The sequence below is a fragment of the Ornithodoros turicata genome, chromosome 4 (genome assembly GCF_037126465.1).
Source record: "Ornithodoros turicata isolate Travis chromosome 4, ASM3712646v1, whole genome shotgun sequence".
Classification (NCBI taxonomy): Eukaryota; Metazoa; Arthropoda; class Arachnida; order Ixodida; family Argasidae; genus Ornithodoros; species Ornithodoros turicata.
The window spans coordinates 21,476,197-21,620,375 of record NC_088204.1 but is presented as its reverse complement, the minus strand read 5'-3'; the positions used below and the strand labels follow the sequence as shown (position 1 = coordinate 21,620,375).

Genomic DNA, 144,179 nt, shown 5'->3' with positions numbered 1-144,179 from the left:
TTCATTCTAAGAGTGTAGAGAAGGAGAGGGAACGCCAAAGCGTCTCCTGCGGTCTTGCGGCTGTTCCTTATCTTCCGTCAACCCCGTGTGTCAACCGGGCGGATGAACACGAAATTGACATCCGGATAGCTGATCCAAAGAGCGCATTGGTGCACTGCTCCGCGCAAGAAATATGTAAACCGAAACCGATTAACTACTCGAAAAAATCACTAAGTGTCGATGCGGGTTTGTTTTTTTTTTCTTGCAATGTTTTTCGCTGAAGATCCCGATGCGTAAAACAGAGGATCCGTAAGCGTGCGAAGTAAAAGGTAAAAGTTAAGATGTTTATATAATTAGTAAGCGTATGCAAATGAGCCGCTCACTACTCAGTTCCTGGCCGATGACCCAAGGATCTCTACCAAAAAGAAATTTCTCCGATAGCGCCACCTGTTCACGAATTATTCAGCCGGGGGATCTTCGTGAAACACTCTGTATAGCTTCCATTGGTGATCGGACACTCAGCGACGTACAAAGATTTCGGTCATCCAATGGCGTATCCCCCGATTCGGAGAGCGAAAAAGGAAACTCCGGTTCTTCCTGTACAAGATTCCCATCAGTCATGGACCTCAGGAATTCCTCCTTCCACGATTTACACTGTTGAGCTTACGATGGTCTGTGTGTACGTGACGAATCTTTCCATCAGCATCTCGCATCTGGAAGGTCACTCTGCCTTCCTTTCCAATGCTCCTGGTTTTCCAACTACCTTTTTTTTTCTGTAGGTCCAGCATCCACACGCACGCGTTCTTTTCAAACGCTCGGTCCCGTGCTCGTTTACCGTGACATGGCTTTTCGCGTTCCCGGGCGCCGGCGTCCATTGACAAGGAATTTGAAAGGGACCAGAGGGCCTGACAAGATACCCTTGAACCGCTCGCACGGTGTGTGTGCTCGCTGTGTTCCTGAGAGAGAAATTACGTCCTGTAGATGCATGCGGCATTACTCATTATTTTAACCGGAGCTCTCTGGTGGTTTCTCTCGGCGTTTTTGTAGCGCGCTTGGTCTGCGCCGGGTGATACGGAGGCAGCTGAACATGATGGATTCTCAGTTCCGCAAGGAACATTGTAAACTGTTGACTGGTAAAGGGAGCCTATTATCCGACACCAGAACTTCTGGAAAGCCATGTTGCACGAAAATGTGGTCTTTCATTGCATCTATGGTATTTGTCGCTGTTGTGCCATGGGCAACGCTGGCGACGGAAATTACGAGTCGCGGGCATCAATCCGGCCCTCCGCGAGGGCTTACTCCCTGTTTCTAGCAACCGTCGGATCTTGGCTCGGGCGGGCCCCTTGGTTCCATCCCCGGCTGCCCACCCCCTCTCGCTGCACTCTTAAAAAAGAACTTCACCGCAACGCTCCTAGTCAACCATATCACCTCGAATGATATCGTTATCTGCCCTGATTTGTTGAAGACGGGAGGCGTACGCCTTTTTTGTGACACTTATGCTGTTCATAATTGTCACAAAAAAGGCGTACGCCCCCCGTTTTCAACAAATCAAGGAAGATAACGATATCATTCGAGATTATGGTTGGCTAGGAGAGTGCTATGCGGTGAAGTTCGTTTTTAAGAGTGTGGCCCTGGTCATAGGCAAAACCTCTGGCGACTTACTGAAGGCGTCTATTATTATTAGATAATGTTTCCCATGCAGCTGTGAAAAGTACACTCTTAGAAATGAACTTCACCGCATAGCACGCTCCTAGCCAACCATGACCTCGAATGATATCGTTATCTGTCCTGATTTGGTGAAAGCGGGAGGTGTACGCCTTTTTTGTGACAATTATGAACAGCATAAGTGTCACAAAAAAGGCGTACGCCTCCCGTTTTCAACAAATCATACCAGATAACGATATCATTCCAGGTGATTGTTGGCTAGTGGCGTGCTATGCGGTGAAGTTCATTTTTAAGAGTGTATGCATTCAGTCGGAACCACGGTTTCTCAGGGGGCTCCCACTGATGAAGCGGATCCGGAGGCTCCAGGGCTGCGATAACTGCACATTGATAAGAACGTCTCACTGTATAGCTTCAATATCTTTGTCCAGGCATACAGAGAAATGCAGCAGCAATAACCAAGCCCCCTTTTAACCTTGTTCGAAGACTGCCCATCGAACGTGAAGCATAAGAATGCAGTCATGTCTCGCTTATCCGGAGGCCTAGAGCATTAAACAACATTCCATGTCAAATTATCTCTAGAGCAGAAATTATGGTACAACAGGAATTATGCGAGCATACTGTATAAACGAAACAGGAACACACCGTAGCGTCACGCGGAGAAAGCTCAACAATGTATGTTTTCGTGCAATTACGACACAGTGGTGCAAGACGTACCTTTCGTCTTTTCCAAAGCTGCTCAGCGGGCTTTTCGTGGCTTTCGTTTCTTTTAACGCTTCCTCCGTGCCGCCTCGTGCACCCTGTTTAGCGTATCTCGCATGACTTCGTTCCGTAACTTTTTCCTCACCTGTGATACGTTACACACAAAACTGGAAGTTATGGCTCAATTCAGGTACACAAATTTGCTTCCAGCAGTATGAACACTTACCATAGTTGAGCGGTTCGATTATAGCCAGCGGTTCCTTCCTTCCAAATGACACAAGTAACCCGGGCAGGACGTGTAAAATCAATAAATAAAAAAAATAAAAAAGTAAAATCGAAAAGCCATATTTATTTTTATACCTATTTCAAAATGCTACTCAAAGTTAAAAAGTTTGACTAGAGATGCATAATGTAAAAAACCCCGAGACTAGGGAACACGAAGGGACAGACACAAACACGAAGTCTCAAACACAGCTGAAAATTTTACTTCACAAAACAGAAATCTTCACAGAACAGACTGCTCGTTCCCCCGAAATGACCTTCTATTTTGTTCTCAACTGGTGTTCCTTTCCCTTCTGTTTGTATATATTTCTGTTTTGTGAAGTAAAATTTTCAGCTGTGTTTGAGACTTCGTGTTTGTGTCTGTCCCTTCGTGTTCCCTAGTCTCGGGGTTTTTTACATTATGCATCATCTTCACCAGCTCGCTTGCTTCCTAGCCATTTTTTCATTGACTAGAGAGTTTTAATTTACGAGGGAAGCTCTTGAACCTTGCAAATTTCTGAAGTGGATTAAAGTTGTCGGTCATCTGGCGACTAACTATTGCCACGCCAAAGATGAGCGCCTGACCCCCAGGTATGACGTAGGGCAATCATCTTAAACTTCTCCAGCGTTCTCCACGCACCAACCAAGAAAAACAACCTGACGAACAGTACCGTAGCCAACGACAGCAACGGTCGTCTGCTAGTCCCGAACGCGCCGGGCAGGCGGTCCACACCGAAATCAATGCCCGTAGCCCAAGTTTTTTGGATAAACATTTGCTCGAACACACGGGGATAGTAATTCATTCGTGAGTAGAGCACACGCCCGTCACAATCCGCGGAGGAAGCTGTTGCACGCTGTACGCTGTACACTCTAAGAAAAAAAGGAGTACTTTTACTCCTCTTGGGGAGTAATTGCATTGCCACAAAAAATAGTCCCTTTCGGGAGTAAATGAATGTCTCAGAGTGAAGACCGCATTTCACGCGCTATTGTAAGAGTCCCAGGTACATAATTGGTGCGCATGCATCAAAATACTTTGAAGCAAACCGTCAACCGTGATATATCGAGTGATATAAAATCTTGCGCCATACTAAGGCACAATTTGCGCAGTAAGATGCACTAACTGTTTCTTACTCTGTGTGGCTGGAAAATTGCTACGTTGTCTGAGTTACACAGCCTTATGTCGTTCAAATTGACCAAGGGCACATATTTACGTAGACTGTCGCATTCAGGAGACCATTCGCGAAGCTTAGTGACAATTTGCAGTCCTGGGGAGTAAATGTCGGGACTAAATGTTGGGTTAGGGGACTAAAATGGGGAGTAATTGCAGACTAGGGGAGTAGAAGCTGCAATTATTCCACGTTTTACTCATTTTTTTCTTAGAGTGTACCATAAGCGAAGGTGATGATGAGTCTTTCCTCATTGCGGATCGCGGTCTGCTTAGCAGCCTTTTGGGCCATGTAGGGAGCGCCAACGTGGCAGGTAAACGAGAAGAAGAGGACAATGAACATAAACAGTTAATATGCCCGGTACTCCATACGACCCCCTTGTCGAAACCTACCGCGCCCCTTCTCGGCTTCCACCCAACCACCGAGTAGATCATCCTGGAAACGAAACGCCTTCTACTAACTTGGGAGAAAGCCACACAATTAAGAGATAACCAGAGCCAGTAACCCTATATCACCCAACTCGAATAACCTTTCCGGGACTGTGCGACAAACTGGTGGCGCCGCGATGCGGCCTCCGGAGTCCTAGGTCTGCACGAGAGGCTCGTCATCACAAAGTCCAACCGGCTGAAGGGGCATATGTGGAACCTTGCGAAGAACTCCTATAATCCATATACAGTAGGCCGTACGCTGTGGAAGACCATGGCGGTACCAGCAGCTACACATGCAAATGATGCCATCATATACAACCCTCAAACTCTAAAGATACTGGACAGACACCAGTACGAATTGGGGCGATGGCTGCTGGGGGGCAATTGCGCGACGGCTAACTTGGCAGTGACTGGTGAAATGGGATGGTCCACGTACCTGGAACGGGACGCCCGAGCGAAACTAACCTACCTCGGACGGCTTGTACACCTCCCAGACCAATGTTATGCAAGGAGGATCTATCGTTATATAAGGTATCGAGGCTTAAAAACTAACTGGGTCCGAAGAGTTTCAACCCTGGACAGAACATACAGCGAAGGGACCACACGACACGTGGCAAAGTCGGAAAGGGAGTGGGCCCGAACAGTCCGAAAAGAGATAGCAGCTAAGGAGGAACACCGCTGGAAGGAGGCAATGTCAAAAAAGAGGAGCCTAGAGACGTACGCGGCCTACACGCAAACACCAGCACCTGTAGCAGAGTATAGAGGAGACAGAGACAGCGCCCTTCTATTTCAGGCCAGAACAGGGTGTCTCCTCACTCAAAAAAGAACCCATGAGCTCTTTGAAGACGGAGACCCCTATTGCTTGCTCTGCGGGAAGGAAGATGAAGATCTGGACCACATCCTGTTTAGATGCGAAGCGCTTAGGGACCTCACCTCCCGAGAGGAACTTGTAAAGCACGAGGAGAATAGGAAGGTGGTCCTGGGCTTCGAGGACTCCCCACCAGAAGGCGCACGCAGACGGACCGGAACCGAGCGGCCGTGCGAACGGCGGGCTCTCCCACCCAGCGAAAGCACCAAGCGCCACCTACGAGAATGGGAGCGAAGAACACAGGCAGCGAAGGACAACCTGCCTGCAGTGGTGTAGTCGGTATAGTTATGGTGTAGTGTAGTTGACTTTACGGCGACAGCCAAGTTACTCCTGAGGCGCTTGATACAAGCGCCCACCCTGTCTTAAAAGGGTTTAGGTACTGGAACTAACTAACTAACTAACTAAGGTACCTTGCGTGATAGCCACCGGGTAGCCAGCTTTGTTTACATGTGAAGTGCGGGTATCTTTTTTTGCCACAGCATCGCTAACTGTGCCAGCACCTAAAAGAACTCTTCATTAGGGACCAGATGCTTAATTTCTCGTGATTTCTACGCTTCCAATACCACCACGTCACTAGACTCGCAGCGAATAGCGTTTGCGACGCGCGTTCGGCCATTGCACGAGGTGTGCACAACATGAGCGAATATATATTCTATTTCTTTTGTTCCAGTTTCAATGAAACTGAATGAGGACCTGCAAAATGATCAATGATTTACAGTTGCCACTTTCGTGACGGTGAAACGCCGCTGGATACTGTATCACCGTCAAATGCACCGACCAAACGGCAACCTATTTCGAGATAATGATTGAGGTGTTTCATCGCCAGTGCCCAGAGCCGATATTGCTCTCGGTATGACGAGTCTCACAGTGAGAACAGAAGTTCTACGTTGTCCAAAAGGTTTAGTATTTACTCACCGACCATTTCACAGCTGTCGTCCCGCAAGCTTACGGCGGTAGCCGAGGTAAAAACTCATATACTTTCTTCTTTGAGGATCTCTTTAGAGTTATTGTATCTGAAGATACTGGAAAAACTGCAGTACAAGTTCAGGCAATAAGTTGTGACCCCACGTGTTTATTTGTATGGATAAAACGGACGCACGATGTAAATTTCAGTGACGAAGCTATGTGTGCAAAGACGACGAAAGGAATACAAGACTCAGTCAAAAACATGATATTACAAATGGCTGGAGTCAGAGGAATACACGTATATAACCTTCGCTAGCAAGCCATTTTGTGAGGAGTCAAATAACCATCCTCTCGACGTATCACTTATACAGGTGTTTTGACCGGGCAGACGCGACTCACGCGAGTGGCTGTTCTCCTTCCGTACTGTTAGATGCATTATAAATACGGTGGTTACTTCTGTGCAGTTTGTCTCCATTCTCTTCGTTCGCGCCCCAGAAAGGTTCCACATTATTTGCACTTCGAAAATTAGCCCTTCTAGTTACGGAGGTTGCCACGCAAGCTACGGTTCCACTTGAGAATGCATAGAACGGGCGGCGTGGTATCACGTCGGATACGTCCAAGACCGCCACTGGCGGCGCTGTCGCGACGGAGCAGCGCGCCCCCTGTAGGTGTCGCCCAGATTCCGAAACCGGAACCCATAACTAAAAGGACAAGACATGAAGCCCATGGCTAAGCCGCTAAGCTGGCTAAGCTAAGCCGGCAGCCAAGTCAAGCATATCGGAATCAACATGAATCCTCTGAGGGAATCCGAGAACCAGCGATATCTTTTTCCTTTTCTAGACATTTCTCTTTTGTCTAGTGTCCTGCCCTGTTTCAAAAGGGATGAAGCGACCCTGAACCTGAACATGAACCCTCTTGGAAGCACATTGATTCGTCTTCTTATGAACTTCGTATCGAGTATCCGAGTGTCGAGATCGTGGGTCCAGCTGAATAATATCGGGCGGGCGGGCTATACAAAAGGGGACAACGAAACAATGGAAAAGTTCGACTATCATCCACTACTGTTCGTGGGGCAGGCAGCATGGGAGATGTCTTGTTCGTTTATACTTCGTTGTTGTAGAGCGCTATGTTGCTGTCGACCACTGCGACAGCAAACGTAGCGGCACGTGATGACTGACTATGACTAGAGCGCAGCAGACCCCTGGATAATGCAGCATAAGTGCGAGTAAGCTGGTGGATAAACTCCATAGTTGAAGAAACCTGAGCTTGTGCACTAGAAAGAACGACAAACACACACGGGGAGCTCCGCGTCTGTATCTGTCTGTCTGTCTGTCTGTTCTCCTTAGTGGCCGAAGTTCAGGCTGCTTCAAAAATGGAAGACCCTTGGAAGTTTGACCCAATGTCTCGATCTGGACATGTCTTTTCGTCATGTTGGCGCCGGGAAGCGACTATGGCCATGAGCGGTGTAAAGATGTCAACAGATGGTGAGAGGACAGAGGAAGGAGGAGTGGGGGACAGGTGGGTTAGTATGCGTCCTGAGCCGACTTCAGGGGGAACTGTGCCGGCGTTCGTCTGGAAAGACTGGAAAACCCAGGGAAAGCCTCAGACAGCAGAGCCTATCTGAGACCTTGGCTACCACCAATGAGCGAGATGCCAAATCTCGACATGTGACACGATTGCAGGGTGAACATAATTAAGGACGATTGTAATTCCTTCCAGATAAATGGCATACACACAGGCAAGCTGGTGGACAAGACCCATGATTGCGAAGCCTGAGCTGGGGCACAACAGCAGAAGGATGTAATGTGACACACTATATCCCGTTGTTGTGCTCGGAGAGCTCGGGCTTCATCCCAATAGATAATTCCTTCCCCTCCCTTTGTTTCTCTCTTCTCTCGAAGCATGCACTGCTGAAGTTTAGGCCTTCGTGGCACGGTAACGCCCATGGAAAGCAAATTCGGAATTGGGATGATGCAATGTTTGCGATTATTCTCTCACACGCAGATGAACGCTCTGAGAGTACGATACAACAGGAAGCCTTGGAACTCCTGAGATCTCTCTTTGGCCCACAGTTTCCACAGGCTGCTTCAAATTCATCATTGGAAGATCTGGCTGGTGTCCTGGGCTACCGATTCCGCGTGTTTCCAATAGCGAAGGTGCTCATACGTCCAGTACCATCGTATCAGGCCAACGCCATGCTGCTGGTGAGGGCTCATGTGCATTACCAATAGGGCCCGGAATATTAGGCAATTGCCTAAAAATGTGCCCTAAATGTGACATTTTCAGGGTTGCTTTGCCTTATTGACTCTATTGAATTGTAGCCTTTTTGAACATTTTTAGATGCCACAATGGCCCTTTTTTTACAACTACAAGGGAGTGTGCACCTTTCAGGCTCGTGCACCTTGCACCTTTTGTTCCTTTTTTTTCCGTTTGATTTCCTTCAGTAGTTTGGTTTGCCAGAAGCGGTTCATGTATATTTGATCCAAATATTTGGCCTCTCTTGGCCTTTCGGGAGTTCTGAGGGTGGAAAACTAAAAGTAGTACTTAGTATTGCGTGGTTCTAGGCCGCCTTAGCATTAGTACACAAGTAGTCAAAGCACGTATGGTACCGTTGCCTTTTTTCCTGGATAGAGCATTCTCAGGGTTCTTCGTTTTCGGGTTACACACGATTTTTGCGATAATTTCCCCCCAAACAAATTTTCAAGAATTGGGGTAAAACCCAACCGGAAATCCTTGTGGTCCTTCAACTTGTCGTTCTAGGTGACCCGTCGGGAAAAGGGAATCATAATATCAGCAAAGGGAGTTATTTGTGACAACCTGTTTGTCCTTTTTTTATGTTCCCTTCCTGCAGGAGTCACGGACGAGCTTTTGTGGACCTCGAGCGAGTGTTTGAATACCACGGTCATTCACTGCCACAATTCCGAGCGGAAACGTAAAGATTCTTGTCTCGCGTCCCAGTGTCACAGCAGTGGCTTGTTTCACATGCCTTTCGTTTCACCCAAAAATTCCCCGGTGACATATGAAACAGAGATCATAGCGCACGATTTCTCCCAGAATTCTTGTGTGTACATAGCACCCGATTTTTCCCTCCCAAATTTGAAAAACCATAAAACCAAAAATGAAGAACCCTAACCATTCTGAAACACCAACAAGAATGTTCCAGATTGACAGGCCTATTTTGTATTTTATTGCCTATATTGGTGTTTTTGAGGGCCAAATTGCTTGCCTGTTTCCAGCGTTTTGGGTGCCTAAATTTCCGGACCAACAGAACTAATCAAATTGTAACGATAAAGTTCAGGTTTTGTAATTGAAGAATACTACTATACCAGTTCGCAGTCCCAAAAATGTTATGTGGGAGCAGTGGGTCACTCCCCAATTTCTGTGTCGTCGGGATCATTTGTGAGGTCGGAGCGATCGGGCAGTTTCAGTGGTAGACTTTCCTTCCAGCACGGTGTTAACCCCAGGGCTGACACAGTGCTACTCGCCTTTTGATGGGGCCTGTTATTCGCATACTGTAAAATTTTCCAGTGTCGTTAGTATGTGCAAACAATTATTTTTAGCGGGACAGTGCAGCACAGCTTTGGTTCCAGATGGTGTTCACGTTGGCTAAATCCTTTAAATTCTGATTCAGTTCGACTCTCTTGTTCTCAAGATACCTTGTTTGTTGTTCCCTTTAAACATCACACCACTTTCAGTTATCCCTCCCGGACAGGACATTCCCATCTCGAATTTACCGGGCCATAGACAGTACCACAGGATTCACCATTGCTAGCTCCAAAATCATCAGTGACATGCAAGACTTACTTGCACTCTTTGGCATGCCACCCAATCTTGCTGAAAATATCCTTCGCATTGACAGGGGCTTGGCTGAGGTAAGCAGCGATACCTGATCAGAAAGCATTCAGCAAATCCATAGATGTGAATCATTTCACCATGTTTGCATTGTACTACAGTGCACTGCAATAAACTTTATGTGCAACACCTACTGGTGTGTTTCACAAAAATCCCGGAGCTGAATAGTTCAGAAACGACTAACACTATCAAGGAACTTTAAAGCCTGCTTACTTGTGTACGCTCATTCTCAATAAAAATCCGTTACTAACTCTAAATAAATAACTGAACAAATATCCTAATTTTTCAATTTTACTTAGCGTGCTTTCCATGCTTGTGCCATGGCGATCAAGGCCTTCGTGGAAAAATGTTTGAAGAAACCATGTCGACACCTAGTTATTCTTTCGCGTTATTAACAGTTTTAGGTTGGCTTGTTTCCTGTGTAGCAGTGGTGCAGCAACACGCTCTTTGGCATGACAGTCCGGCTCTAAATTGTGAGTAAGTCCTCCTGGTTTACACACGGGGTTGATGGAAGATAAGGAACAGTACGAATGTATTCCTCCTCTACCTGAGTGGTACATAGCGCTCGCGGTGCATTCATCATGACTACGATAAAGGTACCTAGTCTCCGGTGTCTCGGCTACCCAACGACAGCTGCACTGTGTACCCGGGTCGGGTAGAGGAAGAGTAGGTGAAGAAATACGGTGTCTCTTCCAGGTGTTCCTTATCTTCTCCGGTTACTTCCGTGTGCAAACCAGTCTGATGAACTGGGATGAACACTCAATTCAGATCCGGATAGTTGAGCGAAGGAGCACATTTATGCACCTCTCCACGCAAGGAATGTCTAATCCAAAAACCAACCAATTACTAAAAAAAATCAAGTGTGTATGCAGGTTGTTTAATAATTTTTACTGAAGGTCCTGATTGCTGCACCAGGGATACCGAAGCTTTTTCTTCAATATTAATTAATGAGCATATGCAAACGAGGCACTCACTGGTCAGCTCCTGGTAGATAGTCTTGAAGACAGTCGATAGTCTTGGTAGATAGTCGATAGTTTACCAAAGGTTATTCGATGGTGTCAGCTGTTCCAGCTGGGGTATTTTAGTGAAACATCTGGTATACAACTACAGATCTATACCTAGAGCCTGAAGTTTTCGGGTTTCACCCGATTCTCCCCTGAATTTTCACCTCGGATTGAAGTTTCCTCTTTAGTGTGAAACCCAATTTTTACCCGGCAAATTGCCTTCACTGAGATGTCTAGGAATGCACACTAACCTGTTTGTCAGCAAATGCAGTTACATCACCGTTTATACCGAACCAATACAGTTAGTTTGAGTAACTGAGTCAGATTTCTCCCCGAACTTAGCATGCTGGAAGCTTCTCCACCCGAATTAGCATGAATTTAGAGCAGATTTTTATTTACCCGATTTTGCCCCCGGAATTTTGAAATAAATATTTCCTGAAACTTCACGCTCTATATATATACTACAATAAAGTTGTTGTTCAGGCATGGCCTCAAATAATTGTTTCAAAACAGCTGGAATATCCTGCTGATCACTCATTCACTCAATGTGTCAAGTGCACGCTAACACTTGTAGTTCCTTTTGCAGATAATCTCCGATGCCGAGCACGATGCCCTAGACAAAACAGCCTTGACTAAAAGAGGGGTAAAAGTGACTCTGGTGCCTGCTGCATCTCGTTGGGACTGGCATTCGTACCTGGTGCACTTTCAGCCAAACTACAATCCAAAGATGCTCGTCAAAATCGACAGTGTTGCATTCTACACGCAGTTGACTTCTATAACCCCGGCATTCAAATTATACGAGTAAGTGGCGTTTCTGGGTGCACATATCATACGAGAATAGGCAGCAAAAACTATCTAGCAGTTCAGGGTCGTCTTGTAGTAATGTAATCAGTAATTATAATCCGACCCCGTAGCCTTGGTGATTCTGTGAAAGAATCCGAAGCTCCTAGGAATTGGAGCTGATTCTTGAATGAGCAAAGTAGTGAGATGCAAACGTGCTGGTGGTTATGTGAAGCGGACATTTCCTTGATGAACGAGGGAAGGAGGACATGAAGTGGAGAGGCTCCATGTCCGCTTTGTTGTCTTCTTTCCCCGTTCTTTCCTCCGTGAGGTCCTTCTCCCTCTGTTTTCCTGAAACTGAAGGAAATGTTGCGTGCTTCAAATTTGTTTCTTGCTAAAACATTTGTTCAGGTTCTCGCTATATGAAATTTTATTTCAATATTCTAATAATGCAAGAGTGGTTGTGGAACGATGTTTTATGTGAGTGTTATTGACTAATGTGAGCCATATACAATGCCTGTCAACACGTACAGAACACATAGAGCCTGAAATTTTAGGGTTCAGCCCGATTCTTCCCCAAATTTGCACCCCGAACTGAAGGTTGCCCCTTTAGGGTGAAACCCGATTTTTCCCCGGCAAGTTGTCCTCATTGAGGTGTCTGTGGGAATGCATACTAGCTTGTTTCGCAGCAAACGCAGTTACATCACTGTCTGTACCGAACCAGTTCAGTTAGTCTGAATGACTGAGCCCAATTTCTTACCGAATTTAGCGTGCTGGAAGTTTTTCCACACGGATTTGCATGAATTTAGAGCAAGTGTTTATTCACCCGATTTTTACTCCCCCTTCCCGAATTTAGAAAAACATTATTAGGAAAACGTTATTCGTTCCTTCATTAGAAAAACATGTTTCCCGAAAACTTCGGGCTCTACTTGTAATCGTTGACAGTGATTTCCATAATTGAAACTGCCTTAGCGATGGGCAGGAGACAGAACATAACACAAAGTGCTCAACAGCTTGCTCAGGCACCTTCATTATGGAGGTCGTCCATTAGCTAGACTGTATCCACGCCATTTTATCGTTGAAAGTGATATAATTTGTGAATGACATCCGTTTTTTCTTCTTATATAAACCTTTTACTCCCCGAATTTATAAAAAAAATTTTCCCCCAAACTTCAGGCTCTTGGAATACACAATGTCAGTTTCTTGCTTACGGGTGGTACACACCCATATTCCACGTAATTTCCTTGTTTAAAGGACCCACCACAGTGCACACCAGTACTGTGAGGAATGTGGCTGCCTGTTAGACATATTCTTATCACATGTCCCGTACATAAACATTTCACAGCACCATTTCACTATCTTTGACATTGCGTGCCATATCATCCAGCCGTGCTTGGTAATAATTTCCTTCTACCATTTGTAATGTCTATCTTTTCTATCACTACTTGAAGGATGTGTAACCTTGCAATGACCTGCACATGCCATCAATCCATCTTTTATCCATAGATTGTTGTCTGTCTTACTTTTAAGTTGATCATGTTAGTCTTTTATTAGCCATAGTAGTTCATGCACAACGAAAGAGGAACTTGTTAAGCAGACCTGTCAAAATTATAATTTCAGAACTAATTGAATTATGAATACAAAATTGTAAGTGTAACTTAGGTACAATAACAGTTAACTTTGAAATGTAATTGAATTACACAGAGTTAACTTTATTCTTCTTCCCTGAGGAACTTCATGACGTGCTCCTCGTTGACATGCCTAGTAGCACAATTTGTTGCCGGAATGTTGTGGTAATGTTTTACTCAAACGTTGCAGAAACGTGGCTGATGTCCTCTTCAAAATCTGTTGCAGCAACATTGCTGGAAAACATTTCTGCAACATTGTGACAGCACTAAAACCTTGTTTCAACAACACAAACACGATATTGGGGTGACATTTCCGTCATGTTTCCACAATATTGTGACACCGTTATAGCACTATTCTTCAATGCACACACCATATTGAGGCAACATTTGGGTTTTTGCATTTGGCACATGTTTTCGCTACATTATGACAGTGTTACAACTATATTTCTTTAACACAACATTTAGGCGACAGTTATGTAGCATTCCTACAACATTGTAAAGCGTTACAATAATGTTTGTCGAACACGCCCCAGAGCACCGAATGGTATGGCAACATTTCATCAATGTCATACTGCGACGTCGCCCAAACGTCGCTAACTTCGTTTGCAGCATTCATTTGTAACACTCTAGCAATGTGTACACAACATAGCGGCACCGTATGTACGCATTTTTCAATGCATGACAGCATAAGTACTGGGCCCCTCTGCTGCCTGACTGGGGGTGGGGAGACCCATATTGTCATCAGTCAGGAGAGCTACCTATGGAGGTAGACTCTTCTGGGGAAACCGCTTGGGTACCCCACTGCATAAAGCACATACTGAAATACAAACTGTTGGGGTATTTTCATTAAGTGTAGTGGGGTGTAAACCATTCGTAACGTTGACAATGATGCATACTTGCAATTAACCCATGTATCTGTAACGGGTCAAGTATATCCAACAACAATCCTGACACTCCTTCCTGTCAAGTACCATGTTTTTAAACGGGTACTTCGGAACGATCGGTGAAAAAATTGCTGCACATCGTAGTTGGTGCATAACATCTACAGTATACCTGCCATCAACTTTGTTTCTTTCTCCTGTGATGAATTATGCCTCAAAATAAGCGAGCAATCAAACCGAAACAGGTATGTGGGGAGGAACCTCAAACACTTTCTCTTCCGAAGGCCAACGCGCTACGTCACCCTGCATGAAGCGGACAAGTAGTATAGCGCGCCGGTCGTAGCTATTGCGTTAACGTTCCTGGAACAATCCATTCAATCGGAACGTTATGTTACAATGAACTAAGGTTATGGATCAGATCACTCAGACACAGATGGAAAGAAACAACGGTCATCTGCTTCTCTGAGAGTGAAAAAACAGCGCAGGAATGGTATGACTAATGCACAGTGACGTCGGCCGAGCAGAGAAAGGAAGAATTAGTACTTCCATCGACGTTCGGCGGGACCCAGACTTTTTCAAATTTCGAAAGTCGTCGTTATGATTTCACCTTTGTTTTCAAGTGAGATATTTCAGAACTGTGCTCAGTTCGTATAAATGATCGTGGGAATACCGCAAGCTTGAAGTCCATTTGGTTCCGAAGTCCCCCTTTAAGTCAGGCTTGTGCTACATAGGATATTAACTGAGAGGAATGCATGAGACCCCGCTCAAAAAACATGAACACATTACGAATCTGTTGCCAGAAATGTCGTATTTCTTTTCCAAGAAACATTGCTATAATGCTCTCTAATTGTTTTAGAAATGCAACACGAATGTGTCCTCCACATTGTATTTTGTCGGAGAAATATGGGTTTAACACTGTCTCTACGTTGCAAAAACATAAGACAAATGTTGCTATCATATTGCATTTGCATTGAACTAACGTGGCTGTAATGCCGTCTCAGTGTTGCAGAAATACAACGCAAATATTGCCTCCACACTGTATTTGTGTTGCAAAAATATGGCTGTAACACTGTCTCTACGTTGCAGCAATATAACACAAATGTTGCCTCAGTATTGCATTTGTATTGGAGAAATATGGCTGTAATCCTGTCTCAATGTTGCAGCAGCATGACACAGATGTTGCTCAATACTATTGTATTTGTATTGAAAAAATATGGCTGTAATCCAGTCTCAATGTTGCAGCAACGTAACACAAATATTGCTTTAATACAGTAAAACCCGCGTATAACGATATTAACGGTAATCGCAAATTTGATCGTTAACGAGGTACATCGTTAAACAAGGGTTGACCTAAATAGCGCGTCCTCGAAAAGTCGCGCGCCACACTGCATGTAGCAGCAGAAAACGAAAGATGCTAAAGAAGACGCGACATGACACTGGCTTGGGAAAACAGCGACCAGAACTCGTGGAGGGAGCCAGTGAACATATCAGGACGACCGCTGGCAATATTACACGTCACCATTCCCTAAGTCGGCTTCACCTAATGCCTGCTAGCTTTAGGGGAAGCTCGCTTTAGAACACTGTCGCGTGACTCGTGGGTGGAAAGCACGTGCTTTACCTTTTGAATCATCTCGCGATTTTAAGCAGCATTGGCCAAATATGGTGACATAAAAGCGTTACTACCGACCTCTTTCACTGACAGTATTGGAAAATGAATTTTCACTTTGGTTTAATTCTTTTGATACGAATTTCGGATTACATATACTAATTTTTCCCGCTACCCCGTGAAATTCGTATCATCGAGATTCTACTGTATGTTTATCGAGGTTGCGCGCACAGGACAGCATCTGACATCGTTATAGTAAACCCTCGTTATATCGAAGTCGACGGGACCGCAAAAAAAATCGTTATAAGCGGTATTTCGATAAAAGTTGAGACACTTCAAAAACAGTAAATCCAGACCCAGGAAAACGTGAAAATGCAATGTCATCGCGACAATATTTTATTGACGTGCAAAAAACGCAGTCACTTGGGTCTGGTGCGTAGCCCCACCGCCGGCGAGGAGATGTTCGAGTTCCCGCAGGCACGTTGCGCAGCACAGTTCCCGCAGCACAGTTCATTGTCACCGCATTCTACCACATGATTCTACCTTGTTGTGAATCAGACGCAAAATATTCCTTGTTCCGCCGCCGTAGGTATTTCACAGGGTTCTTCTGACTCGTCGTCCGAAGTTCCATCGTCGACCTCCCGACGACTGACGATAATATCCACAATTTAGGCGTCCGTCACAGGACTGACAACAGGAACGTTTGCGTCCGCCCGTGCGAAGGTGTCAAAATCATCTTCCACTTCATGTCCCACAAGATCGTGCGCTCTTCTGTACAGGCTTTCAGATTCCTCATCATCTTGAAATTCAACTACTTCAACTGGCTGAGCCGCAACACGTGCACGACAAAGACCTGCATGCGCGAAGCAATTCGCTATTCGCCAACGACAGATCAGACGAATTGCACGAAGCAGATCGATGCTGTAGCCCTTGTTGCAGTCATATGCTAGCAGCATGCGCTGGAGAAGGCTTTTCCGGTTCAGCCTCCTTGTCATGATGCCCTGGTGCATAGGCTGCAACACGGATGTGGTGTTGGATGGCAGGAACTCCACAGTGATGGCCTTAAGATTTTCGATCTTGCCGTGGCTCGGGCAGTTGTCCACCACAAACAGTACCTTGCGTTGGTTTGCATGAAATTTGCTGTCCAGAAGCCGCACGTAATCCTCGAAGATAGCCGCTGTCATCCAAGCACTTTTGTTACTTCTATTCGCAGTCCTTTGGCAGAGTTGCGCCACGAAAGCAGCGCGGCTTTTCAGCCTTTCCCAGTATCATAACAGCAGTTTGTCGTCCCCGGTAGCATTGGCTCCGAACAGGACCGTAACGCGTTCCTTGCTTGGCGCCTGACGAAGAGCCGTCCGCAGTTGTGTACGTCCGCTTGGGAAGGAGTTTGTAAAAGAATGCAGCTTCGTCAAGATTGTAGAGATCCCTGTGGGGGTACACTTCCAGAAGTTCCGCAAGCCGATTTCGCTGCTACGTATCTACGGTATTTTGGTTCACTGCACCACTTTCACCATTTATCGGTGTGCTCCGCACAGCATGCCGCTTTTTGAAGAGCTCGAGCCAGCCATTGCTGCATTTGAAACCTTTGTGGTGAGTGCGGGTCCGCGCAGTAGGAGGTTCGCAGCCCTGGCGTTCTTCAACCACTCAAGTAGTGCGGCTTCCACCTCGGGATACTTGGAACCTCGGTCACACTTTCTGTTGCTTGAGAAATTCTTCTCGAAGCCATCGAAGACGTCCTGCTTATTCTTCATGATCGTCGACAACGTGGACGCCGGTATGTTGAACTCCTTGGCGATGACAGATTTCGGCTTGTCACCTCTTTCCACAGCGCGGATAAGCGCTACCTTTTGCTCGAGGGTTAAACACTTCCGCGGAGCCATCGTGCATAAAAGACCAACACATGCACCACGCAAGCCACGCAAAAACCATCCATGGGAGAACTGTGAATCATCTCACGTGCTAGGGCCACATGACCTTGTTCAAACTGTCGAGACAACTGAAACTAAACTTAAAATGGTGAGACTTCATATTATTACACACCCATGCGGTACGCAAAAGCGTATCTTTACTCTCCGAACGTGCCCCTGATCGCACACAATATTGCATACCCGTGCTGTGGTCACAGTAATCTTTTCATTACTGAATGGTTAAATATCATAAACACTGTGAAAATAAATCAAGATTTAAAGAGAAGTTGAGTCTCAGATCTCATCGTAATTGCACGTGATTACAAGTTAAGTGGAAAAGTAATTAAGTCACAATTACAAATACATAATATCGAAAGTAATCCTTGAAGTAACTAAATACTGAAAGTGTAATTACTCACAGTAATTGGGTTGCTTGCATTGAATTAGTTTAGAGGTCTGGAAATAAGCATGCATTTTTCATACATGTCCAAGGCTCCAAATGGTGACACAACTCCCTTTACATTACGGGCAGGAAAAAAAGTGGCAACATTTTGGGGTAGGCTGATGTTGACTTTACATTCAGGCACGAAACTCAACTCTACCTGGCTCTGCGGCTGATTTTGTGGCTTGCTCCGGCACTGGCAAATAAAAACTACGAGCCAGCTGCACTGCAGATTTTCTACAATGCATACGTGAGAGACTACGCCGCCCAGCCAGAACGGTTGCACGACTGTGTCTACATCGTCGATCAGGCTATGCCGTACGTCATGACCACCCTCTATGGTAGGATCATGGATGAGCGTCACATGATGCACACTAGCATTCCAATAAATGTGAGTAACAGGCTGGACTGTGAAAGTTTGCATCCTAGATATGTAAATGGGCTCACGTTTTGATGCACAACCACGTTAGTGTCTTTTGCATAACCCATAGGTTCTCAAACTGGGTCCTGCCACGATGTCCGCCGAGCAGAGTGTGAAACCAAAAGTTTTATGAGTTTGGTTCCAATGCAGTACCGAGGCAACGCATGTGTCAGTTAGAACCACGACCTACAAGAATATGACTAGAGCCTGAAGTTTTCGGGAAATATTTTTTTTCTAAATTCGGGGGGGTAAAAATTGGGTAAATAAACATGTACACTAAATTCATGCGAATTCGGGCGAAAAAACTTCCATTACGCTAAAATCTGGGAGAAATAGGGCTCAGTTATTCACACTAACTGTAGCGGTTTGGTACAAACGGTGATGTAACTGAATTTTTGTGCCATACAAGTAAGTTGGTGCATTCCTACAGACATCCCAGAGAGGGCAATTTGCCTGGTAAAAATCGGGTTTCACCCTAAAGAGGCAACCTTCAATTCGGGGTGCAAATTCGGGGAAGAATCGGGTAAAACCCTAAAACTTCAGGCTCTAAATATAACGGCCATGTTATAGGCACCCCTTCCCAGCCCTGCATTTGGAAGCTAGCGGTGGCGCTACTCATCATTCCTCAACTTCTATAAAACTTTGCACTTCAGCTTACCTTAGTATTTCTGCACAAACGATGGATGTCCCACGGGAGTTGTTTTATTGTAAAATTGACTGCCGTCATTCCACGAATTTTCATAGGAGTTGTTGCTGTCATCTGCTACGATAGCCGTACATCCACTTCTGCGCGTTCAAAATTCAAGTTTCATTGTCCAGTCGTGATGTAGACCTCGCGGGCCGATGAGCAGCGCGCCTAGCGGATCGTGCGCACCGGCTCCTCATAGGGGTTGCCGATTATGTCATGGTGGTGTAATTATGTCGGTTCATTGTGTAAAATTTGTACGATGCGGCGGTAGACTGTAAAACATAAAAAAACCACTTGGAGTAGCAATAGGTGCAATAACAACAATGGTAAACCTTATTTTTATTTTCACTGTTGGTTTAGTGGGTGGACATAACAGAGCACTTGTAACAGAAAGAATGCAGACCTGGCTTGACACGAACAGGGCCTTCATGGTTTAGGTAATAGAGCCTGAAGTTTTCGGGAAATATTTTTTTCTAAATTCCGAGGATAAAAATCTGGTAAATTAACCTGCGCTCTAAATTCATGCGAATTCAGGTGGAAAACGTCCCAGTGTTGTAAATTGGGAGAGAAATCTGGCTCAATTATGCTAACTAACTGTACAGGTTTGGAACAAACAGTGATGTAACTGGATTTGCTGCAAACAAGTTAGTGTGTATTCCTACTGATGTCTCATAAACAAAATACAGAAGCCGACACTGAAGATTTTTGTTTAAGTTTAATTTGTACAAGCTTTCGCGTGGAGGTCCACGCTTCCTCAGGTACAAAGTGAAGTGGTGACACACATAAGTATATATAGTATAGACATATACACTGCTGTACAAAGAAAGGGAAGAGGAAAGGAGATATGGTGCCACATGTCTGTGTACAATGAATAGCTGGGCAGACGGATAGGTGACCTCTAACCGTTTAAGAACAGTAAAAGGTGTTGTTGTGAACAAAAAGGCTCGCCAACCCAGTTTCGCGGAAGGGGGGTCAGGAGTATGGGAAACGAGTGGCCCAGAATGGACAAAAGGGAAGGTTACGGATTCCGTAACCTTCCCTTTTGTCCATTCTGGGCCACTCGTTTCCCATACTCCTGACCCCCCTTCCGCGAAACTGGGTTGGCGAGCCTTTTTGTTCACAACAACACCTTTTACTGTTCTTAAACGGTTAGAGGTCACCTATCCGTCTGCCCAGCTATTCATTGTACACAGCCATGTGGCACCATATCTCCTTTCCTCTTCCCTTTCTTTGTACAGCAGTGTATATGTCTATACTATATATACTTATGTGTGTCACCACTTCACTTTGTACCTGAGGAAGCGTGGACCTCCACGCGAAAGCTTGTACAAATTAAACTTAAACAAAAATCTTCAGTGTCGGCTTCTGTATTTTGTTTATGTGATCTACAGGACTTGACTCCCCTCTTCGTATACGCATCTGTTACTGATGTCTCAGTGAAGGCAATCTGCCGGGTAACAATTGGGCTTCACCCTAAAGAGGCAACCTTCAATTCAGGGAAGAATCGAGTTAAACCCTAAAACTTCAGACTCTAGGAATGAAGTAATACGCAAAGTAAGATGTATTAATAAACCAAATTAGACAGTACCCCTACTGACACACACATCAGTACTTTACACACACACACACGACACAGACAACGTACGTCACCTAGAGTGTCGAGTGAGCTTCTTTGTGGAGGCAGCATGTACCGGTAGGCAGTATTCGAGTCCAGAAAACACTTCTTCCATGGTCATTTGCGTTGCTGGGACTGCGACTTGATGAACCCCTTCAGCAGTGTGGGATTCGAGCTAACCAGTTCAGAACTGCAATTTGGGCCATTTGGTGAACAGCTGAATCCTTGATTAGAAGCGTTAAAACCTTGTAAACAGGGACGAACACACAGATGACACCACAGTGCGCAACTTTCAACAGTTTATTGACAGAGAAACAGCTGTACATGAGAAATTGATGTTCTGAGGCTGGAACACATAGAAAGGACAAATGCATACAAAGCCTCAAGTGCCTAAGAAATTAATGATGAAAGGTGGAAGGCACTGCAAAGGTTAGCCAGCTGTAGGACACGAACCCACATCTTCTGGATTACCAGTCCAATCAAACAGCTGTAGCTAAGTGGACAGGTAACTTAACTCCTTTCTGGCCAATGAAATTGAAGCTGTGCTCATGCACTACTCCCCATTTTCCCCAATTAGGAAAGCTTCCTAGATTTCCCTTTCCGTCTGCCACCAGTATCTTGCCTTTATCTCAGTTTTGTTGAAAGTGCACTGGCACTTGCAGTCACGAGCCTGTAAGGCCAAGTTCCTAGAAGTGTTTTTTACCAAATTCTTGTGCTCCATAACATGTGTGTTTACTTGTCTGACCTATGGAGGTCCTTCCACAGGAAAGCAGGATATCATAAACGACTCCCGATGTGCAGTTAACAGCCATCATCATGTTTGATATTGCACCCACTTTCACCCCACTTTCTCCCCACTTTCTCCCCACTTTCCATTTCTGTTAATCTTGAGTGGCAGTGTGTGGCATGATTACGGGCATACCATAAGGTAGTGCGGAAACCCATGTACGTAGGGCATAGGTACTACATGGCTATGACTCAGCTCCTCTTTTGTTAGCGGTTCAGATTTTTGAGGAGCCTACAAAAAGTATTTGTAAACATGTCGTTGCTGTGTCTGGCACACTCAAACCTATTCAAGTGAGCATAAAAGCTATTGCTAATCTCGTGGAAGAAAGACCTGGTTATGACCGAATTAAAAACAGCGGACGCTATCCCAATTTTTAGTCTTTGAAGCATTTGAAGGTCGATGATAGCCAGGACGAGGTCGCTCAACATAGAAGCAATCCTCTAACCAATGCATAAGCTGTTAGGCTACACAAGTACATACCCTTTCACAATGGTCCACTCCACATAATTGTCTGTGGCCTTGTGTGACTTTCCAGTTTCCAAGTTTCAGCTTCTGAAGAAATTAAACGTACGCCCTAGGTGTGCCTAGGTAATTCCTAAGTACGCCCCTAGGTGTCCCACCGATGAAGTATGTCTGCTTGGTATGGCCCATGCTGTGGCTAGCAAGCTTCCTGAACAGGAAAAGCAACGCTTTATGTCAAGTGCTTCAGAGGTGCTCTAACGTCGACCTCAACCCCTTCCTCAAGACATACATGTTTGACCTGCAATTCATTATATAAAGGCAAAGAATTACAGGCTGTTACAAGCAGGTAACATAGGTGGTTTGTGTGTGTTGGCCGAAGGTTCGTCCAATCAGGGAGCCCTGGCTGTTTTGGAGAAAATTTCAAAGCAGTAAAAGGAAGGCCTGCTATAACGGCGAAGAGCGAAGTAAAGAAAATGTGTGAAGGTTGGGGTTCGAGTGGACTGCCTTGAGCCATCTCGAAAAATAATTGTCTCTACTTGAGCAGCTTCTTTACCATGAAGACTCACAAAAGTGGCCTTCCTTTTAGACCAATTATATCTGAGAGGGGAACTTGGCAAAGTACGTACTTGCAAAACTGGTTGTCTACGCTACCAATTGAGGGCACCTTTCTGGTGGGAAATTCGTTAGAGATTGTTGAATTTCTTCAGAAGCTGGAATCGGGTGTCTAGGAAGTTACATCTCTTCACATCGTCAACCTGTACTACAGTCTACCTTTTGACAGGATGTGTGAGGCTGTCTCTAAGGCTGTAGACAATTATGGACCGGTGCGCTTCCAGGACTCTACTGGATGTGGAGTGGGCCAATTTACGTGGGTGGCCAGAGAGCACACGAAGCCCACGTACGTGGACCATTATAAAAACGTATTCGTGCAGACTAACAGCGTGTGCATTGGTTCAAGGATTGCCGCTATGTTGAGCGACCTCGTCCTGGCTGTCATCGACCATGGTGTACAGAAGTCTGTTAAAGAGCAACGATTGGTCGTCGGAAGACCCTTTCATTACTTTATCTGATTTATCTGATTTATCTGACGATTATCTAATCGTTTCAACAGCAGATGTCATATTTAGTTCAGATCAGTTATACTTCGTTTGTTTAAGCAGGAAGTCCCGGAGCTCTGCGGTTCACTGTAGAACAAATCGGCGATGATAAGCGCCAGTTTCTTGACCTTGTGGTAATCTGCAAAGGCCACCACCTTTGGCTGGAGGTATTACCCAGGTCTTGCTTCCACGAGATTATCGATACCAATTTATGCTGAGTTGAATAGGTTGGTGTGTGCCGGATACAACGACGACATTATGACAAATATTCACCGTAGGCTCCTAAAAAACAGGAAGAGCAAGCAAAACAGGAAAAGGAGCCGATTGAGTCATACGCACATAGTGATCATTGCCAACGTACATGGGTTTTCGCACTACTTTACGATTCTGAAGTACGCCCGTAATCATAATGTAAGGGTTGTTTATGGAGGCAATGCAAAGCTAAGCTCTCTGCCACTCAATGGAGAATAGAGGAGAATGTGGGTGCAATTGTCAACGTAAACATGCGGCTGTTAATTGTGCATCGGGAGTCATCTACGATATCCCATTTTTCTGTGGAAGGACATATATTGGCCAGACAAAGGGATGCGTAACACACATGTTATGGGGTACAAGGATTCAGTAAAAAAAAGTTCTGGCAATTTGGCCTTGCACGTTCGGGACTACAGGTGCCAGTGCACTTTATCAAAACTGAGATAAGGGCAAGATATCAGCAGGGCCATTCCACGCCAAGTGATCCAGAGGTGCTCGAACCCCCCTAGAAATTTTTGTGAGGCTAGAATTTGATGACTAGAATGTGAATTTTTTTAGTGGTTCCTTATGACTCCAAAAGCAACAGTCCATTGGTCTTCTCTAACAAAATGGAAATTTATGGTGTGCAGAGCCCCTCAGAGATGCAGTGCTTGGCAAAAACCTATGTCTTGTTTATGCAGGTATAACTGCCCACGTAAGGCACGGAACATGTTAAAAAGCGTCTTATTTGATAGGGGAGAGTTCATTTTACTGTATGTAAGCAGTTTTCACCATCGTACTCGATGGGCTCAACGCTTGTGGCGTCAACGAAATTTGCAAAGTTTGCAAGTATTGGAATTTTTTTGCAATATAAAATTCTGGAATTTCTTCTTCAAAATTTTTTGTCGTATAGCCCCCATGCTGTTCTTTCAACACAAAAAAGTTCAACCCCGCCGGTGCACTAAGCCGCAGTAAAAAATCGGGAAGTTGTAAAAATTCGACAAAATGCACTGAAAATTTGGTGTGAGGAGGTCGGGATAGAAGCGTGATGAAGGTGTCCTTCGAATCACTGTCTTCCTAACAAGACGTAGCAAAAAAATCTCAGGTACTTTTTGTTAAAGTCAAATAATTTTTTTATTGAAGGTAACTTTGCATGTATGCGCACTGCGGCATATCGTACCGAATGAACAACTGAGCGAGTGATTCACAAAACACTAGACTGAAAGAAAACACTAGGCAGTCACATTATTGAAGAGCAAATAATGGTTGCAAACACGTGTTTGCCTCCTTCGAGACCCGATGGTTGTGCAGTGAGCGCTCATCATGCTGGCCATCTTGCGCTCTAACAAAACTGCCAGCTCGTGGTTGTGCCAAGTGAGAGATAAGTAAAGAATGGTAAAGGAAGAGGATAGGGGTCCATTCAGGCTTCATGGTACCATATGGTTGATATTTGGCCGTGTGGCGTCCAGCATCCATCAGTCGAGTGTCTGACATGACATGACAGCGTTGACATGACTAGAGTAATTACGACATGAACGGTGATCAAGTACTGCCTGTATCAAACACAAGCGGAGAATGCTTTCGCCAGTAAGTTCCTTAGACATGCCATTGTTCCTTTCATTTTTGTTTTGTATGTGTGTGTTTACTCATTCCAGTATTGGGAAGACAACCTTTTCGCTGTCCACTCCTCTTGCACGTATATAAAACTTACTTAGTAGCTGTGACTTACAATCTTTTCGCTTCGTGCGCCGACAGTTGAGATGTACGTATAAGAGAAAAAAATTTGTCAGTCACGGGTTTTGTCACTTTTGATATCGGATACGCTATTTCCGGGCATTTTTGTTGTGTACAAAGCTATGATACTGGGTTATTCCGGTCAGGCATAAAATTTCTTTGATAGTCATCTTTCATACGGGGATGGTTATTTCAGAGAAACATGGGCGAGCGTACGAGTACAGGCACATTTATACTGGTTGCCATGTGAGGTCTAGTGTGTAAGCCTGACTTTAAAAATGACTTCAGGGAGATCTGTTGCTTTTCTCCTTGTTCCTTGGACTCAGATCACTGTCATGAAACAACGGTTAACGGGTTAAGTTAGTGGTTTTTTGTGAGTTGCGAAAGTCAAGATCTAAGCAGGAACAAGTTGAAGTCCCAGATCTCCCTGAAGTCATTTTTAAGGTCTTGCTTATACATTACAGGGCTTCACATGGCAAGCAGTATTAATGTGAATGTCCTCGTACGCTCACCCTGTTTCTTTGAAATAACCATTCCTTGTATGCAAGATGACTATGAAAGAAACATTAGACCTGACCTGAATAATGCAGTACGTACATGTATCATAGCCCTGTACACAACAGAAATGTCCTGAAGTGGCTTATCCGGTATTGAAAGTGATAGCATCCTTGACTGGCAAAATTTTCTCTTATACGTACATCTCAACTGTTGGCGCACAAAGCGAAAAGATTGTACATCACAGCGCTACTAAGTAAGTTTTATATGCGTGCAAGAGGAGTGGACGGCTAAAGGGATCTGTTTCCAATACTGAAATGAGTTAACATGCACATGCAAAAAAATGAAAGGAACCATACCAGGAACTTACTGGTTAAAGCATTCTCCTCTTGTGTTCGGTGCAGGCAGTACTTGATCACTGTTCATGTCGTGATTACTCTACCCATGTCAACGACTCGACTGACGGATGCCGGGTGCCATACGGCCGAAAATCAACCATATGGTACCATAAAACCTGAATGGACCCTTATCTCCATGTCTTTACTCATCTCTTACTTACCACCACCGCGAGCTGACTACAAGTTTCGTTAGAGCGCAAGATGGCCTAAACGCTCACTGCACAACCGTCAGGTCTCGAAGGAGGCAAACAAGTGTTTGCAATCATTATTTGCTTTTCAATAATGTGGCTGCCTAGTGTTTTCTTTCCGTCTAGTGTTTTGTGAGTGACCCGCTCAGTTGTACATTCGGTACGCTGCGCCGCAGAGTGCATACATGTTTGCGAAGTTACCTTCAATTAAAAAATTATTTGAGTTCATCAAAAAGTACCTCTGAGATTTTTTTTGCTACGTCTTGCTTGGTAGGCGGTGCATCGAATGACACCTTTGCCACGCTTCTATCCTGACCTCCTCGCACCGAATTTTTCGGTCAAAAATGGCATTTTGTCGACTTCCCGATTTTTTACTGCGGCGTACAGTGCACTGGCGAGTTTGGATTTTTTTATGTTGAAAGTGCAACACCAGGGCAATACGACAAAAAATTCTGAAAGAGAAATTCTAAAATTTTATATTGCAAAAAAATTGGTAAACTTGCTCAAGTTTTGCAAATTTCGTGCACGCTACAAGCGTCGAGCCCGTCGAGTGCAATGGGCGAACTCTCCCCTATCAAATCGGACGCTCTTTAACATGCTCCGTGCCTTACGTGGGCCGTAATGCTTGCTTAAAACGACATAGGTTTTTGCCAAGCACTGCATCTCTGAGGGGCTCTGCACGCCATAAATTTCAATTTCGTTAGAAAAGACCAATGCTCCGTTGCTTTCGGAGTCATAAGGAACCACCAAAAAAATTCACATAAAATTCTAGGGGGTGTCGTGTGGCACCTCTGGACCACTGGGCATGGAATGGCCCTGCAGCAGTCTGAAACGGGGAGCACTGTGTGAGCACAGTCTGTTTCAATAGCCAGAAAGGGAAGAAAATTTACTCTCTACTTAACTACAGCTTATTTCTTTGTCAATAAACTGTTGAAAGTAGCACTCACTGGTGCGTCATCCATGTGTTTGTCCCTGTGTTTGTCCCCATTTTTAAGTTGTAGCGTTTTTAATCATGAATTCAGCTATCTAGCCATTTTACTGAGCGGTAACATTCAATTCCGCAGGTGCGAGATGTGTTACGTACACTTGTGCGGCACAACCTTACAGTGGCACTGGATCTTGTGTACTCATTCAGCACAATCACCACGGGAAGGTCACGAGTGCTGTCCTATCGTAAGGTGAATGCTGTTATTCTTCTTCTTAGTTATCGGTAAGTTAATTGCGTACTTATCACTTGCAGCTATCTGGAATGAATCTCATCATTTTCTATCCCCACGACAAGATGAATCAGTTCCTGCCCGCCATCCATTCAGGGGCTGTAAGTTGGAATCTGTTGCCACAAAAAACTTCCATCTGTATTTCCATACAAGTCATAATGGTACAGCTTTGAAATTAAAACTGAGGCACTTAGCCTTGAAAACTTATTTTTTATCTCTGTGTATCCTTACGTCATGTTGTAGAAATTTTTGCTGTGAAACATATCATATGACGCTCATCAATCATGTGGTCTCTTGTCCTCAACCAGTTATCACGAAAACTAGCTGCATGTGCGTGCTCCTGAGCATGAAAATTCCTACGTGAGAGTCTTGTTGTCTTGTATTTTCTTGTTGCTTTATTCAAGCATTGCCTTCGTTGGTACAATTTGTGAACTTGTACCAAATTGTGTCAATCACTCAATTACATGATGTCCTTTACCGCCCTTAATAAAAAATGAACTGCATCACACTTTCATTTAGGCATCTAAACGTCCTGACTGACCTCATACCATTTGTTACATCTCCTTACCATAATATAGTTATAGAGCATAGGCCCCTGAAATTATTTCATTATTTAAAGTATTTATTTGAATTATTTTCAGTATTGTCAGTGTTTATTTTTAATGCCCATGAACAGCAAAAGAATTATAAATTCTTCTACAAATAATTTACTCTAGTCATTCAATCATCAGCATTCTTCGGTGAGAAGGGAGCAACGTGAATGTCAAATGATGCTCATGGCAAATACATGCTCAGCTGCAATGGCCTGAAATACATCCAAATTAGCAGTATGATACAAGCAAACAAATCTTCAAGACACGCATTAAGAAAACATGAGACAGGATTTTGCCCTTGTTTTCAGGTTTGCAGCATATTATGTTTGCATATGGACTATGAATAATGTGATTCTCTGCTACAGGACTTTGGGTCTGGAACTGATTTGCTGAAACCTATAGTGTCCTTCATGGAAACTGGAAACAAATATTACTGGGACCTTATCAATGGCTTCAAGGATAAGTCCTACCATTACTTTCTGTAAGCATTTTCTGTGAGCAAAAGGAACGTTTACAGGCATGCAAATTACTTTCAGGTACACAAGGTCTATGTTTGATACTTACAGTTCTTACATTTACGATACCAATGCTTTATGTAAGTGACCTTTGTTGGTACACTAAGACCGTGTCAGTTTGAATTCCTGTTTATCTGAAACATTCTGTGTCCATCTGAATCTCTCATTAGTCAGTCAAAAATACTCCCTAAATTTTTGTTAATTTACATGCAGTGTTAATTTGTTCAGTCCAGATCTAATAATTATACTGTGTGTATAGGGCATTTCACTTAAGCTGAACCCCACTGCATCGCACTGGAACAAGACCGTCTGCATAATGTTACCAGCCTTCCAGGATATTCAGCGCATTTTCATTTCCTAATTAATTAATGAAAATTTATTCTTTGACTGTTTAATTATTAGGATTAGATAAAAGTGTTCAGTGAAGTTGTGAACGTTGACATGAAGTGACGAATGCCAGTGGCCACACTGTTACCTGTTATGCGTTCTAAAAAATGTATGCAGACTTCCAAACATACCACGTCACCTTTCTGCGTCGCACGAAGGGTCACAAGTTGGCACGTGCTCTCATATCTAAGTTGAGAAAATGTGCAGCCCTTCTGCTGCTTCTGATTTGCATGTGCAGTGAATACTGGACAGTGACTTAAATGCTTTACCTGTTCAATTTCAGACCTTCCATACAGTATAATGCACGGCACTACTATATGGGACCTGGAACAAAAGTTAGTCTATTGGTTCAGACTTTTTGCATTAATTTGTAACAACCTGTTAACTTACAGCATATTTAGGAAGATGAAGGTTATCTACTGTATTCTACGGGGCATAGTGAAGGCCTACGATTTGTTAGGTACGCAAAGTAGCAAGTGCCTCAGTGTGGCCATCATCATAAGTCATTTTCAGGTGTTTTTATTAACCAACGAGGTGTTTACGAAAACTGGGGAGCCGGATTAATGTACCTGAAGACCACTGAAACAGAGAAGTGCCTACGGAAACGCTTCAGAGCTCAGAAAGTGGGTGAATGACAAAAACCATAGCCTGTTGGGTTACTTGGTATACATAGCTTTAGGATGGTAAAGGGCAGGGAAGACTGGACACAAGTGAAGAACGCACTCAACCTGATATGTTTAGGGTTGCCACCTGGCCGATATTTTAGCGGCATAGCCGGTTATTCGCTCACTCTGCCAGTTGCCAGTAGAACAGTGATACCGGGAGCCTTTGGCCGGTATTTGTGGCTTGTGACCTTTCATATGGGCTTTTTCCGGGTTTTCCCTTCAACATTCCATTGAACACAACATTGAATAAATCTGGAACTTAGACCCAACTCCGCAGTCACGAGTCATCTTCTTAGTTATTCATTACAGTCTTGTGTTCCGAGGGGACAAGGGCAGTGCCTGTGCAAAGCTGTTGGTGGTTGTGTTGAGCCAGTTAGAACATAGGCCGTATACAACTACAGTGAACCCTCGTTAATATGACCCCTGATAATCTGACATACGCGCTTTACGACCATGCTCCTGTGGAACAATGCAGTGAAACCTCTGCAAATCCCCCCCGTTAATATAACAATTCCGCATTATGACCAAAATTTTCGGGAACGACCATGGTCATAATAACGAGGGTTCACTGTACCATGAGGTCTCCGCCTGCAAAGAAGGGTTTGTCTGCGTGGATGTGTTTATCAAAGTTAGCGGCAGTCCAATCGGGTTGCGCCAATACAATCAAGGGTTGCATTCATGCCTGTTCATAGCAATTTTCAACATCAGTTATCCCCCCACCTTTTTTCCCCCACTTTCTGTTTCCTGCAAGCCTTTCCTCTTCCCATCTATTCCACCTCCTCTCCCTCAGCCAGTATTTTTCACTGTGAAAGGTGGCAACCCTAGATATGTTCCTTGTTTCTGTCCGGTCATCATTGCTCTGTACCATCCTGCATTACGTATCCCGAAATTTACAAGGGGTCCCAGAGGTGATGCTCTTACACACCCTTTTTGTGCATGTGTCTCACAAAGGAAGACCTTGGAGTCATCGAAAACTTTGCAGACGGCATCGCCGTGTTAGCAGCACTACGGGCAAGTGCAACCTATCTGTTTCTTATCTGTTTGTGCGCATCGTATCAGCATCTCTGTCACTACCATTTGTTTAGTACTGCCCCCCCCCCCCCTCCCTCCATGCCATTTTAGATGCATTCAATTTGTTAGGGATATGTGATGGCAACTCCACGACCCACTAGATTATAACGACCATGTCATTATCGGAAACCCCTATGAGGAGCCAGTCTGCACGATCCACAAGGAGCGCTACTCATCGGTCCGCGAGATCTACATCGTGATTGGACAGTGGAAATTCGAATTTTGAACACGGAGAAGCGGACGTAGGACTACCGTAGCACCGTAGTGAGCTTAGCAGACGACAGCAACAGCTCATATGAAAACATGTAGAATGATGATGATAATCAACTTTATAAAGAAGCATCGCCTGTGGTACACCCTCCGCTTGTACAAAATGCTAAGGTAAGCTGAGGTATTGCAGAAATTGAGGAAGCAATAACTGGACTGATGAGTAGCGCCACTGCTAGCTTCCCAATGCAGCGCTGGGAAAGGGTGCCTATGACATGGTCGTTACAATCTAGTAGGTCAGGTCTAATCGAGCAGGCGAGCAACTCTGTATCCTACAGTAATCGTCCACTTTTACCTTGATAATTGGTGTTTTATCCAGTTAAACTCGTCAATGTGTTTGGCACATCATAGCCGCTGTAGTTTTCATGCCCCTGAACCCCAAATCTTCATCATTTCATGTGCATTACATCAGCATCAATGAATCTGTTTCATAATATTTTATTGTTCCACCAAGCCCTATTGCTGGGTGATGACCCTGTTGTGCATTTTAGAAATGTGCACCACTTTTCTAAACGACGTCGGTTATTTTAAGGATCTGTAGGAACAGCTTCTACTTATTGCAACACCATTTCGCTCGCGTATAGTACTTTTTTTAACGTGTCATTCATTTAGTTCACTGTTCACCTTAAGGCATCTTGGCCAGAACCACTACCTTACTCAGAGCTGCTCTGCAAAACACTGACACATCATCGTCATTGTTGTTCTCTTATTGTGTTAATGTGCACGCACATCCTTTTCAGTATTTTAAAAAAATTGCCTACCTGAAAGCTGTTCCCAAGCAGGATTATAGGCTTTTTGTAGCGCCGACATTGTCATCAGATGAGCTTTTCTTCTACTCCGTTGCTGAGGTAAGTAGTATTTTAGACGAAGAACCAGAGCTATCCTGGACCGGGGATGCACAGTTTGAGCCATGTAGGGTAGAACTAATTCTAGAAACTCTTGACGAACTCTACAACACACCTGCTCAGAGGGACTACCCAGATCTCCCTTCTAACCGAATTCAGTGGCAAGGACCTCACACCAGACCGAAACGAGGTTCTTGAACACCGAAGAGATCCAGACAAGGTTAAATAAACTTGATCACTCATAAGCTCCTCGACTCAGACTCCTCATAAACTCCTCCTCGACAGCCTTAAAGGGGCACTAAAACAAAACAAGTTTACTTCAAATTACATTATTTTGGTTCAAAACTTTGATTTCTTTATGGTTCTACAATCGAAATTCTATCTCTTTTTCTTGCTTCAGCACTAAGCAGTGAACATTGTTTCAGCTCATGCATCACTGTTTTCAGTGCAGTGCAGTGCAGTGCAATGTGCAGTATGTTCAGTGCTGTCTTCCGCGTCATGGAGCAGTCCCGGTGAAAAACATAGTGGACATTGCGAAGCCAATGGGCGTCTCTGTCCGAAGGACGTATAAGATGAATGTTGTCGGTGGAACTCGCGAGAACTGTTGTGGGCTACAATATGTAGAGGACGATGGTCTTCCTCTACATGAGCCCCGACCGGCGATGATGGTATGCCACGGAGAGGCGATGACGGTGGCCTATCTCCATGGCCGCGCCGGTGGAACTGAGGCAGGTGCTTCAGGCGCGTGGCCATCTTCGTCATTGTCCACGGCCCGCTACAGGGCTCCCCCCTCAGACGCGGAGCGGCGATAAGAAAGATGGAAGAATCACGTCTATACCGGAGGGAGAGAGCGAGAGCGGCCGTGGATGACGTGCACTACAGGACGAATTCGTGGGACGGCACAATACCCGTTGCGTGAAGCTCTCGATGAGCGAGGCAGATGAAGGGCGAATCGTTGGGCGTGAGAGTCGTGGCCTGGGGTGCCGCAACCGGCACGGGAGCGTGAGCTCATAGGGTCCCAGGAAATGATGCTGCGTACCCGTGAGGATTGCCGTGAAGACTGCCGAGACGCTGGCTAATGCAGGCCGTGGCGTTGGCGGCCGCGACTGCCGAAACCAGCAGGCGAGCACTTTGCTCTGTTGTCGCGGCCGGCTGCGAATGTGCGTCGAGAGGCGGAAGGGAAGTGGCGGGTAGTGAGTGTGCCGGGGTCCGTGCACAGCGCAGGGCGGTCCCCGGGATCCGTCAAGCGATGGTTGGTTAGAGGATCGCATGACCGGTTGGAGCGTTGCATGGTCGTCCGAATCGGTACCGTGGAGGGGGGCAGTACGTGAGCATCGGCGCGTCAGTCGACAGGAGAAGGGCAGTCGTGATGCTGTCGTCGTGAGCCGGATGGTGAAATGCTGCACGGCTGCAGAGGTGGGCGGGCCGTGCTGGACGGTGAGGCCGCAGACGGAAAGGCGCCGGGTACGTTAATGGCGAGGTTTGCTGGCGGTGGGTCCATGTATAGAGCGCTGTGGTAGTGCTCGTCGAAGGCGTCGTCAGGAATTTGGGATAGTAAAGAGCCGAATTGCTCCGAACATGGTGTTCGTTGTTCGGGTCACCAAATGTAGAGGACGATGGTCTTCCTCTACATGAGCCCCGACCGGCGATGATGGTATGCCACGGAGAGGCGATGACGGTGGCCTATCTCCATGGCCGCGCCGGTGGAACTGAGGCAGGTGCTTCAGGCGCGTGGCCATCTTCGTCATTGTCCACGGCCCGCTACAGGGCTCTCCCCTCAGACGCGGAGCGGCGATAAGAAAGATGGAAGAATCACGTCTATACCGGAGGGAGAGAGCGAGAGCGGCCGTGGATGACGTGCACTACAGGACGAATTCGTGGGACGGCACAATACCCGTTGCGTGAAGCCCTCGATGAGCGAGGCAGATGAAGGGCGAATCGTTGGGCGTGAGAGTCGTGGCCTGGGGTGCCGCAACCGGCACGGGAGCGTGAGCTCATAGGGTCCCAGGAAATGATGCTGCGTACCCGTGAGGATTGCCGTGAAGACTGCCGAGACGCTGGCTAATGCAGGCCGTGGCGTTGGCGGCCGCGACTGCCGAAACCAGCAGGCGAGCACTTTGCTCTGTTGTCGCGGCCGGCTGCGAATGTGCGTCGAGAGGCGGAAGGGAAGTGGCGGGTAGTGAGTGTGCCGGGGTCCGTGCACAGCGCAGGGCGGTCCCCGGGATCCGTCAAGCGATGGTTGGTTAGAGGATCGCATGACCAGTGACCGGTTGGAGCGTTGCATGGTCGTCCGAATCGGTACCGTGGAGGGGGGCAGTACGTGAGCATCGGCGCGTCAGTCGACAGGAGAAGGGCAGTCGTGATGCTGTCGTCGTGAGCCGGATGGTGAAATGCTGCACGGCTGCAGAGGTGGGCGGGCCGTGCTGGACGGTGAGGCCGCAGACGGAAAGGCGCCGGGTACGTTAATGGCGAGGTTTGCTGGCGGTGGGTCCATGTATAGAGCGCTGTGGTAGTGCTCGTCGAAGGCGTCGTCAGGAATTTGGGATAGTAAAGAGCCGAATTGCTCCGAACATGGTGTTCGTTGTTCGGGTCACCAAATGTAGAGGACGATGGTCTTCCTCTACATGAGCCCCGACCGGCGATGATGGTATGCCACGGAGAGGCGATGACGGTGGCCTATCTCCATGGCCGCGCCGGTGGAACTGAGGCAGGTGCTTCAGGCGCGTGGCCATCTTCGTCATTGTCCACGGCCCGCTACAAATTCAATCAATCTGCATTGAAAAATGCAGCAGTGCGTATCATGCTGAGCATATACGGAACACTACAATTGGACCCGTTCCAGATCCACAGGCCCACGATAGATACGCAAACGCTTCTGCTGCTGCTGTTGTGAAACCATGCAAGACAGAGAGCTGCACTGCAGCAACTTCGTTGTTTTTACGCATTTGGTTTGTAGTGGCATGCAATGCTAATGAACTGGATGACATTTTGGGACCAGTTTTGAGTCGACGATTCACAAGATTGAAACTCTTCATAATGTAGATAAGTTCAAGTATCTACAAAGCTATCTGACCGGCAAGGCCGCTGCGGCTATAAGCGGACTTCCTCTGACGAACGAGAATTATGATGCCGCAATTGAGATCCTTAACCAACGCTTGAACCAGCGACAGCAGATTGTCGACCAGCATCTGAATCATTTACTCAATCTACCGACGGTTGCCGATGCAGGCGATTATGTCAGTCTTAGAGAGCTATCTGTAGAAGCTTTGGAGATACCCGAATTTTCCGCAAACCTAATGCACGACCCCGACAGTAAACTGATCACAGCGCTACACGAGAAAGGGATGCCAGTGGCCGACCTTGTCATGTTTGACGTACGCAGCAGCGACGACATCCAGATCCTGGTTGGTTGAGACCTGTACTGGAGTATTGTGACTGGCGAATCGCAACGAATTGATGACAACCTCTTCGCGGTCAACAGTCTTCGGCTGGACTCTTCAGGGACCGTCAGAGATATCAGGCAACCTTTGCGCCAGCGTAGGCATATTCAGACTGACTGTGTACAACAATGAAAACGATGTTTCTTCGCAGCTCCGAAGCTTCTGGGCGCTTGAACACATTGGTTTATCTACAAATGAGTGCTACGAAGAGAATAACGGAGTCCTGGAGCAATTCAACGCAACCATCGAAATTAAAGACAAATGGTATGAAGTCGGTCTTCCATGGCCTGAGAAAAAGGCGGAATTACCTTCGAACCTACAAGTGGCAAGCACAAGACTCCGATCACTGACAAATCGTCTAATGAAAGATCAGCTGGCTATGGAAGAATACGACGACGCCATTCGTCTCTACCGACAAAACGGTCATGCTGACGTAGCCCCACTGGAGGAAGCAGCGGAGAATACACACTACTACATGCCACACTGAGCCGTGATTAAGCGAGATAGAGATACAATGAAAATAAGAGTTGTATTCGATGCATCATCTAGTGCCTCTGGCGAGCCTTCCCTTAATAATGTCGTTCACGTGGGACCAAACTCTAACCCAGAGATTCTACACCTTTTGATAAAGTTCCGTAGCGAAGCTGTGGCTCTGGTCGCCGACATTGAAAAGGCTTTCTTGCAAATCAGCTTAGCTGAACGGGATCGTGACGCGTTGCGGTTTTTGTGGTACGTGACAACACCAAAGATAGGACAACCTCTTCCCGCGACCGAAGTTCTAAGGATGACTCGGGTGCCATTCGGGGCGGTTTGTAGCTCATTTTTTCTCGACGCAACCATTCGCTATCACTTCCGGAGGATGTCCGATAAGTTACCGGACACCTGCAAGCTCCTGTACGAGAGTACGTCCTGTACGTCGACGATCTGGCAACCAGTGTCAGCACAGTTCAAGAGGCGAAACGTCTTCGGAAAGAATCAGTTGACATTCTTGAAGACTGCGGCATGCGACTTCGGAAATGAAGAACACATGATGAACTGTTACGTGGAATGTTTCGGGACCTATATAATGGGACGACTCTAACGGACCGAGATGAAGGTACTGGGTGTTATTTGGGACACTGACTCAGACGCTCTAAGGATATCTTTGAAATCTGTGCTGGAATTCTTACACACCGCGCATGATACCAAACGAACAGTACTTCAGGCCACAGCGCGGGTCTTCGATCCACTCGGATTTCTAGCACCGTCTGTTATCACAGCGAAGGTCATGTTCCAGCGACTTTGGCAGAAGGGAATACGTTGGGACGAAGTTCTCCCACCTGACATACTTGAAGACTGGCACACTTGGTGTCGCGAGCTTCCCAAAGCCAACGATTTGTGCATTCCCAGAGGAATAAGTGCACGGGGCCAGTCCGACAACAAACGCTGTTAAGGAAGACGACAGGATTGCAGGGACACGGGAGCTCGTGAGCTTCCGCCCTCGATCTTCTCTTCCGCCATTACTATCATTAAATGGTTTGCCACCGATCCTTACGGACGTCTCCTGCTTCCTTAAACACTGGTGCCGAAACCCGGGACTCGCTGGGTCAACTTACGACTAGGAAGCATTGAGGAGGCTATAAGGACGCACCGACTCTCATCGCTGGTAAGGAAATGGAGGATCTTGATCGCATAAGGAAATTTCGAAGTCAGGCCAGGTCGTCGATAACCCGAACGGTGAACGATCTGAAGACTCTTTTGACTACGACCCCTCTTCCCAGAGAGCAACTGAAGCAAACCTTGACGGTTCTGGAAACGAAGTGGGCTACCTTGAAAGAAAAGGACCGGGAGGTTCAGGGTCTCATACCGGAGGAATTGATAGAGAGCGAGTGTAATTCCTGCGATCAATACCTCGAGTCAGTCACTGCGATCAAGTTCCAAGTGTGTTCCGCACTAGACTCCACGACCGCATCCCGATCTTTGGCTCCCGCAAGTGACGGCGTTAATGCTACGGGACCTCGACGATCCTCCTCAGGAGATCGGAGTCACTCTACCGGAGTCACTCTACCGAAGCTGCGGATCGACACCTTTAGCGGCGACCTATCTAAATGGCAGGGGTTCTGGGACCAGTTCCGTGCGAGTATTCATGAAAACGAACGTCTCACTGATGTCAACAAGCTGAAGTACCTGGTTTCTCTCGTTTCTGGGCCAGCAGCCCGTGCCATTGAAGGTCTCTCAATTAGCGATGAGAACTACACGACTGCCGTGGACATACTTCAGAAGCGATTTGGGAAGGACGACCTTCTTGTGACCGAAAACATGGGGCGCCTTTTCGAGCTCAGGACTGTTCGGTCCAGCACCGACGTAAAGGGGTTGCGTGAGCTCCACGAGACTGTTACAGTGCGCATCAGGAACCTGGAGAGCCTAAATGTTACGACAGCACAATACGCAATTCCGCTTCGGCAGGTCATCTTGAAGAAGATTCCTAGAGACCTCGAAATGGACTTCTACCGAACCAAGGACAAAGGCAAGGACACCAACGGCGACTCTTTATCATCCCTACTAGATTTCCTGGAGAATGAGATTGAATGTCGGGAACGAGCCCGAAGGGAGGCAGATGACGTTCCCAAGCGTAGGGAGCCGACCCCAGCCTCTGCATCTTCGCTGACAGCAACCGCGTCGTCTGTCTCAGATCCAGCATCTGCAGTGGCTGCCCCAAGCACTCCTACGTGTGTGCTTTGCAAGTCCGGTCAGCATCGATTGGAGGGATGCACTGCTGGTTTGAGCCCTGAGGAAGTACGACTGATCCTGCGCCGGGAGGGCAGGTGTTTCCTTTGCGGACGACGGTCGCACATATCGAAGGATTGCAGGGTAAGGCGGGTCTTGCAGTGTGATCGCTGCCATAGACGTCATCTTACTCAGCTGTGCCCCGGAGTCAACTCGTCCAGCACTGAGCAGTCCCCGCAGTCGTCTCAGTCTACAGCACAAGAGCCGTCGACGGTGCATGCGTCTACGGGAACTGTTGTGACATCTCTTTCGTCATCCTCTGCCGTTTTGCCAGGCGCGGCGGTCCTTCTGCAAACAGCCAAGGTGTGGATTGAAGGAACTGATGGCCGGAGAAGTCTCGCACGCATACTTCTGGATGGCGGCAGCCAACGCAGTTTTATTCGACAGGATGTGTCGACGAAGCTCGGATGTACACTGCTTCGATCCGAAGATTTGCATGTTGGGGCCCTTGGAAACACTGCGTCAAGCTGCACGAAGTATCGATGCGTGCGGGTTCTCTTGCGCAGCCAATTTTCGGCGTCATGTATGGCAATCGAGGCGGTTGAATACCCCGACATCTGCTCCGATGGATTGCCTGTTCTCGATTCGCATTCAGCGCAACACGTCAAGAATATGGGTCTACAGCTTGCTGACGAGCCCTCATCTCCCACCGATATTTCATTATTGATTGGAGCGGACTTTTATTGGGGAGTTGTGACTGGAGCAACCGCCCGTTTATCCGATTACCTGGTGGCTGTTGAAACTCTGTTTGGGTGGACGATTCAAGGCTCAGGCAGGAATGCCAGCGGTGGTCACTGTCACATCCCGTCGGTTCATGTTCTCCATGTTGAGGTGCACCAGGAAGATACCAACGTCATCGACCAGCAACTCTCCGCCTTTTGGGAGTTAGAGCATTTGGGCATAACTGATCGCCACCAGTCCGACTCCGACGGTGACACTGTCCTGCGCAAGTTCCGGTCCACAGCGCAGTTGTTAAACGGTCGTTACACCGTGCGCTTGCCTTGGAAGTCGGAAGCGCCTGAAGCATTGGGTGACAACAAGAAGCTGGCGGTCCAGAGGCTGGATAGTACCATCAAAAGATTACGGAGAGACCAAACGTTGCTGGAAGAATATGATTCCACCATACGTCAGTATTTGCGTCTTCAACACGCTGAACGGGTCCTACAACCAGAGTTGGTGGCCGGGCCTCTGTATTATATGCCGCACCACGCAGTCATCCGAAGGGACCGCGAGACAACAAAGGTTCGAATTGTGTTTGACGCCTCGTCGAAGGCTCACGGTTCTCTCTCTCTCAACGAAGCTCTTCACGCCGGCCCTAACCTTAACCCTGACGTTCTGCAATTGCTGTTGCGGTTTCGATCTTATCATGTGGCTCTCACAGCGGATATAGAGAAGGCGTTTTTACAGATCGTGCTGGACAGTGCTGACCGAGATTGTTTGCGTTTTCTGTGGTATGCCACGACGCCACGAGCAGGCGAACCGTTGCCCCCAGTAGAAATCTGGCGCATGACACGAGTGCCTTTTGGAGCCAAGTCCAGTCCCTTTCTTCTCGCTGCCACTATACGTCACCACCTGAGAGCAGCAGAAGAGACATACCCACGCACGGCGTCCTTACTTTCCAGCCATTTCTATGTGGACGACCTCGTTGTTGGTATGCCATCGCCGGAAGAGGCACTTACTGTTTACCACGAGTCGCGGCAAATCTTCCGCGACGCGGGCATGAAACTGGTTAAGTGGACGAGCAATGATGCTCATCTCCGGGCTACCTTTGACGCCGATGGGACAGGAAGTTCGACCACGTCGCCACTAAGGAAGGTCCTAAGAATCGTTTGGGATATCGAGACAGATGAAATTCGGTATCCGTTGAAGTCAATATCGGAGTTCCTGGAGCAACGGTCGAATACCAAACGGTATGTACTGCAAGCAGTGGCTCGCATTTATGATCCCTTGGGCTATGTGGCGCCTTTCGTGTTGACAGCCAAGATTTTGCTACAACGGATTTGGCTCTCCAAGATGAGTTGGGACGAAGAACTACCAGAAGACCTGATGGGAGTGTGGTCGTCTTGGTGCCAGCAGGTGCCTTTATTGTCTCGCGTCTCGTTACCACGGCGGCTCGGCGGGAAGATGTCGGAGGGCAGCATCGCGCTGCATATGTTTTGCGACGCGAGTCCGCGAGCATACGGTGCGGCCGCATACCTGGTGACGCTCGACAGGGACGGTCATTACAGTGCGGATCTTCTTTTGGCAAAGTCTCGGGTGGCCCCGGTCAAAACTGTCTCCTTACCGAGACTCGAGTTAATGGGTGCCGTCATCGCGACCAGGCTTATGAGATTCTTACAGACGACGTTATCTCTGTCCACCGTACCCACGGTGTTATGGACGGACTCTGAGATAGCACTCTACTGGATTTACGGATCGACGAACGACTGGAAACCTTTTGTACAGAACCGGGTGTCGGAGATACGGGCTGGTACGGAGCCTAGTCAGTGGCGTCACTGCCCCGGCAAAGAAAATCCCGCGGATCTTCTCACGAGAGGCACTTCATGCCTCCAATTGCTGAACAACAGTGCATGGTGGCAGGGGCCCTCGTGGCTTATGGATCAAGAGTCTTGGCCTCCAGCGTGGCGTACTCCGGATGAACCCTGCGTCGAGGTACGAAACGAAACAAAGGCCCAGACGGCGTGCTGCGTACCCATCTTGGCTACTACTACCCTAATGGATGTTGCCAAATACAGTTCGCTCCACCGGCTGCTGAGAGTTACCGCTTGGGTGTCAAGATTTCTGCACAACTGTAGGCATACCACAGCCGAAAGGAGGGGACCTTTGACGGCCGCCGAGGTAGTTGCAGCGGAAACGTACTGGGTCACAGCGGCACAGCGTCAAAATTTCGGTTCTCATCCCGCGGTGCACAAGTCCTTACAAAATGTGTCTGTCTTCCATGATGACGATGGTGTTCTCCGTTTGACGGGCCGCCTTCAGTACAGCGATTTTGAAGAAACTCAGAGGCATCCCATCGTCATTCCCGCTGACCACCCGTTCACCGCTCTTTTAGTTTTCCGGGCTCATGTCAGGCTTCTGCATGCTGGAGTTCAGGAGACACTCGCCGCGCTTCGGGAAGAGTACTGGGTTCTCCGTGGTCGTCAGGCTGTGAAGAGGATCCTAAATGGATGTTGCACTTGCCGACGAGCAAAGGTTCAGGCGTGCACAGAAGTTACCGCTCCGCTACCACGAGACCGCTTGTCACAGTCCGCACCATTTGAAGTGACAGGCACCGATTTTGCGGGTCCACTGTACTACAAGTGTTCAAAAGGCGGCGGAAGAAAGTGCTACATCCTGATTTTTACCTGTGCCGTCACTAGGGCTGTTCACCTAGAGCTGACGAAGTCTATGACTACCGAGGATTTCCTACTGGCTCTTAGAAGGTTTGTATCAAGACGGGGCGTACCCGCCACTATATATTCAGACAATTTTCGGACATTCAAGCGAGCCAGTCGCGAACTCACCCCTGCCTGGTTGTCACAAAACGCTCAGGTAAACGTATTCCTGACTGCACGACGGATCACCTGGAAATTCATAGTGGAGCGAGGAGCATGGTGGGGTGGGTTTTGGGAACGCCTGATTCGCAGTACCAAAACCTGCCTGCGTACAGTCCTGGGTCGAAGCGCCCTCCGCTACGAAGAACTCTCTACCGTTCTCACAGAGGTGGAGGCGGTGATGAACTCTCGGCCTCTGACGTATCTGTCCGAAGATCCAGACGACCTTTCTGCCGTCACGCCGTCACACTTTCTGATTGGGCAAAGGCTCACTGCGCTTCCGTGTCGCGAACCCGAAGCAGGAACAACATCTACAGCGCAACAGTTGAGACGCCGGTGGATGTATAGGGAAGAATTGACTCGTCAATGCTGGAAGAAGTGGGTTAAAACGTACATCCTCCTCCTGAGATCGGCCAACGTCTGCAAGCCCGTACCATCACACAGCGTCGCCGTCGGGGACCTAGTACTCATTGCTGCAGAGTCAAGGCCGCGAACATCGTGGCCTCTAGGACGTGTGAGTCACGTAACACAGAGCCCAGATGGAAGGGTTAGATCCTGTAGAATCAACTTGCCAGGAGGGAAAACTGTAAGCCGGCCAGTACAACTTCTCTACAAATTGGAAGCTGATTGACTTGTACTTCCGCGCCGGGGAGTGTTAAGGAAGACGACAGGATTGCAGGGACACGGGAGCTCGTGAGCTTCCGCCCTCGATCTTCTCTTCCGCCATTACTATCATTAAATGGTTTGCCACCGATCCTTACGGACGTCTCCTGCTTCCTTAAACAAACGCTTCATGTATTCTGCGACGGTAGCCCGCAAGCTTACGGAGCCGTCATCTACGTCAGAACAATACAGGAAAGCAGCCTGTGCACAGTTCGTTTAGTCGTGGCAAAGTCTATAGTTGCCCTTTTGAAGACGGTTTCGCTCCCACGCCTGGAACTGCTGGGGGCATTACTGGGAGCACGACTTTGTACTACATTACCAAGAGCTTTGGTACCAACCTGTCGATTACATTGTGGACGGATTCAATGATTGTCATCAGCTGGATCAAGGGTGACATGCATCGGTACAAGCCCTTTGTTGCCAACAGGACCACAGAGATACAGAACCGCACGAACCCATCGGACTGGCGACAGTGCCCTGGTAAAGACAATCCGGCTGATCTCCTGACACGGGGAATTTCGATCGACTCTCTCCAAAATCGAGCCAATTGGTGGGAAGGGCTGCCGTGGCTGCATGAGGTCAAGGCTTACTGGCCACGACACATGGAATTGATAGGATTCGAAGACGGGGAAGTTAAAGAAATTGTCGTGCTGTCAGCTCCATCAGTGTCAACCTGTCCCGTTCTGGAACTGGCAAACTTCTCTTCCCTGAACAAGGTTATCTGGACTACGGCATGGATTTATAGATTTTTCTCCAACTCGAGTCAAGTGGAAAACAAAATAACGGGCGCTCTCACAGCATCGGAAATTGAGCGAGCAGAAAACTACTGGATACAACTACAAGCGGAATCGTTTCCCGATGAACTTCGAGCAATTTCTTCATCACAACCACTCAAACCAACTTCAAAGCTGAGAGATTTTCACTTCTTTTTGGATGAAGCCTGGGCTTCTGCGTGTTAAAGGATGGCTGCAACGCAGTGAAGAAAATGAAGAAGTAACGCACCCGGTTATTCTACCCAAACATCACACTTATACAGGACTGTTAATTACACGAACTCATCAGCGCTTGCTACACTCAGGAGTTCGTGACACTTTGGTTGACCTAAGGGAGTCATACTGGATCCTCCAAGGCCGACAAGCAGTGAAGAGGGCGTTGCACAACTGTCAGTGGTGCAAACGACATTGTGCACAACCAGTAGTCCAAGCGACAGCTCCACTCCCACCGGAGAGAATAACCAGATCTCATCCATTCGAGGTAATTGGAATTGATTTCACTGGACCACTTTTATACAAAACGCCTGACAAGAGACAAGAGGTCTCAAAAGTGTTACATTGCGTTATTTACGTGCGTGGTGACACGACAAACCAATTTCTCCTGGCTTTCCGAAGATTTGTATCCAGAAGAGGGGTATGCAAAGTTGTCTACTCCGACAACGTGCTTACCTTTAAACGGGCTTCCAAAGATCTAACAAGTCTCTGGAAAGCATTACGCGGACCTGACACTCTCGACTATTTTTCTCAGAGGGGCATCCAGTGGAAATTCATCGTCGAACGAGCTGCGTGGTGGGGCGGCTTCTGGGAGCAAATGGTCCGTTCAGTCAAAACCATTCTCCATAGACTGTTAGGAAAGACTCTCTTGATACACGATGAACTGACTACGGTGTTAACCGAAATCGAAGCCGTCCTAAATTCATGTCCCCTCACTTTTCTTTACGCTGCGCCAGAAGGTGCTAACTCCATCGCATTTCCTCGTGGGAAAAAGATTGACCGCGTTACCAGGGAAGGTCGCTACATCATCTACCTCAGACAGGGACACCTTGACTAGTCGTTATCGTCAGTGGGAGCAACTTCTAGATTCTTTCTGGAGCCGATGACGAAAGGACTATGTGTTACAGTTACGCCCCAATCACACCATGAGACGTGAGACTCCGGTGACTCTAGACATTGGTGACCTAGTGCTACTTGTTGAGGACAAGTTACCTAGGCATAGATGGCATATCTGCCGTGTACATTCTTTGATAACGGGCAGCGACGGTGTAGTGAAGAGCGTGTGTAGTAAGACTACCTGACCGGACGTTCTTACGGCGACCTGTACAGCTCCTTTGTCCCTTAGAGATTATTTAAACTTGTGAGCATAGCACTCACCGCGGGGGAGGATGTTGTGAAACCATGCAAGACCGAGAGCTGCACTGGAGCAACTTCGTTGTTTTTACGTATTTGGTTTGTAGTGGCATGCAAGCCGTGTGGCTCGTGTAGAAAACGAAGATGATGTTAGCATGTTGTTCTTTTTTGGAATAAACAGGACACGTTAGTCCTCATTGGACGCCGCCAGTCTTTGCCTCCGGGGATCCCATTCGTTACCGCCAAAGACTGCTCTGTTGTTTTTTGTTTTTTCTTTTCATTCTGCATTTTTCTTCTAAATGGTAGCACTGTGTGAACTAATTTTACCTGCATTATACTAACCGAGAGACTGACTTTCATTTGAGAGCAAGGTGTTTTTTCGTTTTAGGGCCCCTTTAAGGGAGTACATACCCACCCCACACAGATGGTATACCGACACGCAAAAAAATCTAGCACACTTCTTGGTCAACGCCAAAATCGGCAAAAACAACACCCAGTACGATGGAACGTGCCCATGCAATCTCCTGCACTGCAAACATGGAGGCACGCTCCAATGTACTGCATTGAATGAAAAAAACTTTTCAGCGCAATACGTTGGAGAAACCAACCAACAAATGAACAAGTGCCTCACCAGCTACCGAACTGACACCTCCAGCGAAGTCCTCAAAGCAGGTGCCAAGCACTTAGTGTCCCTGGTCACAATTTCGACAACATTAAAATATACGCAATAGAAACTAGCAGCCAGGTTCAAACCCACTCGCAACAGACGTGACAGGGAGTCTTATCTCATACAAATGTTCAATACTATTCACCCGCTTAATATTAACAAGTCACGAGGCAACCTAGAAACGCTTCACAAATAAAACACCTCCAGACCTTTCCTTCAGTATTCCCTTTCTCCCTTATTTCTCTCCCTTTCATCATCTATCAATGCTGTTAAGATTTGCATGGCCACTACTGTCTTTATTGCATGTCACACACGCACACACACACTTGCATGTTTCGCAAACTTCCTAACGTAACCACTAACCTCCTTATCTGTTGGAATGTTTGTCCGCTTGTTGTTATAATTCATCTCGTTCGTAGTCTTCATTGTGAATTATGTATTTCTATCTGGTGTAAAGATGCATTCATTCACATAATCCCCTTCCACGCCCCAACCAACAATGTTCCTTATGGATGCAGTTTGTTCACCTCTGGCGTAAAATACTGGGTGCATTTTTACTATCCAGAGAGCTGTTGACCCACAATACCTATGAACTCTTAACGCATCATCCACGACCCTTTAAGTACCTTGCTAATGGTGAGGACGTTGCCCAGAACAACAGTTGTTTGAAATACTATAGGATCAGTAATTCGGATGGCAAATGAACAGCATCCCAGTATTCTTTATCCTTTTCTTTTTTTTTTTTTTTTTTTGTAGTGTCCCGGTAATCTTTATGGAGGGAATTGCCTCAGGATGAGAGCTGCCGATATTTCGGACAGAGACAGTTCCTTTTTTGCCCAGAATAAGAACAGTTGAAATATTGGCAGCTCTGTCCTGAGGAAACTCCCTTCATACCGGTTTCCTGGATTTCTACCTGCCCAGTAATGTTTAGTTTTGAACTTGGACTCTGGTTACCACCTTTTCCATCAGCCAACACCGGGGAAGGGGACTGCAAATGCAACGCAGTGGGTTTTGTGGACATAGACATTTGAATCAATACAATAACCAAACGTTGCGTTAGTTATCTTGGACTACAAATAACTGGACACCAGGCGGAAAACCGGTAGAAGTCTATGGCAGCCCGGTCACGCTGAAAGGTGAGACAAGCAGGAAGTCCCCTGATTGGCCGGCTGGGACGAATGGGATTGCGAAGGACCGTATCAAATTCTTGAGTCTTGAAAGCTGAGCACTGGGCACAGAGGCTTCTAATAATAGACTCTCTACAGTACATTCATGTGGATCAATGTAGCTTTGATTGCTCATTTTAGCTATCAGTCAGTCTTTGGTCAGGCTTTTTACTACGACTTTGCCAATTCCCGAACATTTTATGTCCGTGTTACACATTCACCCGGACACTGAATGCAAGCCTTTCATTTCCGTCATTTCCGGTATTTTCCTGATAAGAGTGTGATTTAATGCTGTTTTGAGGGACAAATGCATCGATTAGATCTGGTTCACTGATATGGGGTATCCTACCTATCATTTAATGTGTGATAGGTTTCTGCTATTTTGTGCTGTTCCACACTGAGAGAAAAAGTTTTCAAGACACTCTGTCCCAGCTGAAATGTCATTTGCATTTGTCTCAGTTCTTTTTAAAAGCATCTCTTTCACTTTGAAATAGGCATGCTGCTGTTGTAGTGCAATGGTTATCTCTCTATGGTGCCAAAAATAATGCTGAACTTTTCAAACATCCCAAAAGCTGGATGAGCTACATTGCTGGGAGTGTCTAGCGTTAAAAGATGTTTATGTGACTTTCACTTACGTTGTGTAATAACATTGCCATTTTTCAGATGTTCTGCGAGAGATTCATTGCAGGTTCACGACCCAGATACGAGTACGACATCTTTGCCTTGAGCAGCCTAAGGTAACTGACGTTGATTGCTGACGTGGTGGTATGCCAATGCCAAGTTGCCAACCAATCTGCTACTCAGCTGACATTAATGATGAGCTGGGCATTAAAGATGCAAATACGGTAACACTAAATGGGGCACTAGACAGGTATACAAGGTGTATCTTCTTTTGTTGCACCGTGCTGCATTGCTGACTGTAAATGTTTTCCAAAAACTGTGGGTGCAAAATAGGGGGGTGCATAATGTCTCCATACCGACAAAATGTTCACTGCCCAGTCGTGCTCCACCCCGCAATTATTTGTGCACAATAGCAACACATTTTTATGTCTCACCCTGTCAACAGTCAAAATGCGGGACGCCTGTTACATAAATTTATTGCAGTGTCAGGAAGGGAGGTAAATTTGAAAATACTTTCCGCTGAAAGCCCTTAGGATAGTACCGTACCAGAATTCTGCAGTGATCTACTTTAAGTGCACACTGTTTTTGGCACTGCACCTCTTCTCAAAGTCACTGCGATGTTCCCACAACCGGAACAGATTGCGTGCCGCACCTTGGTTCTCGGCAGCACCCGTCATTGGCTGGGAGTCTGAAACGTTACCGGTCTTCGAGGCCTGGAATGCAGCATTGCTATGCGTAGAAACTTCATGACATAGCTCAGTTTCGAGGAGGAAGGGGAGAGTCGTGCAGATTATGCTGTTTGAATAGCATTGTCTCTGGGTAAATATGCTCAGTAGAACTAAAGAAATGACTTTTAGATGTTGTGACTTATGTTCATGAAGCATGATAATCAGAGAATGTTTGGTGAGGTATTTAGTGCCTCTTTAACATAGAATACATTTTTTCAGTGAACAAACTCTACTGAGCCGATGAGACTTTCGCTTGACCCTCACATGACCCAGCTTCATTTTCGTCAAAATTTAGCACTTGTGATATTTGCACCGGGCGAATGAGACCAGGGTTATTCAGTTTAGATTAGCCTTACTGCAATAACACAAACACGTTGCTTTGTACATGGTCACACTCGCAGCAACTGTGCAGGGCGCATGCATGCAACATCCATGCATACAACTCGGAGGAGGAGTAAGGAGTGCGAACTCACTTGACCCCAATGCCACACATCTTGCTCTTTGGTATTGTCTCTGCCAAAGAGTCAAAAGCACGGCCCAAGTTCAAGTGGTACTCAACCCACAACCAAGGAAGTGTGCTGGGCTTCCACAGGAGTAGTACTACACCAGTACAGTGCCTTCATCAAAGAAAGCTCATACCAGGCTCTGCCAAGTCATGCTGATCATTCACAGTTGTGACGAATATTGCCAAACTTAATTTTACAACCAATCGAAAATAATTTTGACATTGATGCACTGTTGTTGCTGAGTGCTGTTTGTTTGCAACATGTACTTTTCCTTGTTTTTGCTAAAACTTCGAGGAGCATTCACCTTTTTCATACATGAACCTTACTGTCTTTATGTGAGCTGCGTTCTCTGCATGACATTGTAGGGTGCATAATCTGCCAACTCTGCCTCTCGGTTTCCTTCTCGCTACAGTTCATGGCAGTCTTCCAACATGGCATGGAAAGCAAATATGCCACTCTTGCTAGGAGACACCACCCGTGATGACATCACCTGTTCTCTGAGAACCCGAAACAGTGTAGTTTTACAGGTTCTTTTGAAACTTCCTGGACGCGTGTAATGTTGACTAACGGCATTGATAGTGGGCCGATTTATAATATGGAAATAAAATTAATATTGTAGGATCAACGACAGAGTAAGTTGTAGGTGGCAGCTTGAGCGCTTTGATTCTGGCGAACAACTTCCGCTCGGCTGATACGCGTCGTTTCCCTTCATTCTGTGCTTAAAGCCAGCACAGAAGTCATTCATTCTTCATTTTTCTTCTTTCTTTTTTTTTTTTTTTTCTGGTAAACAAACTGCACACATCAAAACCTTTCATGCTACTCAGTAAATTGGCACACAGACACTTTCAACTGAAAAATTTTTTGGATGGCCCTCTGTACTCCTTTAAAGGCACGGTTGCATCCGGAAACCCATATATGAAACAGATATCACTGTTTGGCATCGACCAGCAATCTACTTGGCACCAAATTTTTTCGTCCGAAAAGTGTTTGATTTTTTAAATAAGAGTTTAAAAGGTCGGAGCTGCTTCCGCAGCTGCGGAGGATCCAGTGGCAAAAACATCAGTGTGACCTCCCTCCCTCTCTCCCTCCTTCCCTCTCTCCCTCCTTCCCTAATGGGAGGAATGAGGGGGCTGCACTCAGGGTAGAAAATCTTTGTTTCAGCGAGTTTCATCTGCCACGGCATCCGTTTTCTCAATGCCATGTTCCTATTGGTGTAAAACCTTGATTGGTAGGAATGTCTTTCATACCTAAAACACCTTTACTCTCAACATCCGGAGTCAGTTCTTGTCATGTATTCCATCGAATAGCAGTCAAACTACTCCGCTATTTCACATGGAATCTTTGATACGGCGTTCAGTGGTCAACAAGGAATGGGTCAAGAAGTTTCAGAATAGACTGGAACGGATGTGACCATCACTTGAACAAGTTCCTAACAGTACATAGTATCATATTTTTAGTCAGTGGTGGTGCTTTAATGAGATTGCAGCAATATTCTTTGTGTGCCCAGCTATTGCATTCTTTGCATACTGTTGCTGTTTTAGCATTTTGTAAACTGGTAGCAAACACTAACAATGTTTGGAGTTCTCACAATGCTATCCCTGCATGTGTGCTAAACATGTGCATATTTTTGCAGAGTAAATTACACCTTCAACAACGTGCCAGCGTTTGATGATACCTTCAATTGTGGGAGGAGACCTCGCTGCATGGTACTTCCTTCAGAGTGGCCTCAGGATAAGCTGGACATGGCAGCGGAAGTGCTTTAGAATTTATTTTAAGTGGCAGATGGCGATTGAAATTTTTGCACAACATAAGCAATTGCATAATCAACTAACTTCTCTTACTTTGTACAGAGACCAATAAAATTTTAGAAGTGTTCCCGAAAGCAATTTTTTGTAGACGTCTTTTCTGGAAGAGATGGTGGCCGTACTGACATACTGCCATACCATACTGGCTGTATTGCCATGAGTCACTGCATTTATAAAATCGTTTATTATGTTTATTTTTTAACAAATTGTTTATAACATAGGTGACTGGTACGCCAGCAAATACACAGAATGCACGAAGAACGTACACAAGCACGTTGACCAGAGCATCAGGAATAGGGGCAATGGGTTCAGGGGAGATTCCATTCTGTTGCACTGTGTAGACAGAGGGAATTTGCAAATGTTAATGCCTTCAATGGAAGTGCAAGATTGAATGGGCTGGAACGATATACATCAGGGAAGTGTTGGATGAGAGGAATAGCTTATGAAAAAGCAAAAGTGTGGGAACTGTCCCTCAGTTCAACAAATCTAGGTCATCTAGGTAAACGTAGGTCGTGTTTGTGTCTATGATAGGAATAATGTCTAACTACTCAGAGAAAGAAGCTACAGAGGTGCACAGCCTTCTGTAGCGCACTCTACTTCACAACTAGTGCACACATTGTATTTGGTATTGACCTATTCCAGGCATTCTCATTCTCCCTGGGAGACTATAGATTGAGCTGTGGCAGTGGTGAACATGGTGATGGAGGTCATCAGGGGTAGTGCCACAAAAAGGGGTGAAGAAATGAGGATGCCAGTGCAAAGGATCAGTTTCATTTGGAAGAAGGATGCTGATATGGAAATACTTGTGTGCAAGGATATGTCAGAACGCTATGGGATATGGTAGCACAGTAGTGTTCAGATTTTCACTCAGGCTTGTGCAAGGTACAAAGATGTTACTGAGCACCGGGCAAAAAAACTAACCGAGTACCAAATGTCCAGCCTCGAAAAGTATAAGATTAATTACTAAATTAAATACTCTTGGTATTAACTACTCTTAAAAGTACTCGTTACTTTCAAGGTACCTTGACGTCCGTGTCTTCCCATTTCGCCTAATGCTTTTTAGCGGATTATCTCTTCATCCCTTAGCAGGTTCATCGACTTCGAACTGCATTTTGCCTAATGTATGCTGCAGACAGTCCCACTTCGCCTACTGGTCAGTGTCACGTGAGGAAAGAAGGAGGTTCCCATGTCATATGCTGCCAACCATCACTTTCGCATCTTCACAAAAGTTTACAGCCTTGTTGGTTTTATTCAAGCATATATATCTTATGAAGCAAAATACAGTTGAATCTCGATGATACCATCACGGATGATACGAATTCTTTTCCTGTCCCGGCCGGAATGCCTATTCTTCCCATGTATTCGAGTTCGGATGATACGAACGCGTTATCTTGCCTTTACGGATGATACGAACAAGCCGAGGATGCGACAGAGGTCGTTCCCCCGTGACGCGAGAGCGCGCGAGTCACGCTGCTCCTTCTTTCGAAAAATGAGGGCGATCCTCACCACGAATTCCCTTACATCATGTTGCGCAATGCAAGCAATGATTTTCCCTTTGGTGTTGGTGGAGGAGATAAGATCAAAGGGATTGCACTTCCCGAAACCTTATCACCTTATCTCTGTTTTGACCTTTTTAGCCCCCTCCCAACAATAAACCGCGAACAGCGACAAGAACACGTGGAGGGAACATATCAGGACAACTTCTGGCAACATTACGCGTCACCATTCCGCAAGTCGGCTTCACCTAACACCTGCGTGCTTTAGGAGAAGCTCGCTTTAGAACACTGTCGCGCGACTCGCGGGTGGATGGAAAGCACGTGCTGGGTCTTTTGAATCATCTCGCGAATTTGGCCACCATTGGCCAAAAACGGAGACACAAGAACGTTACGACCGACCTCTTTTACTGACAGTAACGGAAAATGAACAGTCACTGTCTATTTTCTTGCCTCAATTTTTATTTAATTCGTTTGATACGAATTTCGGATGATACGAATTTTTTCCGCTACCCCGTGAGATTCGTATCATCGAAATCCATAATTCTACTGTATAGCGATCTGCACTCCGGTACCGAAATAAAGTATCGATTACTGTAACGGCGTTAGGTACAACACTGTGGCGTACCCTTCTTTTCTTTCAACTTAGCAAAAATCTGACGTACCTCCCCCTTTTTCTTTTCTTTTTTTCATTCAGAGTCAAATTCTCTGAGCCGCACGAAAGACCTGTGTCAGCGCTAGTGATTTTGCACAGTAGTAGCTGATCCATTTCGGTGTCCAGTCTGTGGCGGACCTATCCCTTTTTAACGTTAAACATTCATTCGTCCGTCCATCCATATCCAGCCACTGATAAATCAAACAACATCTTTATTGCAAACTCATAAATCAACGAAAACGTTTGCTCGATAACAACCTATTCATTTTATTATTCGTGGTATGGTATCGCGCGCGGATTCAGGACATTTGCTCACTGGACATTTGTTTACTATGCGAACACTCAAGGCGGACAATGCTCACCAAGTTTTAAATGTGCCTGTTCTTTTTTCTTTTTTTGTTTTTAAGTTAGGTGTCGTGTTTGGTGGCACAGTATAACAGAGTGGTAGTTTGTCACAGGGGAACATACCTTGCTGTGGTTTGACGAGGAGGAGGGGTGGTTGACTGGTGAGACCCGGGAAACGTCAAATTTCTGCGTCATGTTTTCAACCTCGCGCATTACTGTAGCTCCTTAATAGTAAAATAATTCCTAAATGTGCACAAGCATAAAAGCAGTGTAGGACTCAAGTGGTAGTGCGCTACGTCGAAAGGCGGAGCAAGAGTGTTTATCAGCGGGATATGCTTATTGAAAAGAGAAAAGGATGAAAGGTTAGTTAGCCGACTTGCTATTCTTTAAAAAAAAAACAACAACAACAACCAGACACAAAAGGGGGCCTCAGAGGCTGGCCGAGAGGCTGTAGGCAGGAAGAAAGTTCGTTTATCGAAGGCATTTATTGGTCGTTCATTGACTTCCAACAGCATATTGAATAGTTGCGAAGCAAACTGATTTAACTAGTGGAAATTTCGCGTGCATGACAAGTACAAAAGCGAATAAAGATAATGTGTATCAGTGTTGCTTTTACAAAATGCTGTGAGAGTAATATCGGGCTCAGCGCTAAGTAAACTAGTCCAGCCACAGACTTCCACCCTGAGTTCGCGACTGCACTTCGCGAATGCACTGGGAGCGCATATAATCCCTATGGTCGTGCTGTGAAAATTTGGAGCCAAAATTATTGGAGCCTTTATCTTTTTTTTTCTTTTTTTTTATGGTATGCTTCAACAGCTACTGCAAGGGGTGGAAATTCCATAGGTAGGTAAACGTCGGAATGGCCTTTTTGTACTCCATATGTCTCACGTTGTGGTACATTCCGTATGAAAATGCACGCATATTTTGCCATATTCCAGGTGCGAGAGCTTTCTTTTTATTTTTTTATTCCGTGTTAGCGCCGCGAAGCAACTGTGGCTATGAGCGGCGTACAGACGTGGACAGATGGAGAGAGGACAGCAGGTAGGAGTGGAGGACAGAGGGGTTAGTATGCGTCCTGGGCCGACTTCATGGGGAACTGTGCCAACATTCGTCTGGAAAGTCTTCGGAAACCCAGGGAAAACCTCAGACAACACAGCTGGTGACAGATTCGAACCCGTGTCACCTCCCAGTCTCGGCGTGGAAACCGATCATCCTAACCGGTATGCCACGGGAGCTGGTCGCGAGAGCTTTCTTTTTCTTCTTTTTAATTCAGCCTTTGGTGGTTTCAGGAAGGTTTTGTTTCGTCCATCGCAAGAATCTAGGTCAGAATAGAATACGTTCATGTTTCGGTGGAATGTGGTGTTTGGCTGCTCCATTCTGGCTGCTCAACTGCGCGAAATACTGTCCGCAAATGTCCGAGGTCTTTTCTTCTTTTATACTGTTGAATGCAGCAATAAACAGCACAGGGAAGACACGAAATTGACGCCTGTGTTGTGTATTGCTGCATTCAACAATATGTCAAGATACCAACTACCCCAACTTCGTACACTTGTCTTTTCTTCCAGCGGCTTCACACTTCTTCTACAAAACTTCCGTCTTCCGTGTATCCTTGAATGTCGTCTCCGTACGCCTTGTGTTTTTATTTGTTTATTTTATATACTTTATTATGCATGGCTATGCCGAAGACCTCAACCGACTGACCCCGAAGAGAGCACGTAACTACTTCCCGACTAATTATCTACAATATATCAACTTTGTAATTTTCAGGAAAATGTTTTCTTTTATTGGGTGTTAGCGCCGCGAAGCAACTGTGGCTATGAGCGGTCCACAGGCGTGGATAGATGGGCAGCAGGGAGGTGTGGGGTACAGGGGCTTAGTATGCGTCCTGGGTCGACTTCAGGGGAAACTGTGCAGACATTCGTGTGGAAAGTCTTCGGAAAACCCAGGGAAAACCTCAGACAGCACAGCTGGCGGTAGGATTCGAACCCACCACCTCCCAGTCTTCAGCACAGCCTTGGCTACAATCAACGTGCGGACGCCTTAGCCCACTCGGCCATGCCGCTGGTTTTTCAGGAAAATGGGATACAGCAGGTTAGAAGCAGGTCAATATTTAAAGCTACCATATTTAAAAGGAAACGCTGACTACACGTCGGAGGGCCGACAGAATGTCAGCCTGGTCGTATATAAGTATAACCTACCTGCAAAAACAGCATCTGTACTGCTGAGCTTCACCAGAGCTTCACCGCAGAGCACGTTCCTATAGGTGGGGTGCGATAGGGTGCGCCGGTTCTCCAGAAAGAGGGAAAAGAAGCACGGGTAGAGCTATGGTGGGACGTCACGTGCACACCACTTATAGCCAACTAGCATCCCGAATGGGAACTTTCTCCCCCCCCCCCCCCCCCCGGCTTCCGTTTTCAGCAAATCGGGGGAAAGACGGCACCACTGGGGATGATGGTTGGCTAGGAGCGTGCTATGTGGCGAAGTGCATTTGTGAGAGTGGATACTTCGGGACAGGTCACCACCGCCCAGAAATTGTAAGCCGTCTCTGATTGGCTTAGGTGGGTGCATAACGCTTCCGAGTAACAATGTAGTGCGCTTCATAGTGCTTCAAACTGTAGTCTAGCAGCGTTTCCCAAACTTAACGCTGTGTCGGATCCCCCCAAACCACTGAGAATCCATTCGAGGGCCCCCATTAAGTACGATTCATGTTGACATAAATAAGGGACTTGAAGGTAGTAAAGGAAAGACAAATAAACAAACAGGGCACCGCCATGCAGGAAATGAGAAGGTATAGTAGTATAAGTATTTCTGCCTTCTTTAGTATCACAGTGTCACACAGGAAAAACCTAGCACGAAATTACAGTTCAACATCGCGTTCAGTGCGAAGGGTGATGCTGCATACTGGAGGATATACAAGTGTCTTAACATCGGGTTTCATTGAAGAAACACGCATCGTAAGTCCGGTACAATGTTAATGTCGCGCGTCCCCCTCTTGACGTGACCAGCTCTCGCCAAAACGGTCTTCGGACTGTCTTCGATTGTTGCGGACCCCCCACGAACACCCTCGAGGACCCCAGGGGGTCCGCGGACCACACTTTGGGAATCAAATCTAGAGCACTGCCTGATCTCGGGTCGGATAGAGCCTTCTTCCGACGGGCCTGAACCGGGCTCTGGTTTGACACTGTATGTCCGGGCCTGTACATTGACGGGCCTGCGCTACACCACTGGGGACTCGGATGGGGCCCGGGGCAGGTATGAAGACACAAGGCCAGGCTCGAGCCAAACAGCGTCCCCGTGTTGTGCTCTAGCTCGTATACCGATCGTGTTCCGAAAACATCCGTCGGGTACCATATGTACTTAGAGCTCATTTTCATTTTCATGCTTTTAAAGCCAAGACGTAAAATGTTCACGCTAACAGAACATGTGAATCGGCTTCCCCGTCTATCCGGCGTCGGCCACCTTGGATTTCCCTACACCTTACCTGTTATTATTATTATTATTATTATTATTATTATTATATGCATATATACTTTTTTTTGCAACCCTCCCCCCTCCTGAAATTTGTAGTCTTTTAAAGCCTTTTTTTTTTCGTTCTTTTCTCTTTCTTTTCTCTTTTTTTTCTTTTTTTTTTCACGGAAATCCGCGTGCGACCAGGCAACACATATGTAATGAACTCAATCCTCTTCTGCAGGGCCTCCTGTGTCGCAGCGCTATAGCGGTAGTGTAAAGCTCGCAAGATACAGTCGAGCGACTTGTAAAGTTGGCAGCACCTCTCGAACGCTTCTATCGCGGCAAAGCACGCTTTACGGGAATCTCCCTTCTCAAAGTGCAGCTCGTGCAACATGTATGACCCTCATATAATTTCGGTTGTTTTGTAGACTGTATCAATGACTCAGGCACAGACACCGAATTTTGGCCACCTATTGTGCGTGTTTCCCGTTTTTGTATTGCCTAACCTTACTAACGTTCGCCCCTATAATGTCTGTTTACGACGACACGCGCGCACAAGTTTCTCTTCCTTTTTCGACTGCAGCTTGTTTACGGCACGAGCGGCCGCCAGAGGGAGCGAACGCTCTAAACAGTCAATCGTCGTAGCAGACGACAGCTCCCCGCAGGGCTTCAGTTTACTACACACCATTTACGGTTCACCGTTGTTGTTAAGTTAGTCCGCACTAATTAAAACGGTGCCGGCTTTCTGAATTACTCCGCAGCTTATCCTGAGTAAGTCCCTTCAACCCCGTATGGGACTGGCGTCTCCGTGTTTACAAGCGGCGTGTCGTCTGCTTCCAGAAACGGCGCTGCATCAAAACCAGACACAGGTTGGTTACCCTGGACGCCATCTGTCATTCGGTGAGTCGGCTATCATTTCCTACTGTTTGTTCCTTGTTTCACGTGTCTTAGGCTAATGTGGACTTTGGCTTTTATTTTTTGTCTCTGTCGCATCGCAAAATTCTCGCAGCGCGACACGATAGAATGAATTGCGTGTTGTTCCTGAACATGCGTGTATTCGCGAACTTCGTGGACACTACTATCGTCCTCATCCCGTGTGATTAAACCGTGAAAACTTGCAGCATCCGTGTAGCGACATGAGTAAATGTCGTCCTCGTCGGCACAATTATTCCGTGATATGACTATTCTCCAGATAGGTAATAAAGCCGGATGCAGCTAATAATTGATACAGAAAACGAATATACACGTAGATATATTACATAAGCCCATAACAAAACATGATTCTAACCGGCCGGCAAAAAAAAAAATGTCTTTAAAAATACGTGTGACCCTAACCATTATAACACGTACCTGTCTACGTTCTTTTCTTTCGAGTAATATATTTTGCTCAATTTTTTGCTCCCTTCTTAAGTTCCTATTATCTTTTACCTGCCTTTTTTATACCTGACATGCCCCGCACGGACAGAAAAAAAGGACAAGGGTACACGTAAAAGAGCAAGAATTAAAAAAAGGAAAAGAAAATCAGACGTCACAGCCACACTGCACCCCTACTGGATAAAGCACCAACCGTTGGAGCAACGTTATTGGAGGACTTCATCGAACTCATGTTTTCGTCTCCTTTAGAAAGCAGGATACTGGCTATATTATTTACTCCGTTTTATTTTGATGCAGAAATCCTTCTGGGTGGGCGATGTGTTTGGCACGTGCCGTGGCACTCGGTCGGTGGAAGCAACAGTCTCGCTTTCACACGGAGTCAGTTAGTATCAGGAAGTGTGCAATGATTTTTTTTCTTTTCTTTCTTTTTTCTTTTTGTGAGGAGGAGAGTGTTTGAGCTTGTTAGAGGAGGGAAATGTGCTTAGTATGTCCTGTGGCACGTGTCAGTCGTAGCTTGTGGGAAAAGAGAGTTGTGTCAGGTTGCACGGGGTGTAGTTTTTCTTTTTTCTTTTTTGTCTTTTATGACGGATGGAATTTTGTAACACATGCAAGGTGTAGATGCATTTGTATGGGTGCTTCGTATTGTCGTTTTTGATTACTTAAAGCTGACAATGTCGTGTCGAGGGTCAGCGAGAAGAGACGGAAATATTGCCATTTCGTATCTGTAAGTGCGCATATCCGTATGTGTATGTGCAATGCACACTTAGCATGCTTATTTTGTGTGCGAAATATCTGCTGGTTACTTGAAGACTGAAGAGCTAACTGTATTTTATAATATATTTATTTGCAACACTCTTGAACCTAATCGACGTCGCAGGTGTTTTCGTGTCGTCGCATCACCGACATTCGTGGATACGGAAAAGATGTCACGTACAAAACGAAAACAAAATATGTTCGGTATCACAATTGGAAATCCTTACACGCCACATATGAAACAAATAATTCCTATTCAAATCATCAATCATGTAGATCACCCTTAGAGGTGATTCCCGTACCGACCTTCGACTACTGCAGCGCCACGTGGCAGCTACTAACGCCCACCCTCTGGGGTGGAAAAAAAAAGTGTTTTCTATCGCTGTTGCTTCACCTTACGACTTGCTGGCTCAAAAAGAAGAGGTACTGACTGCGAAACGGTAAGAGAGACGGGGAGAAAGGGGAGTCAGGGTGGGGGGAAGGGGGGCTCTGACGCAATAGCGATCAATTGGAGGCACGTGTGGTGAAAAGCTCTTGCCGGCGCACCCGATTTATGTGATCTCCCCGTCAGAAAGGAAAGCTTCGCGATGGAAAATGTATGGAATGAGAAAGTTAAAAACGCCTTGCTACTAAAGATGGCTTCGTAAGGTTCACTCGGTAAGAGATGATTTTATGAGAGTGCTCCGGAGAATATCGGTATGAACTCGTGAGCACGTGGCTTCCGTGCCGTTAAGCATTCGAGGCGCAATTTCATAAAACGATTTCATTCAGTAACGTACCGTAAGTCTTCAGGACTCTGACGTCACAAGTTTCGTCCCAATCACGCTCGTATATTTTTTTTTTTTTTTAGAAAATCAAAGCTGAAAATTGTGGGCAACACCGCGCCGAAGTAGACACCAACTTCGCATTGCCCCCCAAGTAGGGCGGCAAAACTACATTGCATATGCGTAACACTGGGTCTAACACAGCGTGGAAACCAATATCAAAACAGTAAATGAAAGAAATGCTGGACACATGAGCTCAACTGTTGGCCCGCTAAAATGAGGGTCGTCGGATAGTCGGATCGTCGGAGTGTCGTTAAAACGGATATTTTAAAGAAAAATAAATATAAAGAAAACGCGAAATTCATGGAAGGACATGGTCGATCCATTGGTGGTTCCGACGGAGATACGTTAGCATTAAAACTTGAAAATCCCTCTGGAACTCCCCTTCACAACGCTACACATCCCATCAACGACCCTTCACACGACCATACACAACGCTAACGCAAAACAGCATCCGCAGCCAAACGAGCCTTTCGGACTTCCTCCGACTCAGCTTGGCGGCGCCGCACAGCCTCTGCCTTCTTCTTGTTATGTGTTAAGAGTTGTTAGCCATAATCTAAGGCTTGCTACTCTTCGCCGGTGCTCCTACGCAAATGGCGCGACCACGCTGTCACATCCGAACCTATCGACCACCACAGCTGCACTGGCCGGTGCGCAGCGTCGCGCGTTCTCAACGCGCCCTCTCCTTCCCTCTCCACTCACCGCGCATGCGCGACGCCCCGTGGCTACAGACAGGCCACGTGTGTGTTATGTTGCGAGCTATTGTGACGTGTGGGAACGACAACGATGACTGGCGCGTGATGTGTGTGCTCGTACTGTATCGTGTACTGACACTTCGCCTAGTTCGCTACACCTTTCACTATATATAAGCAACCAACTCTTAAAGGAGTACAGAGGGCCATCCAAAAAAAAATTGAGATTAAGACGTCTAATGAAAATATGTGTGTCATTTTACCGAATAGTGCTAGAGGTTTTGATGTGCGCAATTTGTTTCCCAGAAAAAAACGCACATAAACGTGGCTCCGCGCGTTCACCCTTAACTCGCCACTCCGGGTAAAACTAGGAGGAGACGGTATGATGCCACGTCACCGATGACGTTGTAAGGAGAACTCGCTCTCGTTCGCCGGTCAGTGGGGGTCAGCGCCTTGCCCCTTTGTCGCCGTAAATCAGTTTAGCCAGTTTTCCCAGAGAATTGGGGATAGAAGAAGCGGCCGAATCATTACCGAGCCAAGAGAAAGGCTTTTTCAGAACCCCGAACAGCCGAGTAGCAGACGACAGAGGAGTAGCAGACAACATTTCTCTAGACCAATCAGCGAGCGTTCTCCTTATAGCGCCAGCGCGAGGTTCCAGGCCGATCACAGGCTGGTACTGCTCTTCACCGCTGTTGCGCACGGTCGCGTTTTGCGGCGTAGTTTAAATTCAATTTCTGCGATAATTATGACTCTGTGATGTGAATTACTTCGCATGGCGCATCTTACTGGCTTACTTAACAGTTTTATAGGAAGAAAACAGGGTGTTAAAAATGACTTATGTGCTACTTTAAATAGCAGAGACATATAAGCGGCGCACACATATGGGTGGTGGAACTTTTCGGTAACACGTAGGCGCTATAAAGTGATGGGGCGGGGGGATGCAGGGGCGGACCTATGATTTTCATGAGGGAGGGGGGGGGGGGGTCCGCTGTGGACAAGTGCCACGTGCGTGCTGGGATTGGTTCACTGAGCCCTATGTGAAAGTCTGGAATTGAGGGGGGTCCGGACCCCTGGACCCCCCTCCCCCCTAGATCCGCGCCTGGGGGGTATACGGATCCCGGACTGCCGCTCGCGATTCCATAAAATGGCGCCGATCTCTGCCACATCAAGGAGGCACTCTGCACAGCTGCTCTGTACGCTTCACCCATTGGACACTCTCAGAAAAGAGAGAGAGAGCAAGCAGTTTTACTGCCTTTGGAGGACTAGATGCATTGTTACAGCGATTGGCCCCTTTCGGGATTGAACGCTTGGAAGTTTACGCTGTGTTTAGGGACTAGCAGTGTTTGGGAAGTGAGTTGCAGGTCCAGAGGACTAAAATAGAAAGTAATTGCAATCTAGGGGACTGATCGCTCCCCAGTTTCCTCCTTTTTCTATTTTTCTTACAGTGTATGTGCACTGTGTATTTTTTAAGGGTTGCTTGCGCTTTTTAACGTGAAAGCCAGCACAGAAGCACAGAGACATTCATTTGTGCATGGAGGCACCTGATGATGGGAACTAATTGCTTATCAAGCCGCATGGTCAGCGATAACACTGCCTTTCTGCATATCCCTTTTGGTGACGTCATTCCTTCTGGCAGTGTCTTGAGCTTTGTCCTCTTCCATCTGGCCTATCTTGACGTGCTAGTCACGCATATAATACACACACGCGCTAGTGCTTTCCAGCGATGTGCGGTCTTCCTCAAGCAGTGTATTCTAGGTATGTCAAAACCCAAGTAGGGGATAACCGCGTGCAATAAGATTCATCGGGACCGTTCGTTGATAACTGTGTCGGCATTCTTACAAATGTCTACGAATAGGAAAATGTGTACTGTTATATCTTTATTGACATCAGAGACCACCGTCCTGGACTAACGCTCGAAACCGAAAGACCCGAATGTCCCGGTCCGCTCTGCGCGAGCTACTTCCTTGTCGCACCTGACCATCCTCCGTCTCGTCCTTGCATCAACACAACACGTACTAATGCCCCTTCATTTGACTAGCGGCGCTAATTCCATGATGGAAACGGAAAGTTTACAAAATAATAACGCGCAGCATCCAAAAGCTTCCGCACGCTTATTTTCGCACACTTCAACGACACTGCGTCAAGTTTGATCCGTTGATTCCACCGTACGAGTGCCTGCAGAACAAACACGAACATTCGAAAATCTCCCGCCGGCATATCTTTAGCCAACCGTTACTGTTTGAACAGCTGAGAGAGAGAGGTACATTTAATGTACCCTCCGCACATTACCTCTCGTGCGAGAGAAGCACCCGCTCGGGCCAGTTTCTAAAAATGCCTCAACCTCACGAAAGCGCGCGCGCGCGTTCGGCCTCCCGCCCGCGCCATTTGCTATTTGTTTCCGCGGCATCGGCGGCACGTGCGGCGATTGATCAGAGTACTCTCTCGCTCTCTCTCTCTGCTTGTCCCCCACTCTCACTTTCTTTATTGCGCTTTCCTCTTTTTTTTTTTTTTTTGACGGCGTTTGATTCAGACTGCTTGCGTCGTTTTTCAAAGTGGAAGAACGGCACAACCTGTGCAACGCGCGAAGCATGCGCGGTATCTCAGCAACCGAAAAGGTCCCTTCCCTTAGTCCTAATAGGTGTCTGGATCGCATTTCCTTTCTGTCTTTCTTTCTTTTCTTTTTTGCTTCTGCGTGTTTGTGTCTGGGTTGTTTAATCGGAAACGGCAACGGAAACGAGAAACGTTACCTACCCAAATTCTGCAGGAAATGAAAGTAGAAACAGTTAGTAGTAACAAAATTACTTTCGTTTTCATTAGTGGAAATCGAAACATTCAAGGGTGGAAACGGAAACCGAGTTCACCTAACGTGATCTTCCTCCTCTCTCTTTTTAAATTAAATTTAAGTTAATATATTTGATCCCTAACGTCTTCAGCCAATCAGCCTTCAGTTGTCATTAAAGTTTCAGTGTTTGTGTTCGACAGCACTGCCCCTCTGTTTACACCGTGTTGCCGCAAGATCCGGGGGCTGATAGAATGGACGCAGTAATCCCGAGAACAGGCAGAACGATCTCAGAGAAGCACAAACTGAAACCGGCATCACGGAAACCGCTGCCGAAAATCGTCTGGAAACGGAAGCGGAAACAAAAAGTCTAGATTTTTTTTTTTTTTTTGAGGGGCTGGAAACAGAATCAATAACGCTGTTATTTTCGGTAACGAGCCCTAGGGTTTGGATACGCGAACGTTTCGGACAGTTAACCGTCTAAATCTGGGGATTCTGATTTATTTCCCCCTTAACTTCGTTTTTTGGACGTAGTATTACGTCTTTCTTTGCGGTACGTTTGGGGTGTTATGACTAGCGAGTTCACGTCACGAAATTGCAAGTGTGAGAGACTACCCCTACCTCATCGATTACGTAACTCGCGAAGCATGCTGGTGGGCACTTATCAGCCGACGCTTCGTTCTTCTCGCTTCTTGCCCACCACAGCCAACGCCATACAGAAGCCCTGCTTATTGCCTCCTCTCCCTCCTTCGCTACGTGGCCATATATAGTCGGAATTCGTCCGCTACTGCGGTTCGCCGTTCTGCGAATTCAGGAACTCGCAAATGATTGCGGCTAACTTGGAACCTGCAGACCTGAATCTGTAGACAAAAAGTGCAACACGCTTTCCACAAAATAGTTTTGAGAAAGATATGGGACCATTTTGCGCTTGATTTCCCAAGTTCTCCCATTTAGTACGCGAGGACGTTCAATCACTACTCGCAGACGACGGTGGTTCTTCTTCATGGCCACGACTGATGAATGCAAGTGCGTGATTGACTACCGCCGTTGTAAGCACGATCCTAATTGGCCGACTCTTTGTTACGTCACGTCGATGAGTAAGCAGCCTTTCTCTATCTACACTCTTAAAAATGACTTTCACCACATAGCACGCTCCTAGCCAACCAACATTCCGAATGACAACGTTCTAGCCCCTGATTTGTTGAAAACGTAGGGCGGAGCCTATTTTGTGACACTTATGCTGTTCATAATTGTCACAAAAAAGGCGTACGCCTCCAGTTTTCAGCAAATCAGGGCAGATAACGATATCATTCGAGATTGTAGTTGGCTAGGAGCGTGCTATGCGGTGAAGTTCATTTCTAAGAGTGTAGGTGGTGTTGCCACAGCGCCCTCCTCGGTAGCTCATTCGGCAACCTGTTGGCTTGCTGAGCTCACGATTGCGGGTGCAAACCCGGCCGAGGGCGGTAGCAATGCGGAGGAGGTAAACATTGCTTCCAGCACCGTGTGTCAGAGATTTCCGGCGCACGTAAAATGAACCCCGGGTGGTCGAAATTATTCGCAGTCCTGCCCTGCGGCACATGCAACATGTTGCCATATAAGCAGGCAAGCCTACACACTTAGAAATGGACTTCACCGCATAGCACGCTCCTAGCCAACCACCATCTCGAATGATATCGTTATCTGCCCTATTTGCTGAAAACGGGAGGCGTACGCCTTTTTTGTGACAATTATGAGCCGCATAAGTGTCACAAAAAGGCGTACACCTCCCACTTGCGACAAATCACATCAGATAACGATATCTGATACGACATCAGATAACGATATCATTCGAGATGGTGGTTGGCTAGGAGCGTGCTATGCGGTGAAGTTCATTTGAAGAGTGTATCTAACATCACGGCACCATTATTAGGGAGTTTTAGGAAACCGTGAGCGCCCTCCCATTCCGACTCCGAATCGCTGTCAATCAATCAGATATAAGCAACATGATGTCAGTCACCCCAAAGGAATCAGGCGATTGGCTTATCACGTTTTCGGAAACGTTATCGTGAAACTTCAACGGTTTCCTAAAACTACCTTTTCTTTTCTTTTTTTTTGCCCAACGCAGCAAAATACATATAACCTCGAACCAGTTTTCTCGTGACGTCACATGTTTGTAAACAGAGGGTCGACTATTTTGAAACGCTCGTATTTCCCAAACAGTTCAAGATATCGCAATGAGTGAGGTGGCGTTGTTGTACAGATGGCAGATAAAAGTTCCATGTGATAATGCACGCGTATTGGTGCGGAGAAGAGGTACGTTGCGCAATTGAGGGCGCGAATGTCGTCAGTCAGTGAGGTGCGAGGAGGATGACTCTGAATACAGAAAGAGAGAAAAGGGAACGGAGTGGAGAGTTCTACAGTGGGGAAAGGGGGGAGGACGAGGAGCTCGAGCAGATCAGAGTATGCCATTCGAGAACGACGCGATCAATTATTATTATTATTAAGTTCCGTGTTAACGCCGCGAAGCAACTGTGGCTATATGAGCGGCGAACGATGCGACGAAGAAGGCTGTGTAATGGGAATCCTGCAGACACACTCTTAGAAATGAACTTCACCACCGCATAGCACACTCATAGCCAACCATCATCTCGAATGATATCGTTATCTTCCCTTATTTAGTGAAAACGGTAGGCGTACGCCTTTTTTGTGGCAATCATGAACCGCAAAAATGTCACAAAAAAGGCGTACGCCTCCCGTTTTCAGCAAATCAGGGAAGATAACGATATCATTCGAGATTATGGTTGCCTAGGAGCTTGCTATGCGGTGAAGCTCACTTTTAAGAGTGCAGTAGGAAGTGGCGCTTCCTATATTTTTCCCATATACACTCCTAAAAATGAACTTCACCGCATAGCACGCTCTTAGCCAACCATAATCTCGAATGATATCGTTATCTGCCCGTATTTGTTGAAAAGGGGAGGCGTACGCCTTTTTTGTGACACTTATGCTGTTCATAGTTGTCACAAAAAAGGCGTACGCCTCCCGTTTTCAGCAAATCAGGGCAGATAACGATATCGTTCGAGATTATGGTTTGCTAGGAGCGTGCTATGCGGTGAAGTTCATTTTTAGGAGTGTATTCCCAGTCAGTGGTGGTGCTGATGGAACTGCTTGCCGTATATGTAGTCGGCTACGCACAGGCAGGCAACGTTACACGACTATCGCAGAAGGGCGATCGCGCGTCGTGGGCTGACTTCACTGGCAACTGTGCAGACAGTTGTCTTAAAGTGTCTGAGTTAAACTTAGACGCTACAGCCGGCGCCAGGATTCGAACTCAGGTCGCCTTCCAATCCAATCCAGTAACACTAAGACTGATTACTCTCACCACCTAAACAAGGTATATGTAAAGAGGTATGTTTTAGATTTACCTTGGTGGTACCTTAACCTAAAGTAGAATACGAAACCTGCAATGTGCTGCTACTGGTTGATTACGTGTATGTGTTTCTTTTCGTCTTTAAAACAATATGCTGAGTTGCTTATAATGCAGTGCTAATGTAGTAATGCGCTCTGCAGCTTGATAATCGCGCAGAAATGAGTAGAGGAATAATTCATAGCACAATGAGTTAATCCGGTCTTTCCTTTTCTTTATTTTTTATTTTTTCATTCAGTGGTTTGTTTCCCATGACCTGTCGAAAACACTTGTGGCACACTTGCAAAACGATACCTGCTCACGCTTGCTCAAAAAACAAACAGCGATAATCACACGGCATCGTGCCTCTCAAAAAGAGACTTCGAGGAAAACCTGGTACGAACATCACAGTGTGAGCTCCATCACAAATCGCAGCTGTTACGGCAACAGCAAATGATCTCACTCACGCATGTCGATTTCCTTCGCTGTTCTCTATGCCACTTCGGTTAACATTTTTAGTTGTTTATTTTTTATTTATTTTTTCCCTTTTCACACGTTCTTTCTTAGACTGGAGGAACGAACACGAGATTGGACTGTTTCGTCTTCATTTTTTCGGGAACCGTCCAAATGTGTCGTCTGCTATTGACGTGGCATTTCAGTACGTGTTACACGTGGCGTAGGAGCGAGTGATATACCTTTTACTGAATTCTCTCAGAATACAGTTTCTTTCCAGCATTTACAAAAAAAAAAAGAAGAAGAAAATGAACAGAAACGTTGCAGGTTGTTGTTATGCCCTTGACATTTACGTAACAGACGACAGAGTTGTGTGCGCGATTATCTAAGCTTTCCTCGCGTCATGCCGAATCACGTTTTCTCCCATACACGTGCTTCCTTGAGCACGTTGAGCGGCGCACTTCTCGGCTGCGGCGCCACCCCCACGCGTGTGGTCAGTACGTATCTCTGTCGTCTGCGACAGATGAAAAGAAGCAGAGATTGGATAACGGAGGTTGAAATCGAGACAAGGGTCGCTATTGACAGAAAAGTGACGCGAAGTACCTATTGCGGTGCTGAAACAATTGAAGCGGCTTTGTCTTCGGCAGCGTTGAGGGTGAGTTTCGTTTTCGTTTTGACATGAACTTGTATTGGAGATATCGGGAGGAAAGAGGGGGGGGGGGGTTGGACAACAAAGGAGAACGCTACGTGAACGTAATTTATTTTCGTAGAATGGCAGTCCCACTTCATAATTTAATGTAGTTAGGTCTTCAACACTCAGCTTCACCATATTGCATCCAAATACAACGGAAAATAAATTGCTACAGGGAACACTGTTTTCATTACTGTAATAGTGCTTCCGCTATGCCTTAGCAAGCTGACCACACTCTTTTCTTCTTTTCTGTTATTGAACGTCATTCCCCCCTCCCCCCCATGCCTTAGAGCCACGTGGTGTCGCACGTGAAGTACACCTTCATCTCTATATATTACAAAAGTGAGGATCAGGTAGTAGTGCCTTGCGACTGTTTTTTTTTTTTTTTTTTTGTCTCTCTTTCTGTTTGTTAGGCTTTTTTTCCTTCTTTCTCTGTTCCTTTCTGGTTTTTGTTGCTTTTTTATTTCATTGCTCATTGAACACGAATAGAGGTGTTGCGTAGTTATAGGTGCTTAAGTATAGCACGGCTGTAATAATTTGTTATGCGGTTTGGTATGGGTTGTGACCTCAGCACATCGTTTCTATGGTGGTACAGTGCATTTCTTCCTTTTCCCTTTTTTTTCTTTGTGTGTGTGTTGTGTAAAGCTTCTCCTGCTTGGGTCAAAGGTTTGGCTTGCAGCATGGTTAACTAAAAAAATTAAAATATACCTTCACGCAAAATTATTCATGGTGTGTCAACCTCCTCCACGATTTTGCCTCACTTGGATCGAAACGAATATCGCCTTGGAATCAATAACTCAACCTAATGTTTACCTCACCATCGCGCAAATTATGGTTTGTTTCCTTTCAGTTGCTCTTCTTGCTACATTATGGGATTCTTTTACCTCGTGTAGTGCGATACTAGACACATCATCCTTATACTTATTTAGATGCAGCCTTCTGTTTATCTATCATTGAATCAGTTCTCCGTTATTCTATCTAAAATCTTGCTGAGCAGTGAGTGACGTACGTTTAATGATGGGTCTGTACTTTCCTGTTGCTCGGAACGGAAATTTTGTTTTCATAAACTGCCTCTATTTCATTCTGAGTATCTACCCCCTTGGAGGCTACCTGCAAAATCAGTTTCAACTTTCGCTGCGACATCATTATCTACGCGAAAATAATATGCTTTGTCGCTGACATTATGCCTAGTGAAGACCGCGATCTTAACAAAATGGCAGGAAAAAAGCCACTGATACGTAAAATTATCCATAGTATCAACGAATTTTATTTATGTATACATATTGCCCATTTCTGACCCTATCTTCTTATGTTACGCGATTAAAAATTCCTACTGTCAGCCGTATGTGTAAGATGGTGGTGGGGGTGTGGTGATGGTGAAAGGGCTCGCCGTTGTCGGCCTCGCAGGGCTCGGGTCGGGCTCGCAGAAGTGGGCAACGTCACGACTGACGCCCTGGGGGAATGTGCGTCCTGGGCTGACTTCTAAGGGAACTGTGCCGGCACTTTCTCATGTAGGTTTCGCCGTATGTGTAAGAAGAAGTGGTTATGCCGCTCTCCCGGCCAATCAGTTCCGCCAGCAACCATTTTTCTACAGTTCTCCGTCTACCCGACATGCCTCTCTCCATCCAGATGGTGTCGATAAAAGTGGCCTCAAAATCAGTTGTTTTGGTATGTCACCAGGGATATCCGTTCCAATCCAAACCAATCCAGTCACCCCAATATGGTAGTACCCAGTAAATAGGGGCGAAGTATAACTTTGGATGGTGGTGGTTGTGGTAGTGGTGGTGGTGATAGGGCTTGCCGTTGTCGGCCCCACGTATGTGGGCAACGTCACGACTCACGCCCTGGGAGAATGTGCGTCCTGGGCCGACTTCTAAGGGAACTGTGCCGACATATGTCTGAAAGCGTCTGAGGAAAACCCAGGAAAAACCCCAGACAGCACAGCCGGCAACTTTGGATGGCCTGTTGTAGTACCGAAGTGTATTTCGACCGGTGACTGGCCACAAACCTCAAAGAGTGGGTGGAGCTCCAGGTATAGGCAGGTCCCATTAATGACCACACTCTCGCTTTTATACACGGCTCTGCGGCAAAACTCCGGGCGACGTCTGGCGGGAAATAATGCCAAAGTTTGAAAATGGTTAAAAATTGGGCTGCTCGGTGTAGCATACTTTAAAAGCGATAAAACCCCCATAACGGGGAACAATTAAGTCAAAAAGACGTCTTGTGCTTTTGACAAAGATAAAGTCACTAGGCATGCTGAGGGTGTGATTGGGAACCTTGCGGAAGAGGGCGTTGTTGGTTCAGGATATAAAGCAGGTTTGACAATAATAAATCCTTGTTCGTCAGTCTGTGCCCGTGTGTTGTGTCGTCTTTTTGACTTGTTCCCCGGCACGGGGGTTTTATCGGTTTTAAAGTATCCCAAAGTTCATCAAGCATCAGTGGTCAAGGATTCATTTGCTGCCTCCTGACAGCTACGTAGCCGACATGTAGGCGACTTTTCTTCTGCTTCAGACCCAGTGTCAGGCGCATGCAATGTAGTTTTGCCGCCGTCCCGTTGCTTTCGATTTTAATTTTCTAAATAAAAAGCATGAGCGTAATAGACGATTTTAAAAGGTGCGCGCGCGCCACCAAGCTCGCGGCGCAAAGCAGCATGGGAACTTTGAGGGACACCGCTCTACCGCTCTGTCGTCTGCTTCGGTTATGGTTTACCTCGGCTGCTGCTGCTGATGTATGGCGGGCTGCGCCATAGCTGATGCGCACACCCGGAATGTTGTTGTTCTTCTTCTTCCTCCGCCTCTGGCCGTCTCGTAATCCTGTAGGGCGCTGGGAGTTCCGATGATTCCTTCCGAAGGTCCTACGTGTTGTGCAACAAGTAGCCTGAGCCCTTGCGAAGGAAGGACTAGCGCAGCTGGCGTGTAGCGCGCGAAAGGGTCCTCTGAGGACTGTGACCTGCGCACACTCTTGCGTACATAGCTTGAAGGGATATGCCAAAAAGCAACGGATGGCTGCTTCACTGAGGCATTATCCCGGATTATTATACCGGTTGTTATACTCTGTATAGAAGACCTCCACTCCTTCAAAGAGAGTGGACGTGGACGAGGGAAGTCAGTAGACCGCTCCGTGACGTTGGCGGTCCCTGCAGGGGTCCGCTGACGTCACGCGATTAGGTCTGGTCTGGTCGACGGCTGCCTTCTCGTATAGTGTTTTTGTAAATTTGACCGTGGCAGTGACAATGCACTGCACAGTGAAAAAAAGTTGTGCACTGTGGTTCCTGAGGAGTGCTTGATAAAAGCATCAAGGTACAAATCGGGTTTTATGTTAGAAGCCGCAAAACAGGGTAATCGAGCGATATCACATGAAAGAGAGGATTTTCGGCTGGAAAATCTAATAGAAGCGCTTCTCGCACCTCAGATGAACACGATATGCTGCAGTGGTGAGTGGACTGCAGTGATGAATGCTGGAGTGGTGAATGGGAAGTGTTCAGCCTTCTCCAGTGCCCGCAAGGGTGGCTGAATTTGTACTCTGTCGAGTTGTGCTTTTTGTTGTTTACTTCGGGTTTTACACGAATTGACGATGATGGGAATCGAGTGTAAAAACGGGTTTTCCGAGTTTATCCCTGAAATACAAGGTTCTACGTGTGGCTTCCCACAGTTACCCTAAACGCAAGTGGGCGAGTAGCCATAAGTCGCGGTAGAATAGATATGGGGAAATCAGTGAGAAATCCGATTATCTGGGGTGGGGAGTAAAGAGATATGTGACAGTATTCTTTCTCCTCTGACATGTTTCCTTCTTTCCTTTTACAGTGAACCCTCGTTATTATGACCATGGTCGTTCCCGAAAATTTTGGTCATAATGCGGAATTGTCATATTAACGGGGGACATTTGCAGAGGTTTCGCTAAATTGTTCCCCAGGAGTATGGTCGTAAAGCGCGTATGTCAGATTATCGGGAGTCATAGTAACGAGGGTTCACTGTATTACTATTATTAATTGTTACTTCTACAGATCACACGGTCAATAAATCACCATGCCATCTTTAATGCATGTACACACCCTATGATAACAACCTCTGTCCTTCGCACGCTGCGTTACTTTTTATCAAAATCCATCGTTAAGCACAGAAGTTATTTTGTACGGGAGCTATTTACGGTGTTGGAGGGAATAGCACAGGACGAAAAGTAACCCAGAAGCAGCAGCAGGAGGAGATGCATCAGAAATTCGCTCGTTAACATTGAATTAAGGCTTTATTTAGAGCAAACTCCAAGCCGCATCGCGCCTGTGAAAGAGGATTTGCGATCATAATTCCGGGAAGTCTTGTTTGCGAAATAGTGTTTATTGCGCGCCGCTTACATTTAGAACTAGCGTGATACTACGAGAACTACATTTAGCGTGAATTCACGCGAAAAAAGAAAGAAAAAAAGGGAAAGATATTTACTCCACACGCGAAATAAAACACGACACAGAAGCTGGAACCTGCCTCTCCACACTAATAACATCGTCAGAATGGCGACGTCACATGCCACGTCATATAGCGCCTCCTCTATATGGTAATGGGACTTCGTGCGATACAGAGGTCGAAATACTGCTGGTGCAATATGACCATTATGGGAACGATCATTCCGAGTGTTCCGGAGTTTTGACTTGACAAACATCGGAGTTTTCAATTTCGTGAAAATTCGGAGGTTAAATAACGGAACTAGCATACGGAAGTGATCCTCGAATTTTATGGATGAAATCGGAAGAGAGCGATGGAACAAAAACATGAAAGGACTGACCCCAGACGAGCGGTATAGCACTGTGCGCAACACTTTATTTGGACTCGATGACAGTACAACATCGGGAACGCCCGGTTACATTGAATTGTAATACATACGTACATGCTCACCAGTACAACTTTGCATCTGTAACCCGGGAGCATTATGTGCTGTTTCTTGGCAATGGCTCGTTCCACTTTACACAAGAAGACCCAATACACATGTCCAAGTTTGCTCATGCACACACATCCCACATCATCATCCATTCATCTATGTTATTGTTGTTGTTGCTCATGCAACGACGGGTCAGGACAATACCGTAGCCAGTAAAACAATTTCGGGAGGGGCGCGGTGTTCCTCTAGATGAGTCCTCACCGGCGGCGATGGAATGTCCCAGCGGGAAGATGTTCGTGGCCTCATGCTAGGACGATGCCGGTAGAACTGGCAAGCGTTGTTGCGCGCAGCAGCTGAAGCACATATTCATCATGGTCTACGGGCCGCCACAGGTTCTTGTGACGTAAAGCCAGGAATTAATAATATTCTACGGGAACTTTGCATGGGGGAAGAGGATTTCACACTTGCTTTCCCTCTCCCAAATGCACTGCTAAACGTACAATTTCCAGGGGGGGGGGGGGGATTGAACCACCGAGACCCTATCTGCCTACACCACTATAGGCCGATCCAATGAAGGTACCTCGAATTCATGGCGTTTCCTCATCCACTGGAAGCTACCGCCCGCTTCCATTTGTGGCATCGTGGTTAGCGACTCGCTTGTAGCGGAAATGTGGGGACTCAACTGTCCAAGAGAGGAACTTTTCCCCGGAATAATATTGCACGGAATGCACGAACACAAGTACGTGGTGATCTCTGCAGTGCAGTGTATAATGGACCTTTTTCACAACTGCTTATTCGTACACTGTTAAAACAGAACTTCACCACATAGCACGCTCTTAACCAACCATCATACCGAATGATATCATCGCGCCTCCCCCCTGTTTTGAACAAATCATGACACAGAATGATATCATTCAGTATGATGGTTGGTTAGGAGCGTGCTATGTGGTGAAGTTCTGTTTTAACAGTGTAGGCAAGAGCGAGCAAATAACTAGGGTTGCCACCTTTCGTAGTGAAAAATACCGGCTGAGGGAGAGGAGGTGGAATAGAGGGAAAAAAGGAACGGCTCGCGGGAAAGGGGAAGTGGGTGAGGGGTGGACGAGCACAGAGAGAGAGAAAGAGCGAGCGTGCTCGCTCAAGATACTACGAAGAAACATATGTTCCTGTGTGTGGCTGGATCATTTATGCTAGAAATTGCTATAAACAAGCATGAACGCTACACTGGATCGTATTGGAGCAACCGGATTGGACTGCCACTTACTTCGAAAAACTCATCGAACAGACAAACCCTTCTTTGCAGCCGTAGATCTCATGATGGCTGTATGCGCCCTAAGTTCTCGCTGGCTCGACACAACCACCAACAGCTTTGCACAACCACCGCTCACAAGACTTAGTGAATAACAATGATAATAATAATAATGAATAACTAAGAAAACGACTGGTGACTGCAGAGTTGGGTCTGTGCTCCAGATTTATTCGAGCTGTCTTGGAATGTTGAAGAGAAAACCCCGTAAATGCCCCTATGAAAGACCCTGAGCCAAAAATACCGGCAAAAGGCTGCCGGTATCACCTTCCTACCGGCAACCGGCAGAGCGAGCAAATAACCGGCCGTGCCGGTATAATACCAGCCTGGTGGCAACCCTACTCCCTTCCAACGTGTTTTAGTAATCTATGGCAGGGGTGCTCAAACAGTGTTCCACGACGCCGTGCGAAGGGTTCCGCTGGCACTTACCGCGAGCTACCGTATTTACTCGCGCATTGGACGTGCTTGCGCACGGGGGAGATGGAAGATTAGGAAGATCCGCAAGAGACGCTTTTAACGCTTTGGTACCCCTTCTCAACGCGACTCTAGTAAACAGCGCCGACGGTTTTGTCGTTCCGTAGGTGAGATAGGCGTGCTGTTATCCAGACATGTACAAAATACCGCAAAAAGTATTTGAAATGAGATACAGAGTACATCAGCGAAAATGTATTTGCAATACAGTACAAATTACTTACGAATAAAAGTATTTAGAGTAAAATACTAAATACTTGAAAAAGTAATTAAGATACTCACAATATACTTTCGTACTCGGAATAAAGAACAGACACCACGATAGCCTTTTCTCTGTTTTGGCAACGCATTCGAAATAGGGCTTCAGATAAGGCCAAGGAAGTAAAGGCGCAGCCTTCGTGTAGGGCTCCATCCTGAGATGTGATCATGCGCGCAGCCAACAGTGACTGAAAACAACCCTTAGAAATCGTCTCCCTATATGGTATCTTTCATTGCTGAAGGAGGTCAGCACTCAGGTCAATGGCATATCCCAAAAGCAGTTCCGGAATTCACCGAATTCCAGAAGCGGTTAGACCGTCGACCTGAGAGCCACTTCTTGCATGGAAACCGGCCAGAGGTACAAGCCCCGGTTTGTTTCTGGGTCACAAGTAGGGTAGCCACCTTTCGGAGTGAAAAATACCGGCTGATCGAGGTATAGAGGGAGATGGAGGAAAGGCCCGTGGGAAAGGGAAAGTGTGTGAGGAACGTTCTAGCTGGGTCGACACAACCACCAACAGCTTTGCACAACCACTGCACTTGTCCCCTCCGAACACAAGACGTAATGGATAACAATGATAATAATAATAACAATGAATAACCATAATAATGAATAACTAAGAAAACGACTGGTGACCGCGGAGTTGGGTCTGTGCTCCACAAGCTGTAGTGGAATGTTGAAGGGAAAACCCCGTAAAAGCCCTTATGAAAGGTCTTGAGCCTATCCGCAACCGGCAGAGCGCGCAAATAGCCGGCCGTGCCGGTATAATACCGGCCTGATGGCAACCCTAGTCACAAGAGGTTTGTAGGGAATCCTATTCCACGCATGAGTAGAACATCCAAGAGGATTAACATGCATCCTGCTACTCCGTACACGCAGAGAGAACACAAATTGTGAGATCATCTCTTGACTGTCCTACCCTGACCTATCATCGGTAGGATGAGGAGAAGGGAGAAGTCAGGGCACTTCGGAAAAAAATCCTCACGAGTCTATGAGCCAGAATAATGAAAGTAATTGAAATACTGAGTAGAAAATACTAAAAAAGTATTTAGATTAGATTACAAGATACATTTCTTGAAAAGTAATTAGCAAGATACAAAATACTGAAAAAAAAAAGTATTCAAATTACTGTATTTCAAATACAATAGTCAAGATACGTACATGTCTGCTGTTATCAAGATAATGGCGAATGCACCGCGAGCGCTGTATACTAACCGGGTATAGAGAAGGAGAAGGAACACCAAAGCGTCGCTTGCCACTCTTGCGGTCTTGCGGCTGTTCCTTATTATCCTTCACCCTCGCGTGTCAACCAGGCGGATGAACACGAAATTGACAGCCGGATAGCTGATCCAAAGGACGCATTGGTGCATATTTCAGAAGTTTTGGCACTGCGAAGGAGAATAAGGAAAACAGGACGTAGGGAGTAAACTACACACATGACGAGTGCCACTAACAGCTGATTAGCCGCAGTTAGATGAACCCGAAAGAAACGTGTTGAGTTGGCTTATCGCACCTCCTCACATCGATCCTCCCTAGAAGATTGGGTAGAAATCCAGCGAACCGGTAGAATGTAGGAAGGGAGTTGCCTCAGGACAGAAGCCGCCGATATTTCGAACAGAGACTGTTCTTCTTCAGAAGAAGAACAGTCCCTAGAAGATTGGTTGACACGGCCTGATGGGAGAGGATCTGCTGCGATAAACCAATTCGACCCGCTTTTGTCGAGTTCATGTAAACGCGGCTAACAAATGGTCGAAAGAACCGTGGGAAAGGAAAAACACAAGGTGGGGGGGGGGGGGGGCAGGAGGGCAAAACCACGACCTACTACTATACTAGAGACCTGGACATCCGCAAAGCTCCCAGCGCTGAGGTAGTAGTTCTGGCGATCGCCGCTTGGCTATGGGATTTGGCGCTAGTTCGCACTATTCGTTACCACGTGACTTGCCGTAACCGCGGCAATGCATGGTGGGCTGAGTTGACAACGACGACTAAGCAGTGAGAGAGAGAATAGCGCGTGCTTAGCAACAGCTTGGTAGCACGAAAGACCGTGGCAAGGGTGACAGCAACATTCCCTCTCCCCAATAACAGAGCCGTTGCCCAATAATGCTATGTGGCGCTTGCAGCGGCCACTACCGTAACTATCCCATGACCCGGCTCTCCCATAGGCGATTGCCAGTTGTCCAGGTCTCTAGTATAGAGTAGGTCGTGGGCAAAACATTCCAGTTCTTCAGAGCCGGAGATAGCGATTCAAAAGATCCGTCTCTTCCCAGTGCCAAAACTTTTTAAATATGAACTTCTACATACTAGCCCGCCGTAAAGCTTCGTACATTGGTACACTGTTCCGAGCAAGAAATATATAGGGTGTTTTCACATGACGTCAAACGAAACGCGTTTGGCCGCCATGGTGGTGGTCACTTTTTCGGCGTAGCTGCCGAGATTATCTAGCATTTGCTCGAAAAGGAATGGTGTTGAATGGTGTTTTGAAATCCGGTCGCGTCCGTATCCTTCTTTTATCCCGACGACACTTCGTCATTGTGGTTCTCACATTTTCTTTTAGGAAAACTATGGTTGTCACAGTGAACAATAGCGCAGTTTGTCATCTTTCAATGCCTCGACCACGAAAAGGGACCACCAGTGGGAGGAGCCACATCACTGCCACGTCACAATGTGACGTAGGTGAAAACTCCCTATAAACCAAAACCGATTAGTTACTCGAAAAAAAAAAAAAAAAACACTAAGTGTCGACGCGCTTTTGTTTTCTTTAAATATTTTTCGCTGAAGGACCCGATACGTAAAACAGTGGTTCCGAAGCGTGCGAAATAAAATTTTGTAATGTTTAATTAGTGAGCGTATGCAGACGAGCCGCTCGCTTCTCGGTTCATGGCCCATGTCCAAAGAATCCTTTGTTTTTTCTCTGCAATAAACCTATATCCCCCCCCCCCCCAAGGAATCTCTACCAAAACGAAAGTTCTTCGATGGCGCCACCTAGCTGTTTACGAATTATTCAGCCGGGGGTCCTACGTGAAACGACTTGTATACTGACTCGCCCTACGCGCGTATCTGCTCCAAATTATTAATACATCTAAGAGGGCAATGCAATAAGACCTACGGAACCCTTGCGAGGATGGGAACAGCCTTTCATCATATAGCCGGCGTCATTGTTGTTCCGATGTCATAAGCCTGGAGGCTCTATTCATACTCTGAGATATTATTAGGCATCAAGTGGTTAGAGGTGAGCTGTTGGTTCTTTTACAAGGTGTGTGCCCTATTGTTGTCTATATTTTCTTGTCGTTATTCATCGTGCTCGCTTTGTATCCTGTGGTCGACGTTCGTTGGCCGTGAGCCTATAGAACTAAGCATTCTTATTTTGTAATGAGATTCGAGAACAATAAGGTAATCCGTAAATATCCGTGTTTAAACGTGCTGCTTGTGAGGTGACGGTGCGTGTTATGATCATTGTGTAACAAATACCGAATATCAGACCTTGGCATTTGTAGTTGAGGGAAAGTTGGTAGATATTCCAGTTCCTCCGCGTGTCTGGGTAATCTACACCAGGGTTGCGGAATGGGGTCTCCCATTCTGTTCCAATTCCATTCCGAGGAATGGAGATTTGCGATAATTCCATTCCTTTCAATTCTTCGGAACGAAAAGGTATGGTCAGTTCCCCCTCCTGGAATGGCTTGGCAACCCAATTCCCATTCCGTTATTTCCCTCAATAAAAGAAAAGGACCGGTAAACATACTGGCAAGTCCAACAGTGCTATAGAGGAGATTGACATTACCCATCACGGAAAAAGCACAGAGACAAGGTTATTTCACTCTTGACCGTGTGCAGGTGTGGTGCAAAGGGTGTGAGGGCAGAAACCAGCACGTTGAAACCAAAACTGCTACCGGGGCACCCAGACCATTCCGTTCCCATTCCTAGAACAGTTTCTGGTGATGAGGCCCGGCAGCTTTTGCTTCAGCGCCTTATGCACATCCCTGAGAACCTGGCAGTAATATGCACTATTGATGGTGGTACCACTGGGCAGAAAATCAAAATGAACAACGCCAGCCTTGTACCAGAAAACCGTGGCCATGACCTTACCCGCAGACGGGGTGCTTCGGAACTTCTTTGGAGCTGGCGAGAGCGGATGCTTCCACTGTTTTGATGCGCGTTTAGACTCAGGAGTGAAATGCTAGGCAACTCAAACGCTTTGCTGCGGCTAAGTGTATCGTGGCCATATTGAGCCTGAAGTCTTCTGTGAATTTCAAATGACTTTACGCCTTCATTCACGAGAAACTTCATGACAATTCGCTGTTCGATGTGCGCGCTCACCTGGTTGTCGGCCATCTTGTCCAGCACGTGTCTTCTGTTTTGCACAAACTTTGGACCACCACGTGGTGAACGGGGAGGCCTGTCGCGTGTGAAACTGACGAAAAAGAAGTAGCGCGAGCCATTTGCACACTCAGGAGACAGAAAGTCCCGATTTGACTTGAACACCCCTCGTAAATGACGCTTAGGAAGAAGTATATGGGCCTGTTTTCTCCTGAAAGGGAACTACTATTATTTAATTTGTTTGTCATTAAACAATGACATCAAATTCTGCTTCAAAACACTTTTCAATGGAAGCATTTCTTTCCCTGGCTTTTCAAACTCTCTTGTAAGGAAGGATTCGCATGATTCGTGGATTCGCAGAACCTTCCTTGGATTCGGATTCGGACAAATTCTGGATTCGTCCCGTCTCTGGCTTTAACCATGCTGGTACAGTTCTAAATCGTTCCGAGTCACTAAAGTACCCATATTTGTGCGGTACTCGCATCGCTTGTCCGTGGCGTCCCAATTCATGTGGGTTTGAAACTTACTGATCATACTAAGCTGATAAGCTTGTGTCCATGATACGAGACGTCTTGAGATCAACCGCACGACGCTTCGGAGGTTGTGTCCTGTAAGGCTGGCTTCGCCCCTCTAACTGTATGAGTGATGGAAATCCAGCTTTACAGGGCATCCTCTGGCAGTTTCGTTTCGTTCTTTGCGCTCATTCTTGACGTCTTATACCCCTGCCACACGGGCACGAAAAATGACACAAAGTGCTTTTTGGCTTCAGTGTTAATGTCATTGGTGTGGTTCCACACGGAGATATTTAATGACATTTGACTGAATGACCTGAATATTGTTGAATTGTCTGAATATGTTGGACCAACCAGCCCAAACCATTTCATTGATTAAGTAAGATTGTGCCGAAAGAAAATGTCATCGCTCTCATTTCATAGCCCATGAAAACTTCGCAGGCTGGCAATCTGGCTGCGGTCATATTTGTTGTGGCGCACAATTGAGGCCAATTTGTTTAACATGTAGCATCTTCGCCGCCTAAAGACGACGAGCGTTCAGCTGACCCGAGCGCGAGCGCCTGTAATTAAATCACTTTCAGTTCTGACACAGAACTAGCTGGTTGTCGGCTCTTTCTTCCGTGGCACCTTTGCCACATTTCTTGTGACCCGCATTTGGACCTACGCACCTCTGAGCTAATGGATCCACCCACTGGGGCAGTCCCGTCTCCCATGACTGACCCATCGGCTGGGGACCGTGCCTTGCGCGCAGACGATCCTGCGATCTCGACGGCTGCTACGCCTCTCCGCCTACCTCCATTTTCGCGACAAGACCCTCGTTCCTGGTTCCTGCAAGTGGAGGCCCAGTCTCATCTGCGGCACATCCAATCCCAGCAGTCAAAATATTTTCACATCCTTGCTGGCCTCCCTCCGGAAATCGCGGCGGATTTGGATGACGTGCTCGCTACGGTTCCTGTTGAACGCGCCTATGACGATCTGAAGGCCGCCATCTTGAAGCGAATGGAGGTGTCTGAACGCGCGCGACTCCAACAGCTGCTTAACGAGGAGGACTTGGGCGACAGGAAGCCTTCGCAAATGTTGCACCGGATGAGACAACGTCTCGGGGACTCTTCAACTGAAGCGCAACAGCCCCTTTTACATGAGCTGTTTCTCCAGGGGCTCCCCCAGGCAATGCGAATGGTTTTGGCTGGCTCTGAGGACCTAACGTTGGACAGCCTGGCTTCGTTGGCGGACCGAATTGCCGACTACTCCGCACCTCAGCAACAGCCGCCTACCTTTTGCTGCGGCTACGACGTCCCAAGCCTCGCGATTAGATCGGCTCGAACAACGACTGGAGCAACTAACCGTGTATTCACACGAGCGCCTTTTCTGACTGCGCAGCGACTGAAGGAGGAGAAGGAGGTATCAGCATTATCACGCAATCCTCCAACCATTCGGTCGCGGGCGGAGCTTATCGCACAGCAGAATCTATGAAGCGCGCACGTTTTTATTGTATTTTTGGCGAGATATCAAAGAGCCTTGTGCAACATCACTGCGCTCAGCAGCTCCGTCCGTCAGAAAGAAGCACACGGATAGTTTGTTCGCGGGGCACAGAATCTGACGACTGACGCGCAGAAGGAGGACGGAGCGAAAAAGAAAGCCACCTTCTGTTGCCAATGTTACAAGCGCTATTATTTTTTATCTATTACACCAGGTAGAGCAACATCCGATCTTGTGGAAGCTTGCCGATGAGCAAAACCGAAATGTACCGAGGAAACATGCCATGTGGGAAAAGATCGCTCTTGAAATGGAAAAGAGACACCCGGATGTCGAAGCAACGGTAGATGTGTACATCAAAACACTTTTTGGGTCCCCATATTCACGGCGCAGTCGTTGTATCAGTTGCTGTTAATTAATAATAACGAGTTGGCAGCATTCGCGTTCCAAACCAAAAGGTATTGGCTTAGGACGCTAGCAGTTTGGTTTAAAAACGAGAAATGTGTGAGCAGTATCGCACGCCGGGTAAGACAAAGGGGTGCAAAATTTTATCCCCAAGCCGGCCACTGTGGGGTCACGCATATTCATAGTTGTCTGGCATCATAAATTAACCATGTAATGGTATAATATTTTAGGGCTGTCATTACACAAGCCTACATGGCAGCACCACGGGGTCATCATCACGTCATGCAGCGCATTCACGGGAAGCCACTATGTGCATACATCGTGTTCTGACAAGCACCAACGAGAACGATCAGTTGTAATAAAGGGAGTCAGTTTTCCGCGGTTTCACTATTCTTACGTGTTTCCCATTCATCGCGGCCACACAGTTTGAGAACTGCCACAGCGCTTTACAGCAACGTGCTTTACCCCTGGACAAAGCTATAGTGCTGAAGATGCAACACTTACGGGATGAGGTCTCGCTTTGTCATGACATTATTTCATAATTAGTCACTAGGGGAGCTTCCTATATAACACGATATGCAAAAAGTGCCAATTCGTGAATTTCGTTTTGTTCCATAATTTTATATGTATGTATGGGACGGTAACGTACCCCCACCAAAAAAAGAAAAAGAAAAGAAACAGATCATAAGGGTTGTTTGAGTGGGTGTGAACTCTGCCTCGCTATGCCACCGGTATACGCGATGAACGTTTCACTGGGAATGAGTAGTAGACACAAAAACATGGCCTGTCCAACGTCTAAAGCAATGGGGCCAATGGAACGCAGGAATTGGAAGCTACCAAAGCTAGCCGAAAAAAAAAAACGGATGGAGGATAGAGGATGAAGGGTGGAGATGCGTTGAGGGTGCATGAGTTCGTCGGGGAGAGCAAAGTATTAGATGGGCCGTTGAGCAAGACCTCCCTCCTGCGGAAAGAAGACAAGGTTTCTTGCTTTAGCGGAACGTACAGCAGAGGGACCACCAGAGACACACACACAATTGACACAAAAAGGTGTACGCTCTACTCTGTCCTCCAATCAGAAGTGAGAGCCCTATCATTCACGGCAATGATTGGCGCAAAACCTGCTATGCGGTGAAGCTGTTTTTACTGTGCTCGAAAGGTGCGACCTTTACGCCACAGCCGTCTCTGTTTTACATCACACTCAACACCGTCAGACTGCTGCGGAGTCACGGTAAAAAACGACGACGTACAGCTTTCACAGTACTCTCTCCTACACTATTTCCCGCTCACTCTTATTTACGAACGTTTTATGCATTTAGAGGCATGTTTAAGCGCACATAATTCGAAAGAACCTGTTGCAGACGGATTACGGAAAGACGATGACTGGCTAGTATACTGTCCCGCATATTGGCCTCTATACTCTCCTTTTGCGCTTTGCTATGCGGAGCAGAATGTATTTAAAGTGGCCGCATCGATGCTCAAAACCTTGCGGTAGACAAATGGGTCCTCGTGTCGTAGCTCCCGTAAGGCTATTTTGCAGACCGTACTCTTTCCTCGGCAACCATTCATTCGTCCATAGCTTCTTTAACTGCTTCTTTTCGTGGCAGCATTCACTATCGTCAATATGAGAAAAGCAAGAGCCACAAATTTTCGCTTTCTTTCGTCCATTGTGTACCAAGCGTCGTGCACATAAAATTAATGCTGCAACGTTCAACCGCAGCGCGAACGTAATCCCCGGCTTCCCCAGCATCTGAGCCGACAGCACATTGGAACACTATCTGTGTAGGCGTTCCAAAAGGGCGTAGCCTCAGCGTCTTATCATTTACCCCTCTCGCTCCTTCAGTCGCTGCGCAGTCAGAAAACACGCTCGTGTGAATACACGGTTACGGACGCCTTGCAGTCCCTTACTACTTCCCCTCGCCCAAGGCTTCGTCGCCGTTCTGCTTCGAGATCCTCATTGCGCCGCACCCCTTCGCCCGCTGCCCCAACACCTCCAAATGCCACCCAGACGGGGGCTCGTCTCTGCTGGTACCACCACCGCTTTCGCCATCGTGCCCAGCACTGTGTTCAAGCCCTGTGCGTGGCAGGAAAACCAACGGGCCGACCCCTGATGGCGGCAAGTGGTCCTGGCCCTGTTTCCAGCCGTCTCTTCATCACTCGCGATCGCATTGCGGGATACCGCCTCCTTGTCGACACTGGCGTGGAGATCAGTGTTATCCCGGCTTCTGCTGCTGACCGTCGCCGTGCTCACTCTGGCTCTAACCTCCAAGCCGCCAATGGGACCACGATCAAAACTTACGGACTACGTTCCCTCACGCTTGACCTGGGCTTAAGAAGAACATTTCGTTGGGTTTTCGTCCTCGCTGATGTTTCGCAGCCTATTCTTGGCGCGGACTTCTTGGCCTCCTTTAGTCTGTCTGTGGAGGTCCGCCACCGGCGCCTCCTCGACAATACCACGTCTCTACGGGTGAAGGGCACGTCCTCCTCCCACTCCCCGATTGGCATCCGTGCCCTGCGTCCCACTTCACCGTATGACACCATCCTAGACGAATTTCCTGACATAACCAAGCCCTGCAACCTCAAGGCTCCCGTCAAACACAGCGTTACGCATCACATCGTCACAACTGGTCCCCCTGTGTCTTCCCGTTACCGTCGGCCGCACGGCGACCTCCTCACCATTGCCAAACGGGAATTTGAGCATATGCTCGAACTTGGCATAATCCGCCCGTCCTCCAGTAGCTGGGCGTCGCCATTGCATATGGTTCCCAAGACCGACCCCGGCGACTGGAGGCCGTGCGGCGATTATCGGGCTCTTAACACCAGGACCGTTCCCGACAAGTACCCTCTGCCCCATATACATGACTTCACCGCTGACCTTGCTGGATGCACTGTTTTCACGACTCTCGATCTCGTTAAAGCTTACCATCAGATACCGGTGCACCCTCCCGACATCCCGAAGAGAGCTGTCATCACGCCCTTTGGGCTCTTCGAGTTCGTCAAGATGCCCTTTGGCTTACGCAACGCCGCGCAGAGCTTCCAGCGCTTCATCAACGACGTCTTGCGCGGTTTACCATCCGTTTACGCCTACTTAGACGATCTTCCCATCGCAAGCGCCTCGCAGGAAGAGCACATTGCGCACCTTCGACAAGTTTTCACACGCCTGCAAGATCATGGCCTGGTCATAAACGTGAAGAAATGCCGCTTTGGGCAGCCGGAAGCTAAATTTCTCGGCCATCACATCGACCAACATGGTATTCGACCTCTTGAGACCAAAGTACAAGCTATCCGTGACTTCCCTCGGCCGCAAACAATGCGTCAGCTCCGACAATTCTTGGGTTTGCTCAATTTTCACCGTCGGTTTATCCACCACTGCGCCCACATCGTACAGCCTCTCACCGACCTCCTTCGGCCTTGCAAGTCGGCACCGGCTCTGCTGGCGTGGTCCGAGGAAGCTGAGCGTGCCTTCTACGCTGCTAAGAAGTCCTTGACGAACGCCACCCTTCTTGTGCATCCCTCCCCGTCAGCACCCACTCGCTTGATGGCTGACGCCTCTACTACAGCTATTGGCGCCGTCCTGCAGCAGTTGGTCGACGGCAAGTGGCAACCGCTCGGATTCTTTTCCCGTCGCCTTCAACCGGCGGAAGTTCGTAACAGTACGTTTGGCCGCGACCTTCTCGCGGTGTACGCCGCAGTCAAACACTTCCACTTCTTTCTGGAAGGCCGTGAGTTCCATATTGTGACGGACCACAAGCCTTTGACATTCGCGTACAACCCCAACCGTTCCAGCTACTGCGAACGCGAAACCCGCCAACTTGGCTTCATATCCGAATTCTGCACCAACATCCGCCACATCCCCGGAATGGAGAATTCGGCCGCCGACGCCCTTTCCCGCATCAACGCTATTCCTTTCCTGCCCTCCCCGGTGAACATTGGGGGGCTCTGCAATGCACAAGCTCAAGATCCTGAGCTGAACGACCACCTCTCCGGCACTTCCTCTTTGGCGCTGCGTCCCGTGACCCTCCCAGGCTTTACAAAGCCTCTCTTCTGCGACACGTCTACGCCTTGCCCCCGCCCCTTCGTCCCCGAACCCTTGCGCCGCCGGATCTTTACCCAGCACCATAATCTTACACACCCCGGTGTGCGTGCAACGCACAAGACCATCGTATCCCGCTATGTCTGGCCTAGCATTAACAAGGACGTTCGGGCCTGGACCCGGTCTTGCATGGCATGTCAGCGGACAAAAGTTCGCCGTCACACCCGGACACCGCCTAGCGCCTTCCCCACTCCCGAAGCTCGGTTCCACCATGTGCATCTGGATTTGGTTGGGCCGCTTCCCATCTCGCAGGGTAATCGATACCTCTTCACCTGTGTTGATAGGTTTACCCGTTGGGCGGAAGTGCTACCGATTCCCGACGCCACGGCCGACACTGTTGGTCATGCTTTCCTCTTCGGTTGGGTCGCGAGCTTCGGCTGCCCTGGCATCGTCACCACAGATAGAGGTCGCAAATTTACCTCCCGTAGCTTCGGAGCCCTCCTCTCTGCCATCGGCGTGAAGCATTCGAAGACCACGGCCTACCACCCTTCAGCGAACGGTATGGTCGAACGTCTGCACAGGCAGCTGAAAGCCGCCATCTGCGCGAGAAGCGACTCGGCGAATTGGGTCGATCACCTGCCCTGGGTGCTCTTAGGTCTTCGCTCATCCCTCAAGCAGGACCTCCAGTGTAGCCCCTCGGACTTGGTATTTGGTTGCCCGCTGAGGCTTCCCGGCGACTTCCTCAGCTCCCCCTCCCCCGCGCCTCCCAGTGCTCATGATTTTGCCGCACAGCTTCGCGACCATTTCCGGGATCTTCAGCCCGTTTCCCCACGCCAGCCCACTAATAGGAAGAGTTTTTTCCACCCGGACCTCAAGACCTCTTCTCACGTCTTCGTTCGCGCGGACCACGTTAAGCCGCCACTCACCCCAGCGTACACTGGTCCCCACCGCTTATTGGCGCAAGATGAGAAGACGTTGACAGTCGACATCAATGGCCGCCCGGAGGTACTCACGAAAGACAGAGTAAAGCCCGCCTACTTCGACGCACTACTTTCTCCCGTCCATCTTCCGGCGTCGCCTCCACCTTGCCCGGTTCCCCGATCACTACCCTCCTCAAGAAAAGTCTCCTGGCATTCTCCTCTGGTTAGCTACCAGTCTAGGGCGGGAGGCCTGTAGCATCTTCTCCGCCTAAAGACGACGAGCGCTCAGCTGACCCGAGCACGAGCGCCTGGAATTAAATCACTTTCAGTTCTGACACAGAACTAGCTGGTTGTCGGCTCTTTCTTCCGTGGCACCTTTGCCACAAACATTTGCGGGAAGTGTTTCTGGATCAAAGAAAAACGTTCTCATGACATAATTGTGGCGCATGCCTAGAAATCATGCCACCTTTCAATCTCAGCTGTCGTCATTACCATCATAGTTTAGTGACATTTACTTAAGCCGTGTAGCAAGCACGTAGTGAAAGTGACATTCGCTTGGGACGAGTGCGCTTCACGAAAATGACACCAAGTTAGCCCATGTGACAGAGGTACCACTCGCTGACCATATTCTCACCATATGGCGCGTTCTGTATCAAAAGAAAGTTTCACCCCTTTAAAGCAGTACAGAAGGCCATTCAAAAAAATTTCAGATTAAGACGTCTGATGAAAGTGTGTGTATCAATTTACGGGGTAGCAGAAAAGGTTTTGACGTGGTGCAATTTGTTTCCCAGAAAAAAAAAAAAAAAACATATAAACATACCTCCGCGCGTTCACCATTAACTCGCCGCTCCGGGTATAACGAGGAGGAGAAGTAAGATGCCACATCACCGATGACGTTACAGGGTCCACGCGTTCTGGATCGCTGGTCAGAGGGCGGTAGCGCCCTGTCCTTTTGCCGCCGTAAACCGGTTTTGCCAGTTCTCCAGGAGAATTGAGGATAGAAGGAGCGGGCGAATCATGACCGAGCCTGGAGCAACGCCTTTTCAGAAACCCTGACAGCCGAGTGGCAGACGACAGCTAAGTAGCAGATATTTCTCTGAACCAATCAGCGAACGCGGACCCTGTAGCGACAGCGCGAGGTCCGAGGCCGATCACAGGCTGGTACTGCTCTCCACCGCCGTTGCGCACGGTCGCTTTTTGCGGCGTACTTTAAATTCAATTTCTGCGCTAATTATGACTCTATTGGGTGAATTAATTCTTATGGTGCATCTTGCTGGCCTGCTTAGCAGTTTTACACAAAGAAAACACGGTGTTAAAAATGATTTCTGTGCTACTTTAAGGAATTCACCGAGACCCGCTTTCAATACCGCACACCTCCGACGACCAGAAAGTTGTCCCTCTTACATCCTCCCTTATACAATGCGGATTATCGTCTACGTAACTTTCGTCCCCCGCGTTCTCCCAACGAAAAGAAGAAGAGCCGAGTCACGTTGCTGGAACCGTGCGAGACGTTACACAAGCGGTCAGTACTTTTGTTTTCCGGAGCCACCCGACGGAGGCGCCCAAGTCGATTGACGCGAGGCGTTCAACGTGACTACGCATCTTTTCCTGGCGCTGTACTCCATCCTCCCGGAGCACGTGTTTTTCTCCCATCTGCTTACATAAGGGCGATGTTGCTTTCATTTCGCGCTGGGTGCGTCAGATTCTGCATTGCTCGTCCGCAACGTGATTGCGAAGATACGTTGTAACATGTTGACTGTGTGCGGTGGGCGATTAGGTGCGAGTTACACCGCAGTTTAGATACAGGTATAAGTGGGGCGCTGTTACGTCACAGGCCCGGATGGAGCGGCGTATTTTGCGTGACTGGATGCGATATACTGTTTGGTCATCTGCAACGTAGCTAGAACATAATGCAACGATAATCCTAGTTAGGATGAAAAGCAAAGAGACACGTTGTCGTATTACTTGGTATAGTCAGGATGAGGCAGTATATAGCTACAGATTTTGACTTCTTTCTCTACGGTTATTTTTGCAGCATGGATTTTTTGTTTCTTTCTTTTGCTTCGACCTCTTTCCCGTTAGATCTATCTGCCCTTCAGTCGCACGTGACCTCAGTGGATATTCTTTCTCGCTTTTTCTCTTTCGCATTGGATCTTTCCTCCACAAGCGGTGTCTGCGACGTGCCGGCTGCGTTACACCGTGAACGACGTCGAAATTTTCGGGAACCGTCACATGGGAGCCTGTGTTACTGCCATTGCTAAACCCATCTCTAGGAGTACCCCGCGTGCAGAAGCTGAAACACTGCCCTTTTTCTGGCCACTGTACTCGGCCCTGAAGGACACCTTGCACAGCGTTCTGCGACTAAAGCAGTTCTGGCACCCCTCAACGACACAGGTCTCGTGCACAGCCTGTGACCTCAAGACTTGCGTCACATCCTTAGTCAGTGCCCCCACCCTCATATCTCACCCTCATGCACATTACTCTCATATGTTTTTCTTTTTTTTCTTTGGTCTCTCTTATCCTTCTTCCGCCTTTCTTATTATTATTCTTTTTTAGTTTTTATTTATCTAATTATTTACTTGCAGAAAAGCAAGCCGACACACCGTTTGGCTGACCGTTCCTTCTCTTCTTTTTTATTTTTTTATTTTGTCTTTTACTAAATATATCCACCCCATCCTCCCACCCCGAAACCAAAATTTTGCATCTCTACATCTGAATAGGTGGTTGCATGGTAGAGCAGTTGGTTGATGTGTGATGATGTCTAATTGAAAGGAGATACTTTTTTTTTTAATACAATAGTTGGCAATAACATGTGGAGCAGTCATTATGCCATGTCACACCACTTGATGACGCTAGAATGTTGAAAACTTAATATGTCGCGAAATCACTGGCTCCAAGGACGTCGAAAATTATTTGTATTAGTTCGCAATGCTGCACAGAAGCGCTGCGAATAGCGAACAAATAAAAACAAGTAACTCTTTCCAATGACTATGTTGAGTGCCAAGCAAGGCCCTGCAATATCAAAATACATAAGGCATAACGAAAGACAACGACCTTTATGAAGGTCTTCCCGTTGCACGCGCTCCTCCGTTACTAGGCTCAGCCTCAGAATATGCCTCATTCCCTTTGGATCGGCCAGTTCGCACGAATGTTGAGGAGATTCCTTAGTGGTATCCTGAATAGCTTTGGCAATGCTATACGCCCTCAGTGGAACCTCCTAAACGTTCTTGCAAGCGGGGCTACGTCTCCCTGCCAGTGTCTACTGGTTTGATGGTTTGTAGATAGCACATTTGCATTTCACGTGTTCGCACAGCGCTTTCCGAGCATCAGGACATTTTTCGTCCGGTCTCGATACAACCGTGCAACGGGTTGCCCAACTGCATCCGGTGTCATCACCGGCGCATAGTGAGGGGCCGGTGGTAGTTGTGGCAGTGCTGCTGCTGAAAGTGCTCGCCGTTGTGCATGAAACGTCACGACTAACGCTCTGGGGGAATGTACGTCCTGGGCCGACTTCTAAGGGAACTGTGCCGGCACATGACTGACAGCGTATGAGCAAAACACAGGAAAAACCCCAGGCCAGGCAGCACAGCCGGCACGGGGATTCGAACCCGGTACCCCTCAGTCTCGCTCAGCACGCTAACCACTCGGCCACGCGAGCTGGTGTAGCGAGGGCCCGCATGTCGAAGTTCACGTGAGTGCGGAGTTGCTACTCCAGAGATGGGGTGACTCTGAAATCATTCCAGATTTATCAGAGCCCGGAATGGAATTGGAATGGAATTGAGGGAATTGTCCTAGGATGGGGATGGGAATTTAATTACACTCTTAAAAATGAACTTCACCACATAGCACGCTCCTAGCCAACCATCATCCCGAATGACAACGTTCTCGCCCCTGATTTGTTGAAAACGGGAGGAGGAGCCTATTTTGTGCCATTATGCACGGCACAAAATAGGCTCCTCCTCCCGTTTTCAACAAATCTAGGGTGAGAACGTTGTCATTCGGGATGATGATTCGCTCGGAGCGTGCTATGTGGTGAAGTTCATTTTTAAGAGTGTAGGTATTTTTTCGCAGAACTGGAATTGGAGTCGAATAGCCTGTGTGCCCCGGTGGCAGTTTTGGTTTCAACATGCTAGTTTCTGCCCTCGCGTCCATTGCACCGCACCTGTGTCACGAGGTCCGGCGGGGGTGCTCCGTTTGGTTAGCCAGGCGATTCTCGCAGGGGAATATGGGGACCAATTCCGCGACATATACTTTGGACCTGTGCGATTCACCCGAAGCACATCCTACCTCGTAAGCAAGAACACAGAAGAAAGAAGTTGGACCGCCAATGGGTACCTTGCGGCACGTGTGAACACGAGACTGTGAAATGAGGGGAGTCACAAAGACAATGTAGCTTAAACAAAACAAATATTTACTTGAGAAACAGCGAGGCTTTAAAACGAATGAACTAACCAATGCATATAGAATACCACGCATGTTACAAAATGATACCTTCTGCATTTTGAGCAACCGGTTACAAAGAGGTAAGACAGGCAACAAAGAAGCAAAGTCTTAGCTGGTGCCGGCTGAGGGTCCTGGAGCTCGGAAGGGTCGTGTCCTTGTTGGGTCGCTGTTCTGTTGGTGGACAACACACGTGCACGCAAACACTCACAAAGTCCTCGTTGACTGTTGCGTTGTAGTGCGACGACTTCTTCGCCGCGACACCCGTCGTTGTCACTCGTGGATACGTGAGACCACCGTTAACTACCGACACTGACCGCCCCTGCTTTCCGAAGTCACCAAAGTCCCGGTTTGCGCCACCCGCGTAAGACGGAATCGAATGAGCTACATGTCCCCACCAAGTCTTCTGAGCGACTCCCTTGTCTCCTCTACTTCGCTCCTTACGACGCGTTCCGGATACATGTGTTGCCTCTCACCCCGGTGCCAGACGAGACAAGACAAAAATACAAAACATACAATACCGCAAACATAGGTTTAGCTAGCCACAACATACCCGGAATCCCCAAATTTATTGCTGCCACAGTTTGTCTTGGACGTCTGGGAAAAACAACCCGAGTCGAGTAACCCGACACCTCGGACGCGTCTGTGTATGTCTTCCAGGTCGCTTTCGACCACCATGGGTGTGATTCTCCGGTCGTTCCCCCCATCACCGTTACTCAGTTTATTTGTTTCTTTGCTTCGGCCGCGGGGTCTGGGAAAAAATCTTCACATCTCAGACATTTGGAGAAACCAAGTAAATTACCGCCCTTTACGTAAAGCGGCTGGCCGTGTTTTGTGACAACCCCCCCTCCCCGCTTAAGAATATTCACCTGTTGAATATTTATAAAAACACAAAGCAAAAGACGATTGTGACGCTTACAAATTATTACATTCCACTCAAATGTGTAAGCTGAATAAGCGTTGGGTAAGGAACTTGTGAAATTGTAACCTTATGCTCTACATTTGGAGCTCTGATACATACTGTGCGTGACAGCCATTCTAGAAAAACATGTACTCAAATATTGCCATGAATTTCAAAACAACACGAATGATACAATAGAACATACATGAAGCATATCGAGCGCATTCTACGTCGTTACGCCTACAATATATCAGATGAGCATTAAAGCTCGAGTGCATAGCTAACGTATCTGCTATCAAAACACAGGTTAATGCTGCAGTCCGACAGATCAGTAAACAACAGAGCAATTTATGAGTTAACAATGCCTATATATGCGGCTTAAATAATCTGCCACCCTGTTTTCTGATCCCTTAATGTATTGCACTCTGAAGGAATACTCTTGGAGCTGCAGGCTCCACCGAAGAACCCTGTTATTGAGATGCCTCTGCTTGTTACTATACAACAAGGGTTCGTGATCGGTCTGGATCGCGAAAGGCTTCCCATAGAGGTAGTTTGTGAAAGTCTGTATACCTCACACCAGTGCTAGACCCTCACGCTCGATTGCCGCATATGCAGCTTCCCTCGGAAGGAGCTTTCGGCTTGCGTAAGACACTGGGTGCAGCACGCCGTCACGTTTCTGTTGAAGCACAGCTCCAATGCTGCGATCCGAAGCATCTGTGCATAGCACGAATTCCTTTTCGAGGTCGGGCGGTCTCAGAACAGGTGCCCGTGAGAGGTGTCTCTTGAGTTCCTGGAATGCGCTTTCATGCTGTGTCTCCCATGTCACCTTGTTCGGTTTTCCCTTCTTGGTCAGGTCGCTCAATGGAGCGGCGAACTCGGAATATCTGGGGATAAAATTTCTGTAGTATCCCGCGAGTCCTAAAAAGGATCGAACCTGACGCTTAGTCTGGGGACGGTTCGCATTCTGTATTTTTTTCGAGCGTCTTCGTCGGCGGTGCTATCACACCATTCCCGATTCGGTGACCCAAGAAGTCCACCGCTTCAGACCCTAGCTCACACTTTGTTGGCTTCACGGTAAGTCCTGCAGACTGTATGCGCTGGAACACCTGTCGCATCACAGCAAGGTGTTCGTGCCACGTAGCGGTTGCCACGAGGACGTCGTCGGACTGGACGACGTCCTGGGCGTCGTCGTAATATAGTGTACGACTCCCTCAATGTCACTTAGAAGCTTTCTCATCAACCTAGTGAAAGCTGCGGGTGCCGTTTTCAAGCCAAACGGCATGAAACAAAACTGGTACAGGCCGGTAGATGTAGAAAACGCTGTCTTCGGCTTGGCTGCTTCAGAGAGTGGTATTTGCCAATAGCCTTTCGTAAAGTCCAGTTTGGAAAAGTAAGTTCTGTTTCCCACCATGGCTAGAAGCTCGTCGGTTCTGGGAACAGGCTCGCAGTCAAATATGAGCACATCGTTTAGGCGACGGAAATCAGCGCAAAGCCGATGGGTCCCGTCCTGCTTCCTGACAACCAACACGGGTGAGTTATAAGGCGAGTTGGCTTTCTTGATGATCGCGAACCTCAGCATGTTCTGCACCTCCTCTTCGATCGTTTTTCGCACTGCAAAGGGAAGGGGGTATTGCTTCGTGTTTACGGGATTATCAGTTGTCAACCCCAAATCGCACTCAGTTAAATTTGTCTTTCCCGGTATGTCGGAAAATATTTCAGGGAACTCCGAGAGCAGTTGCTGCATTCCTACACGCTGTTTGGGAGTCAGGGTAGGACCAATCTTGACATCGTTTGCCGTCCAGTGCGGTCAGTTAGCAACAAGTGTAGGGTTTCATTCTCCCCTACTTCTGCGGTCACTACGACACACACGTTCCCGTCCATGCTGTTTTCCTCCTTAGTGTCCCGCTCCTCGTACTTGTTGAGGAGATTCATGTGAAACAGCTTACCTCCGCTGTGCAGGCCAATCTCGTAGTCGACTTCCGACTTTTTCGACAGAACTTCAAATGGGCCTTTCCATTGCATCAGCAATTTATTGTGGTCAGTGGGAAGCAAGATCAGCACCTTGTCGCCCGGTTGAAGCTCACGCTTCTTGCTACTCTTGTCATAAAACTTCTTGTATCTTGCTCCTGCCCGCTGTAGTTCCTCATGAGCCAGTTTACATGTCTCTTCTAGGCGGTTCCGTAGTTCCAGGACGTACTGATATGTTGTCCGCACTTCCTCATGAAGAGACTTGTGCGTCCATAGCTCTTTTAACACAGAGAGCGGTCCTCTTACACGTCGCCCACACAAGAACTCAAACGGAGCGAATCCCAGACTTTCTTGGGGCACTTCCCGATAGGCAAACAACAATGCCTCGAGATACCTGTCCCAATCCTTGGGCCTTTCTTGGCACATTTTCTTTAGCATGGATTTCAAAGTCCCGTTGAACTTTTTGACAAGTCCGTTAGCCATAGGGTGGTAAGGCGTCGTATGAAGCTGTTTCACCGAGAGGAGACGGCTCACCTCATTCATGACTTCAGATGTGAAGTTGCTGCCTCGATCGCTTAGGATCTCACGGGGAATCCCGACACGAGAAAACATACTGACGAGAGCCTCTGCCACCCTTTCTGTCTCGATGCTTGGGGGTGCGACAGCATCGGGGTACCTGGTTGCATAATCCACCATAGTTAAAATATAGCGGTTGCCTCCCTGCGTGCCAGGAAAAAGGGGACCGACAATGTCCATTGCCACGCGATGGAATGGAGTACCGATGACTGGCACCTTCTCGAGTGGAACTTTTCGCGTCTTCCCCTTTGGTGTTGTTCTCTGACAGATGTCGCAAAATTTGACGAATTTTTTCACGTGACCAATAACACCTGGGAAAAAATCTTCGCACCTCAGACATTTGCAGAAACCAAGTAAATTACCGCCCTTTACGTAAAGCGGCTGCCCGTGTTTTGTGACAGCCTGCATACGGTCAAGAGTGAAATGACCTTGTCTTCGTGCTTTTTTCGTGGTTGGTAATGTCAATCTCCTTTAGCACTGCTGGAATGGCCGGCACGGTTACCGGTCCCTTTCTTGTATTGAGGGAATTAGAGGAATGGAATGGGGTTGCCAAGCGCCACTCCAGGAGTGGGAATTGACCGTACCTTTTCATTCTGAGGAATTGAAAGGAATGGAATTATCACAAATCTCCATTCCTCGGAATGGAATTGGAATGGAATGGGTGACCCCATTCCGCAACCCTGGTTAACAGACGACGAAACTCGAAGGCGAGCGACCGCGATACCCCTAGTGCGATCCAAGCCACTACAACCGCTAGATTCCTGGCACCCATGTTCGGGTGGCAACGGTCACGTGGTACAGCACGGAAGGGTTGAAACTTGGGCGGGTTGGTAACTCATACTGGTCGTCTGTCGTCTCTCGTCCCCGCCACTGAGGGTTTCATCGGTTTTAGTGAAACATTGCTTCCAGCGCGGTACGTGTACAGGATATTTCAGTGGTGGAAATTATCCGCAGTCCTATCCTGCGGTCAAGGCTTCGGATAGGTTTCCTTGAACGATCTCGCGCTGCGATTGGACAAATCGTTTGCGGAAACCAATGAGTGAGCGCTCCGCATTGTCGGAAAGGGAAAGTGTTAATCGCTCACAAATCACGAACCACGCAACGGACGACTCCCGTTCCTTTCGTATTGCATTGCATTGGTTAATTGTATTGGTTTTATTGTATTGGTAATTGTAGTGCATCCTATCGTATTGGTGTCAAGGTAACGGCAGGGGGGAGGGGTATTGTTTATCGAAAGAAAGAAAAAAAAATAAGAAAGAGAGAGCGGTGCCTGCCGAGTCGGGCGGCAAGTTTTCACGGAGTGAGAAAAAAGGGAAAACTGCTTTTAAAAAAGTGCAAATTTTTGCACTTTATGGCCCTTTTAACGTGCGAGCGTTAATTTCTGATTTAATGTAAATGTATAACGCGTGAGGAAATCCTTTTCCTTGCGGAGAAGATTCAGAAGTATAGCGCTCCCGCGGACAGCATAACATTAGACTCAAGCAAAAGCTGCCTTGCGACTATGTCAAGGAACGTCCGGATTTCGATATGTTCACGTCGCTGGGTGATCTGATGCTGATGACGTAGTCTCCAAGCTGTGACGCATAACAGTAAGCTGCAACAGATGGCGTCACTATGACCATGGCAACAGCTACAACAGTAAGCGTTCTTCGAAGGCAGCTTCTCTTGGGAGTATATGTCGTTTCGCACATCGTCGCTTTTTATCTCAATTTCTGTTATTACTTCAATTGTAAAAAACTAAAAGAACGACGAGTTCTTTTTTCCTATAGTTTCGGAATTCTCAGAAAACAATAAACTCCGGACAACACCCACAATAAAAGTCCGAAAAGTCGGAAAGCCCGTCATTATATCTATAAGCTATATATCTACACGACTTAGCATCGGACTTGGAATAGCTCAAAGAGTATAGCTGTCACGTTTCGAAACCTGAAAGCCAGGTATAAAGCCGTGCACGTCGAATGTCATCTATGCGTTTCATAACACCGTAAAACCCGAAGCCCGTCGTCAAAGTTAGCCCCGAAATCATTTAATATTACATTTCAGTTGTCTGAAAGGAACTTATAAAACGCGTTGTACAACTATACTATAAGCACGATTAATCTTTATACAACCAATGTTCGTTACAAGGCTATACACCTATACTCGAAGGAACTCGTAGCGATGCACTTACCGAGCCCTGGTAGAAAATAGCCCCATTATCCTGCCATCATGTCAACGATCGTATTTTTTACCACTATTCTTCTTTCATTTTCACAGAACCAGAATTCGAACGAAACCATTACGTAATGTAAGTAGATATGGTTTTATATCGTATCTGTCCCGAACCAGCCTTCATTCTGTTTTTCCAAGCGGTTATGTAAGAGAAAAAGGTGATGCGTCACCCCCATATCGGCGTACGAGCAACGTGACGGAAAGGGAGATTGTTATAAAACTGAGAAGAGAGGGGTGGAGTTAAGTAACCACGAGAGAAAATGTCGGAGGATTCCGAAATTGCGGTTCAGTGCACCGCTAGACCCTGTGCCGTCGGTGTAGCACCACGTTGTAGGATAAGATATAGTGGAATGAGAACGAATGGATTAGATTTGACCACTGCTTGGGACTCGAGCTCGGACACGTGGTCGTTCAGTTTGACTGGTTTCTCCGCCGTCTTGTGAGTTGGAAAACGTGAGTGAAATCTTTGATTCTTTGTTTCACGCATGTACTGCTCGAGACGCGGTTGTCTGAAATCACCTGTCAGTAGTTCTACAGCCTATATTTCCTTGATTGTCCTTGAACATGTTGTTTCAACATGCTGTTTGAAGGCGGACCATACGCTGCACGTGTTTCTTACTCAAAATAGACGATATTGCAACACCTGGAGATTTGTGATGGTTTAAACCACGGGGTGCTGATTTCAGACAACCGTGTCGCAAGCAGTGCATGTAATGATGTAAACCTCTAATGCAATGTTAAGTCTGTAATTGCAGGCAAGGTAGAGCCCTGCGTGGCCAGCGGATTAACCCGCACTTTTCAGCGGATGCGGGTTCCCTTTCGGGATATGACGTGGATAAGATATTATCCAGAAAGGGGACTTTGCTGTTTCCTTGTTTCCTTATGTACTAATATGGTAGTCAACGGGTACAACAAACCCTCCGGGCACTGTAACCCATCAGGGACCTTCTAGTCGCGGACGGCGAGTCGGGTGCGGATGGGATCTAGAAACTACCTACGAGTTGCCGGCGGATGCGGGTCTTGCACCTGTGGGTACGGGTCGGATGCTGGTAAAACTATTCCAAACAAGACACTGGTGCGCTCCCCACTTGAATATGCTATAGTTCGATTCTGGGACCCATACGCGCTAACCAAACGTTTACTCTCGCCGATTCACATTTCACGAGCTCTTGTCGTATACACGCCCTGTATTCGTTTATTATTCTTATTATCGACACTTTACTGATCCACAAGGTGGCAGTCTGTATCTTAGCCTGTATACGCTTTGGCAGATATTGATCTTCTAGAATCACGCCGCCAGCGTGACCGTCTCGTTGTATCTTTATCATTATTAATGGTCAATTTCTCCACAACCTATCTAGATACATTTCACATAGGGAAAACAGGGTAGATCGCAATATATGCAACAGTAATACTCTGTTCCGTTATGCCGTGCAAATGGTTTTAAATTTTTCCTTTTTCCACGGCATAGGTGGAATGCTCCTGCTCAGAGAGCTGTAGTTGCTGTTGCTTTCGAACTGTTTCTACTAACATAGTGTTGTTCTTGTGCGCTTGTTCTCACCCCAGATCTTATGTTTATGTAGCATGTGGTGTGCAGCCACCTATTTCTAAAAACGGGTAGCCAGCGGTATTAAATAAACGAAGGCCTTAGTGGTTTTACTTTCAAGGATAAAGTTCTTAGTTGTGTGGCGTCTGTTTTATGCTGTCTTAGTAATCCATACTGACCGTGTTAACGTGCTTCAAGTGACAGCTAACTCCATTTTCCGTGGGAGGGGTGGGATATATTTATTGGAATAAAGAAAAAAGAGGAAATGTCAGCCAGGCGGTATGTCGGCTAGCTATTCCGAAAAGAATGAAAGTAAAATAAAAGAACTATGAAATAAAGAATAAACTAACAAAAGATGAAAGAAGGATGAGACATATTAAAGACAAGATAGAAAAAAAATATGATGCAGGTGTATTCAGCGTTCCATCAGGGATGGATATTTCTTCATTAACAAAACGGAGAAGAAAAGAAGCACCAGTGAAAATGCAACGAAACTGGAAGAGAACACACCAAGTACTTCCTCAGTTTCACAGACAAATCCCGTCCCGTCACCAAAGTCAGAACGTTGGTACGACGTATCTGTTTTCGTCCAAATCCAGCGTCCGTTAGTTCCCACCCCCTCAACATCGAAGTAGGCAGCGCCGCAACGCACGGCAAATGAAAAAAAGGAGAAGAAAATGCTGCGATTATACAGACCGAAATGCGGGCGCACACCGCACCACGCAGTCCGCCCACTTAGCGACAGATGGCGCGAGCGCTGTGTCGTCCGCATGACTCTCCGTTGCTCTGTTTTGGGTCAACGAGAATGGATGTCTGGCGTTCGCGAAGGTCGGTTCGACAGTAGGCCTAGGTCGCCGTCCATCGAAAGGGGCGTACGGACCTTGACCCAAAGCCTGCCCGCGTGATCGCTTTCACGATTCCGCATACTCTTGCTCGATAATCGCCGCGATTAATCGAGTGTCGTTGGTGGCTACCCTTGAAGTCTGATAACGTGACTGCGTTTGATGTTTTTACCCTTCAAAGTAGAATAGTCCCCTTGTTCTTGTTTGAATTATCAATTATTATTCTATGAATTAAGTGATTCAATGAATACGAATGAATGAAAAACACTTGAATCATTATTACGCTATTTATTAAATTAGGAAGGTTGCTTGAGAGAGTCGTCGACGGAAATGTCTTGCACATTCACGCTAATACACACACAGTATGCTTTTTTTAATACTCCGTGAACGAAGTTCTTCCCTGGCCATGGACTGCATAACTAAAGATAGGTTATCAATGCTGTTCAGCTTGTCCAAATTTAGGACAAGGTCTCGTTTGCACAGGTCACGGTACATTTTTTTTAAACAAATGCAGTTACCAATTAGAATATTTTATTTCTGCGATTGTAAATGGTTTCATGTCACATTTCTGACAAGCTAGGGGTTGAGTATCGCCCCTGGTGATGAAACTCCCCATTCATCATCTTAAAAATAAAGTCGTTGTTTCTGACTATATTGAAAGATTTCAGATCTATTGAAAAAGCACTCTACCTTCGTCATTCTGGGTTTCATTTTATTTGGGTTTGTGTTGAGTATCACAATTGCGATATTTCGACACGGCGATAAAGCTCCCCATCATTTAAATAAAGTTCTTTTTGTTCAGCATGCAGATCAGACAGTCACCTGTACCGAATAGACAGGAAGGATGGAACCCTGAATCCCCTTTAATCGATTCAACGTGATCTCCAGCCATTCAATTCAATTCAATTCGGTTTTCTATATACGGCGCCCACCAGGATGACACAACCAACGATTAGAGGTGCGAAAACCCGGAAATTTTTTGGGGAAAAAAATTCGTTTTTTTTTTCTCGTCTCCAGAGAAATAGCCCGAAATTTCCAGGCGACAAAATTCAAAAATGTAAATTTTCGTGCCTTTGATGCGTTCCAACCCGCCAACACTGCCTTAGGTGCCTCTAATCCGCCAACAACCACCAACTTAGAGCTCCGTCTGACGGCTCCAAGCGATCGCCATTGCATGCACATAATGTTGGAGTTCTGGTCGGAGTGAACAGGTTGTTCTAATCATACCTATCGCTAAGTAGACAGCACTCTCATGGGATGCTCTGCTCTGCATTTATGCCTAGAGGATGAACACTACTAAAGCTTCTAGCTCATTGTATGCTGTGGTTTGGCCCGTAATGCTCCGACTCAGCAGTAACCACGTTTGTTTCCATTTTTTTTTTCCATTTTTCGGAAAAACCCGCAACTTCTTGCGGGTTTTTCCGAAAAATGTTTTTGTTTTTGTTTTTTGAGCGATTCAAAATTTCCGGAAATTTTGCATCTTACCAACTATACGAAAGAAACCACGACGGCTGCAATGTGTCCTTCGCCTGTTCTTCTTGTATAATTATTGCAATCAGTAACGAAATTAATTTATTAGTGACAACTTTATTGAGTAATACACGGAAAGATGTGGGGATGTTCGAACACGTCGACATGTGCACCCTAACAATGCGTAGAAAGCTACTAGTCGAAAAATACAAGAGCTTCCAAGTCATTTATTACGTCACAATTGTATATCATGTCATACTTTCCCGAACGCTGCATACCATTTCTTCCTATAGGTATTATTTTTACGTACTGTAATTTCACGAAAAATACGCAGTTTTGGTTACACACAAATAAGCTGACTTGAAATTACGTTACACGCTATGTTAATTTCGTACTTGTTGTCATAATTCAAAACTTTGATTCCGTTACGAAGCTAAAATCAAAATTATATTCGGCGCTAAGCAGTGAACGACGCATCGTGCATCGGTGTTTTTAGTTCATGCTGCGCGTGCCACATCAGTCACGCCATGGAGCAGTGCCCGTGAAAAACATACGCGAGTTGTGAAGCGGACTGGCGTCACTGTCCGAAAGTCGTGAAGATAAATGTTGTCAGTGGACGATCCGCGAGAATGGACCATTTCCATATTCGCGTCGACCCTGGCGGCGGAATGTCGAACGTCGTGTCCTTCCCCCCAATAAACATGGTGACGCTTTTCGGATTGGCACGTTGCGTTAGTCGCGTGGGAAAGTAGCAAGAGAAGATTGGAAGAAGAATGCGGAAAGAGTGAAAGCGCATTGTACTCATTACCAGTACAAAGAGTTGTCAAATTTAGACCTCAAACGTCCGCGTAACCTTGAAACCGATTATCTGCACCCAATGAACGTGGCAGTCGCCTGCAGGTGGGTCCATAGTGATGTTTTCCACTCAAAGATGGCGGACGCAAGGGCTGGGCATGCGCATACGCGTTGCCGGAAATGGTCCATTGTTGATCTGTATCGAAAAATGCAGCAGTGCGCATCCTGTCGCGCATATACGGAACACTGCGATGGGCCTCGTTCCAAATGCACAGGCCCACTATGGTGAGCTAGAATGTGCTAGTGGGCCTTAAGACGGTCGCCTTACTCCCCCCCCCCCCACTATCGCCGGCCCTGATTCTACACGAGGTAATCATTGTGAACATCGTAGGATGAGGTTGAATTCCAAGTGGCACACATATTCCAAAGATAACTGACGTGATTTTTAGTTACTTGTGGAGGTAATCGCACTCTAGTCGCAACCGCATGCACATCGTGCACACACATACATGGGATAATGATAGGACCCGCAATTAACCACCGCCGGTACATTGCTTTTCCAGAAGATCGTTCGCTCTACCGGTACCGTACACGAACTGGACAAAAGCGCTTGTTACAGAAAACTAGAGCTGCGTACAGTACATGGTTGTGCATCGAAAATGACACCCTACAGTAATTACTTATCACAGTTGCGCGATGGCATTCACACCAGCAACATGACGGGTGCCAATTCCCAAGGGCACTTGAGTAAACTAAGACGCCCATCAACCAAACTTTTTCTCAAGTGAGAGTATCCAAATGGCACTGAAAGCGTCACGCAACATTACATAAGGACTAGAATGAACAATGAGTTAGCTCGAACTGCAGACTGTGGTGACTAGATTAAGTATTGTTCATGTAAGACCACTTCTGTCATGGGAAGAGCCAGGATATTTTGAGCGACGATTGTGCAGTCTACTTGCTTGACACTTTAGCGCCAAAAATGTACATCGAACAACGGAAAGGTCATAAAAAAGAAAGTACTCCAAGTATAACAAGAAATATCTGTAACATAAGTACTCTAAAGAGTCCCTAAATTTGGAGACAGATTCACGTGAGTTGCAGTACTCCAGACCTCGTTAGGACATTTCACATCTCTACCTGCAATTCAGCACTTCGGCAGCTTGTTCTTCTATACCTTAATTTCGGCACACTCAAATATTCCACATTTGTCTCTAGAAAAACGCTTTATCTGTCCGCGTTATCACGTATTGTGGCCTGTGACGAATGTCGCTGCTTTCTTTTCCTTTTTCTTTCTTATTGATAAAGAAATGCTTTCCGCGCGCGAATGAACTACCCACGGTTGAAATGCCCCGTTGTTTCATGATGTATCACTTTTTTTTTTCGTTAGAATCTTGAGAACTAATAATACTTTCTCACTGCCTGCACCTTCCCACGTTACAGCTTGAGAATAAACGCAGAAAAAAGGCACTCTGACGCAGAGCAGTACATAAATACTTTATTTTTTCTCATTGGCATCTACAACTTTAGCTACGTTCTTCCATTCTTGTTATTGGGCACTCGTGCCCAACAGATGACACATGAAGCAGCACACATTCAACAGCACACATACATTTTACACCAAATGATTGGTCTCCGAAACCGCACTTCCTTTATTTTGTGTACTCTCATTCGAAAAAGAGCTAGCGACAGGAAGTGATTTTGTGCGGTTGTAATGTGGACAGCAGGTGCACTATCGCCGAAATTCTTGACATTCTATCCTGTGTGCTTGTCTAACAAAACGTTTATTTTGCATCAGTACACCACCTTAACGTTCCAGTACAGGGAGAATAGTATGGCAAATAGACGTCAGGAGGCTTATTACACAAACACAACAAGTACTGATGCTACATCTATTGTAGCCGCACTCAGTAATTTATTTACATGAAATGCATTGTGGAGTGTAGGACATATGGTAACCTTATTTGATGAAGCACTGGTCGGCGAAGCATAGTACCTGTTCCAAAGCACTGCACGCCTCTGCGTTTCTGATCCGGACCATACCCGAAGCGACTAAGATTTACCCAACCACCGAGAACTGAGCTGGACCACTACACCTTGATCGCCCTCTCCGTTTCGAGCGATCGAGGGACCGTTGCTGGGCAAAAGACTCATACCACTTCTCTGCTCCTCCGCGGCCGGACACGATGTGAAAGGGGACTGCTCACAAAAACAAACAAAAAGGCTGGGCAACGACTCAGGGCCCGGGACTGTTCGGAGTGGACACGAATCCGAAGCGCGCTTGACATAAACAGGGCTGGGAGGCCCTAACCCTGCACGTTGTGTTGCTCGAGCCACACCAGCTCATTTTAAGTGCTCTAAGTTAGGAACCACAGAAGGTTTCCAAAAACTGTGCTAAAAAGATGTGTGAAAATTTAATATCCACGATGCGTCTATGCCGACATGCGGTGCTTATACCGTGGTGTCCCGGTAACGGTGATTAGTGGACCCCTTCCAGGAGACGGAATCCTGTCATGCTTATGCCTGAATGATGGTCGTAGTATGAATAGAGATATTGAACGCAAGGAAAATAAGCAGCCAGGTTATAATTAAGCGATATAGTCACGGGACTGTGTGCTTTACATTTCCAAATGCGTCCTCCAAGTACCCATACCATACAACCAGAATCGCCCCCCCCCCCTTTACAACCGCCAAATTTTTTGTGACACTCGCACCCTTTGTTTCCTACCCACCTGTAGTAGGGGTATTATTACAAGTGTAGTTTAGACGTGTGGCAGCAACGCTGCCTGCACGACTATACTCTAAGACACCAAACGACCCATCGAAACAAGAACTTTATTTTTAAGATGAGGAATGGAGAGTGTTACAAGGCATTGAAAGCTGCCATGATGCGTTTGTATATTAATAATGTTATGTTGCAAGCATCATGCAGAAAGCGTGAGACAGCATAAGCAAACGAAAACGAAGTTGAACAGCGCGAGAGCTCGCGGCTCGTGACGCCGCGATAGGCCATCCACCGACGCTGTTTGATTTCTTTAGTCAGCACGGTGCAAGGTTCCGCGTTTCAAGGGAAGGCACGTTACTCGAAGCAGAAGAGCATCTCGGAGCACCACAAAAATCGTTCCGCGAGGCGCGCAGCGAGCGTCAGCGCATCCATGTAAACAATCTTACGTCACCGGGTGCCATTTCCACGACCACGCGCTCCCATGCATTGGATAGGCCGGTAAGCACACCAGTCCTTCTAGCTCACCATAGGCCCACGGTAGGTATGCGCGCGCTTCTCCTCTGTCTCATTGGATCGCGCTGTCTCATTGGATCTCAAGCCCTATCGCCATCACCACCACCACCACCACCAGTCTCAGTCTGTCTCCTGGGGATCCCATCCGTTGCCGCCAAAGACAGCTCTGTTTTCATTGTGTTTTTCTTCTATATGGTAGCGTTGTGTGAACTAATACTAATTCAAATACGGGCTTTCATTTGAGAGCAAGTCGTTTTTGCATTTTAGTGCCCCTTTAAGAAATTTCCGTGCAACGTTTCGGCATTACGATATGGTGAAAGGTTTATTGAAGTAATGTAATTAATATTGTTCTCGAATATTAGTCAATTTATCAAAAGTCACGAAAGTGAATTCTATGCCGAATGCCTCGAGGGCTTCTCCAGGAGAGGTAGAGAGAGCCTAGCCTTAATAAATACCGCCTGTATTAATTGCTGTGAACATACACTGCACAAGAGGACATTACCAGCGGTATAGGCGAGCGGATTAAAGTAGTACAGAAGTCATTTTTAACACCCTGTTTTCTTTCAATAAAACTGTTAAGCAATGCGCCGTGAGATGAAATCCACCCCACAGAGTCATAATTATCGCAGAAATTTAATTTAAAGTACGTCGCAAAAAAGCGACCGTGCGCAACGGTGGTGGAAAGCAGTACCAACCTGTTCCTACCGCCGGCTGTGCTGTCTGAGGTTTTACCTGGGTTTTCCGCAGACTTTCCAGACGAATGTCGGCACAGTTCCCCCGGCACAGTTCCCGGGTGAAAAAAAGCATTAGTCCTCCTCGCCCGGTCATGATTCGGCCACTCCATCTATCCCCAATTTTCCGGGGGAACACGCAAAACTGGTTTACGGCGGCAAAGGGACGTCCATTGACCAGCGAACCAGAACGCGCGGACTGTGTAACGTCATCGGTGACGTGCCATCATGCTTCCCATCCTCGTTACACAAGGCGCGTTTATGTGAGTTCTTCTTCCTTCTTTTTTTTTTTCCTAGTAAACAAATTGCACACATCAAAACCTTTCGTACTGTTCGGTAAATTGACACACGCACTTTCATCAGAGGTCTTAATCTGAAATTTTTTGGATGGCTTTGGATGGATTTTGGAAAAATTTGGATAGCTCGCTGGTCGTAGCCAAGGTCGTGCTGAAGACTGGGAGGTGGTGGGTTCGAATCCTACCACCGGCTGTGCTGTCTGAGGTTTTCCCTGGATTTTCCGAATACTTTTCAGACGAATGTCGGCACAGCTCCTCTTGAAGTCGGCCCAGGACGCATACTAAACCCCCTGTCCCCCACTCCTTCCTGCTGTCCTCTCTCCACCTGTCCACATCTGTACGCCGCTCATAGCCACAGTTTATTCGCGGCGCTAACACGAAATTGAAAAAAAAAAAAACGCATTACTGCACTGAATATGAGGTAACGATAAAAAAGCGTCAAAGAGAAGTCAATTCAGAACTCGTCCTCCGAGAAGCTCCTCGAAGAGTGAAAGTAAGGAACGTTATGAAATAATCCAGGAACTCGTCGAGTCACAACACTTGTCCGGAGATAAAAGCCATGCCAAGTTCCGTCAAAGTAGGCTATAGGCCGGAATTAGGTCGGACAGCCGATAAATACAGCTAGGCTTACGTGTGTGTATTGTCAGTGACGATGGTTTTGGCACGGGTTCAGACCTTATCGCGCATATAGCCGCGTTTTGTGACCGCGTTTCTTTTACGTCCGTTACGTGAAGTGCAATGTGAGAGCGTATTTGGGGTTATGTGGGTAATGAGCACAGCAGTATACGTGATGTCCCGCCCATCGGCGGAAGATAAGAGAGACAAAGGCGTACTGATAAGAAATGTGGAACTGGGGTGATGTTGTTTATTGTAGAACCGTTAATGGCGGCAGCCGGGAATTGAATCAAAGCTAATTATGTGAGGGGTTAGTATTTGTTTGGAATTTCATTAATAATTATTTATTTATTTATTTATTTTATTTATTTATGATACCCTCAGGGCTTTTAGCATTAGAGAGGGGAGTGACGTATGTAACAATAAGTTCAAATATAAGAGGATGCATACAGAAGACACAAAACAATGAAAAATCAGACAAAAAAAGCAAAAAAATCACTATTTGGCATTCAGATGATCACAAAGAGCATTCTTAAATAATGAAGGGGCAGGAATGGATGAAATAGAGCCGGGAAGGCGGTTCCACTCGAGTGAGGTTTTGGGCAGAAATGACTGGAAGTATACGTTAGTAGTGCAAAAGGGAATGCCAACCTTCTGTGCATGGTCCAACCGTGAAGAGATATGTGACGGACAAGAAACGCGACTTAAAGATTTAAAGATAAGATTTAAAAACTTTTCCGATGCTTTCACTGTTGTTGGACACAGTAATAAAGATATTATTAATATTATTATCATTATTATTATTCGAAATTAAGGAGGAAATGTCAGTCAACTTCAGCGTCCAGTCGCTATTCAGTAATATAAAGAAAACATCCCTTTCTATACACAGGGTGTTTGCTCTAACGTGTCCAGAAATTATATTTAAAGCGAGCGGTAAAAGAAAAGCAAGTGGTACTTTTCTGCTACTTGAGTAAGGAACAGGTACTGCTTCACTATAGGAACGCCTGTTTCTTGGTCAAGTAGCTGAAAAATAGCACTCGTTTCTCTTTTATCGCTCGCTTTAAATAAATTTCCTAGACACGTTAGAGCAAACACCCTGTATAGTGCTGCTTTCTTGAGTACCAACTCGATCCCGTGGCATAAGGCGATCGCTTTCCACGCCGAGACTGGGAGGTGACACGGGTTCGAATCCTGTCATCGGCTGTGCTGTCTGAGGTTTTCCCTGGGTTTTCCGAAGACTTTCCAGACGAATGTCGGCACAGTTCCCCCTGAAGTCGGCCCCAGGACGCATACTAACCCCTCCCCCCAGTCACCCACTCCTTCTTGCTGTTCTCTCTGCGTCTGTCCACGTCTGTACGCCGCTCCATAGACACAGTTGCTGCGCGGTGCTAACACGGAATTAAAAAAAAAAAATCTCGAGTAAACGAAGCGCGTTAATTGTGAGAGTAAATACGGTACACCCGCCACTCTGTCCACGAGTAGAATATCTGAAAAACAAAAAAGAAACAAGAACTATAGACACGCGAGACAATCAAAAGGCTATAAAGCCAGTCTACGCGACAAACTAAGCCCATATTTAATCTCATATCAACGCCTCCTTCAAATGGGGGCAGTCAAGATATATACGCGTAGCCACGCGAGTCCGTCAATGTAGGTAATTAGTAGAGCCTTTCTCTCGGGCTACTATTCGAGGCGCTTTATTTTGGCACTCGTCCTTTCGTGACGGGACTGGCATTCGACGTCAAGCTGACTTTCCATCAGGCAGAAGTCGGTCAACTTTGGAAGCACCCGTCAAACGGGAGCCGCGTATATACTTGAAAACAATGCGTGTATATATACAACTGGAAGCTCGCGCTGTCATGTCGTAGGTATATACAGATACGGAGCATAATGAGGCCACGGGAGGACGGAGTTTATTGCGCAAGTGACACGTAATGTGGTGGACTGCAGCCAAATATGAGTTCATTTTGAATGTGGCTCTGCCCGCTTTTCTAACGATTTCTCGGATGTTACTTTACACGCGTGGCCCGAGATATTGCCAGAGAGTCACGGATAATAAGTAAAGGGAACATGCATAGTTTAGTCTAATACCTCTGTTAGACGGGTACGATAAATGTCATTTCAATGCACAGTGAATGCTATACGGGAAATGGCATTTACCCGTTTTGTCTGAGGTAATAGATAAGTTCAACAATAATAGAGAGTTCTAGTGCATCCTACGCTATCGACTTTGTGTGCGTATGGGATAGCGTTGGTGGTTCTGCGAACGCGCAATGCATAAACAGAGCTTTGCGCATTGCGCAGAACTACCACGCTGTTCCTTACGTACGCAAAGCCGACAGCGTACGATATAGTAAAAATCACTAATGCTGTAAGCGCAAGGTGCTTGCGTACTGGGTTGCGGTAGGGAAAGCCCTATTCAAAATCTCACCCGTGTAGGTTTCGTTTGCGTTCGCCGAAAACCCCGTTTATTGGATACGCTAAAGTTACACCCCTCAATTCTACAGCTCACTCTTATCTCTTTTGGTCCCCGACGCGCTTGTATCCCGCATTCTCTAACGTGCTCATCTTCGCGCATCGCATCGAGCAGCGACCTTTCGCGCGAATACCGCTACACACGCACGCGCGAGCGCGCTACGCAACCGACCATCATTTCCTACTATCTCCCCTACGAAAGGAAAAGCGAATGACGTCCTCCTCTCTGCCGCTTTCTTCTCATCGACGTGTCTTTTTTTAGTGGCGTTTTGCTTTCGTCTAGCCACCACTCCTCCCTCCCTCCCTCTCGTGTTTACCCGGCGCCGTTGCCTTGGCCCGCTTGCCACACTTTCCCCTGACCCGCTTACAACGTCTCCCTCCCACTCGCCGAAAACCGAAAACTGGGTCATGGGGCACAACAAGTGCGCTCCCATGTAGTCGCTCTCACAAACCGCTCGCCGCTCGAGCCGTGTTGCCAGCTCACGCACGTCGTCGTCGTCGTCGTCTGCTTGGGATTTGAACCGCGGCTACAGCCGACGTCTGCGTTTTGATTGATCTCGCTGTGCGCATTCAACTGTCTTCTCGCATGATGTGTGCGCGTGTTCAAAACGCTACTTCGTGACGCCGTCGTCTGCTTATATCCGACACTGCACGCGCACTGTCGTCTTCGTAAGATTGCGTCTGCTGTTGCACAGTGTGTTGCCGAAGGTGTGCAGTGGGAAGAACGTACTTACTCGTTCTAAATCGGACTGCCGGTGTGTGTTTGGTGGGCGAAGAAAAGTGATGTGGTCTGCAGCTGAACTGGGCTGAAGATCTTGTTGAAATAATATTTTTGGTCGTGCGCGAGTGGTGGAAGGATACGGTTTTGTGTTTTGAGCCCGTGATTTAAAAAGAAGTTACAACGCCTTGTCACGAGAACTCCAGCGTGGGTGAGTATGTTTCGATGATACGCGCACTACAATTCCAAAATCATCAACTTCTCCTTCCGAGCGAAGCTACATTATCAGTCATCAGCTTTCTTTGGTGTGTAATGTCCCATATTAGACATCTTTTCAGACTTTCTAATGAGAAACCGTCCGTGTCGTGGTGTCCTTTTATGGTGTTAACTTGAGTACTTCACGATTGTATGGCTCGTCGTATTGTAATGCCATCTCCTAATCCTGCTGAATGAACAGTTCAATTCGATACTATTGTTCTACTCATTCTTATAATAAAGTGCAAGAGCGTAAAGCGTCCGTGTAAAGACATGTTTTACAATGCAATCTGGTGTATTTATACTCCTTCCATTTCTTTCATACGTTTGGAGCTTTACTGAGGTACATCTTTTATGCGCAAGTAAATTGCAACGTTTTTCCTCTATATTCTCGGTTAATATTTCTTCTGAGTGAAAAAATGTGACGTTCGTTTTTTTTTTTTTTACTCGGAAGAGGAACACTAATGAAGAATAATGAAGAAGACTTTGACGTTGGGAAGTAAAATAAAAGGAAGAGGAAGGCGTTGTAATCTACGTTTTGTATTCCTTCAAAGCACTCGAAATACTGTGAAGCTCCCAAAGTATGAAAGTATATTTTATACTTCGGGGCTTTACGCGGCAAGTTGCCACTGTCGTCTGCCGGGTTCGAACCCGCGATCTTGGGATCTCCGAGGGCGGCAAAGTATGAAAGTAATGGAAAGGAAATGAATATATTTTTGAAATTAAACAGTAAATTACAACGTTTTCCTCTACATTCTCCCTTAATATTTATGCATCGTTATGTATCTTAAGCCTGTGGTAATCATCAGAAGCGCATCGACGTGTTTATGAGAGAGTAGAATAACGCTGATACGGGGTGTTCTACCAGCCGTGTCAGCGGCAGTTTCCTCGTATATGTTTATCAGAGCCATAGCGCACATTCTGAAACTCTGTATGACGTTTCCGTGTTGCGAACGTCCTTGAGCGGCCTTGGGGTCTCCTGCAGCGTACGATAGCCTTGAGTTCTCGCCACCAAGTGGCTGCCCTAATTTAGACGAGGTCTAGCCAAAGCGAGCCAAAATAAGACACCCTCTTCGGTTCTTATTAGCCACACATTAAGACATGGCATCGACGAAGACGCGCCACGCGGGGAATGTAAGTGCAATATATTTACACCTTTGGTGGTGTTTTTGTTCTGGATATCTTTATACTTGCCTAAATCTTACACATTCTCTGCTGTTATTCGTTAACATTTTTGGACTTTTTTCTGCGTAAAATTAAAGTGGGAACGCGTTGTATATTGGTCTGTTTCCGACACAATACAGATTGTAGCTAACTTTTATGTGCGACTTTGGAGGAAACGTGATGACATTTTTGGCGGTACCATTTATATCATTATATCACTAGAGTTTCTATCTTGAAGCAACCAATGATAACTGTTGTCTAGAGCAATCTTGAGAAGTAACACAGTTACCTCCCAAATGATTACAAATAGTCAGTTACTCAGCAATTCACCACCAACAGAAACTAATTTTCATTTTCGTTCACTATACCTGTCGCTGACTGGCGTTCACCACAAAAGTTGCTTTTCGAGAGAGAGTTATTAATTAGAGGTGCAGGTTGATTGCTGAGTAAGTGATTATTTAATTAACTAAATTACATTCTAAGAGTGGCCCGTATATTGAGATACTGACTTATGCAGGCAGTGGAGATGTATTCCAAAACCGACTCCACATTTTATTCAGTCCTCAGGAGATCTTTCTCTTTCATGGATAATTGTGTAGAAGGGCGTGGCGCATATTTCTGTCTCAAACAGTTCTTAAAGATCCTACAGTTGGTGGCCGCACATGCAGTATCTTTCTCCCATGCTATACATTGTCACCTATTTAATCTGTCACGTATCTTATACACTTGAGTCTTCTTCCTTCTATAGGGGCGTACAATAGAATGAGAGCTGTATTCTCTGCAACGGGACGTATAGACTTCTGGTCTGGAGGTCATTGACCTTGCCGTCTTCTGTGTTTTAGCTAACGTATGCTTCAACCCTAGTTGCGTATAACAGAGTAAAAGAAGTGCAAATACCGCGCGAGAGCGTGTTTTCCTGAAGATCCGTTTGTAGGCTTGGGAATTTGACATTCTCAAATCGCTCAAATCCACTTGACAGAAGACCCCATCGTCCTCGCCGTCTTCTTCTTTTTCTAACTCTCTCTCTCAACAATACCGTGCATCGTTATCTACTACCACAGGCATGTAAATGTTAAGTATCATCTTCACTAGCTCGACGTGTTACACCCATTGCAACACCATGGCCGTGTGTTATTTCACACGCTGTCGTTGCAACTAGGTTTGCTGGGCATAATTTAATGTTTAAAACGAGGATAGAAGTAGAAATTCAACGACAGTAGAATAATATCGTTCATTACCTTCGAGCAATTCTCACGTATCATATTATCGTGATGTCGGAAAATTTGTACAAGCGTCCTCCAAACCTAAAACACACGTAAGAATAATATACGTAACGTGTGCATAGCACGAAAGTTAATAGGGACAGAGAACGGTTACTAAAAAAAAAAGAAAAAAAAGTTGCTTCTAGTAACGCATATATGGATTGGTGTGTCGTCATGCCAGGGGAAAAAAAAATACTGTCACTAGTTAACACTGTTCAAGGACATCTTTCACGGCTTATGACAACTTTCGAAATTGTGGTTTCACCCACTTCCTTTATTTTTCGACGTGCTTTTAGCGAAAGTGTGGGCGCGTTTATCACACATATATCATTCCAATTCGCACGAGTGTGTGTCGTAAGCAATCGCAATTTGAGGCGAGGTCAGTAAAACTGCCGTGATTTAACTACAGCACCACGGAGACAATTTTAGTAGCTGAATGCAACAGAAAAAGAAAAAAAATCATTACATCATTCCACGTTACAACCAGTATGGGTCCCTTTCGTAGCACAAACACCGCCTCATCACGAAATTCGCGAGTTTCACCACCTTACCATATAACCGCGCACATCATTAACCAACTGAAGCATATAACTCACCGCATTCACCATTACGTGTTCAGGCATTTCCTCGTGTGGAAGAGGGAAGTGGCACAATGTCCCCGGCGGCTCAGGTGGAATGGAAGGTCGATGACACACACAGTCAAGTGAGGGGAAAGTGGTCGCTCGCTTGTCAGCTGACGATCTTTTGGCATCCCATCGGCGCTTACTTTCTTCGGCACATGTTGGAGATATAGGCCGACATCTTCAAGAGCATTGGAGCGATGCCTAAATTGGCTGGATACCCTGATAAGCGTAGCGCGTTCCGGGCTCTTCCAGATGGTGAAACGAAGTATAGCGATGACGAAGAAAGTTCTGGTGAGGCGTGCTGAAATTATAGGGACGACAATACGCTGGGACAGGGAAAATAATTACTCTAAAAGTTTAGAACCTAACACTCGGTAACCTACATACGAGGAACGATCATGCACTTTGAACAATCTCGGTCTCGTGCGTCGTGCGTGGGAGCTCTATATATGTGGTTGGCAGGGATCCCAGGATTGCGTTTGTCGCGGGAAGTGCGGAATTTGTTTTCGGTAGCGGGCAGTGGTTTACCCAGAATCCCAAGTACGGAGGGGCGATAGAAAAAATTGGGGTGGGGGTCATTATTATAGTTACGTCATTATACCTTAACATATCGTTACCGACATGCGTCTAAAGCTGAAATCGCAAGGGCACCTCCTGTAGGGAGTACACAGCTGAAAAAGTTAGGGGGGGGGGGTCATTGTACATATAGGGAATGTAGGGCGGGGGGGGGGGGGGTCTGGATAAATCACTGTTCGCGGGGAACTGCGGATTTCGCATTGCTAAGTGAAAAAAATGCATGTTTCTTTGGTAAACAATGAAAATTTGTCGAGGCAGGCCACAAATATGGAGTACAAAAACACGTAAGCCTCAAACGCACAGAAATTAACGAACGTAACTCAGGGGAAAGGTGCTATGACGCCAGGAATCGTTGAGCATATCGGTAGCATATCGTGGCGTCAGGACTTTTTCCCCCGAGTTACTTTAATACATCATACTTTGGGTTCGTTTAAAGATTATATGTTCTCCTCGTGGACGGAAATACTGCTATATCAGTCTTCTCTTTGATTTCTAGACCATTTCTTCGCTGTCTAGTTTCTGACAGATCGCGGCAGCTAATCGTAGAGCCTCAAGGGAGGAAAAGTATATTATCCGAAAGCGAGCTGCGGCGCACAGACTTTTCTCTGGCCACTCTGCTCGCTCGAGTACGACATCCCACATAGCGGTCCGTGACCAAAGCAGTTTTGACGTTCCTCAGCGGCACAGGTATCATGAACAGCATGTATACTCAAGTCCTCATTCTTCAGTGTCCCACCCTCGTACGCATTACACTCATCTATTTTTTTTAAGGACATCTTTGCCTTTAACCTATCTCATCTTGCTTTCACCTTTTGTTAGTTTATCCTTTATTTCCCGATTCTTTTCTTTTTATTGTACTTTTATTGAATTTTCTTTCGTTCTTTTCTTTCCTTTTTTTCTCGTTTCGGAATAGCACAGCGACACGTCGTTTGGCTAACCTTTCCAAAACAGCGCGAAAAAACGCGACGAAGTCGGAGACACTAACTCGGAGATAGCGCCGTATATATATTATCCAAGTATGTGCGCGAGACCCCTCCACCGAAGCGAAACACCCTTTTTCTTCCGCGCGCACTTTTACCTCCAATCCGGATACCCATGCTTCCATGCAGTCCCAGTTTAGTCTGCTGATGGCATAGGGCGGAGCCTCACCAAATTAGGAACTTTAGTCACGCCGCAGCGACTCAAGGAGCAAATATCATGCCCGGTTGCTCCGCTTTAACGGTGTTGCACTACATACAATAGTTTACGATTTGGTGGTAACTTTTGGAAAGACGATTCCGCGATGTTTTCTTTCTGCTGCGTAGGAGGGTGTGTCACTCCCGGGCACTGACACAGGTAGCGCGATATGTGAATAACCTGGAAATATCTATTCTAGCCTTATATTATTCCATAAGAAACGCCGATGTAAAGTTTCATCTTTACTGTTCGTGCGGAGACTTTGGACGTTTAACTGCGCAGGTGTGTGAGCATTATTGACAGCAACAACTTCATTTTGATTATGGTGACGATGATGATTTGGGGCGTTTGATACCATATGGGCCCATTGTTCGCGGTTGAGGAAATATAACCATGAGCTTCACCTACATGACCTCATCATCCGTTTCTTAATTGTTGTTGCTGTTCTATTTGACCATGGACTCTGGGACATGATTGCGGACAACAGAAAATCGAGGGATTTAGGGTCTTTCAGCGCGGAATCCAGAAATTGCCGATTAGCATCCACATTTCCTCCCCAACCCGCTATACCCAATCGACGAAATCGATAGATCGATAGATAGAATTGACGAGCGAATGATAACGCAACGTTAAAAACTGTCGAAAAAATGCATAGTAAAGCATTTTGTACGCTATACGGAGAGGGAGTTTTAGTGAATCGTTTTCGCTCAACGACTGACGAACGGTGTGTCGTGGGATCAATGAGAATAACGGAATCCCCTGGTTGGATAGTGGCGCAACCGTTCGGGAACCATTTGCTCAAAAACGATTCACCTAAATCTCATTTCGTCTAACTGTTTGCACTCGACATATAGGAATAATACGTCTCAAGAAAATGGTCGAAGCGTGATCCTATATATACACGCGCATATAAAAAGGATCGTGTAACTTTTTTTTCTTCATTTCTTCCACGTAACACAGCCGACAAGCTGAACACACGGAAGTCAGTTCTAGTTTTAGCGCACTTGCAGAGGCTGAACGCGACCGGAGCCATCTATATCAACCTTTTCTCATATGCTGGCTCATTAAATGATCTTCCTTGGTCACATACTGTACCTTTATGTCATGCCTGGGCAAAAAAAGGCTCGCAACGAAACTACGGTGCGAGAGCATTGTTCTTATGCCGGCCGGCGTAACGGCACCCCGTGTAAGGTGTTTGACTGCCAAGGCAGAACGGAGGTCATTCACCCCCACTCGTGAAGGCCGCCAACCCGTTCGGGTCGTTGACACCACGGTTGCCGGCCGTAACGGAATAGACTTAGCTCTATATTTGTCGGACGGTTAGCTCTGAGTTTGAAAGTTATGGCAGTGCCTTTCACGGGTGACGCATGTCTGCCCTACACATGTCACGCATATTACTGTACTTTGCTTCTCTCTCCGCTTGATCGTCTGCTGTTGAAGTTGAAACTACGTGAACGATATGTGGGTTAGCTATAAGCCTTTATAGCTTTGGGTATAGCTGTGTGTTCTGAATTGGGACGCTCGCTTCGAGATTGACATAGAGTTTTTTTGTTTCTTTCTTTCTTGCGTCTTTTTTTTTGTGTGTGTGTGACACTTTAGTGTGCAAACAAGAAATTTGCAACTCTTATACGAGTGTCAAGGATAGTTGCTGGGTATACAAGATCGCACAAGCAACACAAAAAGAAAACAGAAAACAGTAATGGGACGATAGTAATAACAGAGGTGGGGAGTAATGCATTACCGTTTGGGAACAAGTAATGGGTAATGGTAATACATTACATTTCGGCCCAGTAATGTGTTCTGGCATTACTGATTACCTGGACTGAATGTTCTAAAGAGGATAGACAAAAAATTGCGCCGTGTCGAGGCACGCAAAACCCCTGGTTTTTCCAACCCGTGTCTTTCACAATGATCAGGAGGAGAACCAAGTGCGTCGTATTCTCTGTTAGGCCAACACGTGTCCAGATGGTGTCATCACCTTTTTTCTCCTCTATCGCTTTTCTGACCTATAGTTGTCCGTGGGCCGTTAAAGTTCCAGTCATCATCATCTAACACTTTTTGGCCAAAGAAGAATGAACGAAAAAAGGCCTCTATACGTCTGCAGCAAGTGACAAGTAACAAGAGACTGTAATGCCAGAGTAATGGCATTACTCGATGAAAGTAATGGCATTAGTGATACATTACTAACCACAAAAACGTAATGAGTAACGGAATACATTACTTCTGAAAAAAGAAATGGTAATGTATTACAAAATAAAAGTAATTTCCCCACCTCTGGATAGTAATTGGTGTGTATATTCAACCTACTCGGGTAGGAAAAATATTCGGTATCTCCTCCACTTCTACACATTCTCCGACACCGGAACGTATTTATTTATTAAAGTGCTCATGAACGAACCATGTATTCGCAAAACTAAAAATAAATATATATATACAAAATTTAGAATACGAGAACCACCAGCTAGCCTGCATCTACGCCATTCTATATATGTCAAAAGAGATCTGATGCAGTGACGACTTCTATATACAGCCCCAAAACATATAAGTCACGCTTGCTTGAGATTTCATTGAAATTATTTAGTATACGATATAACTGGTAAAGGCCACGTATATAACACGGAGCACACTACAGAGCCGAAACGGCGGGTACGCGAAAAAGGTGGCAGGATAATACACAGATGCAGCCTATATAACATGTGCGATAAAACGGGTTGTAAGCAGTAAAATGTTTGTAACAGTCTGCCTGCGCACGTTTTCTCCATTCAGGAGTTAACACGGTTGTTAACGACTTTTCAGAAGAATGCTAACATGAAGCGCTTGAAAACCATGTGTTCATAGTTATAAGACGAACAGGAAGATCGTAAATGATAAAGCTGAACACACGATGAGTAGAACGAATACGTTCAGGTTTTTTTTTTGTAAAAAGGTTAAGCTATAATCAAGTAGCACACAGTATCTTATCTAATAATGTAATCTGAACACTGGTAAACTGATAACTCTGTCTAGACGGATTGCAGAACCTTGCAACAGCTATGATAGTTATAGAATTCACGTTGCTCCACAAAGTGATGTTACTGTATCATATGCCATACGGGAAGTAGATGTACTGATAAGAAAACTTTATAATAGAAAATCTTTACCAGCCCTGGCGTCAACGGCCCCTATTCTGACCATTCATAACATGCACTGAATTCTGTTAGCCGAACTCTCACGAACCAAGAAACGTTAACTCTCATTCACGCGCGTTCACACACGAGAGTTCAATGACCTCACAGCAGAAAGACGCCAAACAAAAAAAAAAAAATGACCGTGTTCTACCCGGCATAAAACCGAAAACAATGCCTATTTACCTCAGCATGGCGCAAATTATACACCCCCTCCTCCGCACACTTTTTTTCGTGGGCCAAACTCCTCTACCCCCCCACTCTTTCTGCACATCGCTTTCACACACAACACTTTTCCGCGGTGCCTCTCCTGACATAGTTGCAGAACCACACTGCGAGAGCCTGGTTCGCTGACCTCTAACTGAATACAAGGTCATTCACCCATCTCCCTTGCCCGACTTTCGTAAAGCCCCCGCACGCGGACGTTCCACCTGCTTTTGTCTCTCCTTGATCTGAGCATGACTGATATATTTATATTTGCCTCGGTAAGAGATAGGGAGAAGCGAGATTAGGTGACCGGTTGTGGACTGGCGATGTTACGTTCAATGACCCCCATATGTAAGGCAGTGTGGTGTAGCCAGTTAGGGATGGTCTTAGCTCGTGCCTCCCTCGCTCTTTCCTCCTCAAATATAAACAAATATCTTCAACATCATCTGGCACGACTGATGTTGCTGTGGCCGTGAAGAGAGAGCCTGTTTTCTGATGCAAGAAGGACTGGGGTCAATGACATCATGTATGAAGGATTGAAAATATAGGAAGTTCGGCATGTCTGTGGGTCTTCATGTCTTTCGTTACCTTTAATATTTCTATATTATTTGTTGCTTTTGGGAGCAGTAGAAACTGTAAGGAGCCGTTGTGACAACTTTGGTTTTGCACGAGTGAGGATTTGAGAATGGAAACTTCTAAATTCATCGTCTGAATTTGTGGATCACCCTGTTTTATGATAGAACAACAAAGTATCGTACGGTTCGTTGTACTGTACTCGGATAACTCGAATTTAATGGAGTAAGAACATTTCAAACTCAAATGTGTCATAGTCACTAAAAAGAATTGAACACAAATCGTGCGGCATTCGTAGAGTAAAATCGCTCATCGCAGTTGTCAGAATGGTTGACATGATTACACTTTCGTTTTTTACCGAAAACATGACAACGGCGATGGTGCAGGGACAAGGATAATGTTGCTACATACATCCTTCATGTTGTACATTCGTACAAACTACCGCTACTATAGTATGCACTATATGCTACTATACGTATGTACACCTGTCAGACGAGATTTAAGTGTGCAATAAAATTAGTTTCGGATTAGACTGCATTGCTTGTTAGAAAACGAGGTCCATCAGAGCAACATACACACCCTTATGGGTATGTACCCCTTTACCTATTGGCGACTCTGTCTCGTAAGGTGTATCGGAGAACGCATATATATTCAACCCTCTCATTACACCATTCATTCTCTCCTGGGCATCGGCTTCTAGTTCTTCACCACATTCACTGACTTCGGCTATATTTTTCTTGCTAACGCTAGCGCTTGCGAATTTCACGCGCAATATTTTGAAGGACGTATTTCATTTTTCTTTAAGGAGCACGCCAAAAAAATACACATTACGTCTCACATCCCAAACACACATCCTGAACAACTAAACAAGGCCCGCTTTTATCTCTCCTCGCGTACCAGCCTCCGTACAAGAGAAGCGGCCACCTTCTGTGTTGTGAGTCACGCCCGCTATATTTAGCGGAGAAACGAGAAAAGGGTTACGAAACGTGCGCCAATCTTCACCGTCGTCTGCTACACCTTGCAACTGCAAAAAAAATCCACTACCGTGTGCTCCGAGGTCAGCGTACGCTCTATCGGAGCCCCTTTCTCTGCTCGGATTGGCCAGTCGGTATGCCGTTTCCTCGTAGCCTTAAAAAGTGAATCTGGGTATTTCGCTTTCACTGGGAAAGTCCCGTGGCGATAAAAGCATTACGGTGTCGTCTGCTTCTTTTGATTCCCTCGCTCGGAGTGCAGTGACCCCTTTATTGCGTCAGTGGTTCGAGAAGGAGGAACACGGAAGAGTCACTGGAGTAAACTGCCCAAAGAGTGCGTCAACCAACGAAGGCATTATGTCGGTCACGTTTGACCGATTATCTTGAGTGCCCGTGAAACACGCTTTTGCTGTGTAGTTTCTCGGCTCCGTTCTGGCTTGTGTGCGTTCCGAGCGCGTGTTGTGTTCCAAGACGTTTTGTAGAAAGGGTTACCCAATGTTACCGTTTCTTCTTTCTTCCCGTTCGTGTTCCGAAAGGTTAACGGCCTTTTCTATAGTCTGGATAGATGTCCTGGCTTGCGGGTTCTTTCCAAGCGCAGGCGTGAAAGTTTAGAAGTACGCGTTGCCAACTGAATCTTACAAAACGTGTGCAATATGAGTTCCGTAGCCGGTCGAAAACATCACTACAGTGGAATATACGTGCTGGTAATGTAGCAAGGAAGATATTTCGAGTTGGTTTCCACGCGGATTTTACATGGAGGAGGAGGAGGGTTTCAGAGTCGTTTTTCGTCTCCTAAATGCACTACCATAGGTAATAATAATTCGTGGCCTGATATCGCGACACAACTATGAGCACGCCCGACGCCACAGTGGTCGCTCTGTGGATTAATTTTGCCCACCTTTTGGTTCTTCGACGTCCGCTGAAATCTCAACAGCTACAATATTCGCTATATTTGACCGCTGCTAGCTGCTAATTAATACGCGTACCAAGCTGACCCTCCTCTAAAATCAAGTTCCTCACCCGTCCTCCGACTAACTTTAACTACTTGCCCTTTTATCTTTACTCGCGGTAGGGAAGGGCTTCGCCCTATTTAATGCGCCGCCTCAAATGTCTTCCATCCGAACAAGCGTCCCTTGGGGCGAAAGATTCTTGTCCCGCATTTGGAAAGCGAGATGAGATTGCATCCTCTCCTGGCAGTCGTCCCATGCGCTTTGCATGCAGCAGCCTTCTGTTGTTTTGGTAGTCATGCCCCCTGGGATGACTAAGGCTTCATTTTTAGTTGCCTTCTACAAGGCGGTGGCAATGAACCAGGAATTTACTTCCGGGAAAAGAGCGGAGCAAGAACTCTTCCGGAAAAGGTCCTTCGACTTGTCTTACGCGGACGGAAGCTTGAGATGCGAGAGTGCCACTCTCAAAATATCACCACACCACACGCCCAGGGCAGGCACTGCACATAATGATACCGTTACCGATATTGATTCGTGGAAAGCCATGTACTCGTTCATCCTGTACTGGCCTCACCTCAGATCTTTCACTCACCATCCCCCCATCCCTTTGTGGCTATAGTCGTGACGACGCCCACAATGGCAGTCCAGTACCGACATTATTCGCCGTCTGTTTTAAGAGTGTAAGTAAAAGCTTTTCGGTTCGGTTCAATCAACAAAATTAGAATTATTTTCAATCGCAGAAACAGTTGCATATAAACGAGGGTCATCTTTGTCGTCAATATTTATATCCTGGTTCCATCTTCGGTCAATCCGCAGAGCGACGACGAATGATTCATTAGCTGAAGTGGTTTCAGGCCCCGGGTTCGTCGATATGGTGGTCGTGGTCGTATGGCGACGACCTTGTTCCAGTTGGGCGCGCGCCGTGAAAAGCGAGACCGTCGGCCTACTTTTTTCGTCCAGTCCGACGTCGCCGCCGATGCGCCGCCGACCCTGGCTTGTGGAGCTATTTTTAGCACTTGGGCTGTTTCGTCGTAACTGCGGGCGCATTGCACTGCATTTGCACTCTCTCTTTCCGAATTAGGGCAAAAGTGATAACACACTGCAGGTTATGCCTATGTAGGACAGGAGCAGCGAAAGCGAAGGATGGTCATAGTAGTTTCTTTTCATCATTTCCCATTTTGTGTTTTGCAATCCGTCGATTTTTCTCTCCCCCCTAATTGCCGATTTTTCCAGCAGCTGTACCGTTCGGGAACGTCTTTCCAAAATGCTAAAGGGTCGAAAAACTCTGAGGAACTTGTTTTTCAAATTATGCATGAAAAGAAGTGACGGTAAATCTGTTTTTACGTCACAGTCTATAGAGACGGGCGTGCCTCGGGAACATGTCGAGGTTCAAATTAACAAAGGCCGGCGAATACGAAACAGTTAACGGGGCTTCGACTGCATTGCGCCTGCGCGTCTATCGGTTTTCCGATCCAGAAGCATGTGTTTTATTAATCGAGCAGCTGCCTCGTATTAGCGTTATGCCTGAAGTATGACAGTGTAAGTCAATTTAGTAAGTGTGTTTATTCGAGCTTCTGCTAGCCAGATTAAAACCGTGAAGAATATCTGTTATGGTCACCACCTATGCATGGTGGAGCATTTATGGTGCGGCGGAACGAAATATACTAACCTGAAAATGCTGTCATTGTTCTCATTCAAATTACCCAGGTTTTCACTTTTAATATTTGCTCGCTTCCCCTAGAGCTCAAACCACACAGACAGACACACACGCACGCACACACACATACAAAAGCAACTTCACTTTCCAAGCCTCCTTGGGTATTGTCGGATTGAGGTCACGCTGAAACACGTGATGATGGACATATGATTCGTTCGCTATGCAAACGCTGTTTCATACTATACTCTAATGCAGCCCGCATCCACGAAGGCCACCGAATGCTGAGGGTTCCGCGCGACAGTAGGTGCCATATTTTGAGTCAAGGAGTCACCTTTACCCACTTAGCATGTCGTAACCTTCTGATGGCGCGACCTTCTCCGTACCGCACCCACCGCTCTCTCCGCAGCCCTGACACGCATCCTTTACAACAAATATACTGCGCGAAGGCCCTTTAAACATAGATGCAGCCTCCTTTTCATTGTACGTATTTACACTGGGCACGACAGATATCGCACTTTAATTGTCGCTACTTTAGCAACGAACAGATAGCCTCGAATATACAGCATTCACAGTTCAGTAATTTAAAGTGATAACATGTCATCGTCATCATGTATTGTTGTTGTTGTTGTTGATAATATGTGGCTGACTGCCAAGAACTTCCCATGCAATATTCACCGTCCATCTCTTGTTTAGTTATTGTACTGAGTGAATTTTATTTGTACCATATCTCGGAAATTTTCATGTTTTCAATGTTGATAGACTTCTACGTTGCATATACAGGGTGATTCACGAACCATATGATTTGGGGTTTATAAGAAAACGGTAGAAGGAAAAAATATGCGGTCAACGGCTCCCGTGCGGCGATTAAGTTTGCCATCTTCAAAAAATACTTTTGTCGAATTTCAATTGCAATAATTGAAATTTCTGAATTGAACTCTGAAATTTTCTTAGTCAAAATAGCGTTTTCTTTTTTTTTTTTTTTTTTTTTACAGAATCGGGAAGCCTGCCGAACTTTCTCGAATACACTGGAAGCCGCCATCTCTAATGCTACAGCGAGTGCAAAAACAAAAAAAGTGAAAATCGGCTTTTTCTGACGCGCGTATTTCAACGGCGCACGAAATCGGCCGCAAAGATGCGATGAGAGGAGGACATGCCCCTGTCATGTACCAATGGGAATCCATGTTGCCTCAAATTATTGTCGCGATGTCTCTTCCTTTTCCTTTCCTCTTGTTTTCTGCAGTGTTCTGTCTATCATCTCGGCAGGGGCATGTCCTCCTCCCATCGCATCTTTGCGGCCGATTTCGTGCGCCGTTGAAACACGCGCGTCAAAAAAGCCGATTTTCATTTTTTTTTTTTTTTTTTTTTTGCACGCTGTAGCATTAGAGATTTCGGCTTCCGGTGTATTCCGCTGAGTTCGCCTCGGGCTTCCTGATTTTGTGAAAAAAAAAAAAAGCACACACACACACGTTATGTTGACTAGGTAAATTTCAGTTCAATTCAGAAATTTCAATTTATTGCAATTGAAATTCGACAAAAGTATTTTTGGAGATGGCAAACTTAAATGCCGCACGGGAACCGTTGACCGTATATTTTTCCGTACTACCGTTTGCTTATAAACCCCAAATGACATGGTTCGTGAATCACCCTGTATAGCAACTAGAGTCACTGAAAAATGGCAACGAACGATAGCCGAGACCAAACTTCTGCGGACCTACATCGTGGCGGCTGTCTCTATTCACTGCGAGATCGACCTATAGCTGGCGACACCGTCACGTTTCTAGCGTGGATAACACGCCGGTCGATATTCGGTACGGAGATGAGGGTTCTTTTCCGTAATTCTTGCGTATATTCGCCGGCAGATCACTTGTGTGGCCGATGGTACGATACTGTTCGGTTCCCCAATGCTCCACCTACTGCACTGAACGCGGAATAAACGCGTAAAAGCAGACGACGCGAGAAAGCTATTCACACTACGGTAGTTCACCGTTTCTCCGCAGCGCGCCGACACTGTTCTATTCTAATAGTAGTCGCAGTAGCAGCAGCGGGCCACTCTCTAGGTTTAGGTTTAGGTTTAGGGTTGCCTATTCGTTAGTAGCCACTAGTGCCCCCTTCAGGGGTTACGTGAGTGACTAAACTTTGTATGAAGGGGCGTATTTTTAGACCGTGCATGATGGGAAGTATGACGTCTGTGTGTGTATTATGTCCAGCATGTTATTGTTGTTGTTGTTGTTCGCGTTGTGTTTCATAATATCGGCATTACTCAACGTGTTCCACTGCGTTTATTATTAGAAAAGCTGCCAAAGGCACATATAGCGTCAATAAAACATGATTAAGACCCGCGTTTTCGCTTGCTTCTGGTGGGTGGGGAATTTTAGGCTTTGTTACCGTTTTTCTTTTTGCTTCAAACATAACGGGCTAAAACACGCTTATGCAAAACGTGTTGTTGTCTCGCTGTTGTTGTTTTTTTATTCCCGAGGACAGAATCACTCAAAATGGTGTATGACGGGGCATGGACAATATGAACCAGATATGCATGGTCGCAGAAAACGTCATGATACTTTATATACAACCCGCAGTATGTGTACGGATATGGAAACTTTGACGATAATAACCTATTTAACGAACGACGTATTCGCTATACTTCATGAACGGATGTTAACCCTGCTTCCCTTTCTTTCTCACAGTTCCTCCTCAACCCGGCTTGAACCAACCCCAGTGGTCACCGCGGTGGCCTGACTCCGGATGGACTAGCATGATGGTGACAGAGGGCGAACCCTTGGCCAAGCAGCCGAGGGGGGACTGGCTCTGCTCTATGGCCGCCGCTGCCGTCGACCTGCGAGCGCGGGATACGCTCTTCCCCTCACGCAAGCAACGCGAATTTATCCCGGATAACAAGAAGGACGACACCTACTGGGACAGACGCCGCCGAAACAACGAAGCAGCTAAACGTTCCCGCGAAAAGCGACGTCTCAACGACATGGTTCTGGAGACTCGTGTCCTGGAACTCGCTAAAGAGAACGCCTGTCTCAAAGCTGAACTGGCAGCTCTGCGTGACAAGTACGGTATTAGGTCACCGATGCTTATTGAACAGGAGCCGCCCCAGTCGCGCCACGTACCAGACAGTGCTTTGGCGGATCTGAGGGGCCGGCGGAACAAGTTGCTAACCGCCTTGCTGCCAGCACTGGTGACACCGCCGATGCCTCCTGGCGCCGTCGGTATGCCTTCTCAGCCTCAAGCTCAGCCTCCTCCTTCAATGGTAGTCGACGACGGTAGAGGACAGACTGACCAAGACCAGTCACCGTTGTCTTCGGGTTCCTGGTCGTCGGCAGAAGACAGCCCGCCACAGCACCACTTCAGCCTGCCGCATAAGTTGAGGCATAAGTGGCACATCAGTGGAGGCGACGCTGTCGTGATGCCTCCGCAAGTGAATGGAGGATCTTCATCGCCGGAACTTCCCGGACGGCCCGCGTTCCGAGACGACACTGCCTCGTCGGATGGTGATAGCGGTGCGTCCAGTACGGACGCGCCTTCGCCCAGGAGGGACGAACGGAAGAGTCGTGTTGGCAACATACGCCGCGGAGCGGCCAGGTCCGATCTCCAAACCGAAAATCTCCAGTTGCGATCAGAGATGCAGCGATTAGCTGCTGAAGTGGCCAATCTCCGTGACATCATGATGGGTGCTCCGCAACCGCCGCATCACGTGATGCATCACCACCATCCCAACACTCCTCCACCGACGCCAGCGGGTGACTTTGGACCACCACCACCTCCTCCCCATCTTATTCCGATGTCTGCGACAGTCGTGGATGTTGCGTGCAGGACCCCACCTGAACTCCGACCACACCATGTTCACGTTGACGACAACGGTCGCGAAGACAATCCAAGCCACTGAATGATTCTCGATGATTCTCTTCTCCCAAGAGCTGGAATATTGTAAAGGGACATCTGCGTGTATGTGCGTGCGCCTGTGTTAGCTAGAATCGACGTAATGACATCGTTCTGACGCCATTTCTAGAGCAGCGTGACATGGTGACTGAATGGACCCATATTTATTTGCGAAAGATGTGTAAATCTCAAAGTTCTGCGGAGCGTATATTGTACAGATGGAACAGACAGTTGTGAAGACAACGTAACAAAGGTGAAGGATTCTCTTCAGAACCGGTGCGTGAAGGCAAACGTTTAGCGTCGTCCAAGTCGTGTTATTTTGATGAAATGTAGTTAAAAAGTGATTGTGCCTAATATTGTTGCCTAGAAAGCATAGGGCAGTGACTTATGACTTCTTTGCTGGCTCAAGTTTATGTGTGTACGATGAAGTCACGGGCTTGGCTTGGATTTTGGATGAATGTCGGCGTTTTCTGCGCCTTTCGCATGGCGTCCTTCGGCGGCGGCGCTTTTTGAAACGCATGTGTGATCATATTTTTACAAACGCGTTGTTTCCAAATCTTAAGATGATTATGATGTCAACCAACACCACAGCGGCTGAACAAGCAGCTAATATTTCCGTACGCTGCTAACGAGCGTAAATTCTAGTTCGTTCTTACTTTAGATTTACACATCGTATATGTTTTCATGTGCCATACACATCGAGCGGGAGGAAGAAAAAAACAAGATCACCGCTTTGGCACAACCGGTCTTTCTTTACTTACTATATTTTATCAAATGCCGAAACACGTAACCCAATTGTTTGTAGCCGTCTTAAAGTACCACATATGTTACTTCGTCATCGAGTTCTGGAAGTATGTTCTTCGAGAGACATTACAAGACCAATGCCATACATGTTCTTTTAAACACGTTCGAAACAATCATCATTGTTCTAACTTATCAGTTCACCTCCAATGAGATGGAATCGTCACAGAAAAATGAACCTAATGTATATTTCGAACAGACCAAAACCAGCACAAAAAAGATGATACTGCTCAACTAATCACATGCCTTGCCGATACATGTAAATGATTTTCATGTCTGTTACCATTATCTGGGCGTTTTTTCTACAGAGATTTAAGCCGTAGATAGATGTTATTGTTCAGCTGTCTTTTTTTATTTAAAGAGTGTCTTACCTCAAACGCAGTCTCCCCCTCACGTCAAGGCCTTGCAGTACAAGCAACGCTGGTTGTAATAAATATGTCTATTTTTAAAAGAAAAAATCTGAGCCTGTTTGCACGTATGCATGGTACACGCGCTATTGTGAGTGCATGGTCTATCCTATGTCCACGTATCGGTGTCGTCGGCTCCTCGGCCGGCAGAGTTTTTTCTTCCGAGATATTTCTCCTTTGTTTTTAAATCAATCCAATTATGTTTGTTTTCATGTGGTTGTTAGAAATGCATAGCGTTTCAGGCTGAAAGTCCTTGCTTCTTTTTTCCCCCGCTTACCAATGAAGTGTGGAACAATCAATCCCAAGTGCTGAACTGAAAATAAATCTAATCTTTGGTCTGTACCGTGAACTCGTCGTTCTGTCCGTTTTCTGTCGTCCGTTCCGTCCGTCCGTTTTCCGTCGTTCTGTCATGTTTTTCTTTTAACAATGTACAAGCTGACCCACGATAAAATACGGAGTTTACACACACAAAAAAAAAAGGGCTTTGGGAGCTGAACTATACATTGAAGAGCATAATGCGCTGAAATCTTACGCAATAAATCGCCAGTTTGTTCCCTTTTTTTTCGATAACTCGCGATAATTAAAAATTACTTAAAATCAATAAGTTTCGTCCTCATTGCGGGGATGGGCAGGGAGTGAAAGACGAAGGACTAACGCAAGACGTAGACGACAACACACTGCACTTTTTAAAAAAATTAATAATAATGCCCACATTTCCAAGGACCTATATTGGTGTAACTAAATATGGGGAAGACTAGCGACACTGAGCCACGCCAGCGAGCGAGCCCGCCATCTCGGGTCCGGCGCGGCTGCGCCACCTAGGAACAATAACAACAAATACATTAATGATAATGAATGGGGAAATTCGCCACGTAAGGTCACCTAGCAATGGGACGCCAATCTCCCCCTTTTCCGCCAGAGAACTGCGCGCAGCCGAGCCAGATCGCAACCCAGGAAGCCGGTTTTGGTTGGAGGGGACTCAACATGGACGCTGTGTTCTTGGAAGGAGAAACCACGTGACACGATCGGCCCAATCGCGGACACCGAGCGGCGGCTCCGGCGCGGAAAAGGAATGCGATACTCTGAACCCCTATTTAGTGACTCTAGCCTATACCGCCCGCTATAAGCCTCGTGTGCAGCGGTGTTGCCTAAATTTTTTGTTGCGTTATTTACTATACTTTGTAACAATTGCGAGATATATAATATGCTCTTTTGTTGCTACACTTTTAGTAAACACGCCTTCTTTTTCTTCTGCCTCATGGAGTATAGCCATTAGCCACGAAGGAGATTGGCAAGGGGTATGAAATCTAGACTATGTTATGACTATGACAAACTGGATGGGTTCGAATTCCGGCGCTAGATGTGCTGTCTGGGGTATTTCCTGGATTTTTCTCAGACGGCTTCCAGACATATGTCGGCACAGTTCCCTTAGAAGTCGTCCCAGGACGCACATTCGCGCCAGGGCGTTAGTCGTGAGGTCGCAAACCTCTGTGAGGCCGGCAACGGCGAGCCTCTTCACCACCACCACCACAAACTGGACGGGGAATGGAGGTGATGACGGTGGTGAATGAGAGCTACTTCAGCGCGCGCACGATAATACTCAATGGATGGTGGTGCAGGCATGATGGTGTGTGGATGGGGGATGATGCAGGATGGGCTAGAAGAGACGCTGGCGGGAAAGCAAATACGAAAGGCCCACTGCCACAGATCTATCCCAACTGGAAGTGTGAGGGGCTCGAAATGAAACGAGGGCTGACAGGGACACGATGACTCCCAGTAGACGTAGAGGGAGACTGATATAGGCTTCTCGAAAACTATAGCGTAAAAACTGAAGTGCAGTAGGAAGCGTTCGACTGTCTCGTCCTGGCCACGGTGGGGGCACGCAGGGGAGTGAAGAACGGCCGGCTCGGTGAAGGTAAAAGTTGAGGGGCAGGGCGAGGCAACGGGGCGCGCGTCAACGGGTCTTCTCACTGCCGAGAAAAGCAGGAAGGCGGCTGCCACGAGGACAGGTGGGCGTACGCAAGACGCAGGATGGGACCAAATGAGGGCCGTAAAATAAACTGTTTGTATCTGGCGACACAAGCATGTGCAAAGGGAGGGAAAAGGTCAATAACCGCGCCAGGCGAAAGGGACGAGGGAAGTTCAAAATTTTTTACACGATTTTTTTAGCACTCCCCAAATCGTTGACAAAAGTTTCGGTTGTCCTCCGTGCCAGCAATATTCCTCAAAGAAGGAAAGGATTGATTTTTCTTTTTCTTTTTCCATGTTTGCGCCGCTAAGCAAGTGTTTATGAGCAGTGTATAGGCGTCGACAGATGGAGGGAAGACAGCATTAATGAGCAGACAGGGGGTTACTATGTGTCCTGGGCCGGCTTCAAGGGGAACTGTGCCGACATCCCTGTGGAAAATCTGCTGGAAAATACATATGAAAAATCGAAGACCGCACATCCAGTGATAGTATTCGAACCCACCACCTGATTTTATCTACCCGGTCATTCTGCTGATAAGGGGAAGGAACATGGTACTTCATCTTGGTCAACCCTGTAGTTAAAGTAGGAGGTGTCCAGTTAGAAGCTTTGCAGTATTTGTATTAATATACTTACGCACCTTGCTGTGGTCACACTATACGGCAATGACACCATCCACCGCAACCTGTCCTCGTACCGCTGTTTCGTGCGCCTCTGACACTATACAACCAACACTTGATCCAGCGCCCAAAGCAACCCAGACATCTTATGAGGAATCTGTTCAGGATATTTAATGTGCCAAAGTACACTTGCGTAGTACAGTTTCAATACAATTGTAATACAATCTTCTCTCAAGTTACCATTAGAGCCCGCGTAGCTAGGAGTATGCGCATCAGCAGTCTACCTATAAGCTGCTGGCTAAACTGGTGGTCATACTCGTAGATGACAAGACGATTGTGATGGAAATCTTTCTAGCTTTTGAACGGGGTAACCCATCGTCGTTCCCAAGCTCCAGGCACCTTGCCACTTCTTCAGGACACGTTCAGTGGTCCTGAGGAGAGACCTGGCCCTGCCCATCCATGTTGCGGGATGTCATGTAAAAAATGCTGCTTGGAGCGGGAAAGTATTGAACCCTAGAGAGAAAAGTAAATTGCAGAAGCTGTACGAACAATTACTATAACACGACATTACCCTAGCATTGCCCAGACAGAAGTTGAGATCTGCCATTGAGAAGCCCATATCTCTTATGAGGAGCGTTATCCGTGGAAGCGTCTACAGTTAGGGCTATTAATAAGAGCCCTTAGCTCGGAGGGGGGATGTGTTCACACACACAAAAAAAAAGAAAAAGAAAAATAGGAGAAAAAAGGAAGGTGGATATCGTATGCTCCCTGGCGCTGGTCCAGCTGTTATGTACCTCAGCAGCTTAACAATAGGTAAGCGTCTTCTTTTTCCGCTTACACACGGCCAAATCCTGGACTCCTAGCAAGTTGTGGGCTATGGTATTCATTTCGTAAGGAGCGTAACACGTAATGGACGTAACACGCAAAAGCACGTAATTCATTGGTGTAAGGGCATAATTCATTGGTGGATAGCTCTGCATGCGCCTATATTATTCCGTCCGAAGACATAACTGGTATCTTCCGTCTCTCGCATCTGACGTCGTCAACATGTGCGGAGCTACATGCTTTGCTCTTTGCCATGCGCAAGATCCTGCAGTGTTCATCTCGGCCATGGGTCTTCTACACAGACTCGAAAGCTGCTATCCAATGCCTCGCAACAATGGGCATTCGAGGTCCTCTCATGTCCATTGTTGCTGACGTGCTTGAAACTTACAAGGAGCTGCTGGACCTGGGCCACTGCATAGTATTACAGTGGGTACCTGGTCATGTCGGCGTACCCGGCAATGAAGAGGCCGACCGGGCGGCCCTGCGGGGTCATCATATAGCTTCAGCCCACTCTATCATCTTGCCCAAAGGTGATCGTCAGGCCCTCGTCCGTGCTCTCTCTGCAGACAAGACAAGATCACAGTGGCTGCATGACATTACACCCTACTCTCTGCTCCACGCAGTGGATCCTTCTCTTTCACTGTCGCTTCCTCATCGCCTTCCGCGACACTACGCATCCCTGCTTCACCGCATGCGGCTGAATGTTGCATTTACACCAGTTATGAGGCAGCGTCTCGGCCGTGCGCCCTCGGACCTTTGTGCAGCATGCAGTGTGCGTGCAGACCTGCACCAACTACTTATGGACTGCCCGGACTACCAGCGGGAGCGTGCGATCTTGCAGCACGAACTGCATGCGATCGATCATCGCCCATTTACCATATGCAAGGTGCTGGGCCCATTGTCCAGTCCAGCTCATACACGCCAAGATCTGCGTCACCTTTGGGACTTCTTGTCATCAACAGGCCTCTCCACCCTGCTTTGATTACCGGACCCCTTATCATATCCATCATCATCTATCATCACGTACAAGTGGCACTGGGGCAGCGCCCAGCCTGCTTGCCGGCATCAACCCCATCACATCATCGTATCTCTATTTGTGTGTGTGTGTGTCATTGGTGGATAAGGGAGTTGAAGAGCGTCTTTTTGCTCTTCAGGGCGACCAGCCGCGACAAAAATATGTAAACTGGAACCAATTAATTACTGCAACAAATGACCCGCTTCAGTGGCAGATTTTTCTCTAAAAGGTGTTCACTGAAGGTCCCAAAAGGGGTAGTACACATTTTAATGCCAACGGCGCCCTCCTTTAGAAGTTATGTCTTTTTATGAAACTCATTTGGATTTTTAGTTAAATAATGACGCCTCCCACTCATTCACACGGTGCGCAGATTGTCGGCGGTATCGGATAGATGGTCGTAAAAAAAGAAAGTTCGTCGATTGGTGCACCCGTTCGCCAATTATTTAGCCCGGCGATTTAACTGACACACCCTGTGTACTATGCTCTTCTGTTTAGTCCCCCAAACACAGCTACAGCCGTGTTCAACCTGTAAGAACGATATCTTGGGTGCTGTATACCACACCCCTATCGCATTTAACTATGGAACCAAGCTTTGTCAAGTGTAAGTATGACTGGAAGACATTACACGTACGACGTTTCAAAATCATGCCCGCCTCTGGTACTTAAATGAGCTATGAACTGTAGCAAGCGAGCCCGCCGACTGTGTCGGCTCCAAACGGCGATTTCAACGTGTTGTCTGTGACACCTTTTGTATAGGTGAATTTGATAGGCGCGTATCTTCAGCACATAGCATGCCCCTAGCCAACCACCTTCCCGAATGATAACGTTCTCGCCCATGATTTGTTGATAACGAGATATGTATCTATTATGCGCGGCTCCAAAATGGGCTACGCCTCCCGTTTTCAACAAATCAGAGACGAAAACGTTGTCATTCGGGATGATGGTTGGCTAGAAGCGTGTCATGTAGTGAAGTTCATCTTGAAGAGGATAAAGCAGAACGTTATGTGTACCTCCGCGTTGGCGTCTGATTGGGTGCTACAATTCTTCAGATGACGTAATGATGGATAGAGGTATCTGGACGGCGGTGCGTGTACTCGCCCGAATACGAAAGAGAGTGCGTTTTTGTATTAACGCTGCACAAGTTATGAAGGAGAAGTATTGAACAATATATTGTAAACAGAATTAAGAAGCGTAGAAGAACAATATTACATCTATTAAACCCGTAACTAAATACATGCAGATAGGAGTTCTTACCACCTTTAAATGAGGCTCCCGCAATGCCGTTCTTATATGTTAAACATGACTGTAAGCGTTCTGCGAGGGCATGATCTGTAATGGGGAAAGTCAATCCTTTCGGCAATCTACGAAATGATACAGACCATACAGGAAAGCTGGGAGTCGTTATAAAAACGGCGATCTGCAAATATAAGAACGATCACGGGACAAACGTCAGCTTGGGTTTCCCGCGTATATCTTTCGCTATACGTTTTGCGTCATCCTTATAATGATGTCTAACCAACTTGTATCCAACTGAATTTCTTCTCTATTGCATTTGGGAATGTTTCGAACTTATACCTACAAATTGGACAGAAAGAGTCTGTGGCCATATTCTGCAAGATGAGTGAGTGACCAATGGCTCACACTCTAAAAACAAAACTTCCCCGCATAGCACGCTGTGCGTCAACCCTTTCCGCCAATGATAGGGTTATCGCTTCTGATTCGAACAGTTAGGGGGGCGTACGTCTTTTTGTGGCAATTTCGATATATTATAATTGACACAAAAAGGCGTGCCCCTTTCTCTCTCTTCGAATCAGAAGCGGTAACCCTATCATTCGTGGCAATGGTTGGAGCACAGCGTGCTATGCGGTGAAGCTCTTTATTTATTTTTTTTTTATTTTTTCGCTATAGACGTGACGACGCCCACTTCTGTGTGGCCAACAACGGCGAGCCGATCCTGCCTCCCCCCCCTTTTTTTGGAGTCACCCAAAACCCCGGATAATCTATGATCAACATTATCCAAAGACCTGTAAATGCGCTGTAGATCCAGAGCCATCGCCTGCGAGTTTGCGCCCAGGGTGAGTCTGAAGCGCACCCCCCCCCCCCTCTCCCGTAGCCGTCAGAAACCCTGTAAACAAAGAAAAGAAAATGCTTATTTGCACTGCCGAGATCGTAAATTCGAATTCTCTTCATTCCCACTTTATACTGTCCAACCTGCCAGGGCCTGCAGTTCGGCGCCCGGGCGGCTGCCCCTCTCGCACCCGTGTCGCTATGATTCTGTGTAGATCAAAAGAAAAACCTTGTATCCGAAGCGCCTCCGATATTTGGAAGAGCTGCTGTTCCTCGGCTGGGCACCGCCTTCGTCAGAAGGCCGGTAGATGGACGTCATACGGTACTTAGAAGAATAGTCTCTGTTCCAAGCATCGGAACCTCCGGCTTTCGCTTTGATCAACTTTCCCTGGTTCCTGGATTTTTGCACTTATCGACATATATTATGTAGAAGGATGGCACAACCAAGTTCTGAGGTTCAGCTATAGTGTCCTCAACGTACGCCTCCCAGCCAACCATTAAACGATGCAACAATACTATTGTGTATCATACTCACATACGTAGTATCTTACCAGCAGCATGGCCGACCAGCTCGTTGGTGGTAGCCAAGGTCGTGCTGTAGATTGGGAGGTGGTGGGTTCGAATCCTACCACCGGCTGTGCTGTCTCAGGTTTTCCCTGGGTTTTCCAATGACTTTCAGACGAATGTCGGCACAGTTCCACCTGAAGTGGGCCCAGGACGCATACTAATCCCCCGCTCCTTATTGCTGTACCCGCAGATGCGCCACCCGTAACCTCAACTTGCGGTATGTGGTGCGGGTATACCCGTACTACCCGCGGATGCAGTGCGGCCCGCGGCGCGCAGTGCGTGTATATGGCCCGCGTTTTACGGCAACCCGCGCAGCGGCAATGAATTTCTACCAGCAAATCGCGGAACTGCGCGGGTACTTGCGGGTAACCGTAATTGTACCCGCATCAGCGGTCACCTCTGTTCAGAGAGTTGACGAGAGCAGTAGTACAAGTAGCGATCGAAAATTTAAGAAATACCGACATAAGGGTATTCAAGCTCCAGATTGGACAACAACAGGTTCCTGGAAAAAGTTACCAGAAATGATCCGGAGTCTCCCTGGGGACCCTGAGGTAACAAAGCGAGCACTTCCACGAGGCTGCCCGTAAGAGGCACTCGAAGGTCAATCACCGCAAGTGAAAGTGAACGGAGAGAAAGTGTATTATACTAAGAATAACCTTGAGTGTACTCGTACGATTACAAGACGAGAGAAAGGGGTCAATGTGAGTGATGCCGACGCTGATAGCGATAACGCCCCGATAACGTGTTCTCCTTGATGTGGAATCAGCTTGTAATGAGTAGGAAAGCACTCCGTCTAAGAATAGATGAACGGGAAACGTCGTAGAGTTTATTTCCTTTCCTTTTCCTTTTTAACTATTTCCTTTTTTAAAAAAAGGCTAGGCCGACGTTCATCTTGGAGTTGGAGTTGGATGGACTAAAAATAATACGGAGATCATCTCAAAGCAATTTCGCTGCCAAGCTAGTAGGTTTCGATGATGGTATATGATGCCCACCAAGGGCATCACAAAATGTAATGGGTACAGGAGTACCGCAGGATACCATGAAGCCCTCAACGTCATACAAATCACCTTTTTTTGAACCTGCAAGAACGGCTCCTCGATGGCATTTTCCAACACTGTAAGATCGTTATTGTTCGAGCGCTTCTCAATTTTCGCGAATTTCGTGAATTCACAAATTTTCAATTGATTGATTGTTGATTTGAAAAAGATCTAGTTACATGCATTTCAACTGCTGCGCAACACACGTAGGCGCAAACTGCCTCTTTAATTTGATATGATAAGGACAACGTAAAGCGTATCACAAAGTAAGGCAATCAAGCCACGGACTTCAGCATCTAGATTTCGCGAAGTTTACTGGCCGCGGATGTGTGTCTTGTGTCCAATTCGCCCAAAGCCAACCATGTCATGCGGTGAAGTTGTGCTTTGAGAGTGCGTATTTCTTTCTGTTCTTTTCGAATTGTGTTCATCAAAGCAAACCAACCGGCATGTGATAGTGTCGTTTTTAGGTTCAACAAGACTATAAGGGATTAACGCCCTTCAATGCTATAATAGATTAGATTAGATTAGAATTATAGAAGAAAAATATGGTCCCCAAAATACTTAAAATTTAAAATTAGTACAGCTTAGAATTGCAATGGTAATTGTTTTGTTTATCTTTGCTTGTTTTTAATAAGCGTACACGCTTGGAACGTTTGTAAGATACAGCACTATGGTGCTGGGACGGGAGGCGAGCCTACGAGGCGACGGGAGGGAACGGGAGGCGGAGCCTATTTTGTGCCATTATGCACGGCACAGAATAAGCTCCGCCTCCCGTTTTCAACAAATCAGGGGCGAGAACGTTGTCATTCGGGATGATGGTTGGCTAGGAGGGTGCTATGTGGTGAAGTTCAGTTTTAAGAGTGCAGTTATGTATTCTAAAAACAGAACTTCACCACATAGCACGCTTTGCGCCAACCATTATGATGAATAATGGAGAGGGGGGAGCGTACGCCTTTTTGTGTTAATTATCATATATCCAAACTCGCAATGTTATCTCGCCCATAAGAGTTACCTCGCCTGATTCGATGAGAGGAGGGGGTGTACGCCTATTTTGTAATTGTATCATATATCCAAATTGACACAAAAAGGCGTACGTCACCACTCTTTTTGAATCAGAAGAGATGCCCTATCATTCATGGCAATGGTTGGCGCACAGCGTGCTGTGCGGTAAAATTCAGTTTTTAGAGTGTATTACCCTACTCTTACACTCCTTGAAATGAACTTCACCGCATAGCATACTCATAGCCAACCATAATCTCGAATGATATCGTTATCTGCCCTGGCTTGTAGAAAAAAAGGCGTACGCCTTTTTTGTGACAATTATGAACAGCATAAGTGTCAGAAATAACGGCGTACGCCTCCCGTTTTCTACAAATCAGGGCAGATAACGATATCGTTCTAGATGATGGTTTGCTAGGGGCGTGCTATGCGATGAAGTTCATTTGTAAGAGTGTACCCACACGGCAAACACAATGCATTAAACTTAATGGCAGTAACTTCCCCTCCTAACCGGGGTAGCCAGTTTGACTTCGTCGAAACTCACATCCCCATTTTTTTTCTTTATTCACATCACATCCCCTCCTAACCAAGCATAATCTCGTATGACAGCGTCCTCACCCCGTGTTGATAACAGGTGGCGGACGCCTTTTGTGTTACAATTATGTCATGCATAATTGTCACAAAAAAAAAGGCGTACGCTTCCCGTTTTCAACAAACCAGGGGAGAGAACTGAGATAGCAGATATGCATTTCTCAATTGCATTTCCAGACAGCAAACCCGCTCGTTACCAGTTGAGATAGCCGATATGCGTGCAATAACAACGGCTTAATAAGAGTAAATAGGGACGAGACAGTTGATGTTGGAAGCTGTGCTTCCAGACGAATCAGCCAGAAGAACCACACTGACCTGGCCATGCTCTCGCGCATCGTCTTCGGTGTCCGCCAGCCACCCCACTAGCGCCACTACAAGGACGATGTCATTCGAGGTTGTTTAGGATGTGAAGTTACTGCCATTCCGTTTAATATATTATGTTTGCCGTGTGGCTCTACACTCTTAAAAATGAACTTCACCGCATAGCACGCTCCAGGCCAACCATCATCTCGAATGATATCGTTATCTGCCCTGATTTGTTGAAAACGGGAGGCGTACGCCTTTTTTGTGACACTTATGCTGTTCATAATTGTCACAGAAAAGGCGTACGCCCTCCGTTTTCAACAAATCAGGACAGATAACGATATCGTTCCAGATGGTGGTTGGATTGGAGCGTGCTATGCGGTGAAGTTCATTTTTAAGAGTGTATGGTATGACTTTTCATTAAATGTTGTTAGTGCTTCTGCCTTTTGTTAACGTGTGCTCGAGATCCCTCTTCTGGTAGAGCCATTCTGATCTCAAATTTGGCCTTTCCTTTCGGAGACTTTCCTTTCTTATCCCACACGAATTCGGGGCCTTTCACCCGAGGACACAGGTAATTGCTGACTCATGTTATGCAACAAGGACTTTTCGCTTTGGCGAGTGACCCAATGCCAGCTTCGTTCATCACCTCTTGTTTTTGCGAGAAATGTGTGTCATCTCTGGCAGCTTTGCCACTCGCAGTGGGTGTAGTTTTCTTCGCACTTTGGAATCGCGGCACAGAGTGGAATCTTCGAAGCAGGAGTTCTTTTTTTGTGGTCATTTTTGAGAATAAGGATAGAAAGAAAAAAAAATTGATGCTCGAGTATCTTATCCGTGTATTCATACGAGCGACATATTCGCGGAAGATTCTGTGCAAGAAAAAGCGAAGACACTGTTCACAGAACCGAAGTTCCGTCCAGTGTTATGTTGAGCACTCATAGGGTGCGGAATATCGGGAATGGCGTACTGCACACTTAGCACACGACACTTAGCAGACGACACCGTAAGCGTCTTCTGCTGCCGTCTGCTGTAGCACTGTCGTCTGCTATACACTCGGCCCTCGGCCGGGATCGAACACGCGATCTTGAGCTCAGCGAGCCAGCACGTTACATTTTGTTTGCAAATTCTTGTCTTCCTTCATCACCATAGACGTATGGCACGTAAATAATAACTGCCGTAAGCGCTATTGTAAGCGCTGACACGGAATGGGTCGACGACACACGACGATGGCTCAAGATACCGAGATCACGTAAGTGAACTAAATATGCTTTTTCTCGAACCAGGTCTTACAAAAACCAGAAAAAAACGTTTTTCTGGGATGTCTATCATTGCAATGTCGTATAGTTTCGCACTATGTACAGTGCTTGTTCTGTCGTATGTTGTTTAACAAATGCATTTTGTGCTAAGACCAGTATGGCAATACGAAGCAAAAAATAACGACTACAAAACTGCACTTCTGTATTTCCATTCTTTTTCAGTGTTGTACAAGTACATGATAAACAAAACAGACATTGATGGCACACCAGCAGAACACTATAGGGCAACTACACAGGGAAAACTACAGGGCTGAGGCAACAGCGACCTCCTCGATTCTGTCTACATTGGAATTGTGCTCTGCAAATGGGTGGAAACGTCTGTTGTCCGCAAGCCAATGTTAGGTCAACACAACAACAACAACAACAAATAAGTTAATGATAATGAATGGGGAAACACAGACTGTCTCAAGTTCATACAAAGTCACCGCTGCCTTTCATGACAGGAAAGTGCAACACGTATCTTGCCCGTGTGCGGCAGGACTGGGCAGGTTTGTGACACTTATGCTGTTCATAATTGTCACAAAAAAGGCGTACGCCTCCCGTTTTCAACAAATCAGGGCAGATAACGATATCATTCGGGGTTATGGTTAGCTAGGAGCGTGCTATGCGGTGAAGTTCGTTTTTAAGAGTGCAGCTGTGTCACGAACTTTCTCCGTTTCCGTCCCCACGATGCAGAGACAGATGTCGTCCGTGTCTAAAAACAGAACTTCACCGCATAACACGTAGTGCGCCAATCATTGCCGCGAACGATACGGTTATTTGTTTTGATTCGAGGAGAGAGGGAGGCGTACGCCTTTTTGTGGCAATTACCATATGTCCAAATTGTCACAAAAAGGCGTACACCCCCTCTCTCTCCACGAATCAGACGCGATAACCATATCATTGGTGGCAATTGTTGGCGCACCGCGTGCTATGCGGTGAAGCTCTGTTTTTAGAGTGTAGCCAACCATCATCTCGAATGACATCATTCTCGCCCGTGATTATATTAACTGTTTATTATTCTACTCTAATTACTGTCATTTTCAAGTATTCTGCCTTGAGTGTTTATACTCTCGTATTTTCGATACTCCACCGCATAACACGCTCAAGGCACACAGAGTGATATCACAATCAGTACAACTTTTTGTGACAATTAACGAAGCCGCATAACTGCCACAAAAAGGCGTATGTCTCCCGTTTTCGGCATGTCATTCGAGATTGTTGGTGTCTAGGAGAGGCTTATGCGGTGAAGTTATCTTTTAAGGGCGTATAGCGCTCGTCGACTTCTGATTGGAATGCTCTGTGTTAGTTTCGATTTGATTTGTGCAAGACATTCCGTTCACGTAGATTGTGTTGAAAACGGGAGCCGTACGCCTTTTTTGGGACAATTATGAACAGCATAAGTGTCCCAAAAAGGCGTACGGCTCCCGTTTTCAACAAATCAGGGCAGACCGATATCATTCGAGATGATGGTTGGATACACTCTTAAAAATGATCTTCACCACATAGCACGCTCCTAGCCAACCGTCACCCCGAATGACATCGTTCTCTCCCCTGATTTGTTGAAAACGGGAGGCGTACGCCTTTTGTGACACTTATGCCGAAATGTTAATTCTCACAAAAAGGCGTACGCCCGCGCTTTCCGCAAATCAAGAGTGATAAAGGTATCACTCTGCACAATGGTTGGCCTTCAGCCTGCTACGTGGTGAAGCTTTGTTTAACGAGTGTAGGAGCGGGCTATGAGGCGAAGTTCATTTCTAAGTGTGCGAAATCCCAGAATTTCGCGATGCCAAAGTTCCCGGGATTTCGGGATAACCGATTTCGGCTTTCTTGAAAAATAAACATTCTGTTTCTTTTTTTTTTCTATATACATATATATTTTTAATTTATTTATGAACTTCATTCTGTGGTTCGAGTGAAAAGGAACAAACGGTGTCTTGCATACTTTTGGATTCAAGCGTCCCTTCTCCCAAAAACATGATTCCAACCCTGTCGACCGCGACACATGACAGGAACGTTAGCTGCTGACTCATGTGAATGATGCAAGCCATAGCCGAGAAAAGTCCTCAAGTAGCACGAAAACTCCTACGAAATCAGAAGGAGTCTTCCAATCTATAACGTTACAGAAAATATTCTCTTCTGTCTCTCTCTCTGCAGAACCTCTATTTTTGTTCTTTTGATCCTGATGAATACGTATATTTGAAGGTGAAAATAGAAAATGGAGGAAGCATTTTCAGAAAACTACACTCGGCTGCTCCATACCAGAACACAACAGCTGCTGTGGATGAATAAAAGGCGAGAAGTGGAAGACGCACCATTCCGTGTATTCAGAAGCGACATTCCCCAGAATACTCCAGCGGAAGATGCGAACAACGTCGTTGCTTTCAGCTGCTGCTGAGTATATACAAGTGCTCAACGACTTCTCCCACCATACCGCGAGAAATGTCCTGGAGCACGGCTACAAGATATTCCGTAGCAGACGATAAATAGACACACATTCCAACGCAATGTCGATATTCCGCAGTTTTCTTTTTTTTTTTTTTTTGTCACTAGAATATTCCTTAGGGATGGCAGCAAACGCGAACAGTATAGCAATTTTGTGATAGGATAAATGTGCAGGTGTATACAGTACAGTCCTGTATAAGACATCGTACATCGTAAAAACACTTCGGGGGGGGGGGGGGATATGTTTATCAAGAAAAATAAGAAAAGGAAAGGTCAGCCAGACGGAGGTCCGCTTGCTATTCCAGAAAAGGGGAAAGGAGAAGAAAGGAAAAGGAAAAGGCAGAACACAAAAAGCTCGGGAACAGCTCGTGATTCAAAACCCAGCTAGGCGTTATCCCGTCGGCTACTCACTCTTGTGTTAAAAAATCTTACTGCGTGGTGCGCACTCGCTTTTGAATAGTGTGATAGGGGCATGCCCTTGGCGCGGCTAATTTCAGACTTCATTTACAAAACTTAGACTAATAAATGCCTGAAACATATAGAAACTGCCGTATGAGGAAAGCTATTTTAGTACCGCGCAAAGGGGCAATGCACAAACATTAAGCAACATTTTAATGGCAACACCTCGGGTGCGTGTACCGGCAGAAAAAGATGTAATTCACCTAATTTAAAGCAGTTCAAGGCCACGTATAATCCGAAAGTGAGTGGTGCAATGAAGAATTATGCCATTGTGCCGTGTGCCTTGCGCGTGTTGTTCAAGCTTTTTTCTTCTCCATTTTTCAAAATGAAGTTTTATCAAAGGAAGTTGAAGAACTTTGCGTACCCTACACTCTTAAAAATGAACTTCACCGCATAGCACGCTCGTAGCCAACCATCATCTCGAATGATATCGTTATCTGCCCTGATTTGCTGAAAACGGGGGGCGTACGCCATTTTTGTGACAATTATGAACAGCATAAGTGTCACAAAAAAGGCGTACGCCTACTGGTTTGAGCAAATCAGGGCACATAGCGATATCATTCGAGCTGATGGTTGGCTTGGAGCGTGCTCTGCGGTGAAGTTCATTTTTAAGAGTGTAGCCTCTCATTTAATTACGTAGTTACTCAATGGAGGCACCGTGCATAATTTATCTTCGATTCCGCGGACAGTGGAACAGCCTCTCGTTTGTCTTGTCAGCAGTGGTCTCTGTAACAGTCTCAAAACAGAACTTCGCCGCATAGCACGCTGTGCGTCAACTATTGCCACGAATTATATAGGTTGTCGCTTCCGATTCGAAGAGAGAGAGAGAGAGAGGCGTACGTCTTTTTGTGGCAATTTGGATACATGATAATAGCCACAAAAAGGCGTACCCTATCATTCGTGCTAATGGTTGGTTGCGAAGTATGGGGTAGGGACCCGTGACTACCACGGGGTAGCATCCCATGTCATCATCACTTCTCCTTCATTTATTGTCGTTGTTGTTGTTGTTGGCACACAGGGTGCTATACGCTGAAGTTCTGTTTTTAGAGTGAAGGTGTTCAAATCAAATCAAATCAAATCAAAATATTTTTATTTGGAGCTTTAGGTACACATGATAGGTGTGGGACAGCGAGGACAAAGCCTGTTCAATGCTCGCTCAGTAGCGAATCTTTCACGGACCAAACGGCACGAGTGAAATGATGATAGTTATGGAAGAAAGCGCATGGACTTGGAGGTTATTTCCTTTAACAATGAGTAATTCGCTACTATATATGCCCTTCTGTACCGCTCCCGGTTTGTTGCCCAAACGACATTCGGTTTCGCAGCAAACACGGTCTGCGCCAACCGCTAATGCAACTGATACTGCTATCGTTTCTGATTTGAGGAGAGAGAGGGCCGTATACGCCTTTTTATGGCAATTCAAATTGCCACAGAGAGGCGTATAGCATCCCGTTTTCAACAAATCAGGAAAGAGAAAGCTATCATTCCGCATGGTGGCTGGTTCCGAGCATCCTTAGTCGCGGAAGGACCTGAAGGTCTTCGTGACACCGAAAAGCTTGTTTATGTTTACCCGTGAATCTCATGTATAATAACAAGCAACAGTTGTAATGACTTACGTACTATATTCAGGTCCAAGTCCTTTCATAATACAAAATAAGTGCTTTTTGCACAGAAAGATACCATTGTCACTCCACTCTCCTCAAAATGAACTTCGCCACATAGCACACCCTTAGTCGACCATCATCCCGAGTGACATCGGGGGAGGGGGGTACGCCATTTTTTGTGGCATTATGCAGTTCATACCTGCCACAAAAATGATCTACGCCCCACGTTTTTATCGAGTCAAAGGAGAGAACGTTGTCATTCGGAATGATGGCTGGCTATAGGAGCGTGCTGTGCGGTGAAGCTCCGTGTTTACAAGGCAGATTTGTGGAAGGCGCACACTCTTAAAGGTACTGTAAAGCAGCACCGATCAAATGTCATTTAGTGTGGCTATTCGATAGTCCAAGCCACCACGACAAAAACTGCGCAAGTTTCATTCCAATCGACGGTACAATTAATTAGAAAATTACAATTAAAGATTACGGGCAACACTGTTCTAGGCATTCGAAATGATCCCGTACTCCTGCCATATACGGCGGCAATCACACTGCATGCGTATAACGCTGGGCCCGACATAACAATCCACCACAATCCACCATAAAATCCGTCCCTGCAATTCACACAACGATCCACACCTGAGGATAAACGGATAAGCGAACTGAAATGAAATGCTGAGCCCTTGAGAAAAAAATGTGTCAGACGTCCAAGAAGCCAGACAGCGTCGGGACTTGTTTGTTCACAGAGGTTCACAGAGAGAGTTTGTTCGTACGAAAGAGGCCGTGAACAGAAGGAGCGCGCAGGCGCAGTAGAGAAGTAGGGAGAGCCTCCATCGAACAGCGGCCAGCGCTGGGTTACTTCGCAAAAAACGCTGTTAACAGGGGTTTCAGAATGCATAGGTAAACAGGGAAACTAATAATATGGTTACTAAAATAACGAAGTTCCGATGTAATAGTGTGTAATACCAATTTTCAGTGTTGCCCGCTGTACAGGGGGTTGTTTGACACCAGGCGTCGCACCGCTCCACTACGCCGCATTTTTCATGGCAAATTAAAAATATTTATAGCGCGTTGTCGGTCGTATGGGTCCGTATATGGTATTTAGAAGCAACAAAGTCTCTAGTCACATCACCGGCATATCATGCTTGTCATAGGAAAATTTAATGAGACAGGTATGAGACAGGTATGGTCACATGTTCAGGGGCTGCAGGATGACGCAACGATTATGTACAACGGTTATTTACAACATGGGGATCGATGAAATGATATGATATAGTTCACGGCGGCGTGCCCTTGATCGTAACGCAGCCACCTCGGGCTGAAAGCGACGGATGGAAGCGCCATCGACGAAGAAACCTGTCATCTCCAATAGCGAACAGTCTACTGCTGCTGCTGCTGCTTGTCATGCTTGTCTACTGCTTTACAGTACCTTTAAGAATGAGGGGGCGAGGGCAGGATCCGCTCCTTGCAGTAGAGTTTCTCCAGCAGCTGGAGCGCCCTCTACGAGCCACGTGGTAACATTTGAGTAGTAACTTCGGGGCGGGTCTCCTGCTTTCCTTCGGTTAGATTTGTCTCGCTAAATGGTATCCACTAGAGCGAAGCTTATTACAATCGCTCAGTACAACGCACCTTTATTTAGTGGGTCTAGGTTAGACAAAGTTACACTGCGCGTTCGTAATTTTTTGTAATGAAACATGTATGAGACGCGAGGAGCTTGCTAGGCATGACTCTAGCCAGGCAAACCTCGCCGAAATTAAAAAGCAGCCGAATACTCCAAATTTCCTCCATGGGTTTGACATTTTTACGGTTGCTGGTTTTTACGGTTTCCTTTCTCTCCTTCTTTTTTATTTTTTTGCGGTGGATTTTAGTTTTCCTGGTTTGTGACGGATGGGTTGGTGTTCTCTTTTGATACATTCCTTGTGGAATACGAGGGAGAGGTGAAATTGCGGTACTACACGATCATCCTTATAGGAAAGACCCGTAATAGACAATAGTGAGTTTTAGCATACCGTACGCTGTCGCTTTTGCGTATACGTAAGGGATAGCGTCTTGGTTTTGCGCAATGCGCAAAGCCCTGCTTATGTATTGCGCGTGCGAACCACCAATGCTGTCCCTTACGTGTGCAAAGGCGACAGGGTACGTTATACTGAAACTCACTATTGAGTGTGCAGCAAAACACGCAGAAATCCACCCCTCTCATTACAGGGCTTTCTAAACGGCAACCTAAAGAGACCTCACGTAATTATTAAGCTAAAGGTGCAGTCATGTCTACTGTTCAATGAAATAATGTCTAAAAATTGCTGTGTAGTTCTGCATTTTCGAAATTTCATTTTCGTTTCAAACGTTTCTGCAGGGTATACTATTAAAGTTGTGCAGAGACATAATTTCGTTGATGCCAGAGAGCCACCAGGCAAGGGAAACGCCAGCTCAGTATCCATGGCAATTGTAATCTAAATTTATTATCACCTGTACCGTTTGTGAATACTTTATGCAAACTCAGTGACCAACGATGCTGTCACCTACCTCTCCACGTGTTTTAACTCTACATATCTAGCCCCACCCCCCAACCATAACCGTTCGACCACAACATAACAATTGGGGAAACCAACAACTACTGAGATTACGTGCGTGCGGAAATAGAATTTCGCAAAAGTCAGGGATTTTAGCATGTTTCCAAGTCAGCACACGTTGCGACAAT

General features: G+C 46.5%; 2 protein-coding genes across 4 annotated transcripts in view; both read left to right on the top strand.

Moving 5' to 3' along the window:
• LOC135391313 (uncharacterized) overlaps positions 1–49,844 on the top strand; it is a 63,087-nt gene extending 13,243 nt beyond the window's left edge. The window contains exons 8-22 of one of the 2 annotated variants that reach the window (XM_064621545.1): positions 7,977–8,176; positions 9,668–9,844; positions 11,415–11,629; positions 18,214–18,463; positions 27,253–27,366; positions 27,429–27,506; positions 28,364–28,479; positions 28,535–28,593; positions 29,184–29,235; positions 29,293–29,360; positions 29,414–29,523; positions 30,517–30,576; positions 31,644–31,751; positions 46,767–46,840; positions 49,592–49,844. In XM_064621545.1, coding sequence (XP_064477615.1) covers positions 7,977–8,176; positions 9,668–9,844; positions 11,415–11,629; positions 18,214–18,463; positions 27,253–27,366; positions 27,429–27,506; positions 28,364–28,479; positions 28,535–28,593; positions 29,184–29,235; positions 29,293–29,360; positions 29,414–29,523; positions 30,517–30,576; positions 31,644–31,751; positions 46,767–46,840; positions 49,592–49,721 — 1,811 coding nt within the window. In that variant the 3' untranslated portion in view covers positions 49,722–49,844. Of the gene's footprint in view, positions 1–7,976; positions 8,177–9,667; positions 9,845–11,414; positions 11,630–18,213; positions 18,464–27,252; positions 27,367–27,428; positions 27,507–28,363; positions 28,480–28,534; positions 28,594–29,183; positions 29,236–29,292; positions 29,361–29,413; positions 29,524–30,516; positions 30,577–31,643; positions 31,752–46,766; positions 46,841–49,591 lie in introns of those variants that run through there. The other variant, XR_010421902.1, reaches the window with a different exon arrangement.
• Positions 49,845–66,517: 16,673 nt separating this feature from the next.
• Positions 66,518–126,040, top strand: LOC135392793 (nuclear factor interleukin-3-regulated protein-like). 2 transcript variants are annotated; one of them, XM_064623510.1, is made up of 2 exons: positions 66,518–66,618; positions 123,289–126,040. In XM_064623510.1, exon 2 carries the CDS (start codon positions 123,357–123,359, stop codon positions 124,494–124,496), a length of 1,140 nt encoding a protein of 379 aa, XP_064479580.1. In that variant the 5' UTR covers positions 66,518–66,618; positions 123,289–123,356; the 3' UTR covers positions 124,497–126,040. The 2 variants fall into 2 exon arrangements, with proteins under 2 accessions (XP_064479580.1, XP_064479579.1); XM_064623509.1 differs by lacking the exon at positions 66,518–66,618 and adding an exon at positions 107,607–108,240.
• The last annotated feature ends 18,139 nt before the right edge of the window (positions 126,041–144,179 follow it).

Coding starts and splice junctions, on each gene's coding strand:
- LOC135392793 (XM_064623510.1), top strand. CDS start 123,357: ATGATGGTGACAGAGGGCGAACCCTTGGCCAAGCAGCCGAGGGGGGAC.